The sequence below is a fragment of the Phyllobates terribilis genome, unplaced genomic scaffold (assembly GCF_046119375.1).
Source record: "Phyllobates terribilis strain yellow unplaced genomic scaffold, ASM4611937v1 Scaffold_5__5_contigs__length_657084704, whole genome shotgun sequence".
Lineage (NCBI taxonomy): Eukaryota > Metazoa > Chordata > Amphibia > Anura > Dendrobatidae > Phyllobates > Phyllobates terribilis.
Window position 1 is genome coordinate 25,496,639 of NW_027362765.1, and position 144,179 is coordinate 25,640,817.

Genomic DNA, 144,179 nt, shown 5'->3' on the forward strand with positions numbered 1-144,179 from the left:
GCCTGTCTGCAAGCTCTCTGTGTGTGAGTGCAGCTCACGCTGTAGTGTGTGCTTCAGCCGCGTCTGGTTGTAGTGCACTCAGCGTGCGTCACTGCCTCATACATTGTCCTTTTTTGCTAATTGATCATTTTTCCTGATTTCACCTATTAGTGTGGTGGTTCCATCCGTATCCAGCTACATTGGTTCCAAACACACTATATAGGAGTAGATAGAGGAGCCTTTCTGTAGCCTTGTGCCCTGCCGCTCCAGCCAGATTAGTATTAGCCTATTTTTTGTAGCCTCATCTATTACATTGTAGGTTACCTTCCTGCATTGTAATAGCTACAAAAAGTTTGTGATACTATCGGTATTACATCTTTGGGCACATCCAGTGTCTTTTTGTGACAAAAAAAACCTAAATAAAGTTCACCAAACACACCACTTTACAGTTGTGTAGGCCACATTAGCTCATATTAAAGTCTAGTCCACACTTTAGAAAATTAGTGTTTCTTATACCTGTTAGCAGCTGTTCAGGAATAAGCACACTAAGCCCTTAGTAGTTTTCTGCCTATCTTTATCAGTCTACCAAGATGAAGAAGGCAGGGAGTAAGGCATGTGGTCGTGGGCGTGGAGTTTCTGCAGGGAGAGGACGTGAGGATTCTGTGCCTGCAGGGAGAGGACGTGGGGATTCTGTGCCTGCTGCAGGCACCAGTGACTCAGCATCCCCCAGTTTTACCAGGGAGCAGTCCTTTATGCGCAGCTTTGTAGGAGCTAGCCGTACCCCACTGCTGCGGGAGGACCAAATTGAAGCTGTTGTCGGATGGATGGCAGCTAACGCATCGACTTCAATTAGTTCCAGATCCTCTCAGGTCCTGAGCACTGAAGAGCACACATCTGTCTCTTCACCACCTGCCAAATTGCCCAGGCAGTCAGAGAGCCCTGGACAGGAGACATCTCTACTTCTGTTCTCTGAATCTCTTGGCTTGGAAAGAGGGGGTCAGCCAAGCAGAATTCGAGAATTTTTGAAGAAGAGGTAGTATGCAGTGATGCGCAACCGTTTTGTCTCTCTTAATCTGAAGAGGCGGGTGGGACAGTGCCTATGGTCAGCAGCACACCTCAGTACGCATCTGATGATGAGACTCAGGTGCAGCTCTGAGGAAGAGATTCCCCGAATGGCCCAAAAAGGAGGGCGAGGGAGGGGGCAGACTTGGTTACCTGTAGCCTCCACTTCGGCACCCATTAGGAGCATGGCTCTTCCAAAACCCAAAGCGGGCGCTCCCAAGACTTGCAGTGCCTGGTCCTTTTTTGACACAGTTGCAGATGACATTTGCTTTGTCAAATGCAAGCTGTGTAATCAGAAGGTGAAAAGAGGGAAAAGTGTCAGCAACCTCAATACCACAAATATGTGGAAACATGTGCGGACCAAGTATGTGGTGGAGTTACAAAGACACACTGAAGACCTAGGCCAACCTACAGTGCCACCTACCACCTCTTCATCTCGTGTTGTAGCCTCTTCCTCCAGCTCACACACAGCTGGTTCAGCTTCCTCACAGGATCGCCATGGAAGAACCTCTGGCACTGTTGTACAGAGACACAGTGTCATTCTACCCACAGCACCACGTTCCCTGTCATCCTCACACTCCCAGGCCCGTCTACAGCCATCGTTAGCACAGGCATGGGAGAAAAGGCGCACATACTCGGCAAACCACCCCCGAGCACAGGCTCTGAATGCTGGCATTGCAAAAGTACTGGCCCTTGAAATGCTATCATTCAGGCTGGTGGAGACTAACAACTTCCGTAACTTTATGGCATTGGCAGTCCCACAATACAACGTGCCCAGCCGCTTTTATTTCAGCAGGCAAGCCGTCCCTGCCCTGCAACAGCATGTGGAGGGAAAAATTAAACATGCGCTACAAAACACCGTCAGTAACAAGGTCCACCTGACCACCGATGCGTGGACCAGTAAGCATGGACAGGGACGATACCTTTCCCTCACTGCCCATTGGGTAAATGTTGTGGAGCCAGGTACAGATCTTGAGAGTGGCGCTGTATGTGTTCTGCCAACGCCAAGGATTGCAGGAATCCAGTCTGTACACATTGACTCCTCCTCATACTCCAGTTCCTCTGAATCAGCGCTGCAGGAGTCGTCACGGTTTACCTCCACATCGACCCATGAACCTGTTATGATGACCGATATGAGCACAGCCATGGCCAAACATCAACAGGCCGTATTAAAATTAATTTCTTTGGGGAATCGAAGCCACACAGCGCAGGAGCTCTGGAATGCCATCAAGCAGCAGAGCGACGTGTGGTTTTTGCCAGCGAATCTCAAGCCAGGCATGGTAGTGTGTGACAATGGCCGAAATCTGGTGGCAGCTCTGGGCCTAGGCAACCTTACTCACATCCCATGTCTGGCACATGTGCTCAGCTTGGTCGTGCAGAGTTTTTTGAGGGACTATCTGGATCTTGATGCACTGCTGCACAAGGTCCACATAGAGTGCGCTCACTTGCGGCTTTCCAGCAACGCAAGATCGCGCATTGCAGCTCTGCAGCGCCGATTACGTCTTCCGGAACATCGCATCATATGTGACCTACCCACCAGGTGGAATTCAACGTTATATATGTTGGAGTTGTTGTGTGAGCAGCAGGCAGCAGTAATGGAGTACCAGTTGCAGCAGGCGCAAACAAGTCGCAGTGCGTGCCGTTCACACTTCACCACCACTGAGTGGGCCTCTATGAAGGACATTTGCCCCGTTTTGCGTGCCTTCGATTATTCCACGCGGATGGCGAGTGCAGATGATGCACTAGTCAGCATGACTATCCCCCTTATCTGCCTGCTTGAAAAAACACTGCAAGCACTAAGGGAGGAGGTTTTGGAAGAGGTGGAGGATGAGGAGTCACAAATGCCATCTGCTTCTGTACAGTCTGAGCAACGTGGTTCCTCACAAAGGCCTAGGCAGGGGACACTTTGTGAGGAGGATGAGGAGGAGTCAATGGAGGAGGAAGACATCTGTCCAGAGGAGGGAGGTACACAATGCTCTAGTAGTCAGTATCTAGAGTGAGGGTGGGGTGATGCTGAGCAGGCAGAGATCACGCCTCAAGCAGGGGACAGCGTTTCTTGGCCAGTTGGCAGTCTGCAGCACATGGTTGATTTCATGTTGCAGTTCCTGAGAAACGACCGCCGCCTCGCCCACATTCTCAACACGGCTGATTATTGGGTGTCCACCCTCCTAGATCCTCGCTACCGGGACAATTTACAAAGCCTCATAACACCATTGAACCGGGAGCGTAAATGCGGGAGTACCAAGACGCACTGGTGCATTCCATCATGTTCTCCATTCCAACCGAGAGCAGTGCTGCTAGTGCTTTACAAAGCAGCTCAGTGTGTCGAGGCAGTGGAGGAAGCTCTGCACAAAGAGGGAGCAGAAGCAGCCCCTCAGCACAAGGCAAGACCAGTATGGCCCAAATGTGGCAAAGTTTTGTGTCCCCGACGCCACAAATGTCTACACCATCACAGACGGCTCCAGTCAGCAGGAGGCAACGTTTCCGTCAGATGGTGACAGACTACATGTCTTGCCCTCTCAGTGTACTCCCAGACGGCTCTTCCCCCTTCAAGTTTTGGGTCTCTAAGCTGGATACATGGCCAGAGCTTAGCCAGTATGCATTGGAGGTGCTGGCTTGCCCTGCTGCTAGTGTATTATCGGAACGCGTCTTTAGTGCCGCAGGTGGTGTACTAACAGACCGTCGCATGCGCCTATCCTCCAATAACGTTGACCGGCTTACTTTTCTGAAAATGAACAAGGCCTGGATCTCGCATGAATTTGCCAGTCCTCTTCCAGAATAAATAATTGGTTGGCAACAGTATCCAGGTCTCCTGTTGTGTTCATGTTTCTACCACCTGTACTGTAATCCCTGAGCTCCAACACCGCCAGTTGCTGCTCAGAAGTGCCGTCTGCACAGTCAACGCTTGGTCCAGTGTTATTGGGGTTCAGTAATGTCAGCTGTTCCCCTGCTGTGTGTCCGGCAAATTCTCCTGCTCTGTCCACATCCTCTCTACTACTAATTTAAAACTTGCTCCAATTACACCTCTGTCTCCTCTGTTTTCAGTATTTACCCTGAGCTCCAACACCGCCAGTTGCTGCTCAGAAGTGCCGTCTCCACAGTCAGCGCTTGGTCCAGTGTTATTGGGGTTCAGTAACGTCAGATGTTCCCCTGCTGTGTGTACGGCAATTTCTCCTGCTCTGTCCACATTCACACTACTACAGATTTTAAAGTTGCTCCAATTAGGCCTCTGGCTCCTCTGTTTTCAGTATTATCCCTGAGCTCCAACACCGCCAGTTGCCGCTCAGAAGTGCCGTCTGCACAGTCAACACTTGCTGCCGTGTTATTGGGGTTCAGTAACGTCAGCTAATCCCCTGCTGTGTGTCCGGCAAATTCTCCTGCTCTGTCCACATCCACTCTACTACTAATTTAAAACTTGCTCCAATTAGACCTCTGGCTCCACTCTTTTTTCAGTATTTACCCTGGGTTACAGCCCCGCCAGCTGTTTCCCGGCAGTGTCTTTGGCACGGGTACTCCCTCCTGCCCAGCCTAGTTCCAGCACACCAGCTGTTTCCGGGTAGTGTCAACGTCACTTTGCCTCCAATACGTTGTCCTGTCGTGTCGCGGTCGGGTTAGCCAACTCTATGGTGCCGGCAGTTTAGGTGACTCCTATGTGGGCTGCGGGATCTGGCAATGAAGGCTAATTCCATAGTGCCAATAGGACAAGCACCCCCTGTAGGACTGTGGGTTTCGGTAACTCAAGCCAGCTCGCGGCCTTGCAATTTTTTTTTTCATGGGTACCTTCTGCTACCCATCCGAGTTCCAGTACCGTCAGCTGGTTCTCGGCAGTGCCTTTGGCTTAGGTGCCTCCTTCTCGGTATCCGAGTTCCACCAACGTCTGCTGGTCCTTGGTAGTGCTTTCTGGCACAGGTACCTCCTGCTTAGTAACCGAGTTCCAGTACCGTCAGCTGGTCCTCGGTAGTACCATTGGCTCTTGTACCTTCTGCTACCCATCCGGGTTCCAGTACCGTCAGCTGGTTCTCGGCAGTGCCTTTGGCTTAGGTGCCTCCTTCTCGGTATCCGAGTTCCACCAACGTCTGCTGGTCCTTGGTAGTGCTTTCTAGCACAGGTACCTCCTGCTTAGTAACCGATTTCCAGTACCGTCAGCTGGTCCTCGGTAGTTCCATTGGATCTTGTACCTTCTGCTACCCATCCGGGTTCCAGTACCGTTAGCTGGTTCTCGGCAGTGCCTTTGGCTTAGGTGCCTCCTTCTCGGTATCCAAGTTCCACCAACGTCTGCTGGTCCTTGGTAGTGCTTTCTGGCACAGGTACCTCCTGCTTAGTAACCGAGTTCCAGTACCGTCAGCTGGTCCTAGGTAGTTCCATTGGCTCTTGTACCTTCTGCTACCCATCCAGGTTCCAGTACCATCAGCTGGTTCTCGGCAGTTCCTCAGCCTTCTTGTACCTTCTGCTACATTTCCAAGTTCAAGCTTTTTGAAATGGTTCTTGCTAATTACTCTGGATCTCCCTGACGATGACCCTGAAGACAAGGACCCTGAAGACCACCCCGAAGAAGACGAGGACCCCAAAGACAAGGACCCTGAAGACCATGAAGAAGACGAGGACCCCGAAGATGAGGACACCGAAGACGAGGACCCTGAAGACCACCCCGAAGACGAGGACCCTGAAGACCACCCCGAAGAAGACGAGGACCCCGAAGACGATGACCCTGAAGACGAGGACCCTGAAGACCACCCCGAAGAAGACGAGGACCCCGAAGACGACGACCCTGAAGACCACCCCGAAGAAGATGACCCTGAAGAAGATGACCAAGAGGACAAAGAACAAGAAGACAACCACCAAGATACAGAAGAACAAGAGACAGAAAACCAAGAAGCAGAAGAACAAGAAGCTGCAGAACAAAAAGCGGAAGAACATTAAGCATAAGACTAAATATCGGAGCAAAAGATATTATCTAAATTATAAGCAGAAGAAGACTAAGCAGTGTATGGGGGTGAGTCTGTTCCTCCTCGTGGTGCCCCTGGAAAAGACCTGCTGCTGCAGGCCAAACTGAACGCGGACAAATCCTGTTGAACTCTTTTGTGACAGGCAGAACGAAAGGTGTAATCTTCAAACTTTTATAGACAACAACTACAGGAATGCCTGTCACAAATAAGAATATGATGAAGAAGAAGAATATGAAGAAGATGAAGAAGTAGAATATGAAGAAAAATAATAGTTGAATAAGAAGAATATGAAGAATGTAAAAAAAAAAAAAGAATAATACGAAGAAGGTGAAGAAGAAGAAGATGAAGATGAAGAAGGTGAAGAAGAAGTTGATGAAAAAGATGCTGATGCTAAGGATGATGAAAGAGAAAGTGTGGGAGAAGTAAAAAAGAAGGTGAAGAGCATGGAAGTAGTGAAACAAATATCTGACAAAATATAAAAAACTTAACATAGTCAATATCTTTGTAACTCAGAACGTTTTAAAAAAAAATATTAATTCCTGCTATTCCATTTGATTGGGCTAAACCTCTATGCCTTTATTGTCTCCCCCACCTCCCCCAATACATTCTACATTATTCTTAGTTGTTTTCCTTCATGTAGAATTAACCTACAAGGAAAGAAAGGGTTTATTTTCATTCCGATATTTGTGTCCCATTGACTTGCATTGGTTTCCGGTATCGGAATCGTCGATATCCGATATTTTTTGGGTATCGGTCCGATACAATCCGATCCGATATTTCTCGATATCGGAAGGTATCGCTCAACACTAATGGCCACTCGTTTTTCTTTACTTAGCTGCTTTTTTCTTGCCATAATACAAATTCTAACAGTCTATTCAGTAGGACTATCAGCTGTGTATCCACCAGACTTCAGCACAACACAACTGATGGTCCCAACCCCATTTCTAAGGCAAGAAATCCCACTTATTAAACCTGACAGGGCACACCTGTGAAGTGAAAACCATTTCCGGTGACTACCTCTTGAATCTCATAAAGAGAATGCCAAGAGTGTGCAAAGCAGTCATCAAAGCAAAAGGTGGCTACTTTGAAGAACTTAGTATATAAGACATATTTTCAGTTGTTTCACACTTTTTTGTTAAGTATATAATTCCACATGTGTTAATTCATAGTTTTGATGCCTTCAGTGTGAATGTACAATTTTCATAGTCATGAAAATACAGAAAAATCTTTAAATGAGGTGTATCCAAACTTTTGGTCTGTACCGTACCTCTTACATAGCCTTCTTTATTATGTATATTGCCGTCCCTTATTACACAATGCCCACTGTCCCTTACATATTGGATTATTTATAGCCCCCTGTCTTTATTACATACCGTCCTCTCTTGTTAGATATATAATGCAATGACGGCTGATGGAGCATGGGAAAGCTTCATTTCTGATGGAGAAGCTGATGGACTGGTCTTCTGGTCACCGACTACCCCATCAGCCGTCATTTTATATCTAACAAGAGACGACTATGTAATAAAAGAGGGCGCTGTGACTGACAAAATAACAATAATACACTATACACTGTACATAACAGCAGAGGAAGCTACAGTTATATGAAAAAGTTTGGGTACCCCTATTAATCTTAAGCTTAATATTTTATAAAAATTGGTGTTTTTGCAACAGCTATTTCAGTTTGATATATGTAATAACTGTTGGACACAGTAATGTTTCTGCCTTGAAATGAGGTTTATTGTACTAACAGAAAATGTGCAATCTGCATTCAAACAAAATTTGACAGGTGCATAAGTATGGGCACCCTTATCATTTTCTTGTTTTAAATACTCCTACCTACTTTTTACTGACTTACTAAAGCACTTTTTTTGGTTTTGTAACCTCATTGAGCTTTGAACTTCATAGCCAGGTGTATGCAATCATGGGAAAAGCTACTTGAAAGTTGTTCTCCTGTTTGAATCTCCTCTGAAGAGTGGCATCATGGGCTCCTCAAAACAACTGTCAAATGATTTAACCTGTCAGTTTCCACTGTGAGGAACATAGTAAGGAAATGGAAGAACACAGGGACAGTTCTTGTTAAGGCCAGAAGTGGCAGGCCAAGAAAAACATCAGAAAGGCAGAGAAGAAGAATGGTGAGATCAGTCAAGGACAATCCTCAGACCACCTCCAGAGAGCTGCAGCATCAACTTGCTGCAGATGGTGTCACTGTGCATCGGTCAACTATACAACGCACTTTGCACAAGGAGAAGCTGTATGGGAGAGTGATGCGAAAGAAGCCGTTTCTGCAAGCACGCCACAAACAGAGTCGGCTGAGGTATGCAAGCACATTTGGAGAAGCCAATTTCTTTTTGGAAGAAGGTCCTGTGGACTGATGAAACCAAGATTGAGTTGTTTGGTCATACAAAAAGGCGTTATGCATGGCGGCAAAAAAACACAGCATTCCAAGAAAAACACTTGCTACCCACAGTAAAATTTGGTGGAGGTTCCATCATGCTTTGGGGCTGTGTAGCCAATCCCGGCACCGGGAATCTTGTTACAGTTGAGGGACGCATGGATTCCACTCAGTATCAGCAGATTCTTGACAATAATGTTCAAGAATCAGTGACAAAGTTAAAGTTACGCAGGGGATGGATCTTTCAGCAAGACAATGATCCAAAACACCGCTCCAAATCTACTCAGGCATTCATGCAGAGGAACAATTACAATGTTCTGGAATGGCCATCCCAGTCCCCAGACCTGAATATCATTGAACATCTGTGGGATCATTTGAAGAGGGCTGTCTATGCTCGGCGACCATCAAACTTAAGTGAACTGGAATTGTTTTGTAAAGAGGAATGGTCAAAAATACCTTCATCCAGGAAATCATTAAAAGCTACAGGAAGCGACTAGAGGCTGTTATTTTTGCAAAAGGAGGATCTACTAAATATTAATGTCACTTTTCTGGTGAGGTGCCCATACTTATGCACCTGTCAAATTTTGTTTGAATGCAGATTGCACATTTTCTGTTAGTACAATAAACCTCATTTCAAGGCAGAAACATTACTGTGTCCAACAGTTATTACATATATCAAACTGAAATAGCTGTTGCAAAAACACCAATTTTTATAAAATATTAAGCTTAAGATTAATAGGGGTGCCCAAACTTTTTCATATAACTGTATATATATGATAAGAGAAGGCATCATATACAACTAGAGAGGATGGTACATAATAAAGGAGGGTGTTATACATAATAAAAAGATGAAACTGTACTTAAGGACGGCGCTATGCATAGTAAGTGAGTACACTACATACTAAGGGACTGTGCTATACATAATAAGGCTACATTCTTTTATCTGTGTGCAGTGTTGGTGTGCTGCCCGCTTCTACAGACGCATTGAGCAAGTCCTATTCTAATCCTATCACTCCAAGTCACACAGTGCAGATACAGAATAATATTTACATCCAGGCACTTACCGCTGACATCTCATCTGATCAGAGTCGGTTTCTGCTGTTTCTTCTCCATCTGGTCAGACCTTCATGTCGACATCTCCCAGCCATGACTTGTCTTGTCATGATGATCTCCAGCCTAGAAAATAACAAGGTCACATATATTGTATATATACATGTGTCTCCCCCACACTGCGCCCCTGACTACAGATATGTACCCCCACCATTAATATACTATTAGGCACTTAGTAATCAAAATATAAAGTGATAAGCAGCACTGTGCCCCCCAATAACTATAATATCCACCAGCCAATTATATAAATTATTCAGTCTTTGTGACTCTCCCCAATTAACTGTACGGCTATGTGCACACGGAAAATATACAAGGCTTAACAGTACAAGCAAAGTGAAACCCCCATCATTGATCTCTCCCAGCACCCCGTCATTGCTCTCCCGATCCCCACCATCCTCATCATTGCTCTCCCCATCCCCACCATCCCCATCATTGCTCTTTCCCAGCACCCCCGTAATTGCTCTCTCCCAGCACCCCATCATTCTTCTCACACCAGGCCATCATTGTTCTCCCAGCCCCATTATTGCTCTCCCCATCCCCACCATCCTCATCATTGCTCTCGTCATCCCCATCATTGCTCTCCCCATCCCCATCATTGCTCTCTCCAGCTCCATCATTGCTCTCCCACACCTTCCCTCAAGTTCCTGTTCCTCTCCCCAGCGTTTCAGTATAAAGAAAAAAAATAAAAAACACAACTTACCTCTCAGCCTGCTCCCCTGCCATAGCATCCTCATCATTGCCAGAAGCTTTCGCTCTGACCCAGGCGCGCACTGCATGATGACGTCATCAATCAGCGCGGGCCTGTGTCAGGGAGGAAGCGCCGGGCAGGAAGCAGAAGTGAGGACGGATCCCTCCAGCTCCGTTGCCATTTTCCTCTTGTCAGCAACGGAGCTGGAGAGATCGCTCCCTGCCCAGCGCATTTGATGAGGGCAATCTGGCCATGGTCCCCCGGAGCCTGGGCTCCGAGAAGCATGCCAGATTGTCCTCAATATTAACTAACCGGCAAGAGCCCCCCTGCACCGCCGGACTCTGGTGCAGTTGCACTGGCTGCATCGGCGGTAGTTCCGCCCTTGCTTCACAGATCTGATTTGGAAACTAGGCCCCCCAGACTAAAACGAAGTGTTATAAAGGACGAAAGATGATGTAGGCACTTCCAAACTCATGGCTCTATTTTCTTACAGTACAAAGCCAGGATTTAGGGGGTTGGTGAGAGGGACAAGGAATAGATGTCAATGGTGAAACAGTGAAATATCAGCTTAAAGGGAAGGTGCCATGAAAAGTTTTTTTTTTCCAACAATTGAAAAAATCTAAAGTATTAATGTTTTTTTTAAAATATTTTCATTTGTTTTTAATGAACTAGAATATGAAAAATAATTTTAAAAAGTTTGATATTTCCACTTTTAAACACTAGGGGGAGCAGCTGCTGAAATTTGACATGAAAACCTAGTGTATAACTAGCTCACTTTACGTCTGCAGTAAATGTGGGCGGGGTCTGATCACATGTGTCTGATATCACTCCTCTTCTCTCCTCCCCTTCTGGGTGTTTGTAACAGGATAAGAAAGGATGAAGTTTATGATCACAGTGCGGAGCCATTTTGTTGGTGACTGGCTGTGATACTGACAAGCAGAAGGTGTCATCGAGGACGGTTGGCAGCACCGATTTTTTTTAAGTTGGTGCTGCTCGCTGTATCATAAGCTGAGGTTAGATACGAGGAGTGTATCACGTGCTCGATTAGCTACGCCTAGAGTAACACGTTGGGATTAGATACGGGGCTAAGTGTAGTGTATTACATGATGGGATTAGATATTGAGCTCAGCGGAGTGTATCACACAGGATGGGATTAGATACGCAGTATCCAATGTATGTAATGCGTGACTCCTCTCCGGCCACATTCCTGTTCCCATAGAAGAGAGGTCACGCGTCACACCACTGCTCCCATAGAAGCAGATGGAGCGGAGTCATGTGTCACACCACTGCTCCCATTGAAGCATTTTTTTTCTGATTGCATTCTTATCACTTTTTGTAATATTAAAAAAAATCACACACAGCGCTGATTATTCAGTTTGATAGAATTTGACTTTTCCCGTCTGTGCACAAGTCTCATCACCACTGTCATTTTGAAGAGTGGGCGCAGCTTTTAGGGGAGGGGCATGACAGGGCGCTGCCAACAGTCATCATAATTTACAACACAACAGTGAATTGTACGAGGTCACTGGAGTAAGTTTGTCATAATTTATGCCACCTGTGTTGTAAATTACGATGACTGTCAGCCGCTTTCTCACAGTCTTGCTCCTCTCTGCTAAGCTCCTAACACACTTAAAAATGGTAGTGCTGAGACTTGTGCACAAATGGGAAGAGTCGATTTCTATCAAAACTGAACAATCAGGGCAGGGCCGGCGTCAGCACCCGGCACACCCGGGCAAGTACCGGGGCCCTGAGCAGGCGGGGGGGCCCACTCACCATCGGGCACCCGGCGCACTATGGGACCCGTGAGCGGGCCGGTGCAGATGCCAGCGCCCGCCCACCCCCACTTGCCCAGGGCCCTGGCAGAATACTTACCTCTTCCCGTGCCTCCGCAGCAGCTTCAGTCTCTTCCGCGGCTGCTGCAATGTGACGTCTCAGGTCAGAGGGTGCGATGACGTCTTTACACCACGCTCTCTCCTGAGCCGTCACAGCGCAGAGCGGGAAGACGCCGCTGCAGGTGAGGAGTCTGGAGCAGCAGCAGCAGGTGAGAAGTGAGGTGAGTATTTGATTTTTTTTTTCATATGTATGGAGGCATGGGGCATTATATGGGGTGTGACATCCTGCATGGGGCATTATATGGGGGGAGAGGCGACATCCTGCATGGGGCATTATATGGGGGGAGAGGTGACATCCTGCATGGGGCATTATATGGGGGGTGACATCCCGCATGAGGCATTATATGGGGGGAGAGGTGACATCCTGCATGGGGCATTATATGGGGGAGTGACATCCTGCATGGGGCATTATATGGGGGGAGAGGTGACATCCTGTATGGGGCATTATATGGGGGGTGACATCCCGCATGAGGCATTATATGGGGGGAGAGGTGACATCCTGCATGGGGCATTATATCGGGGGTGACATCCTGCATGGGGCATTATATGGGGGGGTGACATCCCGCATGAGGCATTATATGGGGGGAGAGGTGACATCCTACATGGGGCATTATATGGGGGGTGACATCCTGCGTGGGGCATTATATGGGGGGGAGAGGTGACATCCTGCATGGGGCATTATATGGGGTGTGACATCCTACATGGGGCTTTATATGGGGGGAGGTGATATCCTGCATCGGGCATTATATGGGGGGACAAGTGACATCCTGCATGGGGCATTATATGGGGGGGAGGTGACATCTTGCATGGGGCATTATATGGGGGGGGGACAAGTGACATCCTGCATGGGGCATTATATTGTGGGGGGAGAAGTGACATCCTGCATGGGGCATTATATGGGGGGGAAAGTGACATTGTGCATGAGGCTTTATATGGGGGTGGGGGTGACATCCTGCATGGGGCATTATATTGGGGGGGAAGGGGTGACATCCTGCATGGGGCATTATATGGGGGGGACAAGTGACATCCTGCATGGGGCATTATATGGTGGGGGGAGAGGCGACATCCTGCATGGCGCTTTATATGGGGGGGTGACATCCTGCATGGGGCATTATATGGGGGGGAGTGACATCCTGCATGGGGCATTATATGGGGGGGGGGATGACATCCGGCATGGGGCATTATATCATTATATGGGGAGAGGTGACATCCTGCATGGGGCATTATATGGGGGGAACAAGTGACATCCTTCATGGGGCATTATATGGGGGGTGACATCCTGCTTGGGACATTATATGGGGGGGTGAGGTGACATCCTGCATGGGGCATTATATTGGGGGAAGTGACATCCTGCATGGGGCATTATATGGGGGGGAGAGGTGACATCCTCCATGGGGCATTATATGGGGGGAACAAGTGACATCCTTCATGGGGCATCATATGGGGGGAACAAGTGACATCCTGCTTGGGGCATTATATGGGGGGGAGAGGTGACATCCTGCATGAGGCATTATATGGGGGGAGAGGTGACATCCGGCATGGGGCGTTAAATGGAGGGGAACAATTGCCATCCTGCATGGGGCATTATATGGGGCAGAGAGGTGACATCCTGCATGGGTCATTATATGGGGGGGAGAGGTGACATCCTCCATGGGGCATTATATGGGGGGAACAAGTGACATCTTTCATGGGGCATTATATGGGGGGGAACAAGTGACATCCTGCATGAGGCATTATATGGGGGAGGTGACATCCTGCTTGGGGCATTATATGGGGGGTGACATCCTGCTTGGGGCATTCTAAGGGGGGGAGAGGTGACTTCCTGCTTGGGGCATTATATGGGGGAAAGAGGTGACATCCTGCATGGGGCATTATATGGGGGGAGAGGTGACATCTTGTATGGGTCATCATATGGGCGGGAACAAGTGACATCCTGCATGGGGCATTATATGGGGAGGAGAGGTGACATCCTGAATGGGGCATTATATGGGGCGGTGAGGTGACATCCTGCATGGGGAATTATAAGGGGGGGGTGACATCCTGCATGGGGCATTATGTGGGGGCCAGTATTATGTATGAAGTGTTATAAGGGGGCCAGTATCCTCTATGAAGCATTATATGGGGGCCAGTATCCTCTATGGAGCGTTATATGGGGGTCAGTATCCAGTATGGAGCGTTATATGGGGGCCAGTATACTGTATGGAGCATTAAATGGGACCATTATTTTGCATGGACCAATATGTGGGGCCCATAATACTGTATGGAGGACTATACTGTCCGGTCTGCACTGTGCGCTATGAGGATTCACTGGTTTCTGACATCTTGTGGAATATACAATAGATATCACTCATGTAATGTAACAAGTGAAATCTTTGGCCTTGTACTATATATATATATATTTCTCTGCCATATCTGTGCATCATGAATCATGGTATGTGTTAAAGGGGCCCACTGAGACCCTTTTGCCAAGGGCCCACAAAAACCTGGAGCCCGCCCTGAATCAGGGCTAAGTGTATCCTTTATATTATGAAAAGCGATAATAAAAATGCAAAATCCCTTCCCCTCCCAGCACCACACAAGTAACATCCCCCTCCTTTACCGCACAGCCCCCCCCAGCATGCAGTCCCATGCAAGTAACAACCCCCCTTTACCGCACAGCCCCCCCAGCATGCAGTGTCATTTTCATCATCCCCTTCCCCATGCAGCCACACGCGAGGAACATCAACACTTTCCTATGAAAGCCCCCCTCCCCCAATAACCAAACCATATAAGTAGCAGCCGCACCTTTCCTATGAAAGCTCCCCAATAACCAGCCCCGTACAGCAGCCCCCCTGTAGTAACATCATTTATGCTTCAACAGCAGCCCCTTCCTGGTGAAATCCTCCAACATGCAGCCCCCATGTAGTAACATCATCCATGCGTCTTTGCCCCCCAAAATACATCCTCAGACCACTCATACTTAGTCCTGTGTGTAAAAAGTAAAACACTTCCTTCCTATCTTCACAGCTCCATCATGCAGTCCCTCAGTCATCTCTCATCCACACAACTTATCTCCTCCTCAGTGGCCTGAGCACAACACAGCTTCCTGGTGGAGGAGGAGGCCCCGCTCCCTCCTGTGACATCATCTTGGTAACTGGAAAACTGGAGATCACAGCATAGCTGTGGGCTTCAAAAATATGGCGCCGGTCTCCTCCCATAGCTGTGACCTGGACAGCCTAATGGGCGTGCCAAAGTCACAGCTAAGGCAGTTTCAATGCAGCATATGCGGTCAGAGACCGACTGCAGAGTCCTATGTACAGGGGCTTTCCGTATTTGAGGTGTGTAACTAATGTTACACACTACCAAATGCAAATGGCATCCCCAAGTTGTTGAATAAAATAATAATAAAAAAACTATTAAAACAGTTCATTTAATTTTGTATTAAAAATAGTTGACTATATAATCAATAATTATTAATACAACAAAAATAAAAATTGTGGCACCTTCCCTTTAAGTGTACGAATTTATTACCTGCTTTGGGAAGTTAAGGGAGGTCCAGACCGCTTATAGGTGGGCTGAACCAAACATTGTGGTAAAAAGTAGAACAAGAGACGATGAAGGCCTCACTTTGTATACAACTGTATGGAACATACCGACCCTACCTGAAATCCTACCTCTAGATGGGTTTGAACATGGGTTTCATCAGGTATTACGAGACATAGCCGTCTATTGTCCAATAATGTTTTCTGTTCATCTCACCAATTGGAGGAGAAACTTATCCTCCCTCATAGATTTTATCAATCTATTCAGGTCCGACACAACTTTACTGCACCAAACAGGATTAATAAACTTGTACTGCAGTCAGACAAGATACCAAGTACAATATCTACACTGCTCAAAAAAATAAGGGGAACACTCAAATAACACATCCTAGATCTGAATGAATGAAATATTCTCATTGAATACTTTGTTCTGTACAAAGTTGAATGTGCTGACAATAAAATCACACAAAAATCATCAATGGAAATCAAATTTATGGAGGCCTGGATTTGGAGTCACCCCCAAAATTAAAGTGGAAAAACACACTACAGACTGATCCAACTTTGATGTAATGTCCTTAAAACAAGTCAAAATGAGGCTCAGTATTGTTTGTGGCCTCCACGTGCTTGTATGGCCTCCCTACAACGCCTGGGCATGCTCCTGATGAGGTCGTGGATGGTCTCCTGTGGGATCTCCTCCCAGACCTGGACTAAAGCATCCGCCAGCTCCTGGACTGTCTGTGGTGCAACATGATGTTGGTAGATGGAGCGAGACATGATGTCCCAGATGTGCTCAATCGGATTCAGGTTTGGGGAACGGGTGGGCCAGTCCATAACTTCAATGCCTTCATCTTGAGGGAACTGCTGACACACTCCAGCCACATGAGGTCTGGCATTGTCCAAAAATTAGGAGGAACTCAGGGCCAACCGCACCAGCATATGGTCTCAAAGGGGTCTGAGGATCTCATCTTGGTATCTAATGGCTGTGCAACCCTCCAAAAAAATGCCACCCCACACCATTACTGACCCACTGCCAAACTGGTCATGCTGCAGGCAGCAGATCGCTCTCCACGGTGTTTGCAGACTCTGTCACGTCTGTCACATGCGCTCAGTGTGAACCTGCTTTCATCTGTGAAGAGCACGGGGCGCCAGTGGCGACTTTGCCAGTCCTGGTATTCTGTGGCAAATGTCAAGCGTCCTGCATGGTGCTGGGCTGTGAGCACAACCCCCATCTGTGGATGTCGGGCCCTCATACCACCCTCATGGAGTCAGTTGCTAACCGTTTGTGCTGACACATGCACATTTGTGGCCAGCTGGAGGTCATTTTGCAGGGCTCTGGAAGTGCTCCTCCTGTTCCTCCTTGCACAAAGGCGGAGGTAGCGGTCCAGCTGCTGGGATGTTGCTCTCCTACGGCCCCCTCCACATCTCCTGGTGTACTAGCCTGACTCCTGGTAGCGTCTCCAGCCTCTGGACACTAAGCTGACAGACACAGCAAACCTTCTTGCGACAGCTCGTGGCATGAGTCCAAATTTGAGATGTACCATCCTGGATGAGCTGCACTACCTGAGCAACTTCTGTGGGTTGTAGAGTCCATCTCATGCTACCACGAGTGTGAGAGCACGAGCAACATTCAAAAGTGACCAAAACATCAACTAGAAAGCATTGGTACTGAGATGTGGTCTGTGGTCCCCACCTGCAGAACCACTCCTTTATTGAGTGTGTCTTGATAATTGCCAATAATTTCCATCTATTGTCTATTCCATTTGCACAACAGCATGTGAAATTGATTGTCAATCAGTGTTGCTTCCTATGTGGACAGTTTGATTTCACAGAAGTTTGATTTACTTGGAGTTATATTCTGTTGTTTAAGTGTTCCCTTTATTTTTTTGAGCAGTGTAATTCATGGAGAACTTTTGATGAGATTTCTGGACTTTATAAAATGCCGATATCTAGATATGGGGAAAATTATCCCCTTGTTCGTGTGGGTAAATGTGAAATGGACATTGGGCCATTACTGACGACCACTGGACAAGCATCCTTGAGGCAGTCAGATTTAAATCCCTAGTGGAACATGTAGACTGTCATAACTATAAATCTTCCATAGAGGATATATGACCCCTGTGTTTCTCCACAAGGTCGGCATACGTACAAAGGTCTGAAGGCAAAGGTCCGGAGTGCTTAGTGGAAGCTGCTGGTCTTCTACACATGCTGGGGGGTTATAAATACTTTTTTGGAATAAAGTTATTACAATTGTATAATCATAATCAGCAGGTTTGGTCGGAGACACAAAGGTTTCTTTTCTTAGGGTATGTAGGAGAACGGACACTGGACACCAGGGTTGTGGAGTCGGAGTCGTGGAGTCAGAGCCCATTTTGGTGGAGTTGGAGTCATTATAAAATGGACCAACTTCGACTCCTAAAATATATAATAAATTGGGTACAGCTCAATGCAGTTTCTGGGGAATATTTTTTCATAAGAAAGTTATGAAATGTCCTATAAATGTCTGTCCTATTCCTGATCTAAGGGTCTAGACTTTTAGCTGAGATGAATCTGTGCTACAGTAAATTTATCACTTAAACATGAGCCATGTATGAGGTAGTCGGGGTCGTGAAGTCAGTGTCATGGAAATTGAGGAGTCGGGAGTTTTGGCTTACCGACTTCACAGCCCTGCTGGACACAAACTGTAAATCTGTGGTAGGACGTTTATTGTTTCTTACACATGAACTGATAATATTTAGATGGAATCAGACAAACCCGCCTACAAAACGTGATTAACAAAGTTATTACTACAGGACTGTATGAGAAAGTGATTTATTCTACAAGAAACGCTAAAGCCAAAAATGAGAGAATCCGGCCCCGGGGCTGGTTACTCCGGGCCTGGCAAATAGCGTGTTAGTGCGAGACGGGGTTTTTATCCCTGGAGCTTCTTTACTCGGTATAATGAGACTCTGATCTTGTTCTTATAAAGAGCGTTTGAGATTAATAGAAACAGCCTAAATATGAGGACCTTGTCTGATCTATATGTCCTTGTATAAAGAACTATGGAGACAGCGCTATTCTTCAGTATAAAATATGTGATGTTGCTGTAGCCCTAATATTTCTGTACAGGGGTCTCTGTATAGATAATCTTACCCCAGCTTTTTGGATAAGGAGAAGGGAAAGGGGGATTGGTGATAATTAATTCTAATTTTCCTTCAAAAAAAGACATAAAACGCTGAAAAAATTGATTTTATTTTTTTTAATTTGTGCTCTCAAATATTACAATTTGGATACAAAACCAGAAGCATTTAAAATAATTGAAAATGTGTTTCAAAGACCTTGTATGGAGTTAAAAAGCCGAGGCTGAAGATGCTTCATCTCCAAAAGTCTACTTGACTATTTCATGGCTTTAGGAGCTTGGAAACTTCTGAATCAGTAGGTTTGGATGAAATGGGAGACTCATAAGGTTCCATGTCTTGTCTTGAAAGGAATGAGTTCCCAATAATGGTTAATAAACTACTATACTTAGCAGGGAAAGGGATTCAATAAATGGATCACATCAGATGACTATGAAAATTGTACATTCACAGTGAAGGCATCAAAACTATGAATTAACACATGTGGAATTATATACTTAAAAAAGTGTGAAACAACTGAAAATATGTCTTATATTCTAGGTTCTTCAAAGTAGCCACCTTTTGCTTTGATGACTGCTTTGCACACTCTTGGCATTCTCTTGATCAGCTTCAAGAGGTAGTCACCAGAAATGGTTTTCACTTCACAGGTGTGCCCTGTCAGGTTTAATAAGTGGGATTTCTTGCCTTATAAATGGGGTTGGGACCATCAGTTGTGTTGTGCAGAAGTCTGGTGGATACACAGCTGATAGTTCTACTGAATAGACTGTTAGAATTTGTATTATGGCAAGAAAAAAGCAGCTAAGTAAAGAAAAATGAGTGGCCATCATTACTTTAAGAAATGAAGGTCAGTCAGTCCAAAAAATTGGGAAAACTTTAAAAGTGTTCCCAAGTGCAGTTGCAAAAACCATCAAGCGCTACAAAGAAACTGGCTCACATGAGGACCGCCCCAGGAAAGGAAGACCAAGAGTCACCTCTGCTATCCGAGTCACCAGCCTCAGAAATCGCAGGTTAACAGCAGCTCAGATTAGAGACCAGGTCAATGCCACAGAGTTCTAGCAGCAGACACATCTCTACAACAACTGTTAAGAGGAGACTTTGTGCAGCAGACCTTCATGGTAAAATAGCTGCTAGGAAACCACTGCTAAGGACAGGCAACAAGCAGAAGAGACTTGTTTGGGCTAAAGAACACAAGGAATGGACATTAGACCAGTGGAAATCTGTTCTTTGGTCTGATGAGTCCAAATTTGAGATCTTTGGTTCCAACCACCGTGTCTTTGTCCAACGCAGAAAAGGTGAACGGATGGACTCTACATGCCTGGTTCCCACCGTGAAGCATGGAGGAGGAGGTGTGATGGTGTGGGGGTGCTTTGCTGGTGACACTGTTGGGGATTTATTCAAAATTGAAGGCATACTGAACAAGCATGGCTACCACAGCATCTTGCAGCGGCATGCTATTCCATCCGGTTTGCGTTTAGTTGGACCATCATTTATTTTTCAACAGGACAATGACCCCAAACACACCTCCAGGCTGTATAAGGGCTATTTGATCAAGAAGGAGAGTAATGGGGTGCTACGCCAGATGACCTGGCCTCCACAGTCACCAGACCTGAACCCAATCGAGATGGTTTGGGGTGAGCTGGACCGCAGAGTGAAGGCAAAAGGGCCAACAAGTGCTAAGCGTCTCTGGGAACTCCTTCAAGATTGTTGGAAGACCATTTCCGGTGACTACCTCTTGAAGCTCATCAAGAGAATGCCAAGAGTGTGCAAAGCAGTCATCAAAGCAAAAGGTGGCTACTTTGAAGAACCTAGAATATAAGACATATTTTCAGTTGTTTCACACTTTTTTGTTAAGTATATAATTCCACATGTGTTAATTCATAGTCATGAAAATACAGAAAAAATCTTTAAATGAGAAGGTGTGTCCAAACTTTTGGTCTGTACTGTATATATATGTGAAATATTCAGTGCACGTAGAATATTGCTTTTTATTTGCTTATTAGATGAAAGATATTAGTAACTGCAGATATTTTTAATTCTAATTATATAATTCTAATTCTGTATTTTTCAGACTATAAGACGCACCCCAGGTTTAAATAATAGAAAATAGGAAAAACATTTTTTCTACTAATTAAATATTCCCTGGTGTTAAGTGGAGGAGTTAATATCACTAATTGTAATGCACTGGGGTGGAGTAGGGAAGTAATATATCTATTGATGGTGTTTCTCTGCAACATGTGTTATATATACATATAGCGTCACAGCACGGACATTAATGAGCAAGCTGCAGAGCACATATATACACACACAACACTGCTGGATACTCTGCACATTTACATACACACACAGCTCTGCTACATCTGCACATTTACATACACACAGCTCTATTTATTTTTATTATGCTTTGCTTATAAGCGCCATCATATTCGGCAGCGCTTTACTGATATTATCATTGCTGTCCCTATTGGGGCTCACAATCTAAATTCATAATCAGTATATCTTTGGAGTATGGGAGGAAACACAAGCAAACACGGGGAGAACATACAAAATTTTTGCAGATGTTCTCCTTGGTCGGATTTAAACCCAGAACACCAGAGCTGCAAGGCTGCAGTTCTAACCACTGAGCCACCACGCTGTAGCTTTACTACATATACACATAAAGCTCTACTGCACATTTGCATACACATACATTGTATATGCATTAGTCCATTTTGCAGTTCCTTCCAGGCCATGTGAAAGGTTCTTCAGCTGATCCCTCAGGAGGTAAAGCGTTTGTGTAGGTCCCTGTATTTTCCTCACTTGCTCTATACCGATCACATAGATCAGTGTGGGGCAGGAGGAAAAAGATTGCTCAGTGATTGGGAGGACACTGAGCGTTCTCCTCCATCACAGGAATCTGCCTCCAGACTATAAGAGCCAATTACTTATTAGCAAAAATGTTTTGTGTTAAAAGTGCGTCTAATGATCCAAAAAATACATTAAGCTGTAAAGTAATTTCCCTTTCTCGTGTAATTATACTACTGTTATATGGTTTTTGTACAATTTGTCAATAAAATATATAGTTTCTCCCCACGTGCATTATTTTTAATGTTTAACATAATATGTTTTCTAGTAATTTATCTTTCACATTCAGGTTTGATCATGGCTTCTCCCCGTGTGGAATTTTAGATGTTTAGCAAAACAGCATTATTGTTCAAAACATTTCCCACATTCTTAATATGAACATTGCTTCTCCTCTGTGTGAATTCTCTGGTGCTTAACAAGACTCGATTTATCTGCCCAACATTTCCCACAATCTCAACATGAATATGGCTTCCCCCATGTGTGAGTTCTCTGGTGTATAACAAGGTGTGATTTCAATACAAAACATTTTCCACATTCTGAACATGAATATGGCTTCTCCCCTGTGTGAGTTCTCTGGTGTCTAACAAGGTGTGCTTTCTGTCCATAACATTTTCCACATTCTGAACATGAAAAAGGCTTCTTCCCTGTGTGCGTTCTCTGGTGTATATCAAGGAATGATTTCATTACAAAACATTTCCCACATTCTGAACATACATATGGCTTCTCCCCTGAGTGAGTTTTCTGATGTGTAACAAGGTTTGATTTCTGTCCATAACATTTTCCACATTCTGAACATGAAAAAGGCTTCTCTCCTGTGTGAGTTCTCTGGTGTATTTCAAGGAATGATTTCATTACAAAATATTTTCCACATTCTGAACATGAATATGGCTTCTCCCCTGCGTGAGTTCTCTGGTGAATAACAAGACTATATTTCTGTTTAAAACATTTCCCACATTCTGAACATAAATGTGGCTTCTCCCCTGTGTGAGTTTTCTGATGTTTGTTAAGATTATATTTTTGTGTAAAACATTTCCCACATTCTGAACATGAATATGGCTTCTCCCCAGTATGATTTCTGTCATGTCTAACAAGATCTGATTTCTTACTAAAATATCTCCCACATGTGGAACAAGAAAATCTCTTCTCTGTGTGAATTTTTTGATGTTTAGCAGAAGATGTTTCAAGGGGAAAACTATTTCCATACTCTGAAAGTGTAATTGGCTTCTTTGTTTTAAGAGAAGTTTGTTTTTTAATGCCTCTTTCCTGACTTGTAATGGCATTCAGTTCAATCGTATCCTGTGTGATCTCAAGGTCATCTGATTTAAAAATTGAAGATGTCAGTTGTCCATCTGATCTCCTGGAACAGGCATCTGCCAAGAATAAAACCAATTATTACTTTTGAATAAAATATCTTTGAAATTTATATTTTTGAACATTTCTACTCAAAAGGTCCATAGAAATGGGAAGTTATGTAGCAAAATTGAATTATTCACTAAGACAATGACAGTTCACAGTCTACTAGAAGACGTCATAGCATGAACCAATGGAGCATGGTGTTCAACTGTTTGTTCATTCTGCCTCCAAAATTTTGGAATAAAAAGAGAACAAAAAATGTTATGTAAGCGAAAATGATACTAATAAAAACGGTTACCACAAAAAACAAGCCCCCACTCAGCTGTCAAAATAGTCACTACTCATATAGATGAGTTCACGGTTTTCTTCTGCTCTATTTTTCGTCATTCGGTAACATTGGAGCTTCTACAAATGGTGTGTCATATCTCCTCTGGGATCTGCTCCTGCAGTGTCTGCTTCTATCACCAGCAGCCGCCATCATTCATTCTGCGGGTGGCGTTGGTGATGGAGGAGACATTGTAACCAGAAGTTCTGGGCGGCGCAGACTCTGTCCAGCCACTAAGAATAGGGTGGCTGGGACCAGTACTACCATCCAGTCTGGTAGTATGGGAGTGTGTGCTGTCCAGCTGGGGTAATGCAGAAGAATGATGAAAGGTGTCAGTAATTCCGCGCTCCTCCGTTAAATTAGATTATACAGGATCCAGTCCTTTTGTGATAGATTTATTCCTTTGACAAGCTAAAAACAGACGCATTTCGTGGACGTCCTGTCCACTTCTTCAAGTGTATAGCTTAAGAGAGGTTAGCAGCAGGGAACATACTGTATATACCATGGTAAGTGCAAAAAAACTGGCGCCAAAATGCCAGCAGCTTATTTTTTTTTAACCAAAACTTTACATATTCCTTAAAACAGTGTGCCTGATAGTTTCATTAGAAGGACACTCATAAAAAAGTAATGAGAGTTATATAAAATTGAAATAGACTTAAAATATCTTCCACATAAGTTATAAAGAGTAAAAAAAAAAATATAGGAGGGATACAACTGTATGAACGCATTAACAAGGATTAGCATAATTAAAGTGTATGTTCATGGTGTAACCCTGACCAGTTTATGCATATGCTTCCTATCTTGTCCGTGTCCCCATTGTCAGGATGAAATATAAATATGCTTCATGTCACCAATAAAGCCAAAGCAGTGATTAAATTAAATTAACCGCATCAAGAGGAAAGGGTATGATAGTATTTTGTGCTCCTCCTAAGATCTAATTTCACATAGTTTACTATCCTGGATAGTAGAGATAATGAAAATGGGTACTCAATGATCCCGTAAGTCAGTTGGATATACGACGGAATCTCCTCTTGTGCAACGCGTGTTGCAGTACAGTCTGAAATAGTTTTGCTCCATTAGGGGGTGATAACCCGGCAAATGAAGAATTTAACTGACATGGGCTGCTCTCTTCTATGTTTTTGATGATTGCGGATCGCACTGGCGTGTTGCGGTCCTGAGTGGGAAGAAAGCCTATGACCACACCGGAGCATTGTGGCTAGGTGTGGGAGATCACTTATTGAATGGAATTTGCGGATATCTTTTTGAGAGTGCTGGAGAGTTCAAGTAATGATGGCCATTCGTTTTTCTTTACTTAGCTGCTTTTTTCTTGCCATAATACAAATTCTAACAGTCTATTTAGTAGGACTATCAGCTGTGTATCCACCAGACTTCTGCACAACACAACTGATGGTCCCAACCCCATTTATAAGCCAAGAAATCCCACTTATTAAACCTGACAGGGTAAACCTGTGAAGTGAAAACCATTTCCGGTGACTACTTCTTGAAGCTCATCAAGAGAATGCCAAGAGTGTGCAAAGCAGTCATCAATGCAAAAGGTGGCTATTTTGAAGAACCTAGAATATAAGACATATTTTCAGTTGTTTCACACTTTTTTTGTTAAGTATATAATTCCACATGTGTTAATTCATAGTTTTGATGCCTTCAGTGTGAATGTACAATTTTCATACTCATGAAAATACAGAAAAATCTTTAAATGAGAAGGTGTGTCCAAACTTTTGGTCTGTACTGTATATACGAAAAACTTTTATATATTTTCTTACATATATATATATATTTTACTCTTTATAACTTATGTGGAAGATATTTTAAGCCTTTTCCAATTTTATACAACTCTCATTACTTTTTTAGGAGTGTCCTTCTAATGACACTATCAGACACACTGTTTTAAGGAATATGTAAAGTTTTGTTTTAGAAAAAAAAAAAAGCTGCTGGCATTTTGGCACCAGTTTTTTCGCACTTACCATGGTATATATGTTCCCTGCTGATAACCTCTCTTAAGCTATACTTGAAGAAATCGACGGGACGTCCACGAAACGTGTCTGCTTTTAGCTTGTCAAAGGAATAAATCTATCACAAAAGGACTGGATCCAGTATAATGTAATTTAACGGAGGCTCCTCAAAGTAATTTCAAAAGTGATTTGCTACCCAAAAACTAGCTTCTGTAAATTTAATTGAACACAAACGTTTTGATTAATTTGTAATCCTTCTATTTGAAAAAAGGATAAAAAAATATATATTGAAATATAAAAAAGAATGTTAGAAAAATGCTACTGATCTAAAGTAGAAATACAGTAAAGGTAATTAATAGTGATGAGCGAGCATGCTCATCACTACTTGTTACTAGCCCGAGCATCACAGTGCTCGAGATGCTCATTATACAGCGAGTATTTTTTGAATGTTCTGGCGGGAGCTCGAGTCCCCGCCCCGCATGTTTGGCGCTTTTTAGGCAGCCAATTAACATTCAGGGATTGCCTGACAGTCACTGTAATGCCACAGCCATGTTGATTGTGGCAATACAGTGATTGGCTGGCCGTATAGCATCATCCCGGAACCCTATGCTCGTCACAGTCTACTCATCAAACAGGCAGCGTAGGGAGAGGTGCTGCTCAGCAAGGGAAAGAATTGGCGCTTATTTTAAAACAGGGATTCCACACCACTATTATTAATTTCATCTACACTAACAGTACTTGTAAGGGCTCATTCTGATGAATACTAATCCTGCTGTTATCGGTAGTAGTGTTGAGCCACCCCCGTAGTGTTCGAGTTCGGTTCGGTTCGTCGAACACCCGTGTGTTCGCCGAACTGTTCGTCGAACACCGTTAAAACCAATGGCAGGCAAACAAAAACACATAGAAACACATAGAAAACACCTTCAAAGGTGTCCAAAAGCTGACAAACTGCTCAGAAGACATAACTAACACATGGAAAAGTGACAAGTACATATAGTCATGCGAAAATAAAAGAGGTGGAGGAGTAAAAGGAGGGGGAGACACAGATATAGGCATGTCATGCCCTTCTAAAATCCAAAAAGTGAGAAGCCGACATGGCCAGTCCGCTCCTGCCCGTGCCACCTCCGTGTCGCCGGGTTTGTGCCAGAGCCGCGGTGAACCCTGACGGCCAGCCCCCCTCTCCAAATACTGGTGCCTGTCCGCTGGTGGGTCGAGCGAGCCCCCCTGTGGTGGAGGCAGCTCTAAGCTTTTTAATTTAAATTGTCTCTCTAATTTGAATGAATACACTTTAAATCCATTTACAAGGATCTATTGGAGGGCAAGTCTCATGCCAGCAGCCGCGGTAATTCCAGCTCCAGTAGCGTCCACTAAAGCTGCTGCAGTTAAAAAGCTTTTATAAGGATCGAGCTCGGCTGTCCACCGCAAGGCATCCTACTGCCAGTCCCAGCCCCCATGCCTTGGGGTGCCTCCTGATGCTCTTCACTAAGTATCCCATGGTCCCGAAGCATTTCCTTTGAAAAAATTAAGTGTCTAAACTACAGGTGGTGCAGCTTGCTTAACAGCCGGGATAATCCGCTCACTAGCAGACACTGCTACTAGGCACAAAGTATTTCCTGGGCTAGATGCAGTTAAAAATTTGTAATTAGATACTCTCGTTGGATGCTGAGAAAGCATTCCATAGAGTCTCCTGGCACGCCATATATGATTCTCTTAAAAAGCTTGGGGTAGGGGTCTAGGGGACCCTTTTATAGCCAAAATCACGGCCCTGTATCGCAATACGTCACCTAGGCTGAAGATAAATGGAACTGTAGCACCCTGAGGGCTCGGTTGCTACAGACGTATTGCACCTCACCCAGAGGTGTGATATCTCACTCTCAGGTAAGGATGGAGTGTGGATCAGGACCCGACACCTGCATGCATTACACCACATTGCCGTGGGGCAGGGCGACCAATATGCCCCTGAGATGGGCACGACAGTCCCTGTCCCTGGCTGGAGTGGGGGGAGGGAACACTGAGGAAGGGGAACCCTGTAGTGCAGGAGCAGGGAGGAAGCAGTTCCTGGGTGCATTGAGAAGGGAGTATAAAAGGTGGGCACCATCTTAGTTCAGTGCAGAGAAGTCTGAGCAGAAGTGGCAGGGAGCAGGGGCTCTGCATGAGCTCTGCTCCGGAGGCGGGCCTAGTAACAGAGGCCCAGGCCTGGAAGAGGGAGAAGGAAGGAAGAGGAGCGGAGAAGGCTCCAGGAACGAGGAATGAAGGGATCCCAGGGGTGCGGACGGGCGAGTCGCCACCGCACGCCCGAATCCAACTGCGTGGAGGGGTCAGGCCAAAGGGGGAGACCGGTCCCCGAACTAGTGGAGGCAGGAAACGACCCTCAGCTAGAAACCGGAGGCTCTGACATTTTATGTGGCGCAGCCCCTCGCTACACCCGCTAGGAAGGCACCACATAGGGTCAGGGAAACTGGCGCCAAGTTTACCAAGAGGAGGCCCGAGGCAGCCGGACAGAAGTGTTGGTAAGAAAGGCCAGACAAAGGACACACAAAGGGGGTCCTGTGAAGTGCTCCAAAGTTATCTGGGAGTTGTCTGAGCCCCTCACCTGGTGAGCACAGTACGACGTGGGCAGCCGTTACCTGCAGACGTGGTCTGGATAATAAGAACTGTGAGTAAAGGCCCTGAACTGCATCACTGACTCCGTGTCGTTACTGCTGCTGCCCTGCACCATCACCCCCATCCTCCGCATACACTGCCCTGAGGCTATACTCCTCCCGTGGGGAGTTATGCTACGCTCTGCTGCACCCACAACACCAGCCTCAGTCGTCTGCCCTGTAGCGGCGGTTCACTCTGACCGCAATCCACGGGTGGCGTAGTCGGACATTTAAACATGAAAACCACATAAATAGTTCCGCCACTGGTTTGACCGCCCTGAGCCACGGAACTGGGTCGCCGCCACGAAGACTACAACCACCAGCATCCACCAAAAAGGGTCCGGCTCCGGGTGTCCCAAGGCCCAGGGGGTGCGTCAGAACATTTTCATCACCTTTCACAATCACCAATGGGACAAGGCAGTGATGTCCTCTGTCCCCTCTCTTATACATCCTAGTGACGGAGCACCTGCTCTCATCAATTCGCCATAACCCCAATATTAGGTGGATTGAGGTGGGAGGCACCGAGTACAAGTGCTCTCTATTTGCTGATGATGTCCTAGTATATATCCATCCATGCTGTTATGGCTGAAATAGATCACTTTGTTACATGGTAAAATTTTAAAATCAATGCAGCGAAGTCTGAGGCCCTCGATGTCTCCCTCCCCAAATCCATATAGGATTCCATCCAGTCCAACTTTCCCTTTGCCTGGCCCTCACAGGGTATCAAATACTTAGGAATTCCTATGCATAGAGACCTCTCCCATCTATGTTATCTTAATTTTGGGCCCTTTATTGAACAACTCCATACAGACCACGGTTGGCAAGTTAGAACTGTAAGATTCACTACGTGAACCACTGGTGTTTTGTGGAAAAGCACATGTACACTGCGTTCCAAATTATTATACAAAAAGTGTTTAGGAGTGATAAGGGAAGAATTTGTTTGTTTGTCAGTTAAACTCATTGATGGTGATGTGTGTCAGGGCTCTTTATATCACTGTAAGCAATTGCAGACACCTGTGCTAATTAGTTTGGCAGGTGTGTCCAATGAAAGGCAAGACTACTTAAGAAGGCTCTCTCACATTATTAAGCAGCCTACATTTTCTGCCAAAATGGGAAAGAAAAAGGATGTGTCGACTGCTGAGAAGCAACAAATTGTGGAGTGTTTAGGTCAAGGCATGACTACAATCAACATTGTGCGATGATCAGGATGAAGTGTCTTGGCAATCAAGAAGTATGTAGCTGATTCACAGTACACACGTGTGCGTGCTGATAAGGGCAAATTGAGGACTCTTTCCTACAGGCAATTACGTCAGGTTGAAAGAGCAGCGGCAAAAAAGCCTTGTCATAGCAGCAGACAAGTTTTTGAAGCTGCTTGTGTCTCCAACGTCCCCCGAACAACAAGATGCAGGGTCCTTCAGAGGTTTGCAGCTGTGCATGCGCCATCCTGTCGACCTCCTCTATCCACTTCACACAAGCAGAAACGGCTCCAGTGGGCCAAACATTACATGAAGACTGATTTCAAAACTGTTTTGTTCACGGATGAGTGCCGTGCAGCGCTCGATGGTCCAGATGGATGGAGTGGAGGATGGCTGGTTGATGGACACCCCACGCAAACACGGCTACAGCGCCAACAAGGAGGAGGTGGAGTAATGTTTTGGGCTGGAATCATGGGGAGAGAGATTGTCGGCCCCTTTAGGATCCCTGAAGGCGCTAAAGATGAACTCCATAATGTATGTGGATTTTCTCAAACAGCACTTCCTGCCATGGTTCAAGAAGAAGAACCGTGTATTTCACAGCAAGATCATTTTTCTGCATGATAATGCACCATCTCATGCTGCACATAAAACATCTGCATCTCTGGCTGATATGGGCATAAAAGGGGACAAACTTATGGTGTGACCCCCATGCTCCCCTGACCTCTACCCCATTCAGAACCTTTGGAGCATCATTAAAAGGAGTGTCTATGATGGCGGGAGGCAGTTCACATCTAAGCAACAGCTCTGGGAGGGTATTCTGTCCTCATGCAAAACAATTGAAGCAGAAACCATCCAAAACCTGACAAATTCAATGGACGAGAGAGTTCAGAAGCTCCTTTCGAACAAGGGGTCCTATGTGAAAATGTAACATCACCTAGAATAAAGTTTTGAGTTGAAAACTGTTTGATTTCAGTTTCTAACAACCTGCTAATGCTTATAATTTCAAAAATGACCATTTTTTTGGTCTTTATTAAAATGAAAAGGTTGATCGAAAAGTTTGGGGGATCTAAGAGTGTGGCAACCCAGTAGTCATGATTACTTCGAATTCTGACAATATGAGGGTCATGCTGCAGGTAGTGCAGCAAGAAGGCACTTATGTGCCTTGCGCATCTCGGAGCCCCAAAATTATTTTCCGGGCTAGATGCAGCTAAAAATTATTTTTAATTTTAAATCTGGTGAAGCTTTAGTATAGATGGCCTAATAGGATCAGTGCTGCACACTGCTACAAAGCCCAAATTATTTTCCAGTCAAGATACAGATAAACATGATTAGTAATTTGAAAGCTTAAAACGGTTGGTAGGGTGATTTTAACCAATCATCAAGCTTTTACTCTCCCCAGGATGACACAGGGGTAGAAAAGTCGTTTCGGATCCATGATTTGTTCATCTTTATGAACGTGAGTCTGTCTACATTATCAGTGGAGAGCCGCGTGCGCTTATCTGTCAGCACACCACCAGCAGCGCTGAACACACGTTCAGACAGAACGCTGGCTGCGGGGCATGACAAGATCTCCAAGGCGTAAGTGGCTAGCTCCGGCCATTTATCCAGATTGGAAGCCCAAAAAAAGCAAGGGTCCAGTGACACAGTCGTGGCTTCAATGTTTACTTGGAGATACTCCTGTACCATCGTCTCTAGGCGTTGACTATGTGTCAGACTTCTTGTCTCCTGTGGCCTTGCAAAGGATGGGCTAAAAAAGTGGTGAAATGATTCCGCAAAATTGATGTTACCAGCAGATACTGTGGTTCTGTTACGGTTTGAGTGCTGAACACTTGACGGTCCCACGGTTGGCAAGTTGGAACTGTGAGATTCACTACGTGCACCACTGGTATTTTGTGGAAAAGCACATGTAAGATTCTGCAACAGTCTCTGCTGATACTTCTGCATGCGTGCATCCCTTTCTATGGCAGGAATAATTTCTGCAAATTTACTTTTGTACCGGGGATCTAACAGTGTGGCAACCCAGTAGTCAGGATTATTTCTAATTCTCACAATTCGAGGGTCATGTTGCAGGTAGTGCAGCAAGAAGGCACTCATGTGTGTTGCGCATCCAGGAGCACCAAGTCCCTGTTGTGTTGGTGGCGAGGTAACAATCATGCTTCCTTTCTCTGTCCTCTCCCCCCAACCTCGCACAACAGAAATGTGATCAAGGTCTCCCTCATCTGATGAGTCTTCCATCAGTTCGTCCTCCACTTCTTCCTGGGCTCCTGCACCTTCCTCACTAGTTTGGCTGCTACCATGCGCCCTGGTAAAACCATCTCCCCCACCCTCACATGCCTGCCGCCTTGGTGCTGCCGACCGTCTGGACCTTGCAGATGTTAGCCCTTCCGCATACAACTCCTCCTCCTCTACTTCCTCCACCTCCTCTTGTGCCACCACCTGACTCCGAATTCTGTTTAACATGTGCTCCAGCATGTAAATCACCGGAATAGTCATGCTGATAATGGCATCGTCAGCACTAAACATCTTCGTCGCCATTTCAAAACTGTGCAGAAGGGTGCATAGGTCCCTGATCTGAGACCACTCCTCCAGCGTGATTTGCCCCACCTCTGAATCTCGTTGGCCCAGGCTATACGTCAGAACGTATTGCACCAGGGCTTGTCGGTGCTGCCACAGTCGCTGCAACATGTGCAGAGTTGAATTCCACCGGGTAGGCACATCGCATTTTAGCCGGTGAAGTGGCAGGCCCAACGACTTCTGTAGAGATGTAAGTCGCTGAGCTGCGGGATGCGAACGGCGGAAGTGAGCACACAGCGACCGTGCCCTCTGCAGAAGGCCATCTAGTCTGGGATAGTGGGCTAAAAATTGCTGGACAACCAGGTTCAACACGTGAGCCATACAAGGCACGTGTGTGACATTGCCCCGGCGAAGGGCCGCACCCAGGTTTGCAGCATTGTCGCACACGGCCTTCCCTGGTTTCAGGTCCAGTGGAGACAACCATTCATGAAATTGGTTCTCCAGAGCTGACCACAACTCCTCAGCTGTGTGACTCACATTTCCCAGACATTTCAATGTAAAAACCGCCTGATGACGTTGAGCCCTACTGCCAGCATAGTAAGGAGGTGTGCAGGATCCCTTCTGCACAGTTAGAAAGCTTGTGGCATGACCAGACAGGCTTTGGGTGCAGGTGGAAGACCGAGAGGAGGTTGAGGAGGCAGAAGCAGTGGAGGAACTTTGACATAAAGAGGATTGACGCACAACTCGTGGGGACGGCAAGACTTGGACAGCAGCCCCTTGTCCTGCTGTCACCATAGTTACCCAGTGCCCAGTCAGCGACATGTAACGCCCCTGTCCATGCCTACTCGTCCAAGTGTCTGTGGTGAAATGCACCCTGTCACACACAGAGTTTCTCAAAGAAGCGGTGATGTTGTGTGCGACATGCTGGTGGAGCGCAGGCACACCTTTCTTTGAGAAGTAGTGCCGACTGGGTATCTGGTACTGGGGCACTGCGACGGACATAAGGTCTCGAAAATCCTCTGTGTCCACCAGGCGGAAAGGCAGCATTTCTGTAGCCAAGAGCTTGCAGATGGTGAAATTCAACCTCTTAGCTTTCTCATGGCTAGGAGGAAATGGTCTTTTACTTGTCCACATCTGAGGGACCGAGGGCTGGCTATTGTGCTTAGACGGGGTTGATAAGGGTGTCTCCGGCAAACTGCCGGTCTGTGAGGAAGATGCAGGCGGACATGTTAGGTTGCCTTGATCCAAAGGTGGTGCTATCGATGTCGGACAGCGCTCAACACCAGCTGGTGTTACCACCTCCAAAGAAAATGTTGACCTGCCAATCACGCTGGCTGTTGCGGGTAAAGAGGTGGCAGGTCTGCGCCCCAAAACAGGTGTGACTGCTGTCCCCCCAGTCACAGAGGATGAAGAGGCCGCGGATGCACAAGATATGGCAGACGGTGATTGGCCCGGCCGGCTAGGCCGCATTGTAGCACACTGAGCTTCCCACTGCAACTTATGCTTCATGTCCATGTGCCGGTTCATGCATGAAGTACTCAAACTATGTATTTTTTGGCCTCTACTTAGCTTTTGCTGACAAATGTTACAGATAACACGAGTTGGGTCATCTTTATCGATCTGAAAAAATGCCCAGGCTATGCAAGGCTTAGCACCCATGCGACCTGAAGAGCCACCACGACTTGTGGTGAGAGGCAGAGTTGTGTTTGAGGATGCAGTTGTTGACGTGCTTCCAGTACTACGTCTCTGTCCAGGAAGGCGCAACCTGACCTCGTCGTCACTAGCATCTTCCTCCACCTCCTCTGCTGACCTCATCTCTTGGCTGACTGTGGGTTGACAGTAAGTGGGATCTCCAACCTCATCATCATCACCCTGTGCGTTATCACACCCGTCGTCCTCAGAGCCAACCTGTTCCTGCCCTGACAAAAAACTAAAGTTGTCGCTCCAATCAGGTATTTGAGTCTTATCATCGTCTTCCTCATTGTCTCCACCAACAGGAGTTACAGTTTGGGAATGAGGGTCTACATTATGGTCAGAACCTTCTGCGTCTGGTCCTGGATCCGACTCATAAAGATTCTGGGCATCAGTGCAGATCATTTCCTCGTCTGGATTCACAGAAGCGCTGGAGTCGACCTCTGATTCCCAGGCTATAGTATGAGTAAACAGCTCTGCAGACTCAACCATCTGTTCTACCTCATACTCAGACGGGCAGCTGGAGATTTGGGAGCTGTGAGGAAGCAAGTGCGATTTGGGTGACACCTTTGAGGACTGGAGTATTTGTGATGTTGAAGTTGATGTGGAGGAGAGCCCACTTAAAGGAGCACTTGATATCCGTTGAAGCACCTGCTGTTTTTGTGCCTCATCTGGAATTTGTAGCGATTGGCGTGGCCGTAAGAAAGGGATCTTATCACATTGTCCGCTAAAAGAAGTAGACATTTTAGTTTGGCTGGAAGATGGTCTTTCTTCTGCAGATGTTACTGTTGCTTTAACACCTACCCCACGGACACAACCTTTTTTCCCCTTCCCAACACGCCTATTCCCCTTTCCACCAGCAGCAGGCCTTTTTCCACTCATTTTGGTGGTTAACTAATTCACAACTCTGGAGTTGTTTGCACAAAAAAACAATGGATGGTAACCGAGCAGAGCTGAGTGGCCAAACTGTGGTATTAGGCCAAAACTATTGGCTGGGTTAGATGCAGAAAAAAAATATTTTGAATTTGCAACCTGATGGAGGTCAGTATAGATGGACTAATACAAATAGTCCCACACACTGCTAGAAGCCCAAATATTTTTTCAGAGGTACTGTAGATGCAGATAAAAATTATTTTTAATTTGCAACCTGATGGAGGTCAGTATAGATGGACTAATAGACCAAGTCCCACACACTGCTAGAAGCCCAAATATTTTTTCAGAGCTAGATGCAGAAAAAAATTATTTTTAATTTGCAACCTGATGGAGGTCAGTATAGATGGACTAATAGACCAAGTCCCACACACTGCTAGAAGCCCAAATATTTTTTCAGAGCTAGATGCAGAAAAAAATTATATTCAGTTTGCAACCTGATGGAGGTCAGTATAGATGGACTAATAGAATGATGCTATGCCCAAAAGATTTTACTTCACTAGGTGCAGTAAAAAAATTGGTATTCTATACACAGGTGTTATATCTTGCAACACAGATAGGCTACTCCACTGACTAACACACTCTGCAATAGGCCAAAAAGGATTAGCTTTGCTAGATTCAGCCAAATGCTGTGAAAAAAACTTGCACAGCACTGGCACAGACCTGCCTGGCAAAAACTGATAGGAACTCATGTAACCTAGTCCTGAAAAGGACTCCAATTACAATTAGTCTTTACTCCCACAACCTATCTATTTAAGAGCACAGACCTCCCTGATAAAAGTCGTAGGAAATGCTGTAACCTAGTCCTTAAAAGGACTGCAATCACAACTATTCCCTACTCCCAAGCTATCTGTATATTTGTGCGAGAATTGGCTTGAAATTAACAAGGTATAGCGCACACAGCAACAGCGGTGCCGTCTAACACGCAGCTGCAGCAGTGAGAAAATGGTGGCGACGGGGAAAATGGCTTGGTCTTATAGGGCAAGGACATGTGACATACACTGCCAATGACACATGCCCTTGCTTGTGTGAAAAAAAGCACTTCGCTGTGCGCTGCTGATAGGCTGACAGATTGCACCTCCCCACTGCAAATGCGGGAAAGAGAAAAAAAAATGGAGATCTTCATTGTTCCTGCAGAGATCCATCCCCTGCCCCTCCCCCCACCCCGCTGTACACTCAAACTGCGTATTAACATTAATTTTCATCATTACTGAGAAAAAATCCAGTTATGATTTTGGTGCACGAACAGTTATCGAACATAACCTCGAACAGCCGAATTTTTCTCAAATTGTTCGTGTTCGCCGAACGGCTCGAACACCGCCCAAAACAGCTCGAATTTGAGATTGGCGAACAGTTCGAGTAGAACAACGCTCATCTCTAATCGGTAGTTAGGCAGAATTTGTGGAGACCTATTATAGTACAGAATAGGGTCCATTGCACGTTCTTTTTGCTGCTCGAACTCCTATCAAAAGCCCTAGATATCAAAGCTAATAGTATTCTTTTTGCTCTCAATCCTGATAATTTAGGTGAAAAAGAATATAATACAGCACTTTTACTGCTCCATTTGCTTGTTAGCAGCATACAGCTAGATTTGGTTGATTTGAATAGTATTGCTGTATTGTGCAAGCAGAGAAATTTGTACATCTCAGGTGGTCAAATATTACTGCAGTATTAATTCTGAATTTTTTTGGAAGCTGACAAATATTATACTCCATTTAAAGTGTGGTAGTTGTGCGTTGAAAACATATCCACACTTGGTTGTTGACCAATAGCATCGATATACTGCCATTGCGTTAAAAATTGATCATCAGATGTGATCAAATATTACTGGGGTAATCTTGACATTTTTTGCAAGCTGCAAAATATTATACTCCATTTAAAATGGGCAAAGCGAGTGGTAAGGGACAGGGAAGTGGGCGTGATGCTAATGGTGCACGCAGAGGCAGAGGCCGTGGGCAACAAGATGAAAACTGTGCCTGCTGATGGAACACATCAAGCACCCACATGTCGACCAACCTTCCCGTCCCACCTTTTAGGGGGCCATGGAACACAACTATTGAAGCCAGACCAGTGTGAAAAGGTTGTTGGTTGGATAGCAGATAATGATTCCAGTCAGTTTGCCACCACAACCACCCTGTCTTCCACATGGTCCAGCCTCAGTAGCCGTGAGTCTGGACCACATATTCCTCACCCTGATCCTCCTTCCTCCCACTATGCAGAGTGCCTGGAGAGAAGTGATCCCACACCTAGACACTCCGAAGAGCTGTTCACATTTCCATTTATAGATTCTGGACTCTCGCTCTGTAAGCTTTAAGCGGGGCATGAGGAGACGCATGTAGTGATGCCCAAATATTTGAACAGCCATGATCACACAAAAGCGATAGTGAGAAAGTGCAATTACTGTAACAAGAGATGGATGATGATGAGACACAATTGCCAGAAAGTCAGGAGGACCCGGGAGCATACATGGAAGACGAGGTGGTGGACGATGAAGTCACTGACCCAATCTGTGAAGGTGACATGCATTGCGAGGACAGCAGCGCAGAAGGGGAGGGAGCCATACCACCACAACAGGCAGGAAGAAGCAGTGGGGTGGCCACAGACACAAGTCGGCAACTGTTCCCCAAAACACCAATACCAGGGAAGTTGCCAGTCCAACTGCTAGGTCTTCCCGAGTCTGGCTCTTTTTTAAAGACTGTCCAGTTAACCCAAAAAAGGCCATTTACAACATTTGCTATGCCAGCAAAACTACAAGCCTGAACAACTACAAACATGCTCAAGCACATGACAGCAAAGCACCCAACTAGTTGGGCCGAACACCAGGGTCCAGGAACCGTGTCTGCGGGTGACACCACTGCCTGTCCCGCTGTTGTGCATGCACGCCAATCTTCTGTACATGACGCAGGCGAATATGGCTTCCACCCTGCACCTGTCGTTGCACACTTGCAACCACCAATGTCAGCAACCACGTCCTTGTACCAGCGCAGCATTCAGTTGTCCCTACCCCAGTCTTTGGAATGCAAGCGCAAATACGCAACCACCCACAGGCCACAATACTAAACTGCCACATTTCTAGACTGCTTGCACTGGAAATGTTGGCTTTAGGCTCGTGGAGACGGAAGCTTTCCATAATCTCATTGCGACGGCTGTCTCTCGGTACGCAGTCCCTAGCAACCACTATTTCTCCCGGTGTTCCGCCCCCGCCTTACACAAGCACGTGTCCCAGAACATTACCCGTGCCCTCACCAATGCAGTTACTGGGAAGGTCTACCTAACCACGGTCACATGCTTGTGGCCAGGGACGGTACATTTCACTGACGGTACACTGGGTGAACATTGTGGAAGCCGGTTACCCAGTTGGACCCTGGGATGGAACACGTCCTCCCGACATGGTTGCCCCCACATTCTACAGCAGCTCCTGAACCTCATCCTCCTCTTCAGCCTCCATCTCTGAAACGACCACATCAGTCGCAAGCTGAAAGCACTGCAGCATTACCTCGGCCAAGCATCAACAGGCTCTGCATAAGCTAATCTGCTTAGGTGACAAACTGCACACCGCTGCAGAGTTGTTGAAAGCTGTAACAGAGCACACAGATCTGTGGCTCTCGCCGCTGAACCTACAACCAGGCATGGTCGTGTGTGAGAATGGCCGGAAACTAGTGGCGGTTCTGAAGCTTGACAACCTCGCACACGTACAATGGTTCAGCGGTTTCTCAAAACCTACCCTGATCAGCCTGAGCTGCTTGTGAAAGTACGCCGCATGTGTGCCCATTTCCGAAAGTCAGCTGCAGCTTCCGCCGCCCTGGCAGTGCTTCAGTAGCGTTTGCAGCTTCCATCTCACTGACTGGTGTGCGATGTCACCACGCATTGGAACTCAACGATGCATATGTTGGGAAGGATTTGTGAGCAGCAGAGGGCAGTTGTTGAGTACTAGCTTCAACATACCCGTCGGTATTCTGGTCAGCCTCTGCACATAAGAGCTGATGAGTGGACATGGATGTCTGACATCTGTGCCGTTCTCCAAAACTTTGAGGATTCGACCAAGATGGTGAACGGCGATGACGCAATAATTAGCATCACCACCCCGCTTTTCTGCCTACTGAAACGCTCACTGCTCACAATTAAAGAAGTAGCTTTGCAGGCGGAGCAAGGAACTATACAGGGTGATGCTATACAGCGTGATGCTATATAGCCCAGCCTCATCTCATCTCAACGTGGATTGGGTGATGAGGAGGAGGAGGAACCGGAGCTGGTTTCCTGTGCTACAGACAGTACTACCCACACCACACTCATATATTCTGCTCAGCGTGGATGGCCTGAAAAGGGGGAGGAGAGGGAGGACAAGGAGGAGAACATGGACAGATGTCCTCTTGGTGGGGACAGGGAAGTCTTGGCTGTTGGCAGTCTGGCACACATGACAGTTTATGTTCAGCTGCCTTTCCCGTGACCCTCACGTTGTACACATTTTGGCCGACTGTAATTACGGGTTGGTGACACTTCTAGACCCACGCTATAAGGAGAACTTTCTATCTCTCCTTCCCATGGTTGGAGAGGTCTAATAAAATGTTGCAGTACTAGAAGGCCCTTGTTAAAGAATTATTTTAAAAAATTCTCATCTGACAATGCTGGCGGCAGAGCTCACAGTTTCTTGGACAACCAAGGCGTATAGGCGAGGGAGACAAATGCGATGCAGCAGAGGCAGGGGAATACTGTCAAAGGTGTGGGACAGTTTTCTCAGACCCTCCCAGCGCCCAAGCCCTGATGCGTGGAGTACTCTGACAAGGAGGGAAACGTTTAGGAAGATGCTGAAGGAGTACCTTGGCGACTGTACCAGCATCCTCTGTGATTCCTCTGTGCCTTACAACTATTGGGTATTCAATCTGTATATGTGGAATAAACTGTCTCTCTACGCTTTGAAGGTCCTGGCCTGCCCTGCCACTAGCGTTTTGTCAGAACAGGTTTTTAGTGCCGCCAGGGGTATTGAAACTGATCGGAACATCCGCTTGTCAACTGAAAATGCTAATAGGCGGAATCTTATCAAAATGAACAAGGGCTGGATTGGGCCAGACTTCTCAACACGATCATATGATAGCAGCAGAACATACACTAGATTTGAGTTTTTATGGATTTTTTTGGTGGAGGAGGGGGGGATGGGGTTTATTCCCATGCACCCCTTCACACCCAGGCATGGATATACGCTTTAGGATTTTATCTATTTTATGTCGTCCTCCTCCTTATCCTCCACCACCATATCACCAGGGTGACCATCATGCAACACCCACATCATTTTTTAAGGGCGTTTATGATGCCGTAGGAACTATTATTAGAGGCCTACCTCTAACATTCTATAAAAGATATATGTGTCCCCCCAAGGGGTAAAATGTTTTTCAGCCCATGCACTTAGTGCATGGGCATTACCAGTCTAAGAGACCCACTCCTTTATAATGGGGAAACATTTTTGACTGAGGCCCTCCACTATGACTCTTAAAAATTGGTATTGGAGTGCGTCCTAATTTTTGGCAGCCCTTCCACTTACTGCATCAGCAATAACAGTCTAGGAGACCCACTCCTTAATAATGGGAAGGCCAATTCAAATTGATTCTATTTTCTACAATATTACCTCCCTTATCTGCAATTCGTATACGGATGAGTTATCGCACCATGGATAGCATATCACACGCATCCAGACAGGGATTATTGCCTTCTACTCCTTGCTGCTACAACCAAACAAAAAAAAAATCTATTCTATTCCCTATTGATACTGCTGTTAGCTGCATTTAGAATAGGGACAGGTGCTAGGTGGTAACATCTGATGGAAATGAGTGTTCATTCTGGTCACATACATCTCTTCCACAGTCCATAACTTGATTGCTTTTTTTCCAAAAATCATTGACAGATTCATGTTTTTTAATATAGTCTGCACTGAAAAATTCATCAAAGCAGGCAGGGTTCTGACAACCATAGTTTGGTGCTGCCACGTACCCCAAAAAACCCTTTGGGGCGAGATAAAATCTATTTTTTATTGTACAATATTACCTCTCTTATCTGCAATTCGTGTATAGGTGAGCTATCGCACTATGGATAGCATATTACATGCATATGTATGTAAGAGAAAGTGGTGGGAGACTTGATGCTACTGGAGCTGGAATTACCACTTCAGAAATCTCCAGTGCTTTGTTTCCATCCATTTCTGGGTGCTTCTTGAAGTATGTTTGGGGTCATTATCCTGCTGGAAGTCCCATGAACTAGGATGCAAACCCAGCTTTATGACACGAAGCACTACATTGTGACCCAAAATCCTTTGGGAACCTTCACATTTCATGATGCCTTGCACACAGTCAAGCCATCCTGTGCAAGAGGCAGCAAAACACCCCCTAAATATTTTTGAACCGCCACCATATTTGACTAAAAGTACTGTGTTCTTTTATTTGTAGGCCTCATTCCAATTACAGTAAACAGTTGAATGATGTGCTTTACCAAAAAAAACTCTATCTTGGTTTCATCTGTCCCGAAAATAATGCTATGCGCCCTGGATGAAGCCGCACCTCCTACACAAAGAACAATTCGGCATAGACGGCGACAACCCTGGCACACGCCTCAAACACGTCTTCTCCAGAGGTACTCCAGGTGCGCTGAACGGCTGTGGAGAAAATCAAATCTGCCCGAAGATTTCCTCCACTATAAATTTATGCTGAAAACATATAACTCTGCCCTTCACCTCTCCAAACAAACCTACTTTAACAACCTCATCATCTCACTTTCCAATAATCCTAAACGACTCTTTGACACGTTTCATTCTCTCCTCAATCAAACAGCACAGGCCCCGACCACCGACCTCAGCGCTGACGATCTGGCTAACTATTTCAAAGAAAAAATTGACCATATCCGACAGGAAATTTTCTCCCAATCCCCAAATGTTATGCATGCTCCCCCCCGCCACATTGTATCTTGCTCATTTTCTGACTTCGAACCAGTCACGGAAGATGAAGTGATCAGGCTCCTTGCATCTTCTCGCCCTACCACCTGCACTAGCGACCCTATTCCCTCACATCTCCTTCAGTCCCTTGCTCCAGCTGTCACCTCTCACCTAACTAAAATTTTCAACCTTTCCCTCTCATCTGGTATCTTTCCCTCTTCTTTTAAACACGCCAGCATACAACCATTACTTAAAAAACCATCCCTCGACCAGAACTGCACGGCCAACTACAGACCTGTTTCCAATCTTCCCTTTATCTCTAAACTCCTGGAACGCCTGGTCCACTCCCGTCTAATCCGCTATCTCTCAGACAACTCTCTTCTTGACCCTTTACAATCTGGTTTCCGCTCTTTACATTCTACTGAAACTGCCCTCACTAAAGTCTCTAATGATCTACTGACAGCTAAATCTAATGGTCACTACTCCCTGCTGATTCTCCTGGATCTCTCTGCAGCATTCGACACTGTGGATCATCAGCTCCTCCTCACTATGCTCCACACTATTGGCCTCAAGGACACGGTTCTCTCCTGGTTCTCCTCTTATCTCTCTGACCGCTCCTTCTCTGTGTCTTTTGCCGGCTCCTCCTCCTCCCTACTTCCTCTTACTGTCGGGGTTCCTCAAGGATCAGTCCTAGGCCCCCTTCTTTTCTCCTTATACACCGCTCCTATTGGACAAACAATCAGTAGATTCGGTTTTCAGTACCATCTCTATGCTGATGACACCCAATTATACACCTCTGCTCCGGACATCACCCCTGCATTACTACAAAAGACCAGTGATTGTCTTTCTGCTGTGTCTAACATTATGTCCTCCCTCTACCTAAAACTGAATCTGTCAAAAACTGAACTACTCGTCTTTCCTCCCTCCATTAATCTACCTGTGCCCGATATTGCCATCTCCGTTTGTGGCTCAACCATTACTCCCCAGCTACAAGCCCGCTGTCTTGGGGTCATTTTTGATTCAGATCTTTCTTTCACTCCTCACATCAAATCACTCGCTCGTTCATGTCATCTACACCTCAAAAACATCTCAAGAATCAGGACTTTTCTCACCTTTGACTCGGCAAAAACTCTTACTGTCGCTCTTATTCATTCTCGTCTTGACTATTGCAACTCTCTACTTATCGGTCTCCCTCTTACTAAACTCTCCCCTCTCCAATCCGTCCTGAACGCAGCAGCCAGGATCATATTCCTCGCCAACCGCTACTCAGATGCCTCTTCCCTGTGCCAGTCATTGCATTGGTTGCCCATCCAATATAGAGTTCGTTTTAAACTTATCACGCTTACCCACAAAGCGCTCCATGCTTCAGTACCCCCCTACATCTCCTCCCTTGTCTCAGTCTACCACCCTACACGTGCCCTCCGTTCTGCCAGTGACTTAAAACTAAAATCCTCCATAATCCGAACTTCCCACTCCCGTCTCCAAGATTTCTCGCGTGCTGCGCCAATTCTCTGGAATGCACTACCCAGGACAGTTCGATTAATTCCCAATACCCACAGTTTCAAGCGAACCCTAAAAACACATTTCTTTAGGCTGGCGTATCACCTAAACACACTCTGTCCATCCCAGCTTTCCCCCATATTAAAATCTTCTTCAACTTCGGGTTCAAACCAACCATGCACATAAAAGCCTCTGTCAGGACTGCACACATACTGGCTGCGACCAGTCCATGTATTATTATTTATCCTATTCAGTATATCAAGGCTGCATTATACAATATATGTACTTTTTACCTTTTGTGTCTCCCCCACATCCTCATAGACTGTAAGCTCGCGAGCAGGGCCCTCACTCCGTTCGATATGAGATATGCTTATTCTGTATTGTCTGTATAAGTCCCCCCTAAAATTTGTAAAGTGCTGCGGAATATGTTGGCGCTATAAAAATAAAAATTATTATTATTATTATATTATTAAGACGCCTGCTGGCCTCTAAAGATAGTGGAGGAAGTCTGCTGGACATACATAAATTGTGAGCTCCGCCTGCTGGACATCCAAATGTCAAACTTTACAGAATATATACGAAAAGAAAATTTGACCACCTCAGATGGATACGTTATATTGCAATATAGTAGCAATATATGGCTATGCAAAGCATCGCTGGTTGATGGCCCTCTAACAATAGTGAGGGCCGACAGCTGGCCTTCTAATAATAGTAAGGGCCGCCTTATGGCCCTGTAAAAATAGGCGTTTTGTCTTTCAGAGTCCGTCCTTCATAAATGAAACAAGATATGTCTGATCATATATGGGCGGCACGGTGGCACAGTGGTTAGCACTGCAGCCTTGCAGCGCTGGGGTCCTGGGTTCAAATCCCACCAAGGACAACATCTGCAAGGAGTTTGTATGTTCTCCCCGTGTTTGCGTGGGTTTCCTCCGGGTTCTCCGGTTTCCTCCCACACTCCAAAAGACATACTGATAGGGAATCTAGATTGTGAGCCCCGATGGGGACAGCGACGATAATGTATGTAAAGCGCTGCGGAATATGTTAGCGCTATATAAAAAATAAAGATTATTATTATTATCATGTCTCACACACCACCTGGCCAGATAAGGTAGTAAAATGTTAAAAGTGCAAAAACGCATCAAAAACACTACATGTGAACATAGGAGCATTTTTGTTTTTTGTTATCTATTTTGCCTTATATACAAGTCATTACCCGGGAAAGAATGTTTAACATTTTTTCCAGGAAAATCCATTGTAGCTTAGTTCTTGTATGTTTTTTCAGTCTGTAAAAGTTGCGTAATACTTTGACAACATTGTTCACAGCAGTGATCTGGGATTCAAAGATGCTTCCAGGGGTCTTCCACATGCTGTTCCCATTTCTTTTCAGCACTGTTTCCATAGATTTGACCAATTTTTAGACCCCTTCCAGACCTCCGGAGAGGGTGCCGCCGGAAAAATGCTTGAGTTTGTCATTAATTTACATTGTACTCGTTACTCGGGTCGAGCACCCGAGCATTACGATTTACTTGACCCGAGTATTTTAGTGCTCGCTCATCACTAGTTGTTAACTATTATGTCTGGTATGACTATTTGATTAAGGAGCATGCAAATTGAAAGTTTGAAAATTAAAAATCTTTCTAAATTATTTGCAATTTTCAGGTATTTTCAAAAATAAACGCAAAATATATCAACCTAAAATTACCAGAAACATAAAGTACAATGTGTCACAGAAAAAAATATTTCAGAATCACAGGAATCAGAAGAAGCATGCAAAGTTATCACAGGGAAGTGGTTAAATCAGAGTATTTTGGGCACCAACTGCTTTAGTTAAAACTGTGACTAAAGACAATAACATCTACTGAAATGATGACACTCAACAGTCTTCATCTCTGGAATAATTAAAGTATGTGCAGTGGTGTACCACCAGTGGCGGTAGGTCACGTGGCTGATATGGGGCCCTTGAGCCAGGAGTGTACCAAGTGCCGGGACCGGGCCTCCCCTCCACCAGTCATTGAAGGTTCAACTGTATCGTAATCCTGAATGCCGATACAGTTGAAATCAATGATGCAAGAGGGAACGTCAGCTGATGCTTCCTCCCCCATCATTCTTCCTCGGTGTCTGATGTCTCGGCGCAGAAGGTGCAATGACGTCATTACATGACGCCCGCTGTGCTGAGATGTGCGGGCGCTTCAGAAAACTCACTGCAGAGACCAAAGCAGCAGGGGAACGAGAAGGAGAGGCGAGTATTGTATAGATACCTTATTTTTCGGACTATAAGACACACTTATTTCCTCCAAAATTTTGGAGGAAAGTGGGGGATGCGTCTTATAGTCCGAAAATATGTTATGTAGATGGTGGGGGTGCTGGGGGTGAGCGGCAGCGGGGAATGAGGGGGACACAGGAGGCGGCAGCCGCCTGCGGCAGCCTACTGTGCCCACTGCTAAAGAAAATTAAATATTCCCTGCTCACCACGCCCATGGGCATGGAGAGCAGGGAATATTCATTTTCCTTAATAGCGTGCACACTGTACCCGCAGCGCGGCTCCTGCTGCGGCCGTAGGTCTCTGTGCCCGCTATTAAAGTCCATGAACATTCGCTACAACCCACTCCCATGGGTTGTAGTGAATATTCATGGTCTTTAATAGCGGGCACACTGACCGCCAAGCGCAGGAGTGCGCTGCATGTACAGTGTGCACGCTATTGAAGAGAGTGAGTGGTCACTGCTCCCCACGCACACAGTGGGGAGCAGTGACTATTCCGGCACAGCACTTCATTGTGTGAGGGCGCATGGCAGGGACGCCATGCGCGCCCTGCCATGCGTGGCTCACACAGTGAGAGTGTCGGCAGCAAAGAGGGACGCAGCGCTGGAGGAAAGAGGAGGGAAGTATGATTTTTTATTTTTTTTGTGGGCTGCATGATGGAGATCAAGGATGGAGGGGTGCCAAGCATACCAGGATCAAGGGGTGCCATGCATACCAGGATGGAGGGGTGCCAAGCATACCAGGATCGAGGGGTGCCATGCATACCAGGCTCAAGGGGTGCCATGCATACCAGGCTCAAGGGGTGCCATGCATACCAGGCTCAAGGGGTGCCATGCATACCAGGCTCAAGGGGTGCTATGCATACCAGGCTCAAGGGGTGCTATGCATACCAGGCTCAAGGGGTGCTATGCATACCAGGCTCAAGGGGTGCTATGCATACCAGGCTCAAGGGGTGCCATGCATACCAGGATCAAGGAGTGCCATGCATACCAGGATCAAGGAGTGCCATGAATACCAGGATCAAGGAGTGCCATGAATACCAGGATCAAGGGGTGCCATGCATACCAGGATCAAGGGGTGCCATGCATACCAGGATGGGGGATCAAGGGGTGCCATGCATACCAGGATGGGGGAATCAAGAGGTGCCATGCATATCAAGATGGGGGAACCAAGGGGTGCCATGCATACCAGGATGGGGGAACCAAGGGGTGCCATGCATACCAGGATGGGGGAATCAAGGGGTGCCATGCATACCAGGATGGGGGAATCAAGGGGTGCCATGCATACCAGTATCAAGGGGTGCCATTTATACCAGAATGGGGGATCAAGGATGGAGGATATTAACAGAATTGGGGGACATTACCCCGATACCAGTGTCAGCAGCAGAATCCCTCCCCCATAACAGTGCATCATGACCACATTTTTGCTTACATTTTTTTCTATTTTCCTCCTCTAAAATCTAGGTGCATCTTATGGTCCGGTGTGTCTTATAGTCCGAAAAATATGGTATATATATTTTTTAAATCAATGAGTACATTGTGGTAGCCATAATACAGTATAGAGGATTATGGGGAGTGCATTATATGGAGTGTGGAGAGTGCATTATACTGTATGGATTATGTGGAGTGCATTATTATACTGTATGGATTATGGGGAGTGCATTATACGGTAGCGACTATAGGAAGTGCATCATACTATATGGAGGTCTATGGGGAGTGCATTATACTAAATGGAGGAATATGGCATACAGTATACTATATGGAGGACTATGGGGTGCATAATACTATATGGAGGACTATGAAGCCCATTATACTATATGGGGGCTATTATAATATTTGGAGGGCTATGTGGGGGCCAATATAATATTTAGACGGCTATGTGGGAGCCTTTATACTTTATGGAAGCCTATGTGGCGGCCATTATACTGTATGCAAGCAATTATACAGTTTGAAGATTTGTATGGGGACCATTATACTGTTTGAAGGGCTAGCAGGGGCCTGTATATAGTGTGGTGAGGTGTTGGGTCAGCCCTCATGGAGGGCTGTGTGGCGGTCACAGTTGGGTGATCATATTGTGTTGGGGTCACCATACTTGGCCGGGGAAGTTGAAATGGGTTACAGTGGGGTCATCATACTGTGGATGTGGCGGGTACTGTGGAGGAATTCACTGGGGGGGTATCATACTTTGTTTGTGGAGAACTTTTGTTGTCATCATACTTTATGGGTGCAATGAAAGGGGAATATAGCTCTTCGGTAGGAGGAAAATTACTTTGTAAAGGCTGCAAAGTTGTGAGATATGCTCTTCTGTGACCCCGCTAAATATTTTTTTGTTGGTGGAGGAGGGGGGTTTAGGGGCCCAATTAGAACTTCTGCTATGGGGCCCCATGATTCTATGTACGCCCTTGAGTATGTGGTTTAGATGCTCTTGGCAATCTAAACCATCGAAGTGGCCAAAATTTTCTGTCAGATGAGTTTCTTGAAGAAATATTATACATTGTGATAAAGTCACTGGCAAAGTACTGGACGGGAGATATGTAGCACTGAGATTGTTAGTTCCAGTAATATAAAAATAGAAAAAATGTTCCAGCACACAAAGTGATGAGAGAGGTTAATCAGGTATGTTTAGTGCTAGGGTGATTAAACAGCTGTAGAGAGGTAGGAGGTCAGAGGATAAATTTCCAGCCTTTTAGAGCAATTTGGGTGAGGTAGGCCTGGAGGCACATGCTCTGGAGCTGTATTGTCATGTGAAGGAAAGCTAAACCTAGGGTTGTTTGTTCTTGAACGGGTGGTTTCCATAGCAACAAGGACTGTGCATTATGTACACTGTACATACATTATGTTTTGTTCTCCTGTTAGGCCAGGAAGGCCGTGTTTGTTTTGCTACCATTGCCGTGGTTTATGCAGTACTGTTAATAAACCATTGGAAGATTTAAAGAGACAATGTTCCTGCGTCTAGCTCTATGTGTAGCAAAGTGAACCGATCTACCACAACATTTAAAGAAAACTTTTTAAAATAGTTCAGAGCTTAGGTGTTTTAAATTTAGATCTTAGGCAATGGCAGAGAGAATAGAGACCTTTTCTAACACCTTCACCACACCAGCATGTTTTCACCTTCCTGACCAGGCCATTTTTTTCAATTCTGACCAGTGTCACTAAATGAGGCTATAACTCTGGAATGCTTCATCATATCCCAGTGATTTTGAGATTGTGTTATGACAAAAACATTCTACTTCATATTAGTGGTAAGTTTTGGTTGATATGATTTGCAATTATTCATGAAAATGTAAAAAAATTTGACAAAAAAATGTGAAAACTTTGCAATTTTCAAACTTTGAATTTTTATGCCCTTAAACCAGAGTTATGTCGTACAAAATAGTTAATAAACAACATTTTCCACATGTCTACTTCACATCGCTATCATTTATTAAACATCATTTTTTTATATTAGGAAGTTAGAAAAGTTAAGAGTTAATCAGCAATTTCAAATTTTTCTAACAAAATCAAAACTTTTTTAGGGACCACATCCCTTTTAAAGTGACTTTGAGGGGCCTAAGTGATAGAATATATCCGAAATTGGCATAATTTTAACCCCTTTCTGACTTGATACGTACTAATACGTATGCGCGCCCTGGGCCTTATGGACTAGATACGTATTAGTACGCATCGGTGATTCCGCCGCACACAGGCTATGCCCGTCACAGCTGACACCCGGTTCTATGTGCTGGGAGCGATCCCGCACTGCTCCCAGAACATTAACCCCCGAAATGCTGTGATTGAAGTCAATCGCAGCATTCCGGTCGCAAGAGGAGGTAAGCGCCGTTACTTACTTCCTCACCGGCGTCCCACGCTGTCTGTGGCCGGGTCCCGTGGTTGTCATGTGACCCGGATGTCGTCATGATGACATCCAGGTCACCAAACAGCAGGAAGATACTTTGATCATGCGCAGTGCACGATCACAGCATCTTCTGCCTGTGCAGCACTGAGAGGCTGTATAGCACAGGGATGGTGCTGCATCCCTATGCTATACAGGCGATCAGCCTGCAAAAAGTGAAAGTCCCAGAGTGGGACAACGTGTAAAAGTTAAAAAAGAATCAGAAAGTGAAAAAAAATTTTTTGGAAAAATAAAAAAAATAAAAAAAATCACAAAAAATAAAAATATACTGTACCAATCAATAAATAGTATTATGAAAAAAAAATCAAAAAGCAATAAAAGTACACATATTTGGTATCGCCGCGTCCGGAACGACCTGACCTATAAAACTGTTTAACTAGTTAAGCCTTTTAGTGAACACTGTAAAAAAATAAAAATAAAAAACGAAGCAAAAAGATCCTAGTTACTTACCAGTAACGGGATTTTACAGAGCCCATGACAGCACCACCTGAGAGAGGGTATCCGCCCACCAAGGACAGGAACCTACTGAATAAAAAGGCGGTACCTCTCCTCCGCATCAGTTTTGTTTCAGAGCATGAGAGGGCCTCCGAAGACAGGTTAATACATAACCACCACCTCAACATATGTACTAAACACCTTAAAAAAAGTGCACACCACAGTGATAAAGGGGAGGGAATTAATAGGGTGCTGTCATGGGCTCTGTAAAATCCCGTTACCGGTAAGTAACTAGGATCTTTTCCCCTTCTCCCATGACAGCACCACCTGAGAGATTTATAGAGATTAAATACCAGAGGGAGGGATCACTGCTTGCAACACCCTTCTACCAAAGGACAGATCAGTAGAAGAGGAAAGGTCAAGACGGTAAGGTTTGTAAAATGTAGCAGGGGATGACCAAGTTGCCGCCTTACATATAATGTCGATGGGCACATCCGCCTTCTCAGCCCAGGAAGCAGCTACCGCTCTGGTGGAATGGGCCTTCAGGTTCTCAGGAACCGGCAGATTGCTAGAAGAGTAGGCTAAGGTAATAGTATCCCTGACCCATCTAGCTATGGTCCCCCTTGTAACCTTAAGTCCTTTCCTAGCCCCCTGAAAGGATATAAATAAAGCGTCACTCTTTCTCCAGGCTTTTGTCACTTCCAAATACTGGACTAACACCCTCCTAACATCTAAGGTGTGAAGCTTATATTCCTCAGAATCCCTAGGATTAGGATAGAAGGAAGGGAGAGTGATTACTTGCGTCCTATGGAACTTGGAGGCTACCTTTGGAAGATAGGCCGGGTCTGGTCTTAAGATTACTCTATCCATACATACTTGAGTGAATGGATGGTTAACGGATAGTGCGTGTAAGTCACTGACTCTACGAGCTGATGTCAGGGCCACCAATAGCGCAGTCTTTAAAGTTAAGATTTTTTTCTGAAACCTTCTCTAAGGGCTCGAAGGGAGGTTTGGTTAATGCTTCCAGAACTAAATTAAGGTCCCAAGGAGGCATTCTTGGAACAGGAATAGGTCTGGATCTATGACAGGCTTTAATAAATCTAATGATCCATCTATTTGCTGCCAAGTCATAATTATACAGTGCCCCCAGAGCCGATACCTGTACCTTAAGAGTACTGGTGGCTAGTCCCATGTTTAACCCCTTCTGGAGGAAATCTAGTATGGCCTCAATAGGAACCCTCCCTTTGGCAGACTGACCCGAGGTAGACAAGAACTTAGCCCAGGTTCTACCATAGAGTCTAGTTGTTATTGGCTTTCTACTTGCTAGAAGGGTAGTAACAAGATCTGGAGAAAACCCCCTTTGCGTCAATAGCGACCTCTCAAAATCCAAGCCATCAAATGCAGGCCCGCTCTTTGGGGATGACAGACTGGGCCCTGCCTGAGGAGATCCGGGATGTCCGGAAGAACCCATGGATCTGCTTGGGACATTCTCTTCATCCAAGTGAACCATGGTCTCTTGGGCCAGAACGGGGCGATCAATATAACCCTCGCCCGTTCCTCTCGGATCTTCCTCAGGATAATAGGGATCAGTACTAAAGGGGGAAAGGCATAAGCTAGAGTGAAATCCCACTGAATCTGCAGCGCGTCCACCGCAAATGCCCCCTCTTTTGGATTCAGGGAGCAAAAGGTTTCGGTCTTCCGATTGTGTCTGTTTGCAAACAGATCTATCTGGGGCTGTCCCCACCGATCCACAATCTGCTGAAAAACGGCTGGATTCAACTCCCACTCTCCTTGTTTCAAGATGTGACGACTCAAGAAATCGGCCTTTATGTTCTCTTCCCCTTTTATATGCAGTGCCGAGAGCGTAACCAGCCGACTCTCGGCAAACCTGAAGATCTGATCCGCTATTAACATCAGAGGGAGAGACCTGGTACCCCCCTGATGATTGATGTAGGCGACTGTTGATCTGTTGTCTGACATTATCCTGACGTGAGGACCCTGAAGAACAGAACTGAATTCTTTTAGCGCGTTTCTGGCTGCCAACAGCTCTTTCATGTTGGAAGAGAGGCTTGTCTCGCTGTCCGACCAGAGGCCTTGTACAGAACGATCCCTTAGGTGAGCTCCCCAACCTTCCGCACTTGCGTCTGTTGTAATTGTATCCGACACCTGGAAGGTCCAAGGAACCCCCAAAGATAGGTTGACCGGAGATGTCCACCAGTCCAGGGAGTTGATCACAACATCTGGAAGAGATATTTTCCCATTCAGGCGACCTTTGAGCCGCCTGTCCGCTGCCAGAATCTCCTGTTGAAGACATCTGGAATGGTGCTGGGCCCACTGAACCGCCGGAATGCAAGACGTCATTGTACCCAACAGAGACATTGCACTCCTCAGGGTGATGGTCGGATTGCTGACAATCTGAGATGTTAGGGATCTGATCTTCAGTTTCTTTTCCTCTGGCAGAAGACAGGTTTGGTTTTCAGAGTCCAGAATGAGACCCAGGAAAGACTGAACCCTCTTTGGTTCCAGCCTTGACTTCTCCAGATTTAACAGCCAACCTAGGCGTCTTAGACTGGCCATGACGTCCGCCAGGGCTAGAGCACAGAGTTGACTTGATCTGCCCACTACTAAGAAGTCGTCCAGATAAGGGATGACTAAAATATCTCTTTCCCTCAAGTGCGCTGTGACCTCCAGAATGATTTTTGTGAAGACTCTCGGCGCCATGGAAATGCCAAAGGGAAGAGCTGCGAACTGAAAATGCCTTACGTGCCTGCCGAATTGTACAGCTACTCTTAGAAACTGTTGATGATCTGGCAAAATCGGGACGTGGTAGTAGGCGTCCTTCAGATCGAGGACGCACATAAAACAGTCCGGAAATAACATCTTTATGGCTGATTTTATTGTTTCCATCTTGAAAGGCCTGTAGATTAAATGGTCGCTCAGTCTCTTTAAGTTCGCAATGGTCCTGAAGGAGCCGTCCGGCTTCTTTATTAGGAAGAGGGTCGAATAGAATCCTCTTCCTTGCTCAGGTGCAGGTGTTTCCACCAGAACTCCTTTCCTGAGCAGAGAGAGAACTTCCTGCTGTAAGGCTATCTGTTCCGCTAAACCTCTGGGGGCTGATATTTTGACAGTGTTCTTGGGCCTGCTCTTGAACTCTAGTGTGAGCCCCCTCCTGATTATCCCTAAGATCCAAGAATTGGATGAAATTTTCTTCCAGGCAGGCAGGAAGTGGGACAATCTTCCTCCCACCTGGGGGGAACTGTCACTTAGGGGCTTTCTTATTCTCGGAGGAGGGACCCCCAAACATGAAGCCTCTGCTATACGGCTTTCGGTCTTTCCAGCTACCTTGGTCTCTGGGAGCTTTACTGCGGCTGTATTTTCTCTTCCGAAAGGAACTGTTAAATCGGGAACCAGACACCGTGGGAAATCCATGTTTTTTGTCTGCGGCTTTATCTAGGATGTCATCTAGACCTTTGCCGAACAAGAAGTCCCCCTCACAAGGGATTGAGCACAGTTTAGACTTTGACTGCACATCTCCTGGCCAGCTCTTGAGCCATAGCGCCCTACGGGCTGCATTAGAGAGGTTTGCAGACCGGGCAGCCAGCCTAACTGAATCTGCCGATGCATCTGCCAGGAATGCAGCCGCTCCCTGCACAAGAGGAAGGTCTGATAGAATTTTCTCCCTGGACACATTCCCCCTGATCTGGTCTTCCAATTGTTGAAGCCAGATCATCATAGATCTAGCAGTGCAGGTCGCTGCTACTGCCGGTTTAAGGGCCCCTGCTGACGACTCCCAGGTTTGCTTAAGGAAGGACTCCGCTTTTTTATCCAGCAGGTCTTTTAAGGCTCCTAAATCCTCAAAGGGCAGAGTGGATTTTTTTGAAGATTTTGAAATGGCCACGTCAATCTTAGGGGTTTTGTCCCATTTAGCCGCATCCTCATCCTCAAAGGGGTACCTCCGCTTGGAGGATGACGGCAGCTGACCCTTCCTCTCCGGTTTCTTCCATTCCCTTTCTATCAGAGATTTAATCCTGTCATTGACCGGGAATGAGCGTCTCCTCCTTTGGTCTAAGCCCCCGAACATAACATCCTGGACTGTTCTGGGCACTTTGGTATCGGTAATACCCATAGTCCCTCTGACGGCTTTAACTAGTCTCTCAGTATTATCAACCGAAAAACAAGGTCTGCCCCCCCCATTATCATCCGAAGACTCTGATGACGATGAGGAGTGATTAGAGGAGGAAGGCAGTTCTCTCGTAAAACGGGACTCCACTGATTCCTCTGATTCTGAAGAAACTAGTTTCCGCTTCTTCTTTTTGAGTGAGGTTAAGCCTCTTAAAGACTCTCTGACCTCTGTCTGGATTAGATCCTTTAATTCTGAAGAAAACCTGGGGGACTCCTCTGCAATGGTTTTCTGAATACAGTCTGAGCATAGGTTTTTGGCATAGGAGGTGGGAAGACCGATTTTGCATAAAGCACACTCCCTGTTTTTATTTTTAGCACTACACTTCTTCGCCTCCTGCCCCAAGAAATAAAAGGAGAAGAAGGAGGAAAAGAGAGAGAGAGAGAGAAGAGCACATTATTCAAGGTGAGACTTTCACGAAGATCACTCACCACACTGCCGTTCAGACTAGGGTACCGGAGGCGGTGGTTGCCGTTCACATGAGGGCTCCCATCTGGCGGAGGTGGACTGACGAAGTCTTTTCTGACCAGTCTTGCCGGAACTCGTACGCCCCTCACTGCTGTGACTTTGTCGATGGGAAGATTCCCGTTCCATTTGTTTGAGCTGCTTGCGCTGCTTTGATGGCTGTGGCTGCTGCTGTACTTCCTGTGGCGGTGACAGCTGCTGCCCAGGTGACTGCGGTTCCTCATTCATCATGGCGGAGATGCAGACACCGCCATCCTGATTGCTCCCCATCCTTAAAAGCAGCAGGGCTCCACCTCCTTTAGGCTCCTCCCCTTCCGGCAGCGTGCTCATCTCTCTTTTTTTTTTTTTTTTTTTAAATTTTAGCCAGCTGGCGCGCTACCCGCAGATCCACCTGCCTCTGCGCGTGCGCAGCCCAGCGGCACCCGGCGCGCTTGCAGCGGGATGACAGCTTCCCACCCGCGCATGCGCAGACCCGGTTTCCGGCGCACTCCGTGATAGGGCGCGTCAGCACCCCGCGCGTGCGCAGCCCGGACTTCCGGCGCGCTCCGTCACAGGGTGCGACGCAACCCCCACGTGCGCAGCCCGGAAGACCTGCCGGCCGGCGCGCTCAGTTCATATTTGCGAGGCGCAGGCCCCGACGCACGCGGGGAGGCATCCAAAGGAAAACAGCACCTCCTCCCCACACGCAGACCCGGGCAGCAGCCAGACGGGCTGGGAACAGGGACCATCTGCTGCTTCCACGGCCTCCAGGCCGCACCGTCCATAATCCAGGTACATGTGGTACCACCTGGTGAGGCTCCCATCAGGGACAGGAACCAAAAACTGATGCGGAGGAGAGGTACCGCCTTTTTATTCAGTAGGTTCCTGTCCTTGGTGGGCGGATACCCTCTCTCAGGTGGTGCTGTCATGGGAGAAGGGGAAAAAACAATGCTTTATCATCATACCGCCAAACAAAAAATGGAATAAAACACGATCAAAAAGACGAATGTAAATAAATATGGTACCACTGAAAATGTCATCTTGTCTTGCAACAAACAAGCCGCCATACAGCTCCATCAGCCGAAAAATAAAAAAGTTATAGCTCTCAGAATAAAGTGATGCAAAAAATATTCATTTTTCTATAAAATAGTTTTTATTGTGTAAAAGTGCCAGAACATTAAAAAAAAAACACTATATTAATGTGGCACCGCTGTAAAAGTACTGACCTGAAGAATAAAGCTACCTTATCAATTTTACCACACGCGGAACAGCATTAAAAAAATATATATATTCCTGAATTGCTGGTTTTTGTTTACTCTGCTTCCCAAAAATCGGAACAGAAAGCGATCAAAAAATGTCACGTGCCTGAAAATGGTACCATTAAAAACGCCAACTCGTCCGGCAAAAAACAAGCCGTCACATGACTCGGTCGAAATACGGAAAAATTATAGCTCTCAAAATATGTCGAAGAAAAACTAGTCTTTGCAAAAAAAAAGCGTCTTTTCGTGTGTGACAGCTGTCATTAATAAAAACCCGCTATAAATCTGGTATCACTGTAATCGCACCGACCCGAAGAATAAAATCGTCTAATCACTTATATGGCATGAGGAAAGGCGTAAAAAATAAACTCTATGGTTAGGGTTGTGCTAGGGTTAGGGTTTTTTAAAAAGTAAATAAAAAAAATGACGATATGGCAACTAATGTTGAGCGCAAGTGCTTCATACTTGATTTTACATCGGGTACTCGGGTATGCACCGAGTATCGTGGGTGCTCGAGTGACATGCTCGTGTCTCAAACTTATATGCTTCGCAGACAAAAAAAACTGGCGGGGATTGCCCGCCATGCACGAGCAATCCCCTCATGTTTTTTTTGGGTATCTAATAACCGTGAAACATGTGGGGCCGGGACTCGAGCATGTCACTCAAGCACCCGCAATACACGGTGCATACCTGAGTACCCGATGCAAGCTCAAGTAGCGAGCACTTGCGCTCAAGACTAATGACAACTTATTCCATATAATGACTTAATTTTATCAATTTCTGTGTCGTACCTCTGGGTTAAAAATGTTCACTATACCCCTTGATAAAATCCTTCTAGTTTCCAAAATGGGGTCACTTGTGGGGGGTTTCCACTATTTAGGCACATTAGGGGCTCTCCAAATGCAACATGACGTCCCCTCTCAATTTCAGCCAATTTTGCGTTCAAAAAGTCACACAGTGCTCCTTCCCTTCTGAACCCTGCCATGTGCCCAAACAGTGTATTTTCCCCACATATGGGGTATCGGCGTGCTCAGGAGAAACTGCACAAAAGTTTTTGGGGTCCATTTTCTCCTCTTACCGTTGTCGTTGTGAAAATAAAAAATTTGGGGCTAAAACATCATTTTTGTGGAAAAAGTTAGATTTTTTTATTTTCATGGCTCCATGTTATAAACTTCTGTGAAGCACCTGGGGGTTCAGGGTGCTCACCACACATCTAGATAAGTTCCCTGAGGGGTCTAGTTTCCAAAATGGTGTCACTTGTGGGGGGTTTCCACTGTTTAGGCACATCAGGATCTCTCCAAACGCTACATGGCATCCGCTAATTATTCAAGCAAATTTTACATTCAAAAAGTCAAATGTCGCTCCATCCCTTCCGAGTCCTGCCGTGTGCCCAAACAGTGGTTTGCCTCCACATATGGGGTATTGGCATGCTCAGGAGAAATTGCACAACAAATTTTGGGGTCCATTTTTTCCTGTTACATTTGCAAAAATAAAAAAATGGGGTCTAAAGTAACATTTTTGTGAAAAAAGTTAAATGTTCATTTTTTTCTTCCACTTTCCAAAAATTCCTGTGAAGCACCTGAAGGGTTAATAAACTTCTTGAATGTTGTTTTGAGCACCTTGAGGGGTGCAGTTTTTAGAATGGTGTCACTTTTGGGTATTTCCTATCATAAAGGCCCCTCAAAGTCACTTCAAATGTGATGTGGTCCCTAAAAAAATGGTTTTGTACATTTTGTTGGAAAAATGAGAAATCGTTGGTCAACTTTTAACCCTTATAACTTCCTTTCCCAAAAAAATTTTGGTTACAAAATTGTGCTGATGTAAACTAGACATGTGGGAAATGTTATTTATTAAGTATTTTGTGTGACATATCTCTCTGATTTGAGGGCATGAAAATTCAAAGTTTGAAAATTGCAATTACCTCATAAAGTGACCATGGTCAGAATTGAAAAATTGGCCTTGTCATTAATGTGAAAACCACCCTCGGGGGTAAAAGGGTTAAAAACAACACCCCTCAAAGTGCTCAAAACCATATTGAAGAAGTTTATCAACCCTTTAGAGTCTTCACTTAAAGCAATGTGGAAGGGAAGAACTAAAATTTTACTCTTTCCCTCCAAAATATTGCCTTAGCCCCAAATTTTGCATTTTCACAAAAGTAACAGAAGAAAACAGACCATAAAATTTGTACACCGATATGTGGTGGAAAACTACCGTTTGGGCACATAGTAGGGCTCGGAAGGGAATGAGATAATTGAATTTGGAGCGCAAAATTGGCTAGAATAGATAGGAAATATCACAGAACAGATTTTGGGGTCCATTTTCTCCTGAGTAAGCAGATACCCCATATGTGCTGGAAAAATACAGGTTGGGAGTACGGCATGGCTCGGAAAGGAAGGAGCGCCAATTGAATTCTGAAGTGCAATTTTGGCTGGAATAAATTGCAGAAGCCATGTCACATTTGGAGAGCCCTCGACATGCCAAAACAGCAGAAACCCCCACAAGTGACCCCATTTTGGAACCTACACTTCTTGAGGAATTCATCTAGGGATGTAGTGAGCATTTTTAAACCTCAGGCGAGTCACAGAATTGTATAACATTGGGCAGAGTCATTGGGAAATGACTATTCTTTCCAATAAAATGTTGCTTTGGCCCCAAGTTTTCCATATTCAAAAGGGATAATTGGAGAAAATTAATGGTACAATTTGTTACGCAATTTCTACCGAGTACTCCAATACCCCCATATGTGGTTGAAAACTAATTTTGAGGCACAGTGGAAAGCTCAGAAGTGAAGCAGCAACATATTGGGGTTCAAATGTTGCTGGAATAATTTGCAGGTGCCACATTGGCAGAGCACCTGAGGTGCCAGAAGAGCAGAATCCTCCATAAGTGACCACATTTTACAAACTACAGCTCTCAGCGATCATATTGACACCACGGCTCAGTCACAAAATTTTACACCGATGGGCAGTGAAGAAAAAATAATTACATTTTGTCACACAATTTCTGCTGAAAGTATAAATACCCCATATGTGGCTGTACAGTACTGCATAGTACTCCTCTGGGAATTTATTTACAGGTGTAGTGACAATTTTGACTCCATGAGTGAATGAACAAATAAACAGTGGTTGAAGAATTGTTTCCATTTATTTTTTACACCGCTCCTCGTGCGGTACAAGTGAATAGACGACTTTATTTTTCGGGTCAGTGCGATTACAGCGATACTAGATTTGGAGTTTTTATGTTTGGCAGCTGTCACACACTAAAAGACACTTTTTTTTTGAAAAACTAATTTTTGCGTCACCATATTTTAAGAGCTATAATTTTTCTATATTTCTGCCGACAGTCATGTGAGCGCTTGTTTTTTGCGGGACAAGTTGACGTTTTTATTGGTACCATTTTCGGGCACGACATTTTTTGATCGCTTTCTATTCCAATTTTCGGAAGGCAGAATGAACAAAAAACAGCAATTCAGGAATAGTTTTAGATTTTTTTTTAATGCTGCTCACAGTATGGTAAAAGTGATAAGGCAGCTTTATTCTTTGGGTCAGTGCGATTACAGCGATACCACATTTATATAATTTTTTTCATGTATTGCTGCTTTTACACAATAAAAACAATTTTATAGAAAAAAGAATTATTTTTGCATCGCTATATTCTGAGAGCTATAACTTTTTTACTTCTCTGCTGACGCAGCTGTGTGGCAGCTTGCTTTTTGCAGGACAAGATGACGTTTTCAGCAATACTATTTCTATTTCCATTCAACTTTTTGATATTGTTTTATGAAACTTTTTGTTCGGCAGTAAGGCGAAAAAGCTGTTTTTTGGCCACGGTCATTATTATTATTTTTTTTACAGTGTTCATTGAAAGGGTTAACTAGTGTGACAGTTTCATGGGTCGATACCAAATATGTGTACTTTTTTTTTGTTTATTTTTGTTTTTACATAAAAATACTTATTTATTTCTATCATTTTTTTACTTAGTCCCTCTATGGGACTTTAACTTTTATTATTCTGATCGCTGGTATAATGCATTATACCTGTCAGTATTACATTGACAGAAGCCTCTTAGACCGTGCGCCTGGCATAGTCTAATAGCCTTGCCGTAGGTCTCTGACCCGATGCACGTCATGATGACAACGAGTTGCCATAATAACAATCGGGGCCTTGTGATGAAATCACAGGGGCGCCAATCGGACAAGAGTCTTCTAGCCTCCCAAATGCTGCGATCGATATTGTTTGCTACAGGCTTGGACTGGCTCACAGGGGAAACATCCAGTGCCCCCCCCTTATATGAACAGTACTTGGCATAATATACTTGAATCACTATTGTAGGGGTTTTACTCGCTTGGGTGAGATGGGAGGAAAACAGGAAGCATGTTCCTTTAAAAGTTCATGTCAGTTTATTGCTTCATAAACCAAGAAGCCAAAAGGAAAAGCAAACAGCCTTTAGTTTAGGCAAACAAAGTAAAGTGTTCTTAGCAAGTCTCTGCTCAGCCAGGCCTGTATGGCACACACGCAGGGTAGGGTCCAGTATCCTGGCTCGGTCTGAAGACAACCATACACAGGAGGCCTTCTCCTTCCAAATACACAGACCATGTGCCAAACGACGACATCCATTTTTAAATGCTGTTAACCACACCCAGAGCTGAGGTATGTGGGTAGCTAGATCCGCCCAACTCTCCAAGCTACCCATAACCCGGTCCCAGGTGCACCAAACGATCCTCTTAGTACTTATGTGCACTAGAGAAACACTTCGGGTTACATCACAGAGGACAGCCATCTCTGTGACACATACCTCCCATCGACTATGCGACCATTAGCCACATTACACTATGTACAAAGGCAGCAAATTATTCATTTAACAATCTACCCAGTTCATTGTTATATAAATTTGAGACTGAGGCTATTGTCATATTTGCATGTAGCTGAAAAGTGGGGCTCTGGAATTAGTTACTGGTGGGCCCTTAGCACCCCAGCCCAACACTAGATCGCAGTATTAAGGAGGTAAACAGACGGAAGCAGTGTAGGCACCGCTCCTGACAGTGACAGACAGATCTTGTCTGTCACGTAAGCCGAACTCCCAGCGGCAATCATGCGGGCACAGCTCCTGTGCCACGCACGATCGCCATGCCGTACCCATACGTCAAAGGACCCCTATCCAAGCAAGACATATGGGAATGTCAAAGGTCGTGAAGGGGTTAAAGACTACCAGGGCCTAATATAAGTGAGGCAGGACGATCCCACTACAATCAAACATATCACACAGAATGAACTAGTAAAAAAGAAAAGGAAATATAGAAGAAAAAATGATAATTACTTTCAGGAAAATCAACTTATCGGTAAGTAATTATCATTTTTCCCCTCACCTATGACAGCATCTGAGAGACGATGAACAAGGAAACCCTGATAGGGAGAGAGCACCCCTGTAGGACCTGACACCTGAAGAAAGATCCCCAGAATATCCTAGTTAAATGAACAGTGCATCAGGAAGAAAGATTGTGAAAGTTTTAGATATCATTCAATCAAGATAAGGTCTCCATCAATTTGGAGCTCCAACAAAGAAAAGCTCCAACAAGAGTAAAAAAGGAATTACTTTACTGTTTACAATAATTTTTCAGTTTTTTTTTTTTAGAGAGGGTCTATATTTATAGACTTCACTTATATGTATGGTTGGTTCTTTTCTTCAAATTTTAATTAGATATTCTATACTCATTAAATCACCTAACCAACGACTGAAGTATATAGAAACTGGTACTAAGACTTAGCATGTTAATGGAAGTGCATTGAGCTCGAGTGTGAACGAGCTGAATGTGACCGGAGTGTAAGTGCAAATGGAAGTAAGTGTGTGACTTGTTTTTCAGTGACTTTGGATTCAGGGAGTTTGGAAGGGAGGAATTTGGACTGAATTGCTGTCTGTATTTTATTAATTCTTTACATTTCTTTTTACTTAACATTTCTGTCTAGTGCAATCCCCATTAGGAAATGAGCTCCATTATTGACAATGCTATCCAGTGTACATCTTGCCACATGTATGCAATCCTTGAACAGCCGGTCGTGGGTGCATACTGCTGTGCGAGATGTGTGCACATTGTGCGTTTGGAAGCCCAGGTACTAGATCTAAATGAGCAGCTTGCAACACTGAGATCCATTGACAATATGGAAAGGAGTCTGCTGCTCACTGAGCAGCTGCTCACTGGGGTAGATGTGGGGGAGGGTGGTAGTAGAGAGCTGCAGGACAGTGAGGCAGCTAGCTGGGTGACAATTAGAAGGGGGGAGTAGAGGGAAGAGTGCCAGGGAGGCTAGTCCTGGTCTGGTACACCCCAATTAGTTTGCAAAGTTGACAGATGAGGGGTGTGTGAGTCCGGCACATCGCTGATCGGGTTGACAGATTACTGGGAGGGGCTGGTGAGGACCCAGCGGTCATGGTGCACATTGGCACAAATGACAAAGTTAAAGGTAGGTGGAAGGTCCTTCAAGATGATTTCAGTGAATTAGGATGCAAGCGTAAAGCAAGGACCTCCAAGGTGGTATTCTCTGAAATACTACCTGTACCACGAGCCACGCCAGAGAGGCAACGGGAGATTAGGGAAATAAATAAGTGGCTCAGGAACTGGTGTAGGAAGGAGGGGTTTGGGTTCCTGGAGAACTGGGCCGACTTCTCAGTTGGCTACAGGTTCTACGCTAGGGACGGGCTGCACCTCAATGGGGAGGGTGCAGCTGTGCTGGGGGAGAAAATGGCTAGAAGGTTGGAGGAGTGTTTAAACTACGGATTGGGGGGGGAGGGTATTCATTTTATAGGTGGGGAAGATAGTGCATATAGTGACCAGGGCACAAATAAAGAAATTGGGGGTGGGGTTAGAACAGTCAATATACTAAGAAGGAATAGAGGTACAGAGCGATACATAAAATGCATGTACACTAATGCCAGAAGCCTCACCAACAAAATGGAGGAATTAGAATTAATTTTGTTGGAAAATAATTATGATATGGTGGGGATATCTGAGACATGGCTGGACGAGAGCCATGACTGGGCAGTTAATTTACAGGGCTATAGTCTGTTCAGAAATGACCGTACAAACAAGCGAGGGGGGGGTGTTTATATGTAAAATCATACTTAAAACCCATCTTGCGTGAGAATATATGTGACTCTAATGAAAATATAGAGTCCCTGCGGGTGGAGATAAGGGGAGGGGGAAAAATAATAAATTACTGATAGGGGTTTGTTATAAGTCTCCAAAAATAATGGAAGCAGCGTAGAATATCCTCATAAAGCAAATAGATGAAGCAACGACTCAAGGAAAAGTCATTATTATGGGGGACTTCAACTACACTGAAATACATTGGGGAAGAGAAACCTGTAGTTCCAGAAAAGGTAATAGGTTTTTGACAATTATGAGAGACAATTACCTTTCACAACTGGTCCAGGACTCAACAAGAAGGGGGGCACTGCTAGACCTAATATTAACCAACAGGCCAGACCGCATATCAAATATACGAGTTGGGGGTCACTTGGGTAATAGTGATCACAAAATAATAAGTCTTCATGTATCCTTTAATAAGATGTGTAGTAGAGGGGTTACAAGGACACTAAACTTCAGGAAGGCAAATTTCCAACTGTTGAGAGATGATCTTAGTGCAATAAACTGGGACGATATCCTGAGACATAGAACTACACAAAGAAAATGGGAGACATTTATTAGCATCCTGAATAGGACCTGTGCACAATATATACCCTATGGGAATAAACATGTTAGAAATAGGAGGAAACCACTATGGCTAAAAAGAGCTGTAAGGGGTGCAATAAGTGACACAAAGAAAACATTTAGAGAGCTAAAGCAAGTAGGTAGTGATGATGCATTAAATAAACATAGAAAATTAAATAAATTCTGTAAAAACCAAATCAAGGCAGCAAAGATTGAGACAGAGAGACTCATTGCCAGAGAAAGTAAAAATAATCCCAAAATATTCTTTAACTACATAAATAGGAAAAAACTAAAAAATGATAGTGTTGGCCCCCTTAAAAATAGTCTGGGTGAAATGGTGGATGAGGAAAAAGCCAATATGCTAAATGATTTTTTTTCAACAGTATTTACACAAGAAAATGGCATGACAGAAAACATTATTAGTGATGACAAAAATTCTCCATTAAATGTCACTTGCTTAACCCAGCAGGAAGTACGGCGGCGTCTAAAAATCACTAAAGTTGACAAATCCCCGGGCCCGGACGGGATACACCCGCGAGTACTACAGGAATTAAGTAAAGTTATAGATAGACCATTATTTTTAATCTTTAAAGATTCCAAAATAACAGGGTCTGTACCACAGGACTGGCATATAGCAAATGTGGTGCCAATATTCAAAAAGGGGACAAAAACCGAACTTGGAAATTATAGGCCAGTAAGCTTAACCTCTACTGTGGGTAAAATCCTGGAGGGTTTCCTAAGAGATGCTATACTATACTGTTTTCCAAATTATTATACAAATAATATTTTCTCAGATTTTCCCAAATTACCTATATGAATTGCAGTCATTGTAATTTTCCAGTCAAATAACTATTAGAGTACAATTGAAAGATTTTTGTACAAACTGCCTATGATAACAGTATATTTTTAAAAAAATTAAAAACTCAAACTGCACTCAAAATGCATGTTCCAAATTATTATGCACAGCAGAGTTTTCAACCTTTTCATTTTAATAAAGAACAAAAAAATGGTCATTTTTGAAATTCTAAGCATTAGCGGGTTATTACAAACTGAAATCAAACAGTTTTCAACTCAAAACTTTATTCTAGGTGATGTTACATTTGCACATAGGACTCCTTGTTCAAAAGGAGCTTCTGAACTCTCTCGTCCATTGAATTTGTCAGGTTTTGGATGGTTTCTGCTTTAATTGTATTACATGAGGACAGAATACCCTCCCAGAGCTGTTGCTTAGATGTGAACTGCCTCCCGCCATCATAGACACTCCTTTTGATGATGCTCCAGAGGTTCTCAATGGGGTTGATGTCAGGGGAGGATGGGTGCCACACCATAAGTTTGTCCCCTTTTATGCCCATAGCAGCCAGAGATGCAGATGTGTTATGTGCAGCATGAGACGGGCCAAAAGGTGTAGATGGAGAAGAGCAGAGGTCCTAGAACTGAACCTTGGGGAACACCGACAGATAGGGGGCGAGATGAGGAGGTGGTGCGTGAGTGGGAGACGCTGAATGTCCTGTCTGTTAAGTATGAGGAGATCCAAGACAGGGCCAAGTCCGTGATGCCAAGAGATGAGAGAATCTGTAGTAAGAGGGAATGGTCCACTGTGTCGAAGGCAGATGACAGGTCGAGAAGGAGGAGGATTTGGATTTGGCGGTTAGTAGGTCGTTGGTGACTTTGGTCAGGGCAGTTTCAGTCGAGTGATGTGGTCGGAAGCCAGATTGTAGAAGGTCGAAGAGGGAACAGGAGGAGAGGTGGGAGGAGCTTTAATGGGGATAAATGTAAGGTAATGCACTTGGGCAGAGGAAATAAAATGTATAATTATATGCTTAATTGTAAAACACTGGGTAAAACTGTCACTGAAAAAGACCTGGGTGTATTGGTGGATGACAAGCTGAGGTTTGGTGGCCAGTGTCAGGCAGCTGCTGCGAAGGCAAATAAAATATTGGGATGCATTAAAAGAGGCACTAGTGCAACCACACTTAGAATACTGTGTACAGTTCTGGTCTCCGGTGTATAAGCAAGACATAGCTGAACTAGAGCGGGTGCAGAGAAGAGCGACCAAGGTTATTAGAGGACAGGGGGGTCTGCAATACCAAGACAGGTTATTACACTTGGGGTTATTTACCTTGGAAAAACGAAGGCTTAGGGGTGATCTTATTACTATGTACTATATGAGGGGACAGTACAAAGGCCTTTCTCCTGATCTTTTTACTCCGAGGCCTGAGACGGGGACAAGGGGGCATCTTCTACGTCTGGAGGAAAGAAGGTTTAATCATAATCATAATCACAGACGGGGATTCTTTACTGTAAGAGCAGTGAGACTATGGAACTCTTTGCTGCATGAGGTTGTAATGAGTGATTCACTACTAAAATTTAAGAAGGGCCTGGATGCCTTTCTTGAAAAGTAGAATATTACAGGTTATATATACTAGATTCCTTGATAGGGCGTTGATTCAGGGAACTAGTCTGATTGTCGTATGGAGTCAGGAAGGATTTTTTTCCCCAATGTGGAGCTTAGTGTTTGCCACATGGTTTTTTTTTGCCTTCCTCTGGATCAACATATTAGGCTATGGGTTGAACTAGATGGGACTTGGTCTTCCTTCAACCTTAAAAACTATGTTACTATATTGATTCAAAGAACCTGGTAACAAGGCCGTGACTAGGGTTTCTACTCCAATATTGTTGACCTTTTCTATTGAAGGCCCCCCTAAGGCCAGATCTGGACCATAAGAAACCCTTCTGCTGTCAATGATCATCTGATAGCTCAAAATCTACCCAACTCTATGCTATCAAGCGTAGATTGAGCATCCCAGCATGCCAAAGAGGTCCAGAAAAAAGCAGAAATATTTAATACTTTATTATCATATGACTTTTTTTTTCTACTCCCCCTTCTCACCCCCATGTCCCTTAGGATGTAACGGTAAATTCTCCTAAGAAATGTATTTTAGCCGAAACGGACACCTACAGTTCAAGATTCCAATCTTGGGCAATTTCTGGTTACCGCATCCTAGCCACGTACTAAGAGCTGATACAACTAGAACAGGCAAAAGAGAGATCTGAGCTATTCCATATAAAGAGCCACAATGCCAATAATACAGTTCAACCATGAAGACTGTTAGTTGAAAACAGTTCAAGTGCAAAGTAGTTTCTTTGCTAGAAAACAAATCTAAGAAAATCAAGTAATAACCATCACCTGTGATAAACTACTTTTTTTTTTCTTTCTAAATTTCTTCCCAGAGGAAGGACCCAGTCAGAAAGAGATATAGACCTCATATGTTATTGGTCAAATGTCAGATGGTCTTAAACCAAGGTGTTAGAACCCTTTCCCGTCAACCATGTACCTTATGGACATATCATTCTATGCTTGAATAATAATCAGAAAGGTCTTACCTCAGTGTGAAGGCATTCAACTTAAAGGGAAGATGATGCGATTTTTAATTTTGTATTAATAATTGTTGATTATATAAATCAATTATTTTTAATACAAAATTAAATGTACCACTTTATTCGTTTTTTTATTTTTTTATTTTTTTTTACTTTAGCCACTGGGGGCTGCCATTTTCATTTGGAAGCTGTCTGCAATGCCAAACGTAGAGATCTCCTGCATCCCACTGCAAGGCGACTGTCTGTCACCTCGAACACACACCCGTGACAGTACCCCCCCTCTACGAGTGGCCTCCAGACACTCAGGACCGGGTTTCTCAGGAAAAGAGGTGTGGAATGAGCGAACCAATCTGGGAGCGTTCACCTCTGACGCTGAAACCCACATCCTCTCCTCTGGACAATAGCCTTTCCAGTGCACCAAGTATTGTAGAGAACTACGCTGGAGACGAGAATCTACAATCCGCGAAATCTGGAACTCCAGCTTACCATCAACCATTACTGGGGGCGGTGCTAGAGATGAGGGCTCAAGAGATTCCATATAGCTTTTGAGTAAGGACCTGTGGAACACATTGTGGACCTTAAGGGCCTGAGGAAGTTCAAGACGAAATGCTGCTGGGTTAATGACGGCAGTTATTTTATAGGGACCAATAAACCTAGGTCCCAGCTTCCAAGAAGGAACTTTCAATCTTATATTCCTGGTAGACAACCACACAAAGTCATTCACATTCAGGTCTGGACCTGGCAAGCTTTTTCTGTCAGCAATAAATTTATACCTGGCTCCCATGGTCTTTAAATTACACAGAACACCTTGCCATACCGAGGAGAGCGACGAAGCAAACCGTTCTTCCTCAGAAACTCCTGAAGCTCCTCCCCCGCTGAAAGTACCAAACTGTGGATGATAACCATATGCACCGAAGAACAGTGACCTGCCAATGGATTCTTGACGATCATTATTGATGGCAAATTCTGCCAGCGGTAAGTAGGATGCCCAATCCTCCTGATTTTCGGAGAGGAAACACCTGAGGTATATCTCCAAGTTCTGATTGACACGCTCGGTCTGACCATTAGACTGAGGGTGGAAGGCAGAGGAAAAGGACAGATGCACCCCCAGTCGAGAACAGAATGCCTTCCAGAACTTGGAAACAAACTGGGTCCCCCGATCAGACACCACATCGGAGGGAACCCCGTGAAGCTTCACAATCTCATTTATGAACACCTGAGCAAGTGTCTTGGCATTGGGAAGTGCAGGTAATGCGAAAAAGTGAATTTTACTGAACCTATCTACTACCACCAAAACCACCGTTTTGCCTGCAGAAACCGGAAGGTCAGTAATAAAATCCATGGACAAGTGTGTCCATGGCCTACTAGGGATAGGTAGCGGAAGAAGAGTACCAGACGGACTGGTATGTGAAAACTTAGAGCACGCGCAAATACTACAAGCAGCTACATGTTCAATTACATCCCGATGCAACCCCGGCCACCAAAAACGACGATAGAGGAGGTTCTGCGGTTGCCTTACCACCTGGATGCCCAGCAAGCACATAGTTATGATGTAACTTTGCGGCGCAGATCAGATGGTACAAATAACTTTATTGAAGGGCAAGAGGCAGGGGCATCCCCCTGAGCCTCCAACACCTCACTCTCCAGTTCAGGATAAAGAACCAAAATGACTACCCCTTTCTGTAATATCGGGGCAGGGTTCTCATGGTCAATGCCACCAGGGAAGCTCCGGGACAAAGCATCAGCCTTGACATTTTTGACCCCTGGAAAAAAGTGACAACAAAATTGAACCTAGTATAAAACAGGGACCATCTGTTAGAACCTTGCTCTTAGGTTTTTTTTCCTTTGCTGGTCACATGACCTTGTTGGCCTATTTAATCCTGCTCCGCCCTTCTGGCTTTGCTGGACTTCATTGTATATCTACTTTCTAGCTTGCCTGTGCTCTGTGTCTTGCTCTGTTAGTTTGCTTGGTCTACTGACCTCTATGTTCTATATATTTTGTTTGTTCGTCTGTCTGCTACTATTTCTGTTAGGAGGTGTCCCATATTCCTCCCAGTCCTTAGTACTTGTAGGGATTCCTTCCCCACATCTATAGGTCTCCGTACAGACTAGCTTAGGACTTTAGCAGGTCTGATCGCAGGATCAGGTTCCCTGTTATATCGTAGGGACAGATCTCCTCTCTTTCCTTAGCTCTGGTAGCAGAACATAACAGTAAGTCCAGCCAGCAAATTCTCTAAGGAAAGATTTTTCTGTTCCATCATGGTGTCGGTTCAGGATTTGGTTCATCGCCTGCAGGGACTCTCTCTGGAGGTGGCCGAGCTCCGTCAGCACGTGAGTAACTGTCCTGGAGCACATTTCTTGGAGCCTAAGGTATGTTTGCCGGATTTATTTTTTGGTGAACACCGAGAATTTTTTTCATTCAAAAATGCTTGCTTATTGTATTTTCGTTTGAGACCTAAGTCCTCTGGGGATGAATCCCAGCGCGTAGGGTTCATAATGTCACTTTTGCACAAAGAGCCTCAGGAGTGGGCCTTTTCTTTGCAACCTAGTGATACATGCTTCAGATCAGTGGATAGTTTTTTTTCTGCTTTGGGACTATTATATGATGATCCTGACCGTGTGGCATCAGCTGAGACTGAGTTGAGACGTTTAAAACAAGGATCAGGTAATGTGGAAAAATATTGTACTCATTTCCGTCGTTGGTCTACTCAAACAGGGTGGAACGATTCTGCTCTGAAAAGTCTATTTCTTGCTGGGCTCAGTGAAAGGGTTAAAGACCTGCTAATTGCTTATCCTACACCTGAAGATTTGCAACAGGCTATGCAATTAGCTATACGGGTGGATAGAAGACTGCGTGCAAGGGTTAATGAGAACAAATCCTCTGCTATGTCAGTTTCTGGTTATGAGAATGTGTGTACTAACAGTGGTGAACCGATGGAGATTGGATCGGTGGCACCTCGCTCTCAAGAAAAAGACCGTCGATTTTTTGAAGGCTTGTGTTTCTATTGCGGAAAATCTGGTCATTTGATTAAAGGCTGTGAGCTTCGTATGAAGAAAGAAAAAAAAATGGTCAGTCATGCCCGTATTGCCTGTTTAAATTCCAAGGGTGTATTTTTAGCTGCTTCCACGATTGCTCAGGAAAAATTAATGGAATTTCGGGTGTTTGTCGATTGTGGGTCTACTCTGAATGTTATTGATGGGGGATTCGTGGAAAGACTCAATTTAAAACCTGAACCTTTATCATCCCCCATTGCTGTGGTTTCTGTCGATGGTTCCCCTTTGAAGAATATTACTCTCAAGGTCTGTGAATTTCCTCTCACTATTAATGGTGTTCACCATGAGAAATTGGATTTGGTAGTGTTGAATAACTTGCCTTCTCCAGTAATATTGGGATTGCCCTGGTTAAAATTTCACAATCCTGTACTGGATTGGTCTACCAGTGAAATTAAATCCTGGAGCCATAAATGTTATGACAAGTGTTGTAACGGGCGTATTGCAGCTTTGGATAGGGGAGAATTGCCTGTTCCTATTCAGGATTTTTGGAGAGTTTTTTCTGAGAAGGAATCGCAGGTTTTGCCTCCCCATAGAGACTATGATTGTTCTATTGAATTTGTCCCTGGAGCGACTCTTCCTAAAAGTCGTTTATTTAACCTTACTATTCCTGAGAGGAAGGCTTTGGAGGAATACATACAGACAAGTTTGGCCGCCGGTCACATTAGGCCCTCTAAGTCTCCTGTGGCGGTTGGATTTTTTTTTGTAAAAAAAAAGGACGGCGGTTTACATCCTTGTCTGGATTTTCGTGAGATTAACAAAATTACTGTACGCAATCCTTACCCACTGCCATTGATTCCTGATCTGTTTAACCAGTTAATGGGGGCCAAGTGGTTCTCTAAAATTGACCTTAAGGGGGCATACAATCTGTTGCACATGAAGGAGGGTGACGAATGGAAGACTGCTTTTAACACTCCTGTGGGTCATTTTGAGAATCTGGTTATGCCTTTTGGTCTTACTAATGCTCCTGCATTTTTTCAGAATCTGATTAATGACATCCTTAGACCTTTGATCGGTAAAAATGTGGTTGTGTATTTGGATGACATTTTGATTTATTCGCCGGATCTGGAGTCTCATTGGCGGAGCGTGCGTGAGGTATTACAGTTATTAATGGACAATTCGCTTTTTGCTAAGCTGGAGAAATGTGAGTTCGCTGTACAGAGAATTAGTTTTTTGGGCTACATTATCTCCAGCAAAGGTTTTGAGATGGATCCGGTTAAGGTTCAGGCTGTGCAGGAATGGCCTAGGCCTATTGGTTTGAAATCGATACAGAGGTTTTTGGGTTTCGCCAATTACTATAGAAAATTCATAAAAAATTTTTCTAGTATTGTCAAACCTCTGACTGATCTCACCAGGAAAGGTGCTGATGCGGTTCAGTGGTCTTCTGAGGCCATTGAAGCTTTTGTGTATCTCAAGGAGAGGTTCACCTCTGCTCCCATCCTTATGCAGCCTGATGTTACTAGGCCGTTTTTGGTTGAGGTTGATGCTTCCTCTGTGGGGGTTGGCGCAGTATTGTCTCAGGATAACGGGGATGGATTACATCCCTGTGCCTTTTTTTCTAAAAAATTTTCGGAGACTGAACTGAATTACGATATTGGTAATCGGGAATTATTGGCTATTAAACTCGCATTTGAACACTGGCGCCACTTCTTGGAAGGTGCGGAATTTCCCGTTCAGGTTCTTACGGATCATAAAAATCTGATATATCTTGATGCTGCCAAGCGCCTGAATGCCCGTCAGGCTAGGTGGGCACTGCTTTTCTCGTGGTTTAATTTCTCCGTTACTTACATCCCTGGTACTAAGAATGTTAAGGCGGATGCCTTGTCTCGCAGTTTTTCTCCCATAGTCGGTGCTGAGAAAGAGGAGAACATTTTACAAGAAGGTGTTGTGATAGCTGCTTTGGACTCCGTTTTGGAAAATGAGATTCTTAAAGCACAGGAGAATGCCCCTTCTAACACTCCTCATGGGAGGTTGTTTGTGCCTGGGACCTTTAGGAGAGATTTGTTTGTTGAGTGTCACGAATCTCGGTTGGCAGGTCATCCCGGAATCGCTGAGACCAAGAGACTGGTGGGTCGCAGTTTTTGGTGGCCTGGATGGCAGAAGGAAGTCATTAAGTGGGTGCGTCAATGTACTATATGTGCTAGATCTAAGTCCTCACATACTCCTGCTGCGGGGTTGCTTTGTCCTTTGGAGGTTCCCAGTGCTCCTTGGACACATTTGGCTATGGACTTTATAACTGACCTTCCCCCCTCTGAGGGTTTTACTGTCATCTGGGTGGTCGTGGACCGTTTTAGCAAGATGTGTCACTTGGTTCCTTTCGTCAAACTGCCCTGCGCTAAAACTCTCGCTAAAGCCTTTGTCAAGGAAATTGTCAGACTTCATGGCGTTCCTACTGACATTGTTTCTGATAGGGGTCCTCAGTTCGTGGCTCGTTTTTGGCGTGCCTTTTGTGATAGGTTGGGAGTTCATTTGTCGTTCTCGTCCGGATATCATCCTGAATCTAATGGCCAGACAGAAAGGAAAAACCAGGATGTTGAGCAGTTCTTGCGTTGTTTTGTGGCAGACAATCAAGAGGGGTGGTCTGAGTTTCTGCCACTTGCTGAATTTGCTCTGAACAATCATACATCTTCTTCTGCTGGTTGTTCGCCTTTTTTTTGTTGTTCTGGGAGACATCCGTCGTTTGGGTCGTTCTCCAAGTTGGGATCTGCCGTGCCTGAGGAGGAGAATTTTTCCGGTGATTTGGAGAGAGTTTGGACGGATGTGCGTGGTAATCTTCAGGAGGCCAACAGAAAATCTAAAGACTACTTTGATAGGAAACGACAGGAGGTTTTGTTCGCTGTTGGTGACATGGTTTGGTTGTCCTCTAGGAATCTGCGGTTGAGGATTCCTTCAAAGAAATTGGGTCCCAAGTTTGTAGGGCCCTTTAAGGTGCTTCAGGTTGTCAACCAATCTGCTGTTAGGTTGGAGGTTCCTACCTCCTGGAGAATTAATCCGGTATTTCATGTCTCTCTGTTGAAAAAAGCTGTTGTATCGGATTGTGACGCCTCTGCCTCTGTTCCTCCGGTGGTGGAGGACGGGGAATATGAAATTTCTCGCATCCTTAACTCTAGACGGTATAGAGGTAGTTTGCAGTATCTTGTGGCCTGGAAAGGTTTCGGTCCCGAGGATAACTCTTGGGTGAGGTCGGATGATGTTTCCGCGTCCAGACTTATCAGAGCGTTTCACAGGAGATTTCCTGATAAGCCTGGTCCTAGGGGATCCGGAGGATCCTCTTAGAAGGGGGGGTACTGTTAGAACCTTGCTCTTAGGTTTTTTTTCCTTTGCTGGTCACATGACCTTGTTGGCCTATTTAATCCTGCTCCGCCCTTCTGGCTTTGCTGGACTTCATTGTATATCTACTTTCTAGCTTGCCTGTGCTCTGTGTCTTGCTCTGTTAGTTTGCTTGGTCTACTGACCTCTATGTTCTATATATTTTGTTTGTTCGTCTGTCTGCTACTATTTCTGTTAGGAGGTGTCCCATATTCCTCCCAGTCCTTAGTACTTGTAGGGATTCCTTCCCCACATCTATAGGTCTCCGTACAGACTAGCTTAGGACTTTAGCAGGTCTGATCGCAGGATCAGGTTCCCTGTTATATCGTAGGGACAGATCTCCTCTCTTTCCTTAGCTCTGGTAGCAGAACATAACACCATCTGCCTTGCCTAGGGTTGAGACGTTTAGCTGACTGGAGATAAGACAGGTTCTTATGGTCCGTAATAACATAATAGGATGGACAGCCCCCTCCAACCAATGTCGCCATTCCTCGAACACCAATTTGATCGTCAAAAGTTCTCCATTACCCACGTCATAATTTCTCTCAGCCGAAGACAATTTTTTAGAAAAGAAGGCGCGACGCCATTTACCAGTAGACGAACCCTGAGACAACACAGCCCCAAACCCAACATTCGAAGCATTGACCTCCACAATAAAGGGTTGAGAAACATCGGGTTGACTGAGTATGGGTGCAGTGGCAAAATAATTCTTTAAGGAAGAAAAAACCTGGAGGGAAGCATCCGACCATTTGGAAAAATCAGACCCCTTAGTCATGTCAGTAAGGGGTTTCACAATAACAGAATAATTTTGGATGAATTTCCTGTAAAAATTAGTGAAGCCCAGAAAACGTTGTAGGGCCTTCAGGTTTTTGGGACGTTCCCAGTCAAGAACTGCACGGATCTTCTCCAGATCCATCCGAAAACCTGAAAATGACAACAAGTACCCCAAAAACTGCACCTTCTGAACAGCAAAAACACATTTTTCTAGTTTGGCATAAAGTTTGTTATCCCTTAATATCTGGAGCACCTGCTTAACATGCCCCCGATGAGTCTCAAAATCAGGTGAATAAACCAAACCATCGCCCAGATAGACCACAACAAACCTCCCCACCAAATGATGGAAAATATAATTTATGAAATGCTGGAATACCACAGGTGCATTGGTCAAACCAAAAGGCATAACCAGACTCTCAAAATGTCCTTCCAAGGTATTGAACGCTGTCTTCCATTCGTCCCCTTCTCTGATTCTAACCAGATTGTAGGCTCCCCTTAAATCCAACTTGGAGAATACCTTAGCTCCCACAAACTGGCTGAAGAAATCAGGAATCAGAGGAAGAGGATATGGATCACGGATAGCAATTTGATTTAGTTCCCGGAAATCTTTTTTCTTCACAAACAAGAACCCTGCCGCCACGGGCGAAGATGAGAGTCTAATATGTCCCTTCTTCAGACTTTCCGCAATGAAATCCATCATGGCTTGTCTCTCAGGGCCAGAAAGATTATACAGTCTGGACTTCGGCAGTTTAGCTCCGGGGGTCAGGTTAATAGGATACAGTCATAAGCACGATGAAGAGGCAAATCCTGACACCCCTTCTCAGAAAAAACGTCCTCAAAACCAGACAGAAAAGCAGGTAATATTTCCGTAGTGACAGCAGCAATGGAAAAATCCAGACAGTTCTTATGGCAGTAATCTCCCCATTCAATAGTCTCCCCGGTTTGCCAATCCAACAGATTGTCTTTGGTATACCTTGGCATGTTAAACATAATCGGAGTAGGAAGATTGTCCAGAACAAAGCAAGGGATGATTTCACAATGAACTGACCCCACCCTCAGTTATACATTATGTACAATCTGAGTAAATGCTTTCTGTGCAAGTGGCGCCGAAAATGCTTTCTGTGCAAGTGGCGGCAAGTCAAGGGCAAAGATGCGAATAGGTTCAGCTAAAGCACAGCAAGCAAGACCATGAGTTTTCACAAACTCAGCATCAACCATGCTGACTCTGGCTCCACTGTCAACAAACACAGAATTTTTTTCGGTTTTGCTCTTTAGCATCACCTCTGCTGTCAGGAAAAAGCGGGAACTGCAGTTTGGCCACAAATGCACCCCTTATTTATCCAACTCCAGACTACCAAGAGTTAATCGAGTCTCCTTCTGTTTAGGAATTGAAGGACAGGTCCCAACAAAGTGTCCCTTTTTCCCCACAAAAAAAAACAAACGCCTTTTTTCTTGCGAATCTCCAGGGAGATGTATGATGTAGAGACACCCCCTAACTGTATGGGTTCCTCCACCTCCCCCAGTACTGGTTCACCCACAGACAGCTCCCTTGGTAGAGGTACACAACCCTGGCAAGAAGGCCCCGAAGAAGGTGGTCGCACCCGTCTATCAAGACGTATGGCCAAAAACATGGCAGCCTCCAAGTACTGAGGAGTTTCATATAAAGCCAAGGCATCTTTCAACCTTTCAGTAAGCCCCTCACAAAATTAACTTTTAAGGGCTGAGTCATTCCATTTGGAATCCGTTGCCCATCTACGGAATTCCGAACTGTATGTTTCCACTGACCGAATCCCCTACAGAAGGTTACTCGGTCAGGGTCATCATAGATGAGGGCCAGAGCACAGAAAAACCCCTCCACGGATTGGAGACAAACCGAGTCAAGCGGTAACAAAAACGCCCATGACTGAGGATCGCCCTGCAATAGAGAGATCACAATACCAATCCGTTGCTCCTTATTACCGGAGGAGTACGGACGAAGTTTAAAATACAATTTGAATGCCTTCTTAAACACAAAAAACTTGTCCAGAAGGGCAACCTTGAGTCCAGGCTGGACAGGCTTACCTGCAGAGACCCACATATTGGCGACCTGGAACCGCTGATGCTGCTGAACCTCACAGCGGAGGTCATTCACCTCCAGAGACAGACAGTGGAACTGCTCTGCGAGCTCTGCAACTAAACCCATACCAAAGGGAGAAAGGAAAAAAAAAAAAAAGTGCATACCCAAAAACACACATGGGAAAAAAAAAACAAATTGTCAGTTCCTTTTTTTTTCCTTTTCAAAACATGCTCAGGCGGCTATAATGTCACGCCAGGTGTGGGGAAGACTTAGTGCAGCACAGAGGCAAAAGGGAAAGGGAGCCCAGACACTAGGGAAAGGGGGGGGGGGGGGAGTGGAGACCTCCTAGTCTGGTCTAGAGTCACCCTGTCTCAACTATCGTCCCTATATTGCCTCCTCAGCAATCACCGCACGCGTGCCTCGCCCTACTCTCCCCGGCGTATGGCTACGGCTAGGGATGGAAGGAGAAGAGAACTAGTCAACCTCCACTAAACTCTATAGACAACAAGGGTGGACAAAACAGGGGAAATGGCTTAGCTTTAGATGAACTCCAAATAAACACACAGCCTCAAGCTCCAGAGAGGACGAAGTACTGCTCCTGCTAAGCTTCACAAGTAGAAATGGATATAGCTGGCGACTCCCTCTCAGACACACCAGGTATATATACACCCAGGACAGAGAGCTAATTAGCAAGAGAAAGGTAGCCGCTCGGTCCTAAAGACAGCCTCTTATCTAAGAAGCAGTCTGCAATGCCAAACGTAGAGATCTCTTGCAACCCACTGAAGGGCGACTGTCTGTCACCTCTGACACACCCGTGACACTTGCCTCTAGCTATGAGGTCCGGGGTGAGTATCCGCAGTGGAGGGGAGCGGTGATTGCAGCCTGTCAGCTGTGATCACCGTTCACCACTGATCTGTACAGGGCATACAGAAGACACAGCGCTGCATGGAAGCGCAAGTAGCATTTATTGTTTTGTTTTTTTTCTTTTCATTGAATATATGGAGGCCATATACCAAGTTGGGGGAACATATACCAGGATGGGGGGGGGGGGGCATATACCAGGAAGCACTATAGGGGGCCATTATACTGTGGGGCACTATATGAGGCCATTATACTGTGGAGCAGTATATGAGGCCATTATACTGTGAGGCACTATATGGGGCCATACTTCAGGATGGGGGTACATATACCAGGATGCACTATATGGGGCCATTATACTGTGGGGCACTATATGGGGCCATTATACTGTGAGGCATGCACATGCACTCCCCATAGGCCTCCATATAGTATAATGCACTCTCCATAGGCCTCTATACAGTATAATGCACTACCTATAGGCCTCCATATTGTATAATGCACTACCCATGGGTCTCCATATGGTATAATGCACTCCCCATAGGCCTTCATATAGTATAATGCACTCCCCATAGGCCTCCATCCAGTATAATGCACTCCCCAAAATATATATACAATACTCTACTCTCCTCCTCGTTCCCCCCCTGCTCCGGTCTCTCCAGTGAGTGCCAGCACATCTCAGCACAGCGGGCTCCATGTAGTAAAGTCATCACACCCGCTATCAGTGTCTGCGGCAGTGATGTCAGACGAGGAGGGGGATTGATATGTCATGCTCCCTCATTCATCATTGCTTTCAACTGTATTGGTATCCAGCCAATACAGTTGAACTTGCGATGACAGACGGGGAGCCCAGTGCTGGCCCCCACGCCCAGCTCACTGCCCCGCAGCAGCCACATGGTAGTGCAAGGAGATCATGCCTCCCTGCTCTGCCGCAGAGTTTAACTGTATTGGCACACGATGATACAGCTTAAAGCAGCGTAGCTCCGGATAAGCCCCTTAGAATGCTGGGCCCGGAACAACTCCCACCCCCGCCACCCTTCACACTTTACACCACTGCTCCCATAGAAGTGGACGGAGTGGGGTCACATCTTACATACATTAGATACTGCATATCTAATCCCATCCTGTGTGATACACACCACTGAGCTCAATATCTAATCCCATCATGTGATAAACTACACTTAGCCCTGTTTCTAATCCCAGCGTGTTTCACTCTAAGTGTATCCAATTGTGCACGTGATACACTCCATGTATTAACCCCAGCTTATGATAAAGCGAGAACTTACAGAATCAGTGCTGCCAGCTGTCCTTGGTGACAATGTACTTGTCAGTATCACTTTGCAGTCACCAACAAAATAGCTCCCCACTATGATACTAAACTTCATCCTCTCACAAACATAGTATAATGCACTCCCCATAGGCCTCTATACAGTCCATATGGTATAATGCACTACCCATAGGCCTCCATCCAGTATAATGCACTCCCCAAAAATATATATATAATACTCTGCTCTCCTCCTCGTTCCCCCCTGCTCCGGTCTCTCCAGTGAGCACCCGCACATCTCAGCACAACTCGGAAGGGGAGGAGAGGAGTGATATAACACACATGTGAGCAGACCCCACCCACTTTTACTGCAGTCATATTGTGAGCTAGTTGTACACTAAATTTTCATGGCAAATTTCAGCAGCTGCTCACCCTAGTGTTTAAAAGTGGAAATACCAAAATCTTTAAAAATATTTTTCATATTTTACTTCACTAAAAACAAATTCTAATAATATTTAAAAAAAAAAAAAAAAAACATTAAAAATACTTTACATTTTTTCAATTGTTGAAAAAAAAATTTTTTCATGACACCTTTCCTTTAACTGTTCCGCTTTCATCAAAGGAGTCTCTCAGATAGCGTATTGACTGGATACTTAAACTTACCACTTAGTTGAATTCACCCATTTTATGATTTCAATCCCGAAATACTTATTGGGTAAAACGGCTCCATCGACTTTTTCCAACTTCAACCGGGAGGATACACAGGTTTTGAAATATTTTTACCAGATCCGTTATAACCATGTCTGTCGTGCAATTCCATTTATTAGGAGAATAGACTGGGATATTGACGGTTTATCAGTCCCATACTGACAATTCCAACTCACACCTCCATTAGGAGGGCAGACCGGTATAATGCAGCTGCACTTGGCACAATCAAGTTCATCTTACCACTCCAAATCAGGAGGGCAGATTTAGAGCAATTGGTGGTTTATCCGTTTTTATCTTCCTGCAATAGCCTTCAGAGTGCCTTGGGGATAGACTGCGCAATACCAGGCCGTGTTCCCCCTCCGGAATGCCCTCTGGGATATTTCTCCCCCGGAGATACACTGTGCCATACCAGGACGTGTTCCCATCCAGAGATGCTGTACTGGCTTTGGTCTGTGGGGATACACTGCGCCATACCAGGCCGTGTTCCCCTTCCGGAATAATCTTGGGGATATTTCTCCCCTGGGGATACACTGCGCCATACCAGGCAGTGTTACCATCCAGAGATGCTGTATCGGCTTTGGACCCCGGGGATACACCGTGCCATACCAGGATGTCTTCCCCTCGCCAGAAGTATCATCCGCTGCTTCGTCACTCCTAATCCTGCTGGGACCGATAGCTTGAGGTAAGCGTTCCACCATACCGGCGACTCCACCTTGCACCTCCTTTAGGAGGGCAGACGGTTATAGTGCCACTCGGCCTGGCACAATCAAGTTCATCTTATCACTCCATACCAGGAGAGTAGATTGGGGTATTTGGAGTTGAATCACTTAAGCATCCAGAAGGCCATTTTGAGACTCCACCATAAACCCAGTTAAGGCTCCAAGTTGATTTTATTCAGCTTAGCACAGCCATGTCTATCTTGCACCACCAACTAGGAGGGTGAACTGAACTGTAGATGTTTATCAACTTTAATGCTTAGCAGTTCATCTTATGACATCAGACTAGACTTACACTGGTTTTGTTCAGCTTAGCCATGCCTAAGCTACAAATTCTATTAGAAGTATAACCTGGAACCAACTTAGATGCCAACCAGTCCAAGTTATGACTCCAGCCCCGAAAATTAACTTGACTTACCATGATTTCACTTGACCTATCACAAACGTGACCAATTTCAACAAGAAGGATAACTGGGATCTGATGTTAATTGCAAACCAGTTCTATATGCTATACAAGTATGAGGAATTGACTGGAAATCTGTTGGACTCACCAGATACCCCTGGACTGAATTTTATTAAGGCCCCTGTTTGCTGTTTAGTAAAATTACTACAGACCGACTGCATCACTCGGAAGCCATCCTTATCAATAACAGCAGTATTGCTAGTAAAGGGTAGTGAAGCTTTGAGGCAGTAGTGAAAAAAAGACTGAAGGGTCAGCTCTGAAGTAGGCGCAGGTTCACACAGGGATGCAGTTCGTTAGTGCAAACAAACAGACGGTTTATTCCATGTCCAATAGCCGGTTAGGGTAACAAAATGATAACAGCCTCTTTCTGGCACAAAAAAGGTATAACACAAACAAAACTCAAAATAACAAGTCCATGCAGCACGGCCCCAGCCGTTTAAATAAAGTGCTTTTCTCTGCCTCCACCAGAATCTGAGCAGCATATGCAAGGCCTGCTCACCTTGCACAACACTCAGACAGTCTGAGACAGGCGCAGCTGTCTTAAATCAGGCCTTCCAAGACCTGGACTGGAGGTAAGTGAGCAGCTGATTCGACCCAGCTCTTTCAGCTGCTTGTAAAACCCGGCCCTTTAATCAGGGCCCATTAACTACCTCTCAGCACTATGTGTGCTAGAGCCTGTTTCTCCGGGTCCTACATCACCGAAGCATGGCACCTCGGGGACACATACCTCCCATTCACAAACTGTCCAGCTGCAACCTTACAAGACTTACAAGCCCCAAGTCGGCGGGCTAACCAGGCAAAAGTCATGGCCCCCAAAGTTGTACATACTACTGAAAGTCATTCCACCGAAGGCCCCATCAAGTCTCGCGGTGAGGCTGAGACTGCCGAAGAAAATCCTAGACCTAATGTGAAATTGTGCTATTCCACAACAATGAAGGGGCCCAAAAACCTTCATGCAGGCCAAACATTAGACATGAAGTGGAATGTCAACATTGACATATAAAAAGACCAGACTTTAAGTGAGAGGCTAACACCAGGCATGAGGTGGAATGGCACACATGAAGTCATAGCTCAGGCGACCAGCTCCACACAAATGACATGAGACCATACCCTAGGCGACCAACACCACACATGACATGAGGCCCTGCCCGAGTTGGCAGGCCCCACACACAATGGCAGATGAGAGTCGGCAGGCCCAACACACAAGACATAAGGCGGCAGGTTCAATACACAAGACATGAGGCACTACTAAGAACTGAACACAGGTGGCCTGGCAGGCATGTGAGGCAGAGGCACTTCACCTCACTCCTGCTTCTAACCCCTAAAAATCCTGATATAACAGCCTATAGACCTACATCTGGAGGAGTTAAATGGTGTAACTGCATGGTTTAACCTCAGTGTCTTACGAGGGGAAGATTTGCTGGTGTCCAAACATGACACGTATCAGAAAAACAGCAGAGAAAGAACAGCAGCCACGGAAAGGCAGCATTCCTAAGATGGCGCTGGAGACTGATACTCCTGCTCGGGACAGGGCAGTAGATGCCGCCACAAAGTTAGAAAGATTTATTAGAGTTCCTGTGAAGTCTCTCACCCGTAGAGAAAAAGTAAACCCCGTTGTAGATGGGACAGAGCTGCAGACGGAAGTAGAAGACCCCACTGACACAGGCATCATGGTGCTGGCTCACAGAATGCCTGCCGTTAGCCCTTCATTAATACAGGTAGAAGAACCTGCCACAGAGGTATGTGCAGATGCCTCCATGTCTGTAAGTTTGTCTGCAGAACATACCCTGAGAGATGTGTACACTGCAGTGACTATGTCTAATAAAATGCTAGTGTAGCACCCTGAGGATTCGGCTGCTACAGGAGTATTGCACCTCAACCCAGAGGTGTGATATTCCACTCCCGGGTAAGGATGGAGTGTGGAACCGAGCTCGGTAGGCTGCATGCACTACACACATCCCATTTCCGAGGAACAGGCCGACGGTACTCCCACTTAGAAATGTGCAGGTACGACCGAGTCTGTTCCTGGCTGGAGTGGGAGGGGGGTGGTACATCCCATGTAGTGTAGGGGCAGATAGGGGGAGCAGCCTGGGTAAAGTTAGGAGCTCATTGGGTGCTGGTCACCTGAGCTCACACATAGAGGGATATATAAGGTGGGCACCAACTAGAATCAGGGTCAGTCTGTCAGAATCAGGAAGAGGAGCAGAGCAGAGCCCTAGAGAGAGAGAGAGTGGAGCAGAGAAAGAGAGACCCAGAGGGGGAAGCAGAAGAGAGGACTCCAAGATCCCAAATTAAAACAACGGGTGAAGAGCCGGCATCAGGGTACCGGAACCCAAGCTGGTGGGGGCAGAAACACACCCCAGCCAGAGACCGGAGGCCGTGGGCAGCGTCTGCCACGGCCACCCACCACATCCACCCCGAAGGCATACCACGCGGAGGGTCAGGGAACCCAAGGCCAAGGGTCACCCAACAGAAGGCCCGAGGGAGCTGGACCTGGGTGGATCACTAGTGGGGACGGCCAGAGAAAGGACAGAAGGAGAGCTCAGGGTCACGCTCCGGACTCGCTTGGGGGTTGGCTGGATCCAGGACCTGGTGGACGCAGCACGGCTCGGGTGGTCACTAGCAGCTGGAGTGACCGGAACATCAGCAGTGAGTAAATACCCTAAACTGCACAACCCGACTCTGTCTTCCTTTACATCTATGCTGCACCACCACAACCCCCATCCTCTGCACCTGACCCCCTGAGGCTATACCCCACCCGTTGGGGGTTATACCATCAAAAGCTGCACCTACACCATCAGCCTCAGCGGACCCTGCTGCAGCGGCGGCCATAGTGACCGCAATACAACGGGTGGCGTAGTCGACACAAAAGAACTTTAGTAACATCTGTAGAACTGCCACATCACACTGAGCTTGACGCCCTGGGCACGGGACCGGGTCACAGCCGCTCGGAGACTACAACCCCCCATCTGATCCGGTGCCGGGTATTCCCCTCAAAAAGGAATATGTCCCAGGGGGCGCGTCACTAGCTTCCGTCAGTGAGCACATGGGAGGTTTAAAAGAAGACATACGTCTTATTAAACATGCCCTCCAGAGAGTGAATGAAAATGCTGACGAGATGCAAGGGAGAATTAGCTATATTGAGGAAAAAATGCCATAGATGAATAAAGATCTTAATAAGTCTATACATAAGTCTATACATAATATCTCCCTTCTCATTGCTAAGACAGACGACTTGGAAAACAGACTGCGCAGAAACAACTTGGGGTTGGTGGGGGTCCCTGAAAAAGCTGAGGGTAAAGATCCAGTGAGCTTCTTTGAAAAGTGGATATTGAGCACAGGTGGAAAATAAATATTGTCCTCATTTTTCACAACAGAAAGAGCTCATAGGGCACCCACGAGACCTTAACCCGCAAGTGCTCCACCACGTCCAATCCTCATGTGTTTATTACACTTTTGGGACAGAGACGCCATTCTGCGAAAGGCCAGAAACCTCAAAGATCTTTACATTGATGGTCACAGAGTCTCTATTTATCCTAACTTTTCTGCTGAAATACAAAAACGCCGTGCAAAATTAATCGATATCAAAAGAAGATTGAGGACCTTTCAAGCGCCATACTCCATGCTGTATACGGCCAAACTGCGTGTGGCGGCAAATGGAGAAGGGCATCTCTTTGAGAACCTGACTGATGCTTTATCATGGCTGGACACTAATGAAAAAAGCTTACAGAAAAAATACCCCGAAGACAAATACACATTGTAGGGATGTTACGTTTTCATTTAAATGTCCATAACTGTTTGCTTCATAAACTGATCAAAAGCAAAAATGCAAACAAACAACCTTTAGTGCAGGGAAAACAAAGAAAACCGTCCTTTAAGCAAAGTCTTTGGTAAACCAGTCGTCCTGTGGTCACACAGGCAGGTAAGCATTTAGTACACGGCTCAAACGGGACACAACACACAGGAGGCCTTCTCCCTCCAAACACACAGACCATGTGCCAAACACCGACATCCATTTTAAAGGCTGTTAACCACACCCAGAGGTGAGGTATGTGGGTAGCAACACCCGCCCATCTCTCAAACTACCAATAACCTGGTCCCAGGTGCACAAATTAGTCTTCTTAGTGCGTACGTGCACTAGAGAAAAACTCCGGGTTACATCACAAAGGACAGCCACCTCTGTGACACATACTTCCCATCGACCATTAGCCACCTTACATACCTCCCCCTTTGCCTAAAGCCGTCAGGCTTGACACTTTCTACTACCAGACAGGGGATTCTTGAGAGGGCATCGGCATTACTATGTAGATTCCCAGCTCTATGCTCTACATGGAAGTTGAAGTCTTGTAGGGCTAAGAACCAGCGGGTGACCCTAGCATTTTTACCCTTTGTTTCCCTCATCCATCTGAGTGGGGCATGGTCGGATACCAATCTAAACCTATGTCCTAACAGATAGTACCGTAACGTGTCCACCGCCCACTTTATGGCCAAGCACTCCTTCTCTATAACCAAATAATTCCTCTCACATGAGGACAGTTTCCTACTCAGGTAGAGAACAGGGTGTTCCTCTCTGTGAATCTCCTGGGAAAGGACTGCTCCCAAACAGACATCTCAGGCGTCCATTTGGAGTATAAATTCTTTCTTAAAGTCTGGGCAACAAGAACAGGTTGCTTACACAGAGCCACCTTCATTTCTTGAAAGTCTGTCTCCGCCTCTGCAATCCACTTGGCCGTAGCCGATTTTGTCCCCTTAAGGAGGTCAGTCAGGGGTACAGCCATCATGGTGAAGTTTGGGATGAACCTCCTGTAGTATCCCACGATCTCGAGGAAGGCTCTAACTTGCTTTTTTGACAGCAGTCTTGGCCAGGTTTGGATTGCTTCCACTTTATTGATTTGGGGTTTAATCTCACCTCTACTCACTACATATCCTAAGTATTCTTCTTTCCCCATGGCACATTTCTTCGGGTTTATTGAAAACCACACCTTCCTAAGAGCATCAAACACCCACCTAGACCTTTTCCAGAGGACTCTCCCAGTCTGGGCTGAAGATAACAATATCGTCCAGATATGCCATAGCGTATTTCTTATGGGGTGCAAGGATTCAATCCATGGTTCTCTGGAAAGTGGCAGGGGCCCCCCTAAAGTCCAAACGACATTCGGACATACTAGAAGCATTCGTCCGGCGTAGAAAACGCAGTCTTCTCCTTGGCTCCCTGTGCCATGGGGATCTGCCAATACCCCTTCGTCAACTCCGAGGTGGTTATGTACCTTGCTGGCCCAAGTCTCTCGATCAGCACATCGACGTGTGGCATGGGATATGCATCGAATTTGGAGACCTCATTCAACTTCCGATAGTCACTGAAGAATCACGGTTGGGCTTTGAGACCAAGACAATCGGGCTCGACCAACCGCTCTTGGATTCTTCAATGACTCAGAGTTTCAGCATAGGAGCCACCTCTTTTGAGATCAACTATCGTTGGGCCTCAGGTTTCCGATAGGGCTTCAAGTTCACCCGCACATGTGGCTCCATCAGAACCTCGTGTTGTATGAACAGGTGCAACAGGTCAAACATTTGGGAGCGAGGGGGCTTGTCCCGGTGAAACGCCCAGCGGTGTACCCGCTGTGCCTTGACAGATATAGTCACCCCCAAGCGAAACCAGAATCTTAGTTTTGAGTTTGACATACTCTTTGGCGTCTTTGTAATGCTAAATCATTGAACGCCTTCTGGGGCTCCCCAGTCAGGTATGGCGCCAGCACCTATGCCCACTGCTCTGGCGGAAGTTTCTCCCTCTCGGCGACCCTTTCAAACACGGTCAGGAAGGCCTCTACGTAATTCCCCGGGGAGAGAAACACTCCTGGTTACATCACAGTGGATAGCCACCTCTGTAACACGACTATGCAACCATTAGCCACCTTACAACCTCTACCACTTGGGACAGTAACTATGTTCTCTTATAATATTATTATGATGCTACACCTTTAAATTGCTGGTTTATATTTTATATCATTAATACATTTACAGCAGGTAGCGTGATGGTCTACTAAAGTTTACATTATGCAATTTGTTACAGGTGCTACTGTGCCACATGAGCTCAGGATAAGTGGTCCCAATCTTCCCATCATGGGTAGATCGTTTACTAATAAAAGTATGATGCTTAGTAATTATTATTTTATTGGTTTGTTTTTTTTTGGTTTAAATGGTTCTCCTCTCAACATAATAATCTGACTGCCGAAATTGACCCTCAACAGATCGGGATATATGTAAAATATATTGCAAATGATTCTCACATTACTCAATATGTCTAAATGTGTGGATATTATAGCATGGAATATTAGTGGCTTGGGAGACCCTTCCAAGAGGTGCGCAATATTCTCATGGCTAAGCAAATTCCGACCAGCAATAATATGCTAGTCTGAGACGCATATGATAAGAGACAGAACTTATTTACTACATCGATCATGGATGTCGCATGAATATCACTCAGTGCATTCCACTCATTCAAGGGGCGTAAGCCTTATGGTACATAGGAACATACCCTTTATATGCAATAAGGTGGTTGTGGACCCAGAAGGTCGCTCTGTTTTTATACAATGTTCTATATATAATATTTCAGTTATTATAGTAGCGCTGTACATCCCACCGCCGTTCTCCTGAGAGATGTTAAAGGGGATATTTTCCTTTTTGGCAACTTTCCCAGATTTTCAAACTACAATAATAGGTGATTTTAATATGTATTTGCACCCACACTGGGACAAATTTTACACGGGGACTATACTAGTAACTACAGCAAAAACATCTCTATCAAGGGCTATTTCAGAAATTGGATTGGTAGATATCTGGTGAATTAAGCACCCTAATATCAAACAATATTCTTGTTAGCCAGCATCATATCACTCGCTATCCAGAATAGACCTTTAGCTATTGGAAACATACACATGCTGTCATACGTAAAATGTATTGAATATCTACCTAGAAGCATCTCGGACCACTCCTCTTTACAGATACGACTTCCATTAGTCATAAACAGGATACATACTGGGGTTATATGGCGATTAAACCCGATCTGGATTCAAACTATTGGAAGTTCTCAGTATGAGAGGATAGCTGAATACTTTGCAGTAAATTAAGATTTAGCCTCCATTCTAATAGTTTGGGATGCAATGAAGGCATATGTCAGCGGTTTATACATAAATGAGATTAGTAAAAGAAAATCTAAATCAAGGGAACTCATGCAAAAATTACAAAAGGAGGTTATCCACTCTGAGTTACTGCTCATTGCGGACCCCTCCATTTATAAAGCCAAAGAGATGGAGAAGGCTCAAATAATATTGAAAGATCACATATTTGACTTCACGACACAAAAGAGACTTTTTATGAAACAGGGATTCTTTGCAGAGGGAGAAAGTGACAGACGTTTGTTGGCAACTATTGTCAAAGTCCAAAGTGGAACATCATATTTATCTAGACTAATCTCTGAAAATGTCGTAGTGGTCGCGGAGGATGAGGATAGCCTTCAAACTTTACATAGTTATTACTCTTCCATATATTCATCTAAAAGCAGTGCCACAAATGAAGATATCGAAGAGTTCCTAAAAAACATCACATTAATGGAATTAACATCTGAAGATAGAAACTTACTAGAAAAACCTCTATCCTTAGAAGAATTAGAAGAGGTACTTCAAGAGGTTCAAAATGAAAAGGTCCTGGGTTTAGACGGGATACCAGGGGAATTCTTTAAAATGTAACTCGACATATTATTACCTAAATTGTTAAATGTCTTTGAGGAATCAGTTAAAACTTGATCTCTTCCAGAATCTATGATGGAAGCTGTAATAATCCTATTATTAAAACCTGGGAAAGACCCCTGTCAGTCTGATTCCTACAGACCAATCTCCCTTCTCTCAACCGATGTCAAGTTACTGGCAAAAGCATAAGCCAACAGACTATCAAAAGTAATTTCCAAAGTGATTAACGACAACCAAACAGGCTTTATGCCAAACAAATCCACATCAGTTAATTTGAGACATCTTTTTTTGGGTTTACAGCTAAGCTCGGAGTCTACCTGGTCCAGAGCAGTCTTTTCTCTTGACACTGCCAAAGCATTTGGCAGCATAGAGTGCAATTTCCTGTTGCCAGTCTTGAGAGGCATGGGATCTGGTGATGCATTTATTTCATATATCCAGCTGTTATATTTGCCTCCTATGGCAAAACTTAGGGTAAATGGTCGTGTATCAGGGACGTTCGAGATGGGAAGGGGAACCAGGCAGGGATGCCCCCGTCGCCCCTTCTCTTTGCAACTGCCATAGAGCCGCTAGCTTGTTTAATACGCTCTTCTACTGAAATAACTGGCTTCTGTTGTGGGTCACTGGAGATGAGGATCTTTTAATATGTGGATGACATGCTTCCGTTTTTTAGGAAATGTGGTCTCCTTCATTTTTCCAGCAATGAATCTTATTAAAATATTTGGAACTGGGTCAGGATTATCAATAAATTGGAATAAATCAGTCCTCATGCCCATAGATCCCTTACCAACAGATTTATCCCTGGAGAATACTCGGATACAAGTAGCAAGTACTTTTAAATATCTTGTGGTAGTGGTTACCGCCAGACCCAGGAATACTATTCTCTTAACCGGGCTCCCATATTGCTAAAATTCAGAACTAAAATGTTCACTTGGTGTCGACTTCCAATGTCAGTAGTTGGGAGAGGGAATTTAACAAAAATGATTCTCATGCCTCAACTTTTATATCTCCTACATAATACCTCAGCGGCGATGCAGCCGGGAGATGACCGGCGCTAGCGGAAGTACCCGCACAGGCAGCGCCGCTCCCCGGTCCTCACTAACATGGTTCAGCGATATTGGTGCCAAATTTAAACACCGCTCTGCTGATTGGTCGTGGCTGCCGGCCGCGACCAATCAGCGATTTTGTCGCCAAATTTAAACACGCTCTCCGGTCAATTGGTGCCGGATTTAAAATAAGTACGCCACCGCCTCTCCACACACTTAGTCCCGGCGTGGAGAGGAGCGAATCTACAGACAGCAGCAACTCAGGGCAGTATCTGAGAGCGCGTGCTGTGCCTCAGACCCTGCCAGAAGCTGCTGTAGACAGGACAGATAGCGCTGGAGCAGAGGTAAGGAAAGAAGGTGAGTATTAGTGTTTATTTTTTTAACTGTGCTGTGGGGATGGGGGAATGAGGAGGTCATACAAAACCAGGATGAGGGGGCCATACAAGCCAGGATGAGGAGGCCATACAAGCCAGGATGAGGAGGCCATACAAGCCAGGATGAGGGGGCCGTGCAAGCCAAGATAAGGGGGTCATACAAACCAAGATTAGGGGAATGACTGAGCCTTACAAACCACAATTAGGGGATGAGGGAACTTACATACCAGGATATGGAAATTTAACAGTAGCTGCTGCATTTCCCACCCTAGGATTATACTCAAGTCAATAAATTTTCCCAGTTTTTTGTTGTAAAATTAGGGGTCTCGGGTCACCGCGCACAGGCAGCATGTGACCTCCGGATGCAGCTGACTCTTGCTTCCGCTTATGTCACGAATATTTGCGGCTGCAGCCAAGGGGTCTCCTGTTTCGCGGAGTGATGGGCTGTGGGCGGGGTTATCCCCCTTCCCATCACACCCGGCATCCACCGCACGCGCTTTCATTGACAGAGCGCGCGGTGGATGCTGGGTGTGACACGATGGGGGATAACCCCACCCACAGCCCATCATTTACCGTGGTACACGGAACAGGAGACCCCTGGCTGCAGCCGCAAATAGTCATGATGTAAGCGGAAGCAAGAGCCGGCTGCAGCCGGGGGAATTACGTGCTGGCTGTGCGTGGTCAGCGATGTTGTCACAAGCAGTATTGACAACATGAAGTAATTATAAAATTCATTAGGGGCCTTGGGGGGATACATTCGGGGGGGGGGGGGGGGGGGGGTCATTTAAAGTAGTGCACAACCCATTTAAACACTGCTTCAGTGATTAGTCGCGCCCGGTCGGCCGCATACATATTCTAGAATACCCGATGCGTTAGAATCGGGCCACCATCTAGTATATATATATATATATATAAACAGCCATAATTGCATCTAATGTGTGTTTATAAAAATATCCCATCATAGCCAAAGAAAAGTGGGAAAGAGGTTTGGGTCCCCTATCTGAGGAACAATGGGAAGAGGTGCTGGATCCAATTCCTAAATTATCCTTGTCCGAATCACAAAGACTGTTCCAAATCTTTCTTATTCATAGAGTATATAAGACCCCGAGTATCATATTTAAAATTGGTATAAGAGTGAACAACCTGTGTTCAAGATGCGGGAAAAACTACGCTCATTTAATGCACAAGAAGTGGGAGTGTGTAATCATCGGAAAATATTGGAAGGGTGTACTAAATAAAATCTGTGTTTGGAATAAATATACAGTTGGAACCCAAAATCTGCATACTTGGTCTGTTGGAGGAGGGGCTGGATTCGGGTTCCCCTATAGCTATCTCCCAAGTACTATTTCAAGCTAGAAAACTTTTAGCACTACATTGGATAGAAAAATCCCCCCCCCCCCACCCCCAATGATAGAAGAATTGAAATCCAATAATGTCTTCTGTATGGAAATGAGAACATATATTAAAAGAAACACCCTTAAAACATTTATAAAGCTATGGGAACAATGGTTAACTACTCCCGGGATTGCATCGGAAAGCCTTCTTAGAAGCACTATGATAGACCATCTGTACATTTCCTTGTCATAAACCTGTAAAGTCTCCTAATTCATCTGAAGTCTTTAACTTACACACTCAAAGTGTTAGATATTGGAAAACAAAAGGGTCAAAAATAATCACATGTAAATTATGTAATTCTCTGTATTTTAATGCAATACACAAGCAGTCAGATGGTATTCATATATGTAATTTGTAGTAAACGCATGATAATAGCTACGATGATTAATAAGAACCGGTTTGTATTTGGTTTACTTTTGTTTTTTTATTTGTGTGTTTCTTTTATTTAGTTGTGATTGTTTCTAAGAACAAATTAAAATGTGAATATCTTAATATCTTTCACAATAAAAAATGATCTGATTGAAAATGATTCGAACGCAGGATCTGTTGACAAGACAGACTCTTTACTCAACCAAGCCACACTACCTAAACGAGAAACACCAGGCCACATACGCCTGGGCAGCATCACACGTTTAGACGCAGTCATGTGAGAATTACTAGGCCCCAAGGCTACTGAAACACAAGGCCCTAGGCCAAACACCAGCCCCTGATAGGTACTGAAGCATTAAATGTAGATTCTCCCAGACTGATGTTAGCATTTCAGCGCCCAACTGAACTGTTCCATGATTCAGGGCTGCTCCAGCCATGTGCTCAAGGCTCCTACATCCAAAGGACAGGAAACCACATTGAAGGAGGAAGTGGAAGTTGCCTTTTTTTTGTGCTCTACCTCTTGGCTTTCTGTCCAATAATAGGGGCGGATCACACTCTCTCAGGTGCTGTCATGGGTGAGGGGAAAAACAAGTTACATTTCCAATAAGAGCTACAAGGGGGAGAACTACAACCCTAACTGGAGTTCCATTCATTTATGGTGGACCATTGGAGCTACTATGAGTTCTGTCCAGAAGAGTAGAGAAGGTATTAGTGCTGCACATTACAGGAGTGAATGTGCACTAATCTGAATTCATTAGTATCAAAAACATAATGGAAACAATAATATGAAGTGATGCCATGAAATCAGGGCTTGAGCCATGAAAACTCAACTCCTGCAAACGTGAATAAATGTATATTACAGCCATCAACCACATACAGTTTAGAACTATATCATGGCACAGGTGTAATTTACCACAATCCTCTTTGAAGTTAGTTGGTTTTCAAAGGAATCAAAAATTCAGGATAAAGGGAAACTCTGTTGTTATTGTACAGAAATTCACACTTGGCCCTCACTGCACATTTCATGTTGTGAATCATAAAAGCAAAGTTTTGCCATGAAGACTGGACCTGGTCTTGTAGGGACTATATGAGAAGATTCAGCAGCACAGAAGAGAGAAAATAGAGATTTATCCAGTAAGATATCAGGATTCTAGGAAGGTAACAGCTAACCCTCTGCTTTCTCTTAGAGGCCCATCATACTATTTTTCTTACTTCTCAGCACATTCTACGTATGCTGTTATTTGGCTTTGTAGTCTACAGATCAGGGCAAATAACAGTCAGCATTTTTTAATTTCGGGGGGGGGGGGGGGGGGGGTAAGTGGAGCCTCCAGGTTGTAAGCTCTATAGAAGAAGGGCTTTCAATGCCCAAAGTAATTTGAAGAGTTTTGGGTGGAGGAACATGTATGGGTCTAATGGCAGAATGGTGATCACATGATTGTAATATGTCCAAACTACACCACTGATAAAGCAGAGAAAGCTGATGACTGAGAAGAATTTCTGACTCTGTATTTACTGGTTACTACTCACCTGGATGGTTATCTGTAGGACTCTCCTCTTTACATTGCTCGTCACCACCCCTCACATATGTCCCTGTAGCATTAATATGGATCAGATCTTTACCCTGAAACAAATATTGTAAAAGTCACAGACAGATGATAGAGAAGTCACATCTATGATCAGCTCTAATCCTGCCATCTCCACCATTCTCATTACACAAGTATAAAACATATAATACTGGTGGATAAAACAAGACAGAGCCCAAGACCTTCACAGCTGTCTACACAACATAGGGGAGATATCATGACACTTTCCCTCCATCTACCTGATGATCCTGAGGAACATTGGGATCTTCTTGTTTACAGTCCTCTGGAAGAAGAGTATGGGGACATCTCTCTGATGTTGTCCTCTTACTGGATAGAACTGGAGGAAACAAATACATGGATTGAATTCACTCTTTACATATAGATAATTATAGGCTGAGTGTATTTAGTGCTATTACCTGGTGATGTGAGGGGCTGGGGAACCTCCATCATGACGTCCTTGTACAGATGTTTGTGCCCTTCTAAATACTCCCACTCCTCCATGGTGAAATAGACGGTGACATCCTGACACCTTATAGGAACCTGACACATACAATAATACAGTCAACCCCCCTGTTCCCTTCATAGCGTTACTGTATAATGTCCCAGCATTCCCAACAGTGTCACCTCTCCAGTCAGAAGCTCAATCATCTTGTAGGTGAGTTCTAGGATCTTCTGGTCATTGATGTCTTCATGTATCAGAGGGTGAGGTGGAGGCACTGTGATTGGGCTCAGGGGTCTTCCCCATCCCTCAGACACAGGGTCCTGACAGCGCTCACTAGAGGTCTTCTTCACTACTGTGTAATCCTGGTTATGGAGAGACACATTAATAAATCTCACTACAGACATTTCCAGAGTCCTCACCTCACCCAGTTCTGTCCATCTGTTATTCCCATAGATACATAGATAAGAATGATGTAATGTGACGTCATCAGAATCTCTCACCTCTCCAGTAATTCGGAAGAAGATCTCTAGGGTGAGTTGTAACAGCCTCTCCGCAATTTTGTTCTTGCACATATACATCCTTGATGGGTAAATCAGAAAAATTGTCTAAATATACATGTGTATCATATAAATGCGCTGCACTGAATTAGACCAGAATTGAACCAGAAGGGAACTGAAAGTAACTATTCATAGTGAAAACAAATATTTTTTACTATCACCCCTATAGTCCTCCATTTCCTACTAACCCCCTAATCCCTACACCTAGTAATGAACTGGTTATGTCTCCCTCCATCCTCCCAATCCATCTCACCTCTTCAGAACTATTCCTCAACATATAATCCTCTGTCTCCAAAGACAGACAGCCATCTCATGCCCTCTCCTGCTCCCACCTGCTAACACTTTCCTTGCTCCTCCTCACTGCCAGCGATAGCTCTCCAAATCCTGGTCCTCCCCACAGTCACTTCCACCTCTAATTCACGATCTATTACAAATTTTCTCAACCCTTCTAACCTTATATCCATTCGCCCTGCCCCCGCTTCCCCAGTACCACTAACAGGAGTCCTATGGAACGCTCGCTCTGTCTACAACAAACTTTCCTACATCCATGATCTTTTTATTACTAACAAACTTTCCTTTCTCGCCTGAAACTTGGCTCACCCCCTCTGACACAGCCTCTCCAGCTTCACTTTCATACGGAGGATTTCACCTTTCCCACCCCACCCCCCTGCACCAGCGGCAAGCATGGCGGAGGAGTCGGTTTTCTCCTGTCAGATAAACGCACCTTTGCCCAAATCCCACTTTACCACTCTCCGTTACTCTCCCCTCTTTTGAGGTGTACTGTGTGTGCATTTACTCCCCCTCCAACTGGCTGTCATTTACCGCCCCCCAGGACCACCCACCACTTTACCACCTGGCTACTTCACTTCCTTTCCGCCAACATCCCCTATCATGGGTGACTGCAACATCCCCATTGACATTTCTCACTCAGCTGTCTCAAAGCTTCTGTCTGTCACTTCCTCCTTCAGCCTTGCTCAATGGTCATCCAGAGCCACTCACAAAGATGGCAAAACACTTGACCTGCCTCTGTTCCCTATCTAACCTCTCTAACTCACCTCTCCCTCTTTCTGACCATAACTTACATTCTCTGCCCTCTCCTCTCAAGGTGCACAATCTCCACTCCACAAACTTACACACTCTCACAGAAATCTCAAACACCTCGACCTACACTCACTCTCTGAATCCCTTCTCCCTCTTACAGACATAAGTTCCTTACACAATGCAGATGCTGCTGCCGCTTTATGAAGCAGATCAGCTTACACCTTAGATATGACGCCTGCTGTTCATCCCCCCAAACAAATATAGTCAATAACGATATCCTTTTGAACAGACAGGTTCCTGATTTTCCTTTGCTTAATAAACGCATGTTTAACCTTTGTATACTGATAGCTGTGTCTGTCTAATAAATGATATTCCTCTTTCAGCACCTCCAAGGTTTTGATGTTTTGGTTATCCATCAGTTGGTAAATGTACTGTATACCCCTTTCCACCCATCCTTTCAGCTCTCCTATTTTATAAAATTCACTTAAATTTTCGTTATCCCAAATAGGAGTATACAAAGACATTCCCACTATGCCTCTAATCTTCTTCACCCTCGTCCACAATTTATGGACTAAGCCACAGGTCGGGTATGACCTGCCCATCTTCCCAAAAAGTCCAGACTCTAGGCCCACTACCAATGGACTCTTTCTAAAATGAACCTCCAAAACCACCTGGATAGTCCCCTTCACCGCCCATAGTGACCACCCTCTAATATGCTGGGACTGTGCTGCCAAAAAATATATCCACGGGTTTTGTAGGGCAAGATGCACCTCTTCCTTCGGCCTCTGGAGAGTCTCCAGCTTAATCCTAGGTTGTCCTCCACCCCAAACCAGATCCATAAATATTGAATTAAAACGCTGGAACACCGACCGAGGAATCCACACAGGGGAGTTATGTAAAACCTATAGCAATTTGGGCATCAGCACCATTTTAAGAAGATTGGTGCGTCCCACCACCGAGAGGCGCATTTTGCTCCATGTAGATGCTTTATCTTTTAATTTCCCAAGTATCGGGTATACATTCAACTGAAGGTACTCCTTTACTGGTAGTGTTATTATAATTCCAAGATATTTAAACTCTCGTACTAATTTAAATTGTGTACGTTCCACCTGTTCAACATCTAAGCCATCAAGGGTGTCTATTTCCATAATATGAGATTTATCCCAATTAATTTGTAGCCCAGATAGCAGGCCAAATCTATTGATGATAGCTATGGCACCATGTAATGATGCCTGAGGGTCCTGTAAAAATAATAAAATATCATCTGCGTACAACGCTATCTTCTCTGCTGCCGCTTTATATAATTCCCCAACAGCTGCAGCTCTCGAATCGGTCGCACCCATCACACATACCAAATCTCGCACAATCAACAGGCAACTCTGGCACACCAGCCTGATTAACCCCTTTACAACCCAAGGTGGTTTGCACGTTAATGACCAGGCCAATTTTTACAATTCTGACCACTGTCACTTTATGAAGTAATTACTCTGGAACGCTTCAACGGATCCCCCTGATTCTGAGATTGTTTTTTCATGACATATTGTACTTCATCATTGTGGTAAAATTTCTTCGATATCACTTGCGTTTATTTGTGAAAAAAACAGAAATTTGGCAAAAATTTTGAAAATTTTGCAATTTTCAAAATTTGAATTTTTATGCCCTTAAATCAGAGAGATATGTCACACAAAAGAGTTAATAAATAACATTTCCCACATGTCTACTTTACATCAGCACAATTTTGGAACCAAAATTTTTTTTTTGTTAGGGAGCTATAATGGTTAAAAGTTGACCAGCGATTTCTCATTTTTCCAACAAAATTTACAAAACCATTTTTTTAGGGACCACATCACATTTGAAGTCACTTTGAGGGGTCTTTATGACAGAAAATACCCAAAAGTGACACCATTCTAAAAACTGCACCCCTCAAGGTGCTCAAAACCACATTCAAGAACTTTATTAACCCTTCAGGTGCTTCACAGGAATTTTTGGAATGTGGAAGAAAAAAATGAACATTTAACTTTTTTCACAAAAATGTTACTTTAGACCCAATATTTTTTATTTTCACAGGGGTAACAGGAAAAAATGGACCCCAAAATTTGTTGTGCAATTTCCCCTGGGCACACAGATACCCCATATGTGGGGAAAAAACACTGTTTGGGCGCACGGCAAGGCTCGGAAGGGAAGGAGCGCCATTTGACTTTTTGATTGTAAAATTTGCTTGAATAATTAGCGGACGCCATGTTGCGTTTGGAGAGCTCCTGATGTGCCTAAACAGTGGAAACCCCCCAAAGTGACCCCATTTTGGAAACTAGACCCCCCAAGGCACCTATCTAGATGCATAGTGAGCACTTGGAACCCCTAGGTGCTTCACAAATTGATTCGTAAAAATGAAAAAGTGTTTTTTTTTCCACTGTTTCATTTTTACGAATCAATTTGTGAAGCACCTGAGGGTTCCAAGTGCTCACTATGCATCTAGATAGGTGCCTTGGGGGGTCTAGTTTCCAAAATGGGGTCACTTGTGGGGGGTTTCCACTGTTTAGGCACATCAGGGGCTCTCCAAACGCAACATGGTTTCCGCTAACAATTTGAGCCGATTTTCCATTCAATTTGTTAGCGGGCACCATGTCGCATTTGGAGAGCCCCTGATGTGCCTAAACAGTGGAGCTCCCCCACAAGTGACCCCATTTTGGAAACTATACCCCTCAAGGATTTTATTAAGGGGTATAGGGAACATTTTGATCCCAGAGGTACGACACAGAATTTGATAACATTAGGTCATCATATTGAATAAGTTGTCATTAGTCTTGAGCGCAAGTGCTCGCTACTTGAGTTTGCATCGGGTACTCAGGTATGCACCATGTATCACGGGTGCTCAAGTGAAATGCTCGAGTCCCGGCCCGCATGTTTAACGGTTATTAGAAACCCCCCAAAAAACATGTGGGGATCGCTCGTGCATGGCAGACAATCCCCGCGAGGTTTTTTTGGCCGCGAAGCATATGGGACGGAGACTCGAGCACCCGCGATACTCAGTGCATACCCGAGCACCCGATGCAAACTCAAGTAGCGAGCACTTGCGCTCAACACTAGTCGCCATATCGTCATTTTTTTTTTTTTACATTGGAAAAAAAAAACAACCCAAACCCTAACATTAGCACAACCCCAAACCCAGCCCTAGCGTTTATTTTTTACGCCGTTCCTCATGCGGTATAAGTGATGAGATTACTTTATTCTTCGGGTCGGTGAGATTACAGCGATACCAGAATCATATCGGGTTTTTATGATTGACAGCTGTCACACACTAAAAGACACATATTTTGTAAAATATAGTTTTTGCATCGCCATATTTTGGCCGACAGAGTCATGTGACTGCTTGTTTTTTGCGGGATGAGTTGACGTTTTTATTGGTGCCATTTTCAGGCACGTGACATTTTTTGATCGCTTTCTATTCCTATTTTTGGGAGGCAGAATAAACAAAAACCAACAATTCAGGAATTGTGGTTTTTTTACATTTTTTTATTCTGCTCCGCGTGTGGTGAAATTGATAAGGTAGCTTTATTCTTTAGGTCAGTACGTTTACAGCGGTACCACATTTATATAGTTTTTCTATGTTTTGGTGCTTTTACACAGTAAAAGCTATTTTATAGAAAAAAATATTTTTTTGCATCGCTTTATTCTGAGAGCTCTAACTTTTTGATTTTTCGGATGATGGAGCTGTATGGCGGCTTGTTTTTTGCGGGACGAGATGACGTTTTCAGCGGTACCATTTTTATTTATATTCGTCTTTTTGATCGCGTGTTATTCCATTTTTTGTTTGGCGGTATGATAAAGCATTGTTTTTTGCTTTGTTTTTGTTTTTTTACCGTGTTCACTGAAGGGGTTAACTAGTGGAACAGTTTTCTAGGTCAGGTCGTTACGGACGCGGCGATACCAAATATGTGTACTTTTATTGTTTGTTTGGTTTTTTTCATAATAATATTTATTGATGGGTACATTATATTTTTTATTTTTAGTGGATTATTTTTTTTATTTTTTTATTAATATTTTTACAATTTTTTTTTTCTTTTTTTTCACTGTCAGACAGTTTTTTTACTTTTCTACTTTGTCCCACTATGGGACTTTCACTTTTTTTATTCTGATCGCCTGCATGGCACAGGAATGCAGCACCATCCCTGCGCCACGCAGGCTGTCAGCGCTGGACAGGGAGAAGATAGTTTGGAGATGCACTGCGCATGTCCAAACAATCTTCCTGCTGTCTGGTGACCCGGATGTTGTCATGACGACATCAGGTCGTCATGGCAACACCCGGGAAGCCGCGGCAGACAGCGCTGGAAGCCGGAAGAGGAGGTGAGTATATCGATCACCTCCCCTTGCCTCCGCAATGCTGCGATCGACTTAGATCGCAGCATTGCGGGGGTTAATGTGCTGGGAGCGGTGCAGGACCACTCCCTGCACATAGTATCGTGTGTCAGCTGTGACAATCAGCTGACACCCGGCGGCGATCGCGCCCGCACAGCCTGTGTGACCGCGCGATCGCCATGAAGTACTAATACGGGTCAGGCTCTTAAAGCCCAGGGCACAGACGCGTATTAGTACGTCATGGGCTTTAAAGGGGTTAAAGAACTGAGGCGGGCTTCCAAGGTTGCTGAACTTAGTTTAGAAAAAAAAAACTCATACAGAGAGCAGGCAGGTGCAGCAGAGAGCAGGCAGGTGCAGCAGAGAGCAGACAGGGGGCACAAATAGAAAGCACAAGTGAATGCGGCAGGAAGGGGGGGTGTTACTAAGGGGTGGTAGCATATGTCCATTAGCTCTACCCACTGGGTTGTTCCCACAGGATGCTGTGGATGTGTGCAAACCTCTGAAATGTAAATCGCTGTGGAATATGTTGGAGCTATATAAAGATTATTATTATGTGTGAACGCTACCCGAATGTGATGTTTGCGTGTCACCGCAGGGTGATGCGCTCCACACACCGGAAATAGATCGTCATTTCCAAAAGTGACGTCGCAGTTGGCACAATGCACGGCGATTTATATGACAGCGTGAAACTTTCTAGCACTGCACTAAGGTTTTGAGAGAATGAACAGCGGTAACACAATGCCGAGATAGTGTGTTATTTCCCACCATAGAAGTGAGACTCCCCTGAAGAATCTTTTTTGAGAGAGGAAACGAGTTGGGAGCAGTGCAACTTGCACCAAACAATACCCCGTGCAGAACACGATGTTAAAAGGACTGTGTCAAATGGATATGTCAGACTTGGGTATCTGACTCTGGAGCTGCATATGGGGTGAGAGTGTTCCAATCTCTTATTGTCGTTTGCATATGAATGTTGGATTTTGTACTTTCACCTTCTAACAGGGATTGTCTTTTGTTTATTCATTATCCTGCATAAAGCATTTGAAATTGGCGCGTCAGCACATAATACTGCCAGGGAGAATTATGTGCTGACGTGTCATATATCAAAACATGAGAGTTTAAAGGACATGGCTCTCATGTTTTGATATATAGATACTACACGTGTCGGTGTTGTTTTGCACTGACTTTCTACACTTTAGGTCTGGTTGGACTGTTTTTATATATTATTCAGTGTTTATTGTATATTTATCAAAAGTTACGTTTTATGATTACCACATATAGCTAGAGTATAGATTTTCATTGACTGGTTTCACCATAAAAACCCATTGCCGCTACTGCCCAACTGTGATACCCATACAGCCCTCCACACAGTATAATGCGTCCCACATAGTCCTCCATTCAAAATAATGGTCCCACAAAGTCTTCCAAATGGCGTTGCGGGCCAATTATAATCACCCTGAGGGCCAGATTTGCCCACGGACCAGAGTTTGACATATGTGGTCTAGGGAGGAGAGAGGCAAACACCTCCAGAGCTTTGCCTCGGAGCCCTGGGTTAAATATCAGGCCCAACTGTCCTCAGGCAGCTGGTACTGTCTGCAGGCCTTTTCAAACCCCCGCACAAATATATCCAGGTCCCCGTACTTGTCCATGATAGGAAAATGCTCAGAATGGGGTTTAAAGCTGATGGCATTCTGCACTCACTGCTCAGTGGGGTGGATGTCTCCTTCTGGATTTGGGCTAACGCCAGCTGGTGCTCTGACTCCTCCCGGGCCTGTCTGGCTCTCTCAGTATTGCTGAATCAGGTTCAGACGTCCCTCACGATTGCATGCGTTGAGTTGCTGCAAGACCATCTTAAGGGGGGGGGGGGTCCTTGCTACCCTGGTTGCGGATGTGGCTGGCATTCACAGGGACGGGACCTGTGCCACAGCACCATCTGCGCCTTGGCTGGCCTCCCCTTCATCAGGGTTTGGGTGAAGGACTTGCTCTGCGTCACATTAAAACAGTTCAGCAATCATTTCGTGCCTGATTTTGCCAGTGGAGTAAATCTGTCTCATCGTACAGAGGGCAGTAAAAACATCCTTGGACTGCTGGTTGTACCATGGCTCTCCAACTACAGCCATAATTGCCAAACAAGAGATAGGACAAAAAAACAAGAGAAGCAGGAGGGATGTAAGGCTATGTGACCACGATGCAGAAATGCTCCGGATTTTTCCTGACCGTTTCTGCATCTCCCTGGCAGAAAAACCGCATGCAGATTTTACATGTGTTTCTCATGCCAGGGACAAGCGGAAGTGAAGCGTTCTTCACATGCATTTCCGCATGCGGGTTGTCAAGCGCATTCCAAGCGATTTTAGCATCACTTGGAAAATGCTTGACAACTTGGTCACACTATATAAATCCATGCAACCGGTATGGATTTATATAGTATGACCGAAAGAATGGTAAAAAATAAATATATACTTACCTTCTGATGGGCCCCGGTGTCCTTGTCTTGGCTTGCCGGCAGCTTGCGGTAGACTAAAAGGACCTGCCGACGTTAGCGGTCGCGTGACCCGTCACATGACTAAATTACGTCACCGCAGGTCCTTTTAGTCTGCCGCGAGCTGACGGCAAGCCGAGACAAGGACACCGGGGCCCATCAGAAGGCAAGTATAATTTTTATCTTTTATTTTCTTTTTTTTACAGGTACTATGGTACCCGGGTCTGGAGGAGAGTCTCCTCTTCTCCAAACCCGGGTACCATCCGCACACTGAAACGCATGGTATCCACATGTACAGATACAGTAATGCGGATGACATGCGGTCCAATGCGAGTCAATGGCAGCGAAAACGCCGCGTTTCCGCAAAATAATTGGTAGTGCTGCAGATTTTTCCGCAATGATAATCCGCAGCGGAAATTTCCGCAGCATGTGCACTGCACATGCGGATTATCATCAGGGAACATGGCAGACCTTCTACCACGCTTTTTGTGAGCGTTTCTGCAGCGGAATTTCCACTGTGGAAACGCTTAAAAAACGCATAGTGGGCACACAGCCTAACTGCTACATGTACAGTATTGTCCAAGATCAAAAAAATAAAATAAAACACAGTCTGCTATCCCACCGCTCGCCACCAGTTGTCAAAGATCACAGCCAGGGAGTCATCAAGAACCCAACAAGTGGTTACCTTTTTGTCACTTCTTAGCTACCACTAATTTCCTGTTACGCCATATGTCAACTGTGTAATTCTACTTCAAGGAGGCTCTTAGATTGTAAGTTCTTTCTCCTTGAGATTCTGTGTGAGAGAGGAGGGGGGTGAATGTCCCCTCCCTGGAGTGGCCTTAGGGATTTTAATTTTTCTATGATAATACCCCATCAGTGAATATACCTAAGGGTTTGGGCATTTTTATCCCACAGATATTTCACTGATTTATTTACCATTTGGCTGTGTGAGAATGATATATTACATCTGTTGTAGTAATAAGCAGGGCAGGCATCAGCACCCGGACAAGTGCCGGGGCCCTGAACAAACTAACTTGGTCACACTACTATAAATACATGCCGGTTGCATGGATTTATATAGTGTGAACAAGTTGTCAAGCACTTTCCAAGTGATGCTAAAATCGCTTGGAAAAGCGCTTGATAACCCGCATGCAGAAATGCATGCAAAGATGCTTGACAAACGCATGCGTTTTTCCTGCCAGGGAGAAGCATAAAAAATATGCAGCATTTCTGCATTGTGGGCACATAGCCTAAGGGGCTCAATATGGAAGTATAGGGCAATTTAATATGAAGATGGGGCAGTACAGGGGCTCTATATATAAATGGGGCAGTATAGGTGTATTTTATATTGAGATGGAGCAGTATATGGGGTTCTTTATGGAGACTGGACAGTGTAAGGGGATTCTGTATAGAAATAGAACAGTTAGGGGGTTCTGTACAGAGATGGGGCAGTATAAGGGGGATTCTGTATGGAAATGGGGCGGTATAGGGGGTTCTGTATTGAGATGGGGCAGTATAGGGGGATTCTGTATGGAAATGGGGTAGTATAGGTGCTCTCTATCAAGATACAGTGGGTACGGAAACCCAATTGAGCATCTCTGGAGAGACTTGAAAATGGCTGTCCACCAACGTTCACCATCCAACCTGACGGTACTGGAGAGGATTTGCAAGGAAGAATGGCAGAGGATCCCCAAATCCAGGTGTGAAAAACTTGTTGCATCATTCCCAAGAAGACTCATGGCGGTACTAGCTCAAAAGGGGGCTTCTACTCAATTCTGAGCAAAGGGTCTGAATACTTATGAGCATGTGATATTTCAGTTTTTTTTTAATAAACTTTCAAAAATGTCTACATTTCTGATTTTTTTCATTGACGATGAGGTGCAGAGTGTACTTGAACCCCTTAACAACATTAGACGTACTAATACGCGTCTGTGCCCTGGGACTTAAGAACCAGACCCGTATTAGTACGTCATGGCGATCGCGCGCGCACACAGGCTGTGCGGGCGCGATCGCCGCCGGGTGTCAGCTGATTGTCACAGCTGACACCCGGTACTATGAGAAGGGAGAGGTCAAGCACCGCTCCCAGCACATTAACCCCAGCGATGCTGCGATCGAAGTCGATCGCAGCATTGCGGAGGCAAGGGGAGGTGATCGCCGATACTCACCTTCTCTTCCGGCTTCCAGCGATGTCTGCCGCGGCTTCCAGGATGTTGCCATGACGACCCGATGTCGTCATGACAACATCCGGGTCACCAGACAGCAGGAAGATTTTTTGGACATGCGCAGTGCATCTCCAAACAATCTTCTCCCTGTCCAGCGCTGACAGCCTGCATGGCACAGGGATGGTGCTGCATTCTTGTGCCATGCAGGCAATCAGAGAAAAAAAAGTGAAAGTCCCATAGTGGGACAAAGTAATAAAGTATAAAAATCAGAAAGTGAAAAAAAAAAAAAAAAAAAATTGTAAAAATATTTTAAAAAAATAAAAAAAATAATCCACCAAAAATAAAAATATAATGTACCCATCAATAAATATTATTATTAAAAAAAAAATAATAAAAGTACACATATTTGGTATCGCCGCGTCCGGAACAACCTGACCTATAAAACTGTCCCACTAGTTAACCCCTTCAGTGAACACGGTAAAAAAAAAATAAAAAACGAAGCAAAAAACAATGCTTTATCACCATACCGCCAAACAAAAAATGAAATAACACGCGATCAAAAAGACAAATCTAAATAAAAATGGTACCGCTGAAAACGTCATCTCGTCCCGCAAAAAACAAGCCACCATACAGCTCCATCAGCCGAAAAAAAAAAAGTTATAGCTCTCAGAATAAAGCTATGCTAAAAAATATTTTTTTCTATAAAATTGCTTTTATTATGTAAAAGTGCAAAACATAGAAATACGATATAAATGTGGTACCGCTGTAAATGCACTGACCCGAAGAATAAAGCTGCCTTATCAATTTTACCACACGAGGAACAGAATAAAAAAAAAGAAAAAAAAAGTACAATTCCTGAATTGTTGGTTTTTGTTTATTCTGCCTCCCAAAAATCATAATAGAAAGCGATCAAAAAATGTCACATGCCTGAAAATGGCACCAATAACAACGTAAACTCATCCCGCAAATGCGTCTTTTAGTGTGTGACAGCTGTCAGTCATAAAAACCCCATATGATTCTGGTATCGCTGTAATCGCACCGACCCGAAGAATAAAGTCGTCTAATCACTTATACCGCACGTGGAACGGAGTAAAAAATAAACTCTCGGGTTAGGGTTGGGCTAGGGTTAGGGCTGGGTTTGGGGTTAGGGTTGTGATGGGGTTGGGATTTTTTTCAAAAGTAAGAAAAAAAGATGACGATATGGCGACTAGTGTTGAGCGCAAGTGCTCGCTACTTGAGTTTGCATCGGGTGCTCTGGTATGCATTGAGTATCGTGGGTATTTGAGTGACATGCTCGAGTCTCCGCCCCATATGCTTCGCGGCCAAAAAAACTTTACGGGGATTGCCTGCCATGCACGAGCGATCCCCGCATGGTTTTTTTTTTGGGTGTCTAATAACAGTGAAACATGTGGAGCAGGGACTCGAGCACACGCTTTACATGGTGCATACCTGAGTACCCGTTGCAAACTCAAGTAGCGAGTACTTGCGCTCAAGACTAATGAAAACTTATTCAATATGATGACCTAATGTTATCAAATTCTGTGTCGTACCTCTGGGTTCAAAATGTTCACTATACACCTTAATAAAATCCTTGAAGGGTATAGTTTCCAAAATGGGGTCACTTGTGGGGGAGCTCCACTGTTTAGGCACATCAGGGGCTCTCCAAACCCAACATGGTGTCCGCTAACAATTTGAGCCGACAATTTGTTGGCGGATACCATGTAGCATTTGGAGAGTCCCTGTGTGCCCAAACATTGGAGCTCCCCCACAAGTGACCCCATTTTGGAAACTAGACCCCCCAAGGCACCTATCTAGATGCATAGTGAGCACTTGGAACACCCAGGTGCTTCACAAATTGATTCATAAAAATGAAAAAGCGTTTTTTTTTTTTCACTTTTTCATTTTTACGAATCAATTTGTGAAGCACCTAGGGTTTCCAAGTGCTCACTATGCATCTAGATAGGTGCCTTGGGGGATCTGGTTTCCAAAATGGGGTCACTTGTGGGGGAGCTGCAATGTTTGGGCACACAGGGGCTCTCCAAAAGCAACATGGCGTCCGCTAATTATTCAAGCAAATTTTACAATCAAAAAGTCATATGGTGCTCCTTCCCTTCCGAGCTCTGCCGTGCGCCCAAACAGTGTTTTTTCCCCACATATGGGGTATCTGCGTGCCCAGGGGAAATTGCACAACAAATTTTAGGGTCCATTTTTTCTTGTTACCCCTGTGAAAATAAAAAAAATTGGGTCTAAAGTAACATTTTTGTGAAAAAAGTTAAATGTTCATTTTTTTCTTCCACATTGGAAAAATTCCTGTGAAGCACCTAAAGGGTTAATAAAGTTCTTGAATGTGGTTTTGAACACCTTGAGGGGTGCAGTTTTTAGAATGGTGTCACTTTTGGGTATTTTCTGTCATAAAGACCCCTCAAAGTGACTTCAAATGTGATGTGGTCCCTAAAAAAATGGTTTTGTAAATTTTGCTGGAAAAATGAGAAATCGCTTGTCAACTTTCAACCCTTATAACTTCCTAACAAAAAAAAAATTTGGTTCCAAAATTGTGCTGATGTAAAGTAGACTTGTGGGAAATGTTTATTAACTCTTTTGTGTGACATATCTCTCTGATTTAAGAGCATGAAAATTCAAATTTTGAAAATTGCAAAATTTTCAAATTTTTGACCAATTTCCGTTTTTTTCACAAATAAACGCAAGTGATATCGAAGAAATTTTACCACAATCATGAAGTACAATATGTTACGAAAAAACAATCTCAGAATCAGGGGGATCTGTTTAAGCGTTCCAGAGTAATTACTTCATAAAGTGACAGTAGTCAGAATTGTAAAAATTGGCCTGGTCATTAACATGCAAACCACCCTCGGGGGTAAAGGGGTTAATACTAAAAAGTTCATTTTTTTTCTAATTTACCAAATGGCTGCAATGAAACAAAGAGTGAAAAATATAAAGAGGTCTGAATACTTTCCGTACCCGCTATAGGACAGCACAGGGGAACTCTGTATGTAGATGGGGCAGGATAGGGCGCTCTATAAAGAGATGGAGGAAGTATACAGGGACTCTTTGTGGAGATGGGGCAGTATAGGGGGCTTCGCATGGCAATTGGTAGCATACGGGGGCTCTATATAAAGTTGGGTCATTAATAAGGTCTTTGTATGGAGATGGGGCAGTGTAGGGGACTCTATGATACGGGGGCAGCACAGGGTGCTCAAGATGAAGATGCTGCAGTGTTGAGGGTCACTGTGTGGAAATAAGACAGTATGGGAAGCTCAGTGTGGAGCGACCACTCTTCTCCCTCCACCTCCAATATATCTGTAAGGGGTTAATGCCGCCAGCGCTCAGTAATGGGGAATCTCCACATACCTCCACCAGCAGACAGACACGGTAGACGCTAGAATGTATATACTCCTTCCAGGTATGACGTCATGTCCGGGGGCGTGTCCTGACCGGGCATTATGGGCGTGTTCTTGTTTAGCACAAGGGTTGAGCCTAGAATGTATTGGATCCTTCCAGGTCCTGACTACAGCCCATACATTCTAGCGTCTTCACTAGTGAGCTTGCTAGAATGTATGGGCTCCTGTCAGGTATATATTATTGGAGGCAGGAGAATGTATGGGCTACTGTCAGGTATATATTATTGGAGGCAGCAGAATGTATGGGCTCCTGTCAGGTATATATTATTGGAGGCAGGAGAATGTATGGGCTCCTGTCAGCTATATATTATTGGAGGCAGCAGAATCTATGGGCTCCTGTCAGGTATATATTATTGGAGGCAGGAGAATCTATGGGCTCCTGTCAGGTATATATTATTGGAGGCAGCAGAATGTATGGGCTCCTGTCAGGTATATATTATTGGAGGCAGCAGAATGTATGGGCTCCTGTCAGGTATACATTATTGGGGGCAGGAGAATGTATGGGCTCCTGTCAGGTATATATTATTGGAGGCAGGAGAATCTATGGGCTCCTGTCAGGTATATATTATTGGAGGCAGCAGAATGTATGGGCTCCTGTCAGGTATATATTATTGGAGGCAGGAGAATCTATGGGCTCCTGTCAGGTATATATTATTGGAGGCAGCAGAATGTATGGGCTCCTGTCAGGTATATATTATTGGAGGCAGCAGAATGTATGGGCTCCTGTCAGGTATACATTATTGGGGGCAGGAGAATGTATGGGCTCCTGTCAGGTATATATTATTGGAGGCAGGAGAATCTATGGGCTCCTGTCAGGTATATATTATTGGAGGCAGCAGAATGTATGGGCTCCTGTCAGGTATATATTATTGGAGGCAGGAGAATCTATGGGCTCCTGTCAGGTATATATTATTGGAGGCAGGAGAATCTATGGGCTCCTGTCAGGTATATATTATTGGAGGCAGCAGAATGTATGGGCTCCTGTCAGGTATATATTATTGGGGGCAGGAGAATGTATGGGCTCCTGTCAGGTATATATTATTGGAGGCAGCAGAATGTATGGGCTCCTGTCAGGTATATATTATTGGAGGCAGCAGAATGTATGGGCTCCTGTCAGGTATATATTATTGGGGGCAGGAGAATGTATGGGCTCCTGTCAGGTATATATTATTGGAGGCAGGAAAATGTATGGGCTCCTGTCAGGTATATATTATTGGAGGCAGGAGAATCTATGGGCTCCTGTCAGGTATATATTATTGGAGGCAGCAGAATGTATGGGCTCCTGTCAGGTATATATTATTGGAGGCAGGAGAATCTATGGGCTCCTGTCAGGTATATATTATTGGAGGCAGGAGAATCTATGGGCTCCTGTCAGGTATATATTATTGGAGGCAGCAGAATGTATGGGCTCCTGTCAGGTATATATTATTGGAGGCAGGAGAATGTATGGGCTCCTGTCAGGTATATATTATTGGAGGCTGGAGAATGTATGGGCTCCTGTCAGGTATATATTATTGGAGGCAGCAGAATCTATGGGCTCCTGTCAGGTATATATTATTGGAGGCAGCAGAATCTATGGGCTCCTGTCAGGTATATATTATTGGAGGCAGCAGAATCTATGGGCTCCTGTCAGGTATATATTATTGGAGGCAGCAGAATCTATGGGCTCCTGTCAGGTATATATTATTGGAGGCAGCAGAATGTATGGGCTCCTGTCAGGTATATATTATTGGAGGCAGGAGAATGTATGGGCTCCTGTCAGGTATATATTATTGGAGGCAGCAGAATCTATGGGCTCCTGTCAGGTATATATTATTGGAGGCAGCAGAATGTATGAGCTCCTGTCAGGTATATATTATTGGAGGCAGCAGAATGTATGGGCTCCTGTCAGGTATATATTATTGGAGGCAGCAGAATGTATGGGCTCCTGTCAGGTATATATTATTGGAGGCAGGAGAATCTATGGGCTCCTGTCAGGTATATATTATTGGAGGCAGCAGAATGTATGGGCTCCTGTCAGGTATATATTATTGGAGGCAGGAGAATCTATGGGCTCCTGTCAGGTATATATTATTGGAGGCAGCAGAATGTATGAGCTCCTGTCAGGTATATATTATTGGAGGCAGCAGAATGTATGGGCTCCTGTCAGGTATATATTATTGGAGGCAGGAGAATCTATGGGCTCCTGTCAGGTATATATTATTGGAGGCAGCAGAATGTATGGGCTCCTGTCAGGTATATATTATTGGAGGCAGGAGAATGTATGGGCTCCTGTCAGGTATATATTATTGGAGGCTGGAGAATGTATGGGCTCCTGTCAGGTATATATTATTGGAGGCAGCAGAATCTATGGGCTCCTGTCAGGTATATATTATTGGAGGCAGCAGAATCTATGGGCTCCTGTCAGGTATATATTATTGGAGGCAGCAGAATCTATGGGCTCCTGTCAGGTATATATTATTGGAGGCAGCAGAATCTATGGGCTCCTGTCAGGTATATATTATTGGAGGCAGCAGAATGTATGGGCTCCTGTCAGGTATATATTATTGGAGGCAGGAGAATGTATGGGCTCCTGTCAGGTATATATTATTGGAGGCAGCAGAATCTATGGGCTCCTGTCAGGTATATATTATTGGAGGCAGCAGAATGTATGAGCTCCTGTCAGGTATATATTATTGGAGGCAGCAGAATGTATGGGCTCCTGTCAGGTATATATTATTGGAGGCAGCAGAATGTATGGGCTCCTGTCAGGTATATATTATTGGAGGCAGGAGAATCTATGGGCTCCTGTCAGGTATATATTATTGGAGGCAGCAGAATGTATGGGCTCCTGTCAGGTATATATTATTGGAGGCAGGAGAATCTATGGGCTCCTGTCAGGTATATATTATTGGAGGCAGCAGAATGTATGAGCTCCTGTCAGGTATATATTATTGGAGGCAGCAGAATGTATGGGCTCCTGTCAGGTATATATTATTGGAGGCAGGAGAATCTATGGGCTCCTGTCAGGTATATATTATTGGAGGCAGCAGAATGTATGAGCTCCTGGCAGGTATATATTATTGGAGGCAGGAGAATGTATGAGCTCCTGTCAGGTATATATTATTGGAGGCAGCAGAATCTATGGGCTCCTGTCAGGTATATATTATTGGAGGCAGCAGAATGTATGAGCTCCTGTCAGGTATATATTATTGGAGGCAGGAGAATCTATGGGCTCCTGTCAGGTATATATTATTGGAGCCAGCAGAATCTATGGGCTCCTGTCAGGTATATATTATTGGAGGCAGCAGAATGTATGAGCTCCTGTCAGGTATATATTATTGGAGGCAGGAGAATCTATGGGCTCCTGTCAGGTATATATTATTGGAGGCAGCAGAATGTATGAGCTCCTGTCAGGTATATATTATTGGAGGCAGGAGAATGTATGAGCTCCTGTCAGGTATACATTATTGGAGGCAGGAGAATCTATGGGCTCCTGTCAGGTATATATTATTGGAGGCAGCAGAATGTATGGGCTCCTGTCAGGTATATATTATTGGAGGCAGGAGAATCTATGGGCTCCTGTCAGGTATATATTATTGGAGGCAGCAGAATGTATGAGCTCCTGTCAGGTATATATTATTGGAGGCAGGAGAGTGTATGGGCTCCTGTCTGGTATACATTATTGGAGGCAGCAGAATCTATGGGCTCCTGTCAGGTATATATTATTGGAGGCAGCAGAATCTATGGGCTCCTGTCAGGTATATATTATTGGAGGCAGCAGAATGTATGAGCTCCTGTCAGGTATATATTATTGGAGGCAGGAGAATGTATGGGCTCCTGTCAGGTATATATTATTGGAGGCAGCAGAATCTATGGGCTCCTGTCAGGTATATATTATTGGAGGCAGGAGAATCTATGGGCTCCTGTCAGGTATATATTATTGGAGGCAGCAGAATGTATGAGCTCCTGTCAGGTATATATTATTGGAGGCAGCAGAATGTATGGGCTCCTGTCAGGTATATATTATTGGAGGCAGCAGAATGTATGGGCTCCTGTCAGGTATATATTATTGGAGGCAGGAGAATCTATGGGCTCCTGTCAGGTATATATTATTGGAGGCAGCAGAATGTATGGGCTCCTGTCAGGTATATATTATTGGAGGCAGGAGAATCTATGGGCTCCTGTCAGGTATATATTATTGGAGGCAGGAGAATCTATGGGCTCCTGTCAGGTATATATTATTGGAGGCAGCAGAATGTATGGGCTCCTGTCAGGTATATATTATTGGAGGCAGGAGAATCTATGGGCTCCTGTCAGGTATATATTATTGGAGGCTGGAGAATGTATGGGCTCCTGTCAGGTATATATTATTGGAGGCAGCAGAATCTATGGGCTCCTGTCAGGTATATATTATTGGAGGCAGCAGAATCTATGGGCTCCTGTCAGGTATATATTATTGGAGGCAGCAGAATCTATGGGCTCCTGTCAGGTATATATTATTGGAGGCAGCAGAATCTATGGGCTCCTGTCAGGTATATATTATTGGAGGCAGCAGAATGTATGGGCTCCTGTCAGGTATATATTATTGGAGGCAGGAGAATGTATGGGCTCCTGTCAGGTATATATTATTGGAGGCAGCAGAATCTATGGGCTCCTGTCAGGTATATATTATTGGAGGCAGCAGAATGTATGAGCTCCTGTCAGGTATATATTATTGGAGGCAGCAGAATGTATGGGCTCCTGTCAGGTATATATTATTGGAAGCAGCAGAATGTATGGGCTCCTGTCAGGTATATATTATTGGAGGCAGGAGAATCTATGGGCTCCTGTCAGGTATATATTATTGGAGGCAGCAGAATGTATGGGCTCCTGTCAGGTATATATTATTGGAGGCAGGAGAATCTATGGGCTCCTGTCAGGTATATATTATTGGAGGCAGCAGAATGTATGAGCTCCTGTCAGGTATATATTATTGGAGGCAGCAGAATGTATGGGCTCCTGTCAGGTATATATTATTGGAGGCAGGAGAATCTATGGGCTCCTGTCAGGTATATATTATTGGAGGCAGCAGAATGTATGAGCTCCTGTCAGGTATATATTATTGGAGGCAGGAGAATGTATGAGCTCCTGTCAGGTATATATTATTGGAGGCAGCAGAATCTATGGGCTCCTGTCAGGTATATATTATTGGAGGCAGCAGAATGTATGAGCTCCTGTCTGGTATACATTATTGGAGGCAGCAGAATCTATGGGCTCCTGTCAGGTATATATTATTGGAGGCAGCAGAATCTATGGGCTCCTGTCAGGTATATATTATTGGAGGCAGCAGAATGTATGAGCTCCTGTCAGGTATATATTATTGGAGGCAGGAGAATGTATGGGCTCCTGTCAGGTATATATTATTGGAGGCAGGAGAATGTATGGGCTCCTGTCAGGTATATATTATTGGAGGCAGCAGAATGTATGAGCTCCTGTCAGGTATATATTATTGGAGGCAGGAGAATGTATGGGCTCCTGTCAGGTATATATTATTGGAGGCAGGAGAATCTATGGGCTCCTGTCAGGTATATATTATTGGAGGCAGCAGAATCTATGGGCTCTTGTCAGGTATATATTATTGGAGGCAGGAGAATCTATGGGCTCCTGTCAGGTATATATTATTGGAGGCAGCAGAATCCATGGGCTCCTGTCAGGTATATATTATTGGAGGCAGCAGAATCTATGGGCTCCTGTCAGGTATATATTATTGGAGGCAGCAGAGTGTATGGGCTCCTGTCAGGTATATATTATTGGAGGCAGGAGAATCTATGGGCTCCTGTCAGGTATATATTATTGGAGGCAGCAGAATGTATGAGCTCCTGTCAGGTATATATTATTGGAGGCAGAAGAATCTATGGGCTCCTGTCAGGTATATATTATTGGAGGCAGCAGAATCTATGGGCTCTTGTCAGGTATATATTATTGGAGGCAGGAGAATCTATGGGCTCCTGTCAGGTATATATTATTGGAGGCAGCAGAATCTATGGGCTCTTGTCAGGTATATATTATTGGAGGCAGGAGAATCTATGGGCTCCTGTCAGGTATATATTATTGGAGGCAGCAGAATCTATGGGCTCCTGTCAGGTGTATATTATTGGAGGCAGCAGAATCTATGGGCTCCTGTCAGGTATATATTATTGGAGGCAGCAGAATGTATGGGCTCCTGTCAGGTATATATTATTGGAGGCAGCAGAATGTATGGGCTCCTGTCAGGTATATATTATTGGAGGCAGCAGAATCTATGGGCTCCTGTCAGGTATATATTATTGGAGGCAGGAGAATGTATGGGCTCCTGTCAGGTATATATTATTGGAGGCAGGAGAATGTATGGGCTCCTGTCAGGTATATATTATTGGAGGCAGCAGAATGTATGGTCTCCTGTTGGGTATATATTATTGGAGGCAGCAGAATCTATGGGCTCCTGTCAGGTATATATTATTGGAGGCAGCTGAATCTATGGGCTCCTGTCAGGTATATATTATTGGAGGCAGGAGAATGTATGGGCTCCTGTCAGGTATATATTATTGGAGGCAGGAGAATGTATGGGCTTCTGTCAGGTATATATTATTGGAGGCCGGAGAATGTATGGGCTCCTGTCAGGTATATATTATTGGAGGCAGGAGAATGTATGGCCTCCTGTCAGGTATATATTATTGGAGGCAGCTGAATGTATGGGCTCCTACCAGGTATATAATATTGGAGGCAGGAGAATGTATGGGCTCCTGTCAGGTATATATTATTGGAGGCAGCAGAATGTATGGCCTCCTGTCAGGTATATATTATTGGAGGCAGGAGAATGTATAGGCTCCTGTCAGGTGTATATTATTGGAGGCAGGAGAATGTATGAGCTCCTGTCAGGTATATATTATTGGAGGCAGCAGAATGTATGGGCTCCTGTTAGGTATATATTATTGGAGGCAGCAGAATGTATGGGCTCCTGTGAGGTATATATTATTGGAGGCAGGAGAATGTATGGGCTCCTACCAGGTATATATTATTGGAGGTAGCAGAATGTATGGGCTCCTGTCAGGTATATATTATTGGAGGCAGGAGAATGTATGGGCTCCTGTCAGGTATATATTATTGGAGGCAGCAGAATGTATGGGCTCCTGTCAGGTGTATATTATTGGAGGCAGGAGAATGTATGAGCTCCTGTCAGGTATATATTATTGGAGGCAGCAGAATGTATGGGCTCCTGTCAGGTATATATTATTGGAGGCAGCAGAATGTATGGGCTCCTGTGAGGTATATATTATTGGAGGCAGGAGAATGTATGGGCTCCTACCAGGTATATATTATTGGAGGCAGCAGAATGTATGGGCTCCTGTCAGGTATATATTATTGGAGGCAGGAGAATGTATGGGCTCCTGTGAGGTATATATTATTGGAGGCAGCAGAATGTATGGGCTCCTGTCAGGTATATATTATTGGAGGCAGGAGAATGTATGGGCTCCTGTCAGGTATATATTATTGGAGGCAGCAGAATGTATGGGCACCTGTCAGGTATATATTATTGGAGGCAGCAGAATGTATGGGCTCCTGTCAGGTATATATTATTGGAGGCAGGAGAATGTATGGGCTCCTGTCATGTATATATTATTGGAGGCAGGAGAATGTATGAGCTCCTGTCAGGTATATATTATTGGAGGCCGGAGAATGTATGGGCTCCTGTCAGGTATATATTATTGGAGGCAGGAGAATGTATGGGCTCCTGTCAGGTATATATTATTGGAGGCTGGAGAATGTATGGGCTCCTGTCAGGTATATATTATTGGAGTCAGCAGAATCTATGGGCTCCTGTCAGGTATATATTATTGGAGGCAGCAGAATGTATGGGCACCTGTCAGGTATATATTATTGGAGGCAGCAGAATGTATGGGCTCCTGTCAGGTATATATTATTGGAGGCAGCAGAATGTATGGGCTCCTGTCAGGTATATATTATTGGAGGCAGGAGAATGTATGTGCTCCTGTCATGTATATATTATTGGAGGCAGGAGAATGTATGAGCTCCTGTCAGGTATATATTATTGGAGGCCGGAGAATGTATGGGCTCCTGTCAGGTATATATTATTGGAGGCAGGAGAATGTATGGGCTCCTGTCAGGTATATATTATTGGAGGCAGGAGAATGTATGGGCTCCTGTCAGGTATATATTATTGGAGGCAGCAGAATCTATGGGCTCCTGTCAGGTATATATTATTGGAGGCAGCAGAATGTATGAGCTCCTGTCAGGTATATATTATTGGAGGCAGCAGAATCTATGGGCTCCTGTCAGGTATATATTATTGGAGGCAGCAGAATGTATGAGCTCCTGTCAGGTATATATTATTGGAGGCAGCAGAATGTATGGGCTCCTGTCAGGTATATATTATTGGAGGCAGCAGAATGTATGGGCTCCTGTCAGGTATATATTATTGGAGGCAGGAGAATCTATGGGCTCCTGTCAGGTATATATTATTGGAGGCAGCAGAATGTATGGGCTCCTGTCAGGTATATATTATTGGAGGCAGGAGAATCTATGGGCTCCTGTCAGGTATATATTATTGGAGGCAGCAGAATGTATGAGCTCCTGTCAGGTATATATTATTGGAGGCAGCAGAATCTATGGGCTCCTGTCAGGTATATATTATTGGAGGCAGCAGAATCTATGGGCTCCTGTCAGGTATATATTATTGGAGGCAGCAGAATGTATGGGCTCCTGTCAGGTATATATTATTGGAGGCAGGAGAATGTATGGGCTCCTGTCAGGTATATATTATTGGAGGCAGCAGAATGTATGGGCTCCTGTCAGGTATATATTATTGGAGGCAGCAGAATGTATGAGCTCCTGTCAGGTATATATTATTGGAGGCAGCAGAATGTATGGGCTCCTGTCAGGTATATATTATTGGAGGCAGCAGAATGTATGGGCTCCTGTCAGGTATATATTATTGGAGGCAGGAGAATCTATGGGCTCCTGTCAGGTATATATTATTGGAGGCAGCAGAATGTATGGGCTCCTGTCAGGTATATATTATTGGAGGCAGGAGAATCTATGGGCTCCTGTCAGGTATATATTATTGGAGGCAGCAGAATGTATGAGCTCCTGTCAGGTATATATTATTGGAGGCAGCAGAATGTATGGGCTCCTGTCAGGTATATATTATTGGAGGCAGGAGAATCTATGGGCTCCTGTCAGGTATATATTATTGGAGGCAGCAGAATGTATGAGCTCCTGTCAGGTATATATTATTGGAGGCAGGAGAATCTATGGGCTCCTGTCAGGTATATATTATTGGAGCCAGCAGAATCTATGGGCTCCTGTCAGGTATATATTATTGGAGGCAGCAGAATGTATGAGCTCCTGTCAGGTATATATTATTGGAGGCAGGAGAATCTATGGGCTCCTGTCAGGTATATATTATTGGAGCCAGCAGAATCTATGGGCTCCTGTCAGGTATATATTATTGGAGGCAGCAGAATGTATGAGCTCCTGTCATGTATATATTATTGGAGGCAGGAGAATCTATGGGCTCCTGTCAGGTATATATTATTGGAGGCAGCAGAATGTATGAGCTCCTGTCAGGTATATATTATTGGAGGCAGGAGAATGTATGAGCTCCTGTCAGGTATACATTATTGGAGGCAGGAGAATCTATGGGCTCCTGTCAGGTATATATTATTGGAGGCAGCAGAATGTATGGGCTCCTGTCAGGTATATATTATTGGAGGCAGGAGAATCTATGGGCTCCTGTCAGGTATATATTATTGGAGGCAGCAGAATGTATGAGCTCCTGTCAGGTATATATTATTGGAGGCAGGAGAGTGTATGGGCTCCTGTCAGGTATACATTATTGGAGGCAGCAGAATCTATGGGCTCCTGTCAGGCATATATTATTGGAGGCAGCAGAATCTATGGGCTCCTGTCAGGTATATATTATTGGAGGCAGCAGAATGTATGAGCTCCTGTCAGGTATATATTATTGGAGGCAGGAGAATGTATGGGCTCCTGTCAGGTATATATTATTGGAGGCAGCAGAATCTATGGGCTCCTGTCAGGTATATATTATTGGAGGCAGCAGAATGTATGAGCTCCTGTCAGGTATATATTATTGGAGGCAGGAGAATGTATGGGCTCCTGTCAGGTATATATTATTGGAGGCAGGAGAATCTATGGGCTCCTGTCAGGTATATATTATTGGAGGCAGCAGAATCTATGGGCTCTTGTCAGGTATATATTATTGGAGGCAGGAGAATCTATGGGCTCCTGTCAGGTATATATTATTGGAGGCAGCAGAATCCATGGGCTCCTGTCAGGTATATATTATTGGAGGCAGCAGAATCTATGGGCTCCTGTCAGGTATATATTATTGGAGGCAGCAGAGTGTATGGGCTCCTGTCAGGTATATATTATTGGAGGCAGGAGAATCTATGGGCTCCTGTCAGGTATATATTATTGGAGGCAGCAGAATGTATGAGCTCCTGTCAGGTATATATTATTGGAGGCAGAAGAATCTATGGGCTCCTGTCAGGTATATATTATTGGAGGCAGCAGAATCTATGGGCTCTTGTCAGGTATATATTATTGGAGGCAGGAGAATCTATGGGCTCCTGTCAGGTGTATATTATTGGAGGCAGCAGAATCTATGGGCTCTTGTCAGGTATATATTATTGGAGGCAGGAGAATCTATGGGCTCCTGTCAGGTATATATTATTGGAGGCAGCAGAATCTATGGGCTCCTGTCAGGTGTATATTATTGGAGGCAGCAGAATCTATGGGCTCCTGTCAGGTATATATTATTGGAGGCAGCAGAATGTATGGGCTCCTGTCAGGTATATATTATTGGAGGCAGCAGAATGTATGGGCTCCTGTCAGGTATATATTATTGGAGGCAGCAGAATCTATGGGCTCCTGTCAGGTATATATTATTGGAGGCAGGAGAATGTATGGGCTCCTGTCAGGTATATATTATTGGAGGCAGGAGAATGTATGGGCTCCTGTCAGGTATATATTATTGGAGGCAGCAGAATGTATGGTCTCCTGTTGGGTATATATTATTGGAGGCAGCAGAATCTATGGGCTCCTGTCAGGTATATATTATTGGAGGCAGCTGAATCTATGGGCTCCTGTCAGGTATATATTTTTAGAGGCAGGAGAATGTATGGGCTCCTGTCAGGTATATATTATTGGAGGCAGGAGAATGTATGGGCTTCTGTCAGGTATATATTATTGGAGGCCGGAGAATGTATGGGCTCCTGTCAGGTATATATTATTGGAGGCAGGAGAATGTATGGCCTCCTGTCAGGTATATATTATTGGAGGCAGCTGAATGTATGGGCTCCTACCAGGTATATAATATTGGAGGCAGGAGAATGTATGGGCTCCTGTCAGGTATATATTATTGGAGGCAGCAGAATGTATGGCCTCCTGTCAGGTATATGTTACTGGAGGCAGGAGAATGTATAGGCTCCTGTCAGGTGTATATTATTGGAGGCAGGAGAATGTATGAGCTCCTGTCAGGTATATATTATTGGAGGCAGCAGAATGTATGGGCTCCTGTCAGGTATATATTATTGGAGGCAGCAGAATGTATGGGCTCCTGTGAGGTATATATTATTGGAGGCAGGAGAATGTATGGGCTCCTACCAGGTATATATTATTGGAGGTAGCAGAATGTATGGGCTCCTGTCAGGTATATATTATTGGAGGCAGGAGAATGTATGGGCTCCTGTCAGGTATATATTATTGGAGGCAGCAGAATGTATGGGCTCCTGTCAGGTGTATATTATTGGAGGCAGGAGAATGTATGAGCTCCTGTCAGGTATATATTATTGGAGGCAGCAGAATGTATGGGCTCCTGTCAGGTATATATTATTGGAGGCAGCAGAATGTATGGGCTCCTGTGAGGTATATATTATTGGAGGCAGGAGAATGTATGGGCTCCTACCAGGTATATATTATTGGAGGCAGCAGAATGTATGGGCTCCTGTCAGGTATATATTATTGGAGGCAGGAGAATGTATGGGCTCCTGTGAGGTATATATTATTGGAGGCAGCAGAATGTATGGGCTCCTGTCAGGTATATATTATTGGAGGCAGGAGAATGTATGGGCTCCTGTCAGGTATATATTATTGGAGGCAGCAGAATGTATGGGCTCCTGTCAGGTATATATTATTGGAGGCAGCAGAATGTATGGGCTCCTGTCAGGTATATATTACTGGAGGCAGGAGAATGTATGGGCTCCTGTCATGTATATATTATTGGAGGCAGGAGAATGTATGAGCTCCTGTCAGGTATATATTATTGGAGGCCGGAGAATGTATGGGCTCCTGTCAGGTATATATTATTGGAGGCAGGAGAATGTATGGGCTCCTGTCAGGTATATATTATTGGAGGCTGGAGAATGTATGGGCTCCTGTCAGGTATATATTATTGGAGTCAGCAGAATCTATGGGCTCCTGTCAGGTATATATTATTGGAGGCAGCAGAATGTATGGGCACCTGTCAGGTATATATTATTGGAGGCAGCAGAATGTATGGGCTCCTGTCAGGTATATATTATTGGAGGCAGCAGAATGTATGGGCTCCTGTCAGGTATATATTATTGGAGGCAGGAGAATGTATGTGCTCCTGTCATGTATATATTATTGGAGGCAGGAGAATGTATGAGCTCCTGTCAGGTATATATTATTGGAGGCCGGAGAATGTATGGGCTCCTGTCAGGTATATATTATTGGAGGCAGGAGAATGTATGGGCTCCTGTCAGGTATATATTATTGGAGGCAGGAGAATGTATGGGCTCCTGTCAGGTATATATTATTGGAGTCAGCAGAATCTATGGGCTCCTGTCAGGTATATATTATTGGAGGCAGGAGAATGTATGGGCTCCTGTCAGGTATATATTATTGGAGGCAGCAGAATGTATGGGCTCCTGTCAGGTATATATTATTGGAGGCAGGAGAATGTATGGGCTCCTGTCAGGTATATATTATTGGAGGCAGCAGAATGTATGGGCTCCTGTCTGGTATATATTATTGGAGGCAGCAGAATGTATGGGCTCCTGTCAGGTATATATTATTGGAGGCAGCAGAATGTATGGGCTCCTGTCAGGTATTTATTATTGGAGGCAGCAGAATGTATGGGCTCCTGTCAGGTATATATTATTGGAGGCAGGAGAATGTATGGGCCCCTGTCAGGTATATATTATTGGAGCCAGGAGAATCTATGGGCTCCTGTCAGATATATATTATTGGAGGCAGCAGAATGTATGGGCTCCTGTCAGGTATATATTATTGGAGGCAGGAGAATGTATGGGCTCCTGTCATGTATATATTATTGGAGGCAGGAGAATGTATGAGCTCCTGTCAGGTATATATTATTGGAGGCCGGAGAATGTATGGGCTCCTGTCAGGTATATATTATTGGAGGCAGGAGAATGTATGGGCTCCTGTCAGGTATATATTATTGGATGCTGGAGAATGTATGGGCTCCTGTCAGGTATATATTATTGGAGTCAGCAGAATCTATGGGCTCCTGTCAGGTATATATTATTGGAGGCAGCAGAATGTATGGGCTCCTGTCAGGTATATATTATTGGAGGCAGCAGAATGTATGGGCTCCTGTCAGGTATATATTATTGGAGGCAGCAGAATGTATGGGCTCCTGTCAGGTATATATTATTGGAGGCAGGAGAATGTATGTGCTCCTGTCATGTATATATTATTGGAGGCAGGAGAATGTATGAGCTCCTGTCAGGTATATATTATTGGAGGCAGCAGAATGTATGGGCTCCTGTCAGGTATATATTATTGGAGGCAGCAGAATGTATGGGCTCCTGTGAGGTATATATTATTGGAGGCAGGAGAATCTATGGGCTCCTACCAGGTATATATTATTGGAGGTAGCAGAATGTATGGGCTCCTGTCAGGTATATATTATTGGAGGCAGGAGAATGTATGGGCTCCTGTCAGGTATATATTATTGGAGGCAGCAGAATGTATGGGCTCCTGTCAGGTGTATATTATTGGAGGCAGGAGAATGTATGAGCTCCTGTCAGGTATATATTATTGGAGGCAGCAGAATGTATGGGCTCCTGTCAGGTATATATTATTGGAGGCAGCAGAATGTATGGGCTCCTGAGAGGTATATATTATTGGAGGCAGGAGAATGTATGGGCTCCTACCAGGTATATATTATTGGAGGCAGCAGAATGTATGGGCTCCTATCAGGTATATATTATTGGAGGCAGGAGAATGTATGGGCTCCTGTGAGGTATATATTATTGGAGGCAGCAGAATGTATGGGCTCCTGTCAGGTATATATTATTGGAGGCAGGAGAATGTATGGGCTCCTGTCAGGTATATATTATTGGAGGCAGCAGAATGTATGGGCTCCTGTCAGGTATATATTATTGGAGGCAGCAGAATGTATGGGCTCCTGTCAGGTATATATTATTGAAGGCAGGAGAATGTATGGGCTCCTGTCATGTATATATTATTGGAGGCAGGAGAATGTATGAGCTCCTGTCAGGTATATATTATTGGAGGCCGGAGAATGTATGGGCTCCTGTCAGGTATATATTATTGGAGGCAGGAGAATGTATGGGCTCCTGTCAGGTATATATTATTGGAGGCTGGAGAATGTATGGGCTCCTGTCAGGTATATATTATTGGAGTCAGCAGAATCTATGGGCTCCTGTCAGGTATATATTATTGGAGGCAGCAGAATGTATGGGCTCCTGTCAGGTATATATTATTGGAGGCACCAGAATGTATGGGCTCCTGTCAGGTATATATTATTGGAGGCAGCAGAATGTATGGGCTCCTGTCAGGTATATATTATTGGAGGCAGGAGAATGTATGTGCTCCTGTCATGTATATATTATTGGAGGCAGGAGAATGTATGAGCTCCTGTCAGGTATATATTATTGGAGGCCGGAGAATGTATGGGCTCCTGTCAGGTATATATTATTGGAGGCAGGAGAATGTATGGGCTCCTGTCAGGTATATATTATTGGAGGCAGGAGAATGTATGGGCTCCTGTCAGGTATATATTATTGGAGTCAGCAGAATCTATGGGCTCCTGTCAGGTGTATATTATTGGAGGCAGGAGAATGTATGGGCTCCTGTCAGGTATATATTATTGGAGGCAGCAGAATGTATGGGCTCCTGTCAGGTATATATTATTGGAGGCAGGAGAATGTATGGGCTCCTGTCAGGTATATATTATTGGAGGCAGCAGAATGTATGGGCTCCTGTCTGGTATATATTATTGGAGGCAGCAGAATGTATGGGCTCCTGTCTGGTATATATTATTGGAGGTAGGAGAATGTATGGGCTCCTGTCAGGTATTTATTATTGGAGGCAGCAGAATGTATGGGCTCCTGTCAGGTATGTATTATTGGAGGCAGGAGAATGTATGGGCCCCTGTCAGGTATATATTATTGGAGCCAGGAGAATCTATGGGCTCCTGTCAGATATATATTATTGGAGGCAGCACAATGTATGTGCTCCTGTCAGGTATATATTATTGGAGGCAGGAGAATGTATGGGCTCCTGTCAGGTATATATTATTAGAGGCAGGAGAATGTATGGGCCCCTGTCAGGTATATATTATTGGAGGCAGGAGAATCTATGGGCTCCTGTCAGATATATATTATTAGAGGCAGCAGAATGTATGGGCTCCTGTCAGGTATATATTATTGGAGGCAGGAGAATGTATGGGCTTCTGTCAGGTATATATTATTGGAGGCAGCAGAATGTAGGGGCTCCTGTCAGGTATATATTATTGGAGGCAGCAGAATGTATGGGCTCCTGTCAGGTATATATTATTGGAGGCAGGAGAATGTATGGGCTCCTGTCAGGTATATATTATTGGAGGCTGGAGAATGTATGGGCTCCTGTCAGGTATATATTATTGAAGGCAGCATAATCTATGGGCTCCTGTCAGGTATATATTATTGGAGGCAGCAGAATGTATGGGCTCCTGTCAGGTATATATTATTGGAGGCAGCAGAATGTATGGGCTCCTGTCAGGTATATATTATTGGAGGCAGCAGAATCTATGGGCTCCTGTCAGGTATATATTATTGGAGGCAGCAGAATGTATGGGCTCCTGTCAGGTATATATTATTGGAGGCAGCAGAATGTATGGCCTCCTGTCAGGTATATATTATTGGAGGCAGGAGAATGTATGGGCTCCTGTCAGGTATATATTATTGGAGGCAGCAGAATCTATGGGCTCCTGTCAGGTATATATTATTGGAGGCAGCAGAATCTATGGGCTCCTGTCAGGTATATATTATTGGAGGCAGCAGAATGTATGGGCTCCTGTCATGTATATATTATTGGAGGCAGCAGAATCTATGGGCTCCTGTCAGGTATATATTATTGGAGGCAGCAGAATGTATGGGCTCCTGTCAAGTATATATTATTGGAGGCAGCAGAATCTATGGGCTCCTGTCAGGTATATATTATTGGAGGCAGCAGAATGTATGGCCTCCTGTCAGGTATATATTATAGGAGGCAGGAGAATGTATAGGCTCCTGTCAGGTATATATTATTGGAGCCAGGAGAATGTATGGGCTCCTGTCAGGTATATATTATTGGAGGCAGGAGAATCTATGGGCTCCTGTCAGGTATATATTATTGGAGGCAGGAGAATGTATGGGCTCCTGTCAGGTATATATTATTGGAGGCAGGAGAATGTATGGGCTCCTGTCAGGTATTTATTATTGGAGGCAGCAGAATGTATGGTCTCCTGTTGGGTATATATTATTGGAGGCAGCAGAATCTATGGGCTCCTGTCAGGTATATATTATTGGAGGCAGCTGAATCTATGGGCTCCTGTCAGGTATATATTATTGGAGGCAGGAGAATGTATGGGCTCCTGTCAGGTATATATTATTGGAGGCAGGAGAATGTATGGGCTCCTGTCAGGTATATATTATTGGAGGCCGGAGAATGTATGGGCTCCTGTCAGGTATATATTATTGGAGGCAGCAGAATGTATGGCCTCCTGTCAGGTATATATTATTGGAGGCAGCAGAATCTATGGGCTCCTGTCAGGTATATATTATTGGAGGCAGCAGAATCTATGGGCTCCTGTCAGGTATATATTATTGGAGGCAGCAGAATGTATGGGCTCCTGTCAGGTATATATTATTGGAGGCAGCAGAATGTATGGCCTCCTGTCAGGTATATATTATTGGAGGCAGCAGAATCTATGGGCTCCTGTCAGGTATATATTATTGGAGGCAGCAGAATGTATGGGCTCCTGTCAGGTATATATTATTGGAGGCAGCAGAATGTATGGCCTCCTGTCAGGTATATATTATTGGAGGCAGCAGAATGTATGGGCTCCTGTCAGGTATATATTATTGGAGGCAGCAGAATGTATGGACTCCTGTCAGGTATATATTATTGGAGGCAGCAGAATCTATGGGCTCCTGTCAGGTATATATTATTGGAGGCAGCAGAATGTATGGCCTCCTGTCAGGTATATATTATTGGAGGCAGGAGAATGTATAGGCTCCTGTCAGGTATATATTATTGGAGCCAGGAGAATGTATGGGCTCCTGTCAGGTATATATTATTGGAGGCAGGAGAATCTATGGGCTCCTGTCAGGTATATATTATTGGAGGCAGGAGAATGTATGGGCTCCTGTCAGGTATATATTATTGGAGGCAGGAGAATGTATGGGCTCCTGTCAGGTATATATTATTGGAGGCAGGAGAATGTATGGGCTCCTGTCAGGTATATATTATTGGAGGCCGGAGAATGTATGGGCTCCTGTCAGGTATATATTATTGGAGACAGGAGAGTGTATGGGCTCCTGTCAGGTATATATTAGTGGAGGCAGGAGAATGTATGGGCTCCTGTCAGGTATATATTATTGGAGGCAGCAGAATGTATGGGCTCCTGTCAGGTATATATTATTGGAGGCAGCTGAATGTATGGGCTCCTACCAGGTATATAATATTGGAGGCAGGAGAATGTATGGGCTCCTGTCAGTTATATATTATTGGAGGCAGCAGAATGTATGGCCTCCTGTCAGGTATATATTATTGGAGGCAGGAGAATGTATAGGCTCCTGTCAGGTGTATATTATTGGAGGCAGGAGAATGCATGAGCTCCTGTCAGGTATATATTATTGGAGGCAGCACAATGTATGGGCTCCTGTCAGGTATATATTATTGGAGGCAGCAGAATGTATGGGCTCCTGTCAGGTATATATTATTGGAGGCAGGAGAATGTATGGGCTCCTACCAGGTATATATTATTGGAGGTAGCAGAATGTATGGGCTCCTGTCAGGTATATATTATTGGAGGCAGGAGAATGTATGGGCTCCTGTCAGGTATATATTATTGGAGGCAGCAGAATGTATGGGCTCCTGTCAGGTGTATATTATTGGAGGCAGGAGAATGTATGAGCTCCTGTCAGGTATATATTATTGGAGGCAGCAGAATGTATGGGCTCCTGTCAGGTATATATTATTGGAGGCAGCAGAATGTATGGGCTCCTGTGAGGTATATATTATTGGAGGCAGGAGAATGTATGGGCTCCTACCAGGTATATATTATTGAAGGCAGCAGAATGTATGGGCTCCTGTCAGGTATATATTATTGGAGGCAGGAGAATGTATGGGCTCCTGTGAGGTATATATTATTGGAGGCAGCAGAATGTATGGGCTCCTGTCAGGTATATATTATTGGAGGCAGGAGAATGTATGGGTTCCTGTCAGGTATATATTATTGGAGGCAGCAGAATGTATGGGCTCCTGTCAGGTATATATTATTGGAGGCAGCAGAATGTATGGGCTCCTGTCAGGTATATATTATTGGAGGCAGGAGAATGTATGGGCTCCTGTCATGTATATATTATTGGAGGCAGGAGAATGTATGAGCTCCTGTCAGGTATATATTATTGGAGGCCGGAGAATGTATGGGCTCCTGTCAGGTATATATTATTGGAGGCAGGAGAATGTATGGGCTCCTGTCAGGTATATATTATTGGAGGCAGGAGAATGTATGGGCTCCTGTCAGGTATATATTATTGGAGTCAGCAGAATCTATGGGCTCCTGTCAGGTATATATTATTGGAGGCAGGAGAATGTATGGGCTCCTGTCAGGTATATATTATTGGAGGCAGCAGAATGTATGGGCTCCTGTCAGGTATATATTATTGGAGGCAGGAGAATGTATGGGCTCCTACCAGGTATATATTATTGGAGGCAGCAGAATGTATGGGCTCCTGTCAGGTATATATTATTGGAGGCAGGAGAATGTATGGGCTCCTGTCATGTATATATTATTGGAGGCAGCAGAATGTATGGGCTCCTGTCAGGTATATATTATTGGAGGCAGGAGAATGTATGGGCTCCTGTGAGGTATATATTATTGGAGGCAGCAGAATGTATGGGCTCCTGTCAGGTATATATTATTGGAGGCAGGAGAATGTATGGGCTCCTGTCAGGTATATATTATTGGAGGCAGCAGAATGTATGGGCTCCTGTCAGGTATATATTATTGGAGGCAGCAGAATGTATGGGCTCCTGTCAGGTATATATTATTGGAGGCAGCAGAATCTATGGGCTCCTGTCAGGTATATATTATTGGAGGCAGAAGAATGTATGGGCTCCTGTCAGGTATATATTATTGGAGGCAGCTGAATGTATGGGCTCCTACCAGGTATATATTATTGGAGGCAGGAGAATGTATGGGCTCCTGTCAGGTATGTACTATTGGAGGCAGGAGAATGTATGGGCTCCTGTCAGGTATATATTATTGGAGGCAGCAGAATGTATGGGCTCCTACCAGGTATATATTATTGGAGGCAGCAGAATGTATGAGCTCCTGTCAGGTATATATTATTGGAGGCCGGAGAATGTATGGGCTCCTGTCAGGTATATATTATTGGAGGCAGCAGAATGTATGGGCTCCTACCAGGTATATATTATTGGAGGCAGGAGAATGTATGGGCTCCTGTCAGGTATGTACTATTGGAGGCAGGAGAATGTATGGGCTCCTGTCAGGTATATATTATTGGAGGCAGCAGAATGTATGGGCTCCTGTCAGGTATATATTATTGGAGGCAGCAGAATGTATGGGCTCCTGTCAGGTATATATTATTGGAGGCAGGAGAATGTATGGGCTCCTGTCATGTATATATTATTGGAGGCAGGAGAATGTATGAGCTCCTGTCAGGTATATATTATTGGAGGCCGGAGAATGTATGGGCTCCTGTCAGGTATATATTAATGGAGGCAGGAGAATGTATGGGCTCCTGTCAGGTATATATTATTGGAGGCAGGAGAATGTATGGGCTCCTGTCAGGTATATATTATTGGAGTCAGCAGAATCTATGGGCTCCTGTCAGGTATATATTATTGGAGGCAGGAGAATGTATGGGCTCCTGTCAGGTATATATTATTGGAGGCAGCAGAATGTATGGGCTCCTGTCAGGTATATATTATTGGAGGCAGCAGAATGTATGGGCTCCTGTGAGGTATATATTATTGGAGGCAGGAGAATGTATGGGCTCCTACCAGGTATATATTATTGGAGGCAGCAGAATGTATGGGCTCCTGTCAGGTATATATTATTGGAGGCAGGAGAATGTATGGGCTCCTGTCAGGTATATATTATTGGAGGCAGCAGAATGTATGGGCTCCTGTCAGGTATATATTATTGGAGGCAGGAGAATGTATGGGCTCCTGTCAGGTATATATTATTGGAGGCAGCAGAATGTATGGGCTCCTGTCAGGTATATATTATTGGAGGCAGCAGAATGTATGGGCTCCTGTCAGGTATATATTATTGGAGGCAGGAGAATGTATGGGCTCCTGTCATGTATATATTATTGGAGGCAAGAGAATGTATGAGCTCCTGTCAGGTATATATTATTGGAGGCCGGAGAATGTATGGGCTCCTGTCAGGTATATATTATTGGAGGCAGGAGAATGTATGGGCTCCTGTCAGTTATATATTATTGGAGGCAGGAGAATGTATGGGCTCCTGTCAGGTATATATTATTGGAGTCAGCAGAATCTATGGGCTCCTGTCAGGTATATATTATTGGAGGCAGGAGAATGTATGGGCTCCTGTCAGGTATATATTATTGGAGGCAGCAGAATGTATGGGCTCCTGTCAGGTATATATTATTGGAGGCAGCAGAATGTATGGGCTCCTGTCAGGTATATATTATTGGAGGCAGCAGAATGTATGGGCTCCTGTCTGGTATATATTATTGGAGGCAGCAGAATGTATGGGCTCCTGTCAGGTATATATTATTGGAGGTAGGAGAATGTATGGGCTCCTGTCAGGTATTTATTATTGGAGGCAGCAGAATGTATGGGCTCCTGTCAGGTATATATTATTGGAGGCAGGAGAATGTATGGGCCCCTGTCAGGTATATATTATTGGAGGCAGGAGAATCTATGGGCTCCTGTCAGATATATATTATTGGAGGCAGCAGAATGTATGTGCTCCTGTCAGGTATATATTATTGGAGGCAGGAGAATGTATGGGCTCCTGTCAGGTATATATTATTGGAGGCAGGAGAATGTATGGGCCCCTGTCAGGTATATATTATTGGAGGCAGGAGAATCTATGGGCTCCTGTCAGATATATATTATTGGAGGCAGCAGAATGTATGGGCTCCTGTCAGGTATATATTATTGGAGGCAGGAGAATGTATGGGCTCCTGTCAGGTATATATTATTGGAGGCAGCAGAATGTAGGGGCTCCTGTCAGGTATATATTATTGGAGGCAGCAGAATGTATGGGCTCCTGTCAGGTATATATTATTGGAGGCAGGAGAATGTATGGGCTCCTGTCAGGTATATATTATTGGAGGCTGGAGAATGTATGGGCTCCTGTCAGGTATATATTATTGAAGGCAGCAGAATCTATGGGCTCCTGTCAGGTATATATTATTGGAGGCAGCAGAATGTATGGGCTCCTGTCAGGTATATATTATTGGAGGCAGCAGAATGTAGGGGCTCCTGTCAGGTATATATTATTGGAGGCAGCAGAATCTATGGGCTCCTACCAGGTATTTATTATTGGAGACAGCAGAATCTATGGGCTCCTGTCAGGTATATATTATTGGAGGCAGGAGAATGTATGGGCTCCTGTCAGGTATATATTATTGGAGGCAGGAGAATATATGGGCCCCTGTCAGGTATATATTATTGGAGGCAGGAGAATGTATGGGCCCCTGTCAGGTATATATTATTGGAGGCAGGAGAATGTATGGGCTCCTGTCAGGTATATATTATTGGAGGCAGGAGAATGTATGGGCCCCTGTCAGGTATATATTATTGGAGGCAGGAGAATGTATGGGCCCCTGTCAGGTATATATTATTGGAGGCAGGAGAATGTATGGGCCCCTGTCAGGTATATATTATTGGAGGCAGCAGAATGTATGGGCTCCTGTCAGGTATATATTATTGGAGACACCAGAATGTATGGGCTCCTGTCAGGTATATATTATTGAAGGCAGCAGAATCTATGGGCTCCTGTCAGGTATATATTATTGGAGGCAGCAGAATGTAGGGGCTCCTGTCAGGTATATATTATTGGAGGCAGCAGAATCTATGGGCTCCTACCAGGTATATATTATTGGAGGCAGCAAAATCTATGGGCTCCTGTCAGGTATATATTATTGGAGGCAGGAGAATGTATGGGCTCCTGTCAGGTATACATTATTGGAGGCAGCAGAATGTATGGGCTCCTGTCAGGTATATATTATTGGAGGCAGCAGAATGTATGGGCTCCTGTCAGGTATATATTATTGGAGGCAGCAGAATCTATGGGCTCCTGTCAGGTATATATTATTGGAGGCAGAAGAATGTATGGGCTCCTGTCAGGTATATATTATTGGAGGCAGCTGAATGTATGGGCTCCTACCAGGTATATATTATTGGAGGCAGGAGAATGTATGGGCTCCTGTCAGGTATGTACTATTGGAGGCAGGAGAATGTATGGGCTCCTGTCAGGTATATATTATTGGAGGCAGCAGAATGTATGGGCTCCTACCAGGTATATATTATTGGAGGCAGCAGAATGTATGAGCTCCTGTCAGGTATATATTATTGGAGGCCGGAGAATGTATGGGCTCCTGTCAGGTATATATTATTGGAGGCAGCAGAATGTATGGGCTCCTACCAGGTATATATTATTGGAGGCAGGAGAATGTATGGGCTCCTGTCAGGTATGTACTATTGGAGGCAGGAGAATGTATGGGCTCCTGTCAGGTATATATTATTGGAGGCAGCAGAATGTATGGGCTCCTGTCAGGTATGTACTATTGGAGGCAGGAGAATGTATGGGCTCCTGTCAGGTATATATTATTGGAGGCAGCAGAATGTATGGGCTCCTGTCAGGTATGTACTATTGGAGGCAGGAGAATGTATGGGCTCCTGTCAGGTATATATTATTGGAGGCAGCAGAATGTATGGGCTCCTGTCAGGTATATATTATTGGAGGCAGCAGAATGTATGGGCTCCTGTCAGGTATGTATTATTGGATGCTGGAGAATGTATGGGCTCCTGTCAGGTATATATTATTGGAGGCAGCAGAATCTATGGGCTCCTGTCAGGTATATATTATTGGAGTCAGGAGAATGTATGTGCTCCTGTCAGGTATATATTATTGGAGGCAGGAGAATGTATGGGCTCCTAACAGGTATATATTATTAGAGGCAGGAGAATGTATGGGCTCCTGTCAGGTATATATTATTGGAGGCAGCAGAATGTATGGGCTCCTGTCAGGTATGTATTATTGGAGGCAGGAGAATGTATGGGCTCCTGTCAGGTATATATTATTGGAAGCTGGAGAATCTATGGGCTCCTGTCAGGTATATATTATTGGAGGCAGGAGAATGTATGGGCTCCTGTCAGGTATATATTATTGGAGGCAGGAGAATGTATGGGCTCCTGTCAGGTATATATTATTGGAGCCAGCAGAATCTATGGGCTCCTGTCAGGTATATATTATTGGAGCCAGCAGAGTCTATGGGCTCCTGTCAGGTATATATTATTGGAGGCAGGAGAATCTATGGGCTCCTGTCAAGTATATATTATTGGAGGCAGGAGAATCTATGGGCTCCTGTCAGGTATATATTATTGGAGGCAGGAGAATGTATGGGCTCCTGTCAGGTATATATTATTGCAGCCAGCAGAATGTATGGGCTCCTGTCAGGTATATATTATTGGAGGCAGGAGAATCCATGGGCTCCTGTCAGATATATATTATTGGAGGCAGGAGAATCTATGGGCTCCTGTCAGGTATGTACTATTGGAGGCAGGAGAATGTATGGGCTCCTGTCAGGTATATATTATTGGAGGCAGCAGAATGTATGGGCTCCTGTCAGGTATGTACTATTGGAGGCAGGAGAATGTATGGGCTCCTGTCAGGTATATATTATTGGAGGCAGCAGAATGTATGGGCTCCTGTCAGGTATGTACTATTGGAGGCAGGAGAATGTATGGGCTCCTGTCAGATATATATTATTGGAGGCAGCAGAATGTATGGGCTCCTGTCAGGTATATATTATTGGAGGCAGGAGAATGTATGGGCTCCTGTCAGGTATATATTATTGGAGGCAGCAGAATATAGGGGCTCCTGTCAGGTATATATTATTGGAGGCAGCAGAATGTATGGGCTCCTGTCAGGTATATATTATTGGAGGCAGGAGAATGTATGGGCTCCTGTCAGGTATATATTATTGGAGGCTGGAGAATGTATGGGCTCCTGTCAGGTATATATTATTGAAGGCAGCAGAATCTATGGGCTCCTGTCAGGTATATATTATTGGAGGCAGCAGAATGTATGGGCTCCTGTCAGGTATATATTATTGGAGGCAGCAGAATGTAGGGGCTCCTGTCAGGTATATATTATTGGAGGCAGCAGAATCTATGGGCTCCTACCAGGTATTTATTATTGGAGGCAGCAGAATCTATGGGCTCCTGTCAGGTATATATTATTGGAGGCAGGAGAATGTATGGGCTCCTGTCAGGTATATATTATTGGAGGCAGGAGAATATATGGGCCCCTGTCAGGTATATATTATTGGAGGCAGGAGAATGTATGGGCCCCTGTCAGGTATATATTATTGGAGGCAGGAGAATGTATGGGCTCCTGTCAGGTATATATTATTGGAGGCAGGAGAATGTATGGGCCCCTGTCAGGTATATATTATTGGAGGCAGGAGAATGTATGGGCCCCTGTCAGGTATATATTATTGGAGGCAGGAGAATGTATGGGCCCCTGTCAGGTATATATTATTGGAGGCAGCAGAATGTATGGGCTCCTGTCAGGTATATATTATTGGAGACACCAGAATGTATGGGCTCCTGTCAGGTATATATTATTGAAGGCAGCAGAATCTATGGGCTCCTGTCAGGTATATATTATTGGAGGCAGCAGAATGTAGGGGCTCCTGTCAGGTATATATTATTGGAGGCAGCAGAATCTATGGGCTCCTACCAGGTATATATTATTGGAGGCAGCAAAATCTATGGGCTCCTGTCAGGTATATATTATTGGAGGCAGGAGAATGTATGGGCTCCTGTCAGGTATACATTATTGGAGGCAGCAGAATGTATGGGCTCCTGTCAGGTATATATTATTGGAGGCAGCAGAATGTATGGGCTCCTGTCAGGTATATATTATTGGAGGCAGCAGAATCTATGGGCTCCTGTCAGGTATATATTATTGGAGGCAGAAGAATGTATGGGCTCCTGTCAGGTATATATTATTGGAGGCAGCTGAATGTATGGGCTCCTACCAGGTATATATTATTGGAGGCAGGAGAATGTATGGGCTCCTGTCAGGTATGTACTATTGGAGGCAGGAGAATGTATGGGCTCCTGTCAGGTATATATTATTGGAGGCAGCAGAATGTATGGGCTCCTACCAGGTATATATTATTGGAGGCAGCAGAATGTATGAGCTCCTGTCAGGTATATATTATTGGAGGCCGGAGAATGTATGGGCTCCTGTCAGGTATATATTATTGGAGGCAGCAGAATGTATGGGCTCCTACCAGGTATATATTATTGGAGGCAGGAGAATGTATGGGCTCCTGTCAGGTATGTACTATTGGAGGCAAGAGAATGTATGGGCTCCTGTCAGGTATATATTATTGGAGGCAGCAGAATGTATGGGCTCCTGTCAGGTATGTACTATTGGAGGCAGGAGAATGTATGGGCTCCTGTCAGGTATATATTATTGGAGGCAGCAGAATGTATGGGCTCCTGTCAGGTATGTACTATTGGAGGCAGGAGAATGTATGGGCTCCTGTCAGGTATATATTATTGGAGGCAGCAGAATGTATGGGCTCCTGTCAGGTATATATTATTGGAGGCAGCAGAATGTATGGGCTCCTGTCAGGTATGTATTATTGGATGCTGGAGAATGTATGGGCTCCTGTCAGGTATATATTATTGGAGGCAGCAGAATCTATGGGCTCCTGTCAGGTATATATTATTGGAGTCAGGAGAATGTATGTGCTCCTGTCAGGTATATATTATTGGAGGCAGGAGAATGTATGGGCTCCTAACAGGTATATATTATTAGAGGCAGGAGAATGTATGGGCTCCTGTCAGGTATATATTATTGGAGGCAGCAGAATGTATGGGCTCCTGTCAGGTATGTATTATTGGAGGCAGGAGAATGTATGGGCTCCTGTCAGGTATATATTATTGGAAGCTGGAGCATCTATGGGCTCCTGTCAGGTATATATTATTGGAGGCAGGAGAATGTATGGGCTCCTGTCAGGTATATATTATTGGAGGCAGGAGAATGTATGGGCTCCTGTCAGGTATATATTATTGGAGCCAGCAGAATCTATGGGCTCCTGTCAGGTATATATTATTGGAGCCAGCAGAGTCTATGGGCTCCTGTCAGGTATATATTATTGGAGGCAGGAGAATCTATGGGCTCCTGTCAAGTATATATTATTGGAGGCAGGAGAATCTATGGGCTCCTGTCAGGTATATATTATTGGAGGCAGGAGAATGTATGGGCTCCTGTCAGGTATATATTATTGGAGCCAGCAGAATGTATGGGCTCCTGTCAGGTATATATTATTGGAGGCAGGAGAATCCATGGGCTCCTGTCAGATATATATTATTGGAGGCAGGAGAATCTATGGGCTCCTGTCAGGTATATATTATTGGAGCCAGCAGAATGTATGGGCTCCTGTCAGGTATATATTATTGGAGGCAGGAGAATGTATGGGCTCCTGTCAGGTATATATTATTGGAAGCAGGAGAATGTATGGGCTCCTGTCAGGTATATATTATTGGAGGCAGGAGAATGTATGGGCTCCTGTCAGGTATATATTATTGGAAGCAGGAGAATGTATGGGCTCCTGTCAGGTATATATTATTGGAGCCAGCAGAATGTATGGGCTCCTGTCAGGTATATATTATTGGAGGCAGCAGAATGTATGGGCTCCTGGCAGGTATATATTATTGGAGGCAGGAGAATGTATGGGCTCCTGTCAGGTATATATTATTGGAAGCAGGAGAATGTATGGGCTCCTGTCAGATATATATTATTGGAGGCAGGAGAATGTATGGGCTCCTGTCAGGTATATATTATTAGAGGCAGGAGAATGTATGGGCTCCTGTCAGGTATATATTATTGGAGCCAGCAGAATGTATGGGCTCCTGTCAGGTATATATTATTGGAGGCAGGAGAATCCATGGGCTCCTGTCAGATATATATTATTGGAGGCAGGAGAATCTATGGGCTCCTGTCAGGTATATATTATTGGAGGCAGCAGAATGTATGGGCTCCTGGCAGGTATATATTATTGGAGGCAGGAGAATGTATGGGCTCCTGTCAGGTATATATTATTGGAGGCAGGAGAATGTATGGGCTCCTGTCAGGTATATATTATTGGAAGCAGGAGAATGTATGGGCTCCTGTCAGATATATATTATTGGAGGCAGGAGAATGTATGGGCTCCTGTCAGGTATATATTATTGGAGGCAGGAGAATGTATGGGCTCCTGTCAGGTATATATTATTGGAGCCAGCAGAATGTATGGGCTCCTATCAGGTATATATTATTGGAGGCAGGGGAATCCATGGGCTCCTGTCAGATATATATTATTGGAGGCAGGAGAATCTATGGGCTCCTGTCAGCTATATATTATTGGAGGCAGGAGAATGTATGGGCTGCTGTCAGGTATATATTATTGGAGCCAGCAGAATGTATGGGCTCCTGTCAGGTATATATTATTGGAGGCAGGAGAATGTATGGCTCCTGTCAGGTATATATTATTGGAAGCAGGAGAATGTATGGGCTCCTGTCAGGTATATATTATTGGAGGCAGGAGAATGTATGGGCTCCTGTCAGGTATATATTATTGGAAGCAGGAGAATGTATGGGCTCCTGTAAGGTATATATTATTGGAGCCAGCAGAATCTATGAGCTCCTGTCAGGTATATATTATTTTAAGGCAGCAGAATGTATGAGCTCCTGTCAGGTATATATTATTGGAGGCAGAAGAATGTATGGGCTCCTGTCAGGTATATATTATTGGAGGCAGCTGAATGTATGGGCTCCTACCAGGTATATATTATTGGAGGCAGGAGAATGTATGGGCTCCTGTCAGGTATGTACTATTGGAGGCAGGAGAATGTATGGGCTCCTGTCAGGTATATATTATTGGAGGCAGCAGAATGTATGGGCTCCTACCAGGTATATATTATTGGAGGCAGCAGAATGTATGAGCTCCTGTCAGGTATATATTATTGGAGGCCGGAGAATGTATGGGCTCCTGTCAGGTATATATTATTGGAGGCAGCAGAATGTATGGGCTCCTACCAGGTATATATTATTGGAGGCAGGAGAATGTATGGGCTCCTGTCAGGTATGTACTATTGGAGGCAGGAGAATGTATGGGCTCCTTTCAGGTATATATTATTGGAGGCAGCAGAATGTATGGGCTCCTGTCAGGTATGTACTATTGGAGGCAGGAGAATGTATGGGCTCCTGTCAGGTATATATTATTGGAGGCAGCAGAATGTATGGGCTCCTGTCAGGTATATATTATTGGAGGCAGCAGAATGTATGGGCTCCTGTCAGGTATGTATTATTGGATGCTGGAGAATGTATGGGCTCCTGTCAGGTATATATTATTGGAGGCAGCAGAATGTATGGGCTCCTGTCAGGTATATATTATTGGAGGCAGGAGAATGTATGTGCTCCTGTCAGGTATATATTATTGGAGGCAGGAGAATGTATGGGCTCCTAACAGGTATATATTATTAGAGGCAGGAGAATGTATGGGCTCCTGTCAGGTATATATTATTGGAGGCAGGAGAATGTATGGGCTCCTGTCAGTTATATATTATTGGAGGCAGGAGAATGTATGGGCTCCTGTCAGGTATATATTATTGGAGTCAGCAGAATCTATGGGCTCCTGTCAGGTATATATTATTGGAGGCAGGAGAATGTATGGGCTCCTGTCAGGTATATATTATTGGAGGCAGCAGAATGTATGGGCTCCTGTCAGGTATATATTATTGGAGGCAGCAGAATGTATGGGCTCCTGTCAGGTATATATTATTGGAGGCAGCAGAATGTATGGGCTCCTGTCTGGTATATATTATTGGAGGCAGCAGAATGTATGGGCTCCTGTCAGGTATATATTATTGGAGGTAGGAGAATGTATGGGCTCCTGTCAGGTATTTATTATTGGAGGCAGCAGAATGTATGGGCTCCTGTCAGGTATATATTATTGGAGGCAGGAGAATGTATGGGCCCCTGTCAGGTATATATTATTGGAGGCAGGAGAATCTATGGGCTCCTGTCAGATATATATTATTGGAGGCAGCAGAATGTATGTGCTCCTGTCAGGTATATATTATTGGAGGCAGGAGAATGTATGGGCTCCTGTCAGGTATATATTATTGGAGGCAGGAGAATGTATGGGCCCCTGTCAGGTATATATTATTGGAGGCAGGAGAATCTATGGGCTCCTGTCAGATATATATTATTGGAGGCAGCAGAATGTATGGGCTCCTGTCAGGTATATATTATTGGAGGCAGGAGAATGTATGGGCTCCTGTCAGGTATATATTATTGGAGGCAGCAGAATGTAGGGGCTCCTGTCAGGTATATATTATTGGAGGCAGCAGAATGTATGGGCTCCTGTCAGGTATATATTATTGGAGGCAGGAGAATGTATGGGCTCCTGTCAGGTATATATTATTGGAGGCTGGAGAATGTATGGGCTCCTGTCAGGTATATATTATTGAAGGCAGCAGAATCTATGGGCTCCTGTCAGGTATATATTATTGGAGGCAGCAGAATGTATGGGCTCCTGTCAGGTATATATTATTGGAGGCAGCAGAATGTAGGGGCTCCTGTCAGGTATATATTATTGGAGGCAGCAGAATCTATGGGCTCCTACCAGGTATTTATTATTGGAGGCAGCAGAATCTATGGGCTCCTGTCAGGTATATATTATTGGAGGCAGGAGAATGTATGGGCTCCTGTCAGGTATATATTATTGGAGGCAGGAGAATATATGGGCCCCTGTCAGGTATATATTATTGGAGGCAGGAGAATGTATGGGCCCCTGTCAGGTATATATTATTGGAGGCAGGAGAATGTATGGGCTCCTGTCAGGTATATATTATTGGAGGCAGGAGAATGTATGGGCCCCTGTCAGGTATATATTATTGGAGGCAGGAGAATGTATGGGCCCCTGTCAGGTATATATTATTGGAGGCAGGAGAATGTATGGGCCCCTGTCAGGTATATATTATTGGAGGCAGCAGAATGTATGGGCTCCTGTCAGGTATATATTATTGGAGACACCAGAATGTATGGGCTCCTGTCAGGTATATATTATTGAAGGCAGCAGAATCTATGGGCTCCTGTCAGGTATATATTATTGGAGGCAGCAGAATGTAGGGGCTCCTGTCAGGTATATATTATTGGAGGCAGCAGAATCTATGGGCTCCTACCAGGTATATATTATTGGAGGCAGCAAAATCTATGGGCTCCTGTCAGGTATATATTATTGGAGGCAGGAGAATGTATGGGCTCCTGTCAGGTATACATTATTGGAGGCAGCAGAATGTATGGGCTCCTGTCAGGTATATATTATTGGAGGCAGCAGAATGTATGGGCTCCTGTCAGGTATATATTATTGGAGGCAGCAGAATCTATGGGCTCCTGTCAGGTATATATTATTGGAGGCAGAAGAATGTATGGGCTCCTGTCAGGTATATATTATTGGAGGCAGCTGAATGTATGGGCTCCTACCAGGTATATATTATTGGAGGTAGGAGAATGTATGGGCTCCTGTCAGGTATGTACTATTGGAGGCAGGAGAATGTATGGGCTCCTGTCAGGTATATATTATTGGAGGCAGCAGAATGTATGGGCTCCTACCAGGTATATATTATTGGAGGCAGCAGAATGTATGAGCTCCTGTCAGGTATATATTATTGGAGGCCGGAGAATGTATGGGCTCCTGTCAGGTATATATTATTGGAGGCAGCAGAATGTATGGGCTCCTACCAGGTATATATTATTGGAGGCAGGAGAATGTATGGGCTCCTGTCAGGTATGTACTATTGGAGGCAGGAGAATGTATGGGCTCCTGTCAGGTATATATTATTGGAGGCAGCAGAATGTATGGGCTCCTGTCAGGTATGTACTATTGGAGGCAGGAGAATGTATGGGCTCCTGTCAGGTATATATTATTGGAGGCAGCAGAATGTATGGGCTCCTGTCAGGTATGTACTATTGGAGGCAGGAGAATGTATGGGCTCCTGTCAGGTATATATTATTGGAGGCAGCAGAATGTATGGGCTCCTGTCAGGTATATATTATTGGAGGCAGCAGAATGTATGGGCTCCTGTCAGGTATGTATTATTGGATGCTGGAGAATGTATGGGCTCCTGTCAGGTATATATTATTGGAGGCAGCAGAATCTATGGGCTCCTGTCAGGTATATATTATTGGAGTCAGGAGAATGTATGTGCTCCTGTCAGGTATATATTATTGGAGGCAGGAGAATGTATGGGCTCCTAACAGGTATATATTATTAAAGGCAGGAGAATGTATGGGCTCCTGTCAGGTATATATTATTGGAGGCAGCAGAATGTATGGGCTCCTGTCAGGTATGTATTATTGGAGGCAGGAGAATGTATGGGCTCCTGTCAGGTATATATTATTGGAAGCTGGAGAATCTATGGGCTCCTGTCAGGTATATATTATTGGAGGCAGGAGAATGTATGGGCTCCTGTCAGGTATATATTATTGGAGGCAGGAGAATGTATGGGCTCCTGTCAGGTATATATTATTGGAGCCAGCAGAATCTATGGGCTCCTGTCAGGTATATATTATTGGAGCCAGCAGAGTCTATGGGCTCCTGTCAGGTATATATTATTGGAGGCAGGAGAATCTATGGGCTCCTGTCAAGTATATATTATTGGAGGCAGGAGAATCTATGGGCTCCTGTCAGGTATATATTATTGGAGGCAGGAGAATGTATGGGCTCCTGTCAGGTATATATTATTGGAGCCAGCAGAATGTATGGGCTCCTGTCAGGTATATATTATTGGAGGCAGGAGAATCCATGGGCTCCTGTCAGATATATATTATTGGAGGCAGGAGAATCTATGGGCTCCTGTCAGGTATATATTATTGGAGCCAGCAGAATGTATGGGCTCCTGTCAGGTATATATTATTGGAGGCAGGAGAATGTATGGGCTCCTGTCAGGTATATATTATTGGAAGCAGGAGAATGTATGGGCTCCTGTCAGGTATATATTATTGGAGGCAGGAGAATGTATGGGCTCCTGTCAGGTATATATTATTGGAAGCAGGAGAATGTATGGGCTCCTGTCAGGTATATATTATTGGAGCCAGCAGAATGTATGGGCTCCTGTCAGGTATATATTATTGGAGGCAGCAGAATGTATGGGCTCCTGGCAGGTATATATTATTGGAGGCAGGAGAATGTATGGGCTCCTGTCAGGTATATATTATTGGAAGCAGGAGAATGTATGGGCTCCTGTCAGATATATATTATTGGAGGCAGGAGAATGTATGGGCTCCTGTCAGGTATATATTATTAGAGGCAGGAGAATGTATGGGCTCCTGTCAGGTATATATTATTGGAGCCAGCAGAATGTATGGGCTCCTGTCAGGTATATATTATTGGAGGCAGGAGAATCCATGGGCTCCTGTCAGATATATATTATTGGAGGCAGGAGAATCTATGGGCTCCTGTCAGGTATATATTATTGGAGGCAGCAGAATGTATGGGCTCCTGGCAGGTATATATTATTGGAGGCAGGAGAATGTATGGGCTCCTGTCAGGTATATATTATTGGAGGCAGGAGAATGTATGGGCTCCTGTCAGGTATATATTATTGGAAGCAGGAGAATGTATTTGCTCCTGTCAGATATATATTATTGGAGGCAGGAGAATGTATGGGCTCCTGTCAGGTATATATTATTGGAGGCAGGAGAATGTATGGGCTCCTGTCAGGTATATATTATTGGAGCCAGCAGAATGTATGGGCTCCTATCAGGTATATATTATTGGAGGCAGGAGAATCCATGGGCTCCTGTCAGATATATATTATTGGAGGCAGGAGAATCTATGGGCTCCTGTCAGGTATATATTATTGGAGGCAGGAGAATGTATGGGCTGCTGTCAGGTATATATTATTGGAGCCAGCAGAATGTATGGGCTCCTGTCAGGTATATATTATTGGAGGCAGGAGAATGTATGGCTCCTGTCAGGTATATATTATTGGAAGCAGGAGAATGTATGGGCTCCTGTCAGGTATATATTATTGGAGGCAGGAGAATGTATGGGCTCCTGTCAGGTATATATTATTGGAAGCAGGAGAATGTATGGGCTCCTGTCAGGTATATATTATTGGAGCCAGCAGAATCTATGAGCTCCTGTCAGGTATATATTATTTTAAGGCAGCAGAATGTATGAGCTCCTGTCAGGTATATATTATTGGAGGCAGAAGAATGTATGGGCTCCTGTCAGGTATATATTATTGGAGGCAGCTGAATGTATGGGCTCCTACCAGGTATATATTATTGGAGGCAGGAGAATGTATGGGCTCCTGTCAGGTATGTACTATTGGAGGCAGGAGAATGTATGGGCTCCTGTCAGGTATATATTATTGGAGGCAGCAGAATGTATGGGCTCCTACCAGGTATATATTATTGGAGGAAGCAGAATGTATGAGCTCCTGTCAGGTATATATTATTGGAGGCCGGAGAATGTATGGGCTCCTGTCAGGTATATATTATTGGAGGCAGCAGAATGTATGGGCTCCTACCAGGTATATATTATTGGAGGCAGGAGAATGTATGGGCTCCTGTCAGGTATGTACTATTGGAGGCAGGAGAATGTATGGGCTCCTTTCAGGTATATATTATTGGAGGCAGCAGAATGTATGGGCTCCTGTCAGGTATGTACTATTGGAGGCAGGAGAATGTATGGGCTCCTGTCAGGTATATATTATTGGAGGCAGCAGAATGTATGGGCTCCTGTCAGGTATATATTATTGGAGGCAGCAGAATGTATGGGCTCCTGTCAGGTATGTATTATTGGATGCTGGAGAATGTATGGGCTCCTGTCAGGTATATATTATTGGAGGCAGCAGAATGTATGGGCTCCTGTCAGGTATATATTATTGGAGGCAGGAGAATGTATGTGCTCCTGTCAGGTATATATTATTGGAGGCAGGAGAATGTATGGGCTCCTAACAGGTATATATTATTAGAGGCAGGAGAATGTATGGGCTCCTGTCAGGTATATATTATTGGAGGCAGGAGAATGTATGGGCTCCTGTCAGTTATATATTATTGGAGGCAGGAGAATGTATGGGCTCCTGTCAGGTATATATTATTGGAGTCAGCAGAATCTATGGGCTCCTGTCAGGTATATATTATTGGAGGCAGGAGAATGTATGGGCTCCTGTCAGGTATATATTATTGGAGGCAGCAGAATGTATGGGCTCCTGTCAGGTATATATTATTGGAGGCAGCAGAATGTATGGGCTCCTGTCAGGTATATATTATTGGAGGCAGCAGAATGTATGGGCTCCTGTCTGGTATATATTATTGGAGGCAGCAGAATGTATGGGCTCCTGTCAGGTATATATTATTGGAGGTAGGAGAATGTATGGGCTCCTGTCAGGTATTTATTATTGGAGGCAGCAGAATGTATGGGCTCCTGTCAGGTATATATTATTGGAGGCAGGAGAATGTATGGGCCCCTGTCAGGTATATATTATTGGAGGCAGGAGAATCTATGGGCTCCTGTCAGATATATATTATTGGAGGCAGCAGAATGTATGTGCTCCTGTCAGGTATATATTATTGGAGGCAGGAGAATGTATGGGCTCCTGTCAGGTATATATTATTGGAGGCAGGAGAATGTATGGGCCCCTGTCAGGTATATATTATTGGAGGCAGGAGAATCTATGGGCTCCTGTCAGATATATATTATTGGAGGCAGGAGAATGTATGGGCTCCTGTCAGGTATATATTATTGGAGGCAGCAGAATGTAGGGGCTCCTGTCAGGTATATATTATTGGAGGCAGCAGAATGTATGGGCTCCTGTCAGGTATATATTATTGGAGGCAGGAGAATGTATGGGCTCCTGTCAGGTATATATTATTGGAGGCAGGAGAATGTATGGGCCCCTGTCAGGTATATATTATTGGAGGCAGGAGAATCTATGGGCTCCTGTCAGATATATATTATTGGAGGCAGGAGAATGTATGGGCTCCTGTCAGGTATATATTATTGGAGGCAGCAGAATGTAGGGGCTCCTGTCAGGTATATATTATTGGAGGCAGCAGAATGTATGGGCTCCTGTCAGGTATATATTATTGGAGGCAGGAGAATGTATGGGCTCCTGTCAGGTATATATTATTGGAGGCTGGAGAATGTATGGGCTCCTGTCAGGTATATATTATTGAAGGCAGCAGAATCTATGGGCTCCTGTCAGGTATATATTATTGGAGGCAGCAGAATGTATGGGCTCCTGTCAGGTATATATTATTGGAGGCAGCAGAATGTAGGGGCTCCTGTCAGGTATATATTATTGGAGGCAGCAGAATCTATGGGCTCCTACCAGGTATTTATTATTGGAGGCAGCAGAATCTATGGGCTCCTGTCAGGTATATATTATTGGAGGCAGGAGAATGTATGGGCTCCTGTCAGGTATATATTATTGGAGGCAGGAGAATATATGGGCCCCTGTCAGGTATATATTATTGGAGGCAGGAGAATGTATGGGCCCCTGTCAGGTATATATTATTGGAGGCAGGAGAATGTATGGGCTCCTGTCAGGTATATATTATTGGAGGCAGGAGAATGTATGGGCCCCTGTCAGGTATATATTATTGGAGGCAGGAGAATGTATGGGCCCCTGTCAGGTATATATTATTGGAGGCAGGAGAATGTATGGGCCCCTGTCAGGTATATATTATTGGAGGCAGCAGAATGTATGGGCTCCTGTCAGGTATATATTATTGGAGACACCAGAATGTATGGGCTCCTGTCAGGTATATATTATTGAAGGCAGCAGAATCTATGGGCTCCTGTCAGGTATATATTATTGGAGGCAGCAGAATGTAGGGGCTCCTGTCAGGTATATATTATTGGAGGCAGCAGAATCTATGGGCTCCTACCAGGTATATATTATTGGAGGCAGCAAAATCTATGGGCTCCTGTCAGGTATATATTATTGGAGGCAGGAGAATGTATGGGCTCCTGTCAGGTATACATTATTGGAGGCAGCAGAATGTATGGGCTCCTGTCAGGTATATATTATTGGAGGCAGCAGAATGTATGGGCTCCTGTCAGGTATATATTATTGGAGGCAGCAGAATCTATGGGCTCCTGTCAGGTATATATTATTGGAGGCAGAAGAATGTATGGGCTCCTGTCAGGTATATATTATTGGAGGCAGCTGAATGTATGGGCTCCTACCAGGTATATATTATTGGAGGTAGGAGAATGTATGGGCTCCTGTCAGGTATGTACTATTGGAGGCAGGAGAATGTATGGGCTCCTGTCAGGTATATATTATTGGAGGCAGCAGAATGTATGGGCTCCTACCAGGTATATATTATTGGAGGCAGCAGAATGTATGAGCTCCTGTCAGGTATATATTATTGGAGGCCGGAGAATGTATGGGCTCCTGTCAGGTATATATTATTGGAGGCAGCAGAATGTATGGGCTCCTACCAGGTATATATTATTGGAGGCAGGAGAATGTATGGGCTCCTGTCAGGTATGTACTATTGGAGGCAGGAGAATGTATGGGCTCCTGTCAGGTATATATTATTGGAGGCAGCAGAATGTATGGGCTCCTGTCAGGTATGTACTATTGGAGGCAGGAGAATGTATGGGCTCCTGTCAGGTATATATTATTGGAGGCAGCAGAATGTATGGGCTCCTGTCAGGTATGTACTATTGGAGGCAGGAGAATGTATGGGCTCCTGTCAGGTATATATTATTGGAGGCAGCAGAATGTATGGGCTCCTGTCAGGTATATATTATTGGAGGCAGCAGAATGTATGGGCTCCTGTCAGGTATGTATTATTGGATGCTGGAGAATGTATGGGCTCCTGTCAGGTATATATTATTGGAGGCAGCAGAATCTATGGGCTCCTGTCAGGTATATATTATTGGAGTCAGGAGAATGTATGTGCTCCTGTCAGGTATATATTATTGGAGGCAGGAGAATGTATGGGCTCCTAACAGGTATATATTATTAAAGGCAGGAGAATGTATGGGCTCCTGTCAGGTATATATTATTGGAGGCAGCAGAATGTATGGGCTCCTGTCAGGTATGTAT

General features: G+C 44.7%; 1 protein-coding gene across 1 annotated transcript; it reads right to left on the bottom strand.

The window, feature by feature from the left end:
• Nucleotides 1-20,522: 20,522 nt before the first annotated feature.
• Nucleotides 20,523-106,337, bottom strand: LOC141271770 (gastrula zinc finger protein XlCGF66.1-like). The gene is made up of 7 exons (XM_073681895.1): nucleotides 106,240-106,337; nucleotides 92,779-92,857; nucleotides 92,461-92,640; nucleotides 92,253-92,376; nucleotides 92,076-92,173; nucleotides 91,781-91,874; nucleotides 20,523-22,914 (listed from the first exon to the last, which is right to left on the bottom strand). Exons 2-7 carry the CDS (start codon nucleotides 92,854-92,856, stop codon nucleotides 21,998-22,000), a joined length of 1,491 nt encoding a protein of 496 aa, XP_073537996.1. The 5' UTR covers nucleotide 92,857; nucleotides 106,240-106,337; the 3' UTR covers nucleotides 20,523-21,997.
• Nucleotides 106,338-144,179: the final 37,842 nt, after the last annotated feature.

Coding starts and splice junctions, on each gene's coding strand:
- LOC141271770 (XM_073681895.1), bottom strand. CDS start 92,856: ATGTATATGTGCAAGAACAAAATTGCGGAGAGGCTGTTACAACTCACC. Junction 92,174..92,252: donor CCAGCCCCTCACATCACCAG/GTAATAGCACTA, acceptor TGTTTCCTCCAG/TTCTATCCAGTAAGAGGACA. Junction 91,875..92,075: donor ATGTTCCTCAGGATCATCAG/GTAGATGGAGGG, acceptor TATTTGTTTCAG/GGTAAAGATCTGATCCATAT.